Raw genomic sequence first — 144,179 nt, forward strand, 5'->3', positions numbered from 1 at the left:
TGCCAAGCAACACGGAACGAACCACCCCAAGCACCAATTCACAAATGGGAAACTGCAAAAAACCCATGGTCACGCATACACTTAGATTTCGCAGGACCTATCCAGGGACAAAGTTTCCTAATTGTAGTTGACAGCTATTCTAAATGGTTAGAAGTCACTCCCCTTAGAAAAACTACATCAGGAGCCACAATACAAGCCCTAAGAAAAATATTCGCCACACACGGCCTTCCAGACACCATAGTTTCAGACAATGGCCCTCAATTCACCTCTCGTGAATTTCAGATCTTCGCTATGAAGAATTGTATTAGGCTGGTCACGTCTGCACCATTCCACCCATCGACGAACGGGATGGCAGAAATTATGGTGCGTTCCACAAAAGAAGCTTTGAAAAAATTCGTCAAGGGGAACTGGCAGCGGCGACTCAGCCAGTTCCTAATGTCACAACACGCAACGCCATGCACAACAATGGGCAGATCACCGGCGGAACTAAGATGGGGGAGAAGGCTGATAACGCGGCTCGACAGATTACATCCTGACACGTTCCCGGAAGAAAACGAGCACCCCCAACCAACCCGTACACTCACACCAGGCCAATTGATATGGGCACGATCTTATACAGATAAAAACAAATGGGTCCAAGGGACAGTGCTTAAACAAACAGGACCCATCTCCTATCTCATAGCCACACAAACTCACGGCAATCTACGCCGCCATATAGACCAACTCAGACCCAGACAACCACCACACACCCCGGAACCCCAACCGGAGGAACATAACACACAACCCCCCCCAGAAATACTACTGATGCTTGACCAAGACGAAGAGGGACTAAGAGACGCGCTACCAGCAGAACCAGACATCGGCCCTCTTCCACGCCGCTCCGGCAGAAACCGAAGGGCCCCCGCCTACCTAAAGGACTACCAGTGGGCAGGTTCCAACGATCAAGGGGGAGGGAACGCTCCAGGGGAGGGGTAAGGGGTGTATTATATGTATAAACATCTTTAATATGTAAGTTAACAGGTCAGACGATGAGGTAAAACGATTGACAGAAGAACATGCGGGAACTTTGACAGCTGTCAAAGTTCCCCGCAAGGCGCAGGCGCGACCACTGACAGCTCGCGGCTGTCAAAACACCGAGCCATGCGGAAGCCGGAGCTGTCAAACACAGACGACGCGGATTGGTCGGGAGAGACGCGGCGCCAAAACGAACAAACCTGATTGGCCCTCACTGACAGCCGCCGGCTATAAAAAGCCGGCAAGTTATTCTGTTGTTGTCTTGCTCTTAATAAATCTTTAAGTTAACTAGCCTGTCGTCCCGAGTGGTCCTTCGGCTACTTCACCCGCAGGTCACACACACACACACACACACACACACACACACACACACGAGGAGGGAAACAACGCTTGACTGCCGCCTCCCTAGCAGACCTTCCCTGAGGGATGTGCTGCCAGGAAGCCTGGCAGCCTGATGAGCGGACCCTGCGAACCGCGGCGGAGCCAGCTCCGGGATGCTGCCAGAGTCAACGAGCGGCTCGTCGTGGCACAGAATATAGATACGGTATGTTGCTAAGAAGGGGCCAAGCTTATACTTATACTCGAGTCAATAACTTTTTTTAGTTTTTTGGGGTAAAATTAGGGGTCTCCGCTTATACTCGAGTATATACGAGTAATTGTTATTTATCGAAATAATAAGAATTGTAATAATTCAAGGTTGGCAAAAGAGAATATTATTGGAAGAAGAGAAAATCAAGCAAAGCTACAATGTAGACTATAGAATTATAGAAATTAATTGATATTGATTGTTTTTTAAATATAAACTCAGACAACACTGTTTACCAAATATTAAGGTGATTATGTTAAAAAAAACAATAAAATGTATTTTTTTTAAAAAGAAAGACAATAAAAAAACTAAAAGACCACAACACTCCTTGACAGCAATCAACATCCAGATAAGCATAGATTAACAGCAAGATTAATACTAGGCCAGGGTCGGCAACCTTAAACACTCAAATAGCCACTTGGACCAGTTTCCCACAGAAAAGAAAACACTGGGAGCTGCAAAACCCTTTTGACATCTAAAATGAAGATAACACTGCATATATCCTTTTTTACCTTTATAATATATAAAGTACCGTTATGCTGGCATTGAAAGCAAGCAGAGGCAGCAGATGGAGCAGGCAGGGCTCACTCCCAACATCTAGCCTGGGATCCGGGGCAGCTCCTTCATGTTAATCAGACTGCCTGCTAGCTAAGCACTCAGAGCTGGCAGCCTGGCGAGTGAGTCTGACTGCACGCCACAGCTGAGCTGCTGCCAAAAAGGCCATCCCCGTTTCTCCTCTGCCGCTTGCCCTCCCCAAGATGGCCTCGCATGCTCTCTCGCTCACCTCCTGCAGATGAGGCAGTGGCGTCCCGACTGCACAAGATGGAGGAGTCCCGCTGGGTGGAGGTGCTGCCAAAGAATCAGGACCCAGGTGAGAGGGAGTGAGGGAAAGCCAAGTGGGCCAGGGAGAGAGCAGAGCAGCTTGCTTCTCTCTCTCTCTCTCTCTCTCTCTCTCTCTCTCTCTCTCTCTCCCTCCCTCCCTCCCTCCCTCCCTCCCTCCCTCCCTTGCTGTGTCTCCACAACCAATGTAAGCCATGCATGCAGGGAAAACCCAGCACTGGGGACTAATTGTTTACCTCTTCCTGGTGATGGGAGAGAAGCAGGGTGATCTCCTTCACAGCAGCTGGGACTCCAGCACACCTTCCCGGCCAGTGGGGCCAATGGTAGCACCAGCTGGGGATTGCAGGGGCTGTGCTCCCTCAGGGCTACGGCTTGTGGGTGGGCTGGCTTGCTCAGCAGAGGCTCCGGCGGGTCACTCCCCATCCACATGCACCTCAGACAGGGCCAGTCCAGGAAAGGGAATTCCTGGCCATGCTTCTCCCAGGGGGTGGGGTGCCCAGGTGCAGGGCCAATCTGGAGCTCAGAGAGAGAGAGAGAGAGAGAGAGAGAGAGAGAGAGAGAGAGAGAGAGAGAGAGAGAGAGAGAGAGAGAGAGAGAGAGAGAGAGAGAGAGAGAGAGAGAGAACGGAAGTGCAAGTGCCTCTCTCTGTCTCTTTGTCTCTCTCTGCAAATGTCAGAGGAGGACTGGAGCTGCAGTAGAAGGCTGAAAGAGCCACATGTGGCTCCAGGGCCATGGGTTGCCGACCTGTATAGTAGACCAATAATTAAGCAGTAAACAATCAAGGAACTACCAACTCAGACAAACAATAAAGAACATCCTAATCAAGGAACTACCAAGAACACTTCCACCAACACTGGCAGGCAAGCTAAACAGAGAGCAAACCTTATTCCCTTCCAGCACTAATGATGGTATCTAGTTAGGTAATGAAATGTCTGCAAGAAAACAACCAAGGTCAGAGAGCATCAAGGACCCCACAGTAATACTTTTACTGTTAGCCACTCTATGATACTAATAGCAATTGGTACAAACTAAGATTATGGTGATATTATTCTATCCCACAATCTATCCATCTATCCATCCATCTACCCATTTCCTCTCTAGAACAGCCTTCCAGAGGCCTTATTTAGGGTAGCCAACTCTCTTTTGTAAGGGGGCATCACATACAGATCCTTTGTAGCTATTTGATCAGTTGATATTCTTTCCTGATAAAATCACTCATATCCATCAGGCTATTGACTTTTCATAGACAGCACACAAAATAGTTAAAGGAATATATTACCTGGTATGGTGTACTTCAATGAAGTGGTTAGAGCTCTCTGGTATGTCCTTGGTCAATGTTTGTTTGTTTATTTAATTATTTGTGCCCCACTTGTATTATTTTTACAACCAATTCAAGGCAGCAAACATATCCAACACACCTTCCTCCTCCTATTATCCCCACAACCCTGTGAGGCCAGTTAGGATGATTGCTGTCCCAAGGTCATCCAACTGTCTTTCTCTTGGCTCTTTCAAAATAGGAGTATTTGAGAGGTGGTTCCTGAAGATTATTAACACCTTGCTTTGGAAGGAATAGTTACTTGTAATCTTGAAAGAAGCTGTGGTACATTTCCTCCTTATGAGGCCCTTTCTGGGTCCTAGATTGCCATATCTTCAGAGCTCTATAGAGAATCCTTTTCAGTTGTGTGGGGTTCTGAAATGAGCCATGAAGATGGTCTTGAAGCAGATGTTCAAAAACAGTTATGTAAACAAAAAGATCCTTAAGAAGGGAGATACATAGGAGAAATTTGGGGTAACTCCTCTCTAATTCACTGGTTTATAAAGGAAGGAAGGATAAGTGCAATCAGATCTACAAGATTCTTTTATTACAGTCTCTTTCATAGCTGGTTTCCTGGTTTAACTTTAAGGACTAAGAAGTTCAGATCTGGGCATGGAACAAAGGCAGCATTGGTCCCTCTTGTGGCTGTCCTCTGTTGGGTCATTGATAGCAAGAGAGTGTGTCCCTCCTAATCCTTATCTCAGTAGCCTTTGATACCATTAATTGTGGTACCTTTCTGTGAGCATTGGGGATAGGGGATAGCAGTGATTCAGCTCCTTCCTTAACAAGTTATTCCAGCTATGGGAGTGATTTTGAAGAGATTGGCAAAAGGATTACTCTCTTTTGGCATGCTCCAGGACCTCCAGGGCATCACCCTCTTCCAGTATTTAATGTCTGCAGTAAATGAAGCTGCTGAAAGAAAGCATCCAATGGTTTGGAGTGTAATATCATTAACAGAGTACCCAATTGTATACTGATATCCTCTGTCAGACAATAGATGCTGTCAATGTCTTGTCCCAATGTCTGCAAATGCTAAAATCTGGTGAATTAAACATACTGAAGTTGAATTTCAATAAGACAAAGTTTCTTTTTGAGATGTTCAGTTCTTGATGAAGTGACATTGCCCTGAAGGACCAGGTTCATGACATGGGATTATAATGGGTTGGCAGGTCCCAATTATTGCTAGTATCAGCTTTTTAAAGAAGTTCACCACATGCCCTCAGGAACTCGACTATGTTGCTATAGGGTACAATAGCAATCTTGGAAGCCTGAGGGAGATTTTTTTCCCTCTCTTTGTCCTTCCAACAGAATGATGGCAGAGCAATTGTAAGGTTTTTGAATCATATCTGGAAACCCGGGAATTCTAAACAGCAAGTAAAGCACCGGCCCGGCAGGTTTTTGACAGTTGACAGCTGTCAAATGGCTGCCAGAAGCGACCGCGCGCCGCCTCGCCGGCCGCCATTCCCGATGACAGCTGTCAGATGGGCTGCCGGGACCAAATACGCACGCGCCGGATTTGACAGTTCCCGGAACTGTCAAATCGGCAGTCCACAATCTGGTCCTCCGAACCGAGCCAAGCGCTCAGCTGAGAGGAATTCCCCGACAGCCGCCGAGCTGTCAGAATGCCGCTCGTCGATTGGCTGTTGTCCGAGCGGCGGGAAAAATACTGTTACCTGATTGGTTGCAATGTTTGACAGTTCTGTATAAAAGCCGGGATTGTTTTGACAGTCAGCTGCCCAGAGCTGAATCGAATAAACTTATGAACCTTTGCCTATGGTCTCGCTCTTGTCTTTGTGAAGACATTTCACCTGGCGACGAAGGTGGGATCCCGGTACTATAGAGCTGCCTGCTGAGCTAAGTCACACCGCGAAGGAGTTCCGATCCCTCCCGCTGACAAGTCACTGCTGAAGCCACTTTGAGGGCAAAGGAACCCTTCTGCAGCTTGAACAGTACTGTGGACCCAGACCATGGCAAATTTAGGTCACGTCAGAGAATTCGACGTCCGCCATCCCGAGGGATGGGAGTCGCACTGGGGGCAAATTGAAGGCTACCTCGTTGTCAACAAGATAACGGAGGACCGCCACAAAGCTGTAGCCCTTCTGTGTCTCAGCGGGCCCGCCGTCTACGACATCGCCGTAGGGCTCTGCAGCCCAGACCCCGTCGTGACCGTCCCATACGCTGTGCTGACCGACTGCCTCAGCAAGCACTTCATGCCCCGTCGGTCTGAGCTGTATTAGCGCCTCCATTTCGCCCGCCGCCGCCAGCAACCAGGCGAAACGACCACAGCCTTCATCGCTGGGGTACGTCACGCTGCCCGCAGGTGCCAATTTCCCGACCTGGAAGACCACATCAGAGACCAGGTTATCGCCGGTCTCTCTAACGAGCGGCTCCAGCGGAAATTGGTAGCCAAACCCACGATGGACCTCGCTCAACTCACATTAGAGATCATGGCCTACAAAGACAGCCACCGTGAGGGCTCCCCTGTGTTCAGAAGCAACCCGGCCGGGTCAGTCCACCATGCCTGGGAACTGGACAACGAGCAACCGGAGACCTACACCGGCGTCGACGACCTCATGTCCCGCTTCAACAAAATGAGCGCCGACCATGGAAGGAACCGCAGGCCATTCAAACCAGCCAGTCCAGGCCAAAGACCCACCTCCACCGGCCCAAAACCGAAGTGTGCCAGCTGCGGCGGGGCTCACGCCAGAGCCACATGCCGTTTTAGAAATGCCAAGTGTCACGGATGTGGGAAGACCGGGCACATTCGCTCCGCGTGCCGCAGCCTGAACCGGGAAACCCTCCACGAGCTTGAGGAAATTCCGGCAGGTAGGACCAAGGTCCCTTCCCCCACCAAAGAAATTCCCCAGCCCTCAGTGTTGTCCATTCGGGCCGAACAAAAAACCTTGACCATCCACCATTTACAGCCCAAAATTAAGATCTGGGTTAAGATTCAAGGGGTGCCCTGTGAAATGGAGGTCGACTCCGGGTCCTCCGTTTCAATAATGTCCTGGGACACTCTCAAAAAAATTGGTTTTAAAAGCAGACGCCGTATTTCCCTACAGCCCTCCAAAATTCTCCTCGCAGACTTCCAGGGGGCCACTATCCAATTAAAGGGACAAGCAAAATTAAAAGTAGAATACAAAAAATTCCTTGGGCACTTAACAGTTCAGATCACAGAGGCACCCAGAACCAGCCTCATTGGATTAGACTGGTTCGAGGCTCTGGGCATCCGCCTGGAGGGCACCAACCACATACAATCCCAAACCCTAGAACAGGTCTGCCAAGCGTTCGCAGATGTCTTCGACGGAACGCTTGGCAAATATACAGGCACCCCTATTGACCTCAAACTAAAACCTGAGGTGGGTCCTATCCGCATTAAGGCAAGAAGGGTCCCCTTCGCGCTGAAACAAAAAATCGAGGCCGAATTAGACCGCTTAGTCAGCCTCGGGGTCCTAGAACCAACAGATGGGGGAACCTGGGAAACACCCATCGTGACACCAGTTAAACCAAATGGGGACGTGAGAATATGCACAGATTATAAGGCAACTCTAAACCGCGCACTAAACCCCCATGCATACCCAGTCCCCACAGTTAGGGACGTGCTCTCTGAAATAGGTTCTGGCTCAATATTCGCCAAACTCGACCTGGTGCATGCTTTCCTTCAGCTTCCTGTCACCCAAGAAACAGCTGAGGCTCAAACCATTGTCACACACCGCGGCGCCTTTAAGGTAAACCGCCTACAATTCGGTATTTCAGTGGCTCCTGGTATCTTCCAGGAAGTCATGGAAAAAACCTTAAAGGGAATCCCAGGGGTCTGCCCCTATTTCGATGACGTGCTCATCGCAGGGGAATCAGAAAACAACTTAGCAACCAGACTGCAAGAGGTACTATCCAGATTTCGGAAAGCGGGGTTAAAACTCAAAAGAGAAAAATGTTCCATAGGCGTCCCATCCGCAGATTTTTTGGGCTACAAAACTGATTCGCAAGGAATCCACCCCACTAACTCTAAAATTCTTGCAATCAAAGCCGCCCCCACACCCAAAAATAAAACAGAGCTCCAGGCCTTCCTCGGGCTTTTGATTTTTTATCACGCCTTCCTACCTGGAAAGGCAACCATCGCAGAGCCTCTCCACAGGTTGCTCGACAAAGGGGCAGCCTGGCAGTGGACAACAGTCCATGACAACAGTTTCAAAACACTCAAACAAATGCTATCCAGCAACGCCACCATCTCCCACTATAAAGAAGACAAACCTCTCTGCATAGCCTGCGACGCATCCCCATACAGGATCGGAGCAGTATTAAGCCACTTAGACAGCGACGGCACTCAAGCCCCGGTGGCCTATTATTCCAGGACTCTTTCCAAAACGGAAAGAAATTATGCCCAGATAGATAAGGAAGCCCTGGCAATAGTGGCGGGAATAAAAAAATTTCACGACTACCTTTACGGCCGCCCCTTTGTGATTTACACAGATCACAAGCCACTGTTAGGATTGTTCACCTGGGACCGCCAAACCCCCCAAATCTTGTCCCCCAGGATGCTGCGCTGGACAACATTCCTCGCAGCATATTCTTACCAACTAGTATACAAGCCAGGACACCAAATGTGTCACGCTGATGGCCTCAGCAGACTGCCCCTACCCCACATGGAACCAGACCCTGCCCCAGCGAGCAACATCTTAGCTATTCAGGAACTCCAGGAATGCCCACTGACAGCGAACGATATCGCTGCCGCAACATCCCAAGACAAAATGCTTAGCAGAGTGTTAGCGTGGGTACATACTGGCTGGCAATCTTCCTGTCCAGGCAAGGAATTCCAGGCATATTTTTCCAGGCAAAGTGAATTAACCTCTCACCTGGGATGCTTACTCTGGGGGTGCAGGGTAATTGTGCCACCCAAACACAGACCCAAAGTACTGCACACGTTACATGAGGGCCACCCTGGCATCGTAAAAACAAAAGCCTTGGCCCGCAGCTACGTTTGGTGGCCAGGAATAGACCAAGACATAGAAAAACACATCGCTGGCTGCTATTTGTGCCAGGAATCCCGCCCGCTCCAACCCAGAGCTCCGATTCACAAATGGGAACTCACAAAAAACCCCTGGTCCCGCATCCACATTGATTATGCTGGACCTTTCCAAGGGCAGGTCTTCCTCATAGTCGTGGACAGTTATTCCAAGTGGCTGGAGGTTCTCCCGGTTCACAGCACAACATCCACCGCAACCATCCAAGCCCTCAGGGGAATCTTCGCAACACACGGTCTCCCCGACGTTATAATATCAGACAATGGCCCTCAATTTACTTCTCATGACTTTCAGATCTTCACGAGGAGCAATTGTATTAGGCACTCAACGTCGGCTCCCTTCCACCCATTGTCCAACGGCCTTGCGGAAGTTATGGTGAGGGCCACTAAAGACGCCCTCAAAAGAATCATCACAGGGAACTGGCATCGTCGCCTGGCACAATTTCTTTTAGCCCACCACGCCACGCCCTGCTCCTCCACCGGCAAAAGTCCTGCCGAACTACGATGGGGCCGCCGCCTGGTGACAAGGCTCGACAGACTCCACCCTGACAGACCTGCAGCCGAAATGACTCCCAACGCCCAGCCAAAAACATTCTCCAGGGGTCAAAATGTCTGGTCTCGGGATTATGGGGGAAGGGATAAGTGGGTTCAGGGGGTTATCCTGGATCAAACAGGACCGTTGTCATACACAGTGGACACAGGGACGGGACATACACAACGCAGACATGCCGATCAGCTCCGACCCAGGTCACCCCCCAACCCCACTCTGCAACCGATTCTGGAGGAGCCTGCGCCATCCGACACCCCCGGACCCGGCGAACTTCCCCTTCCCCAAGACCCACAACCGCCTGCCGAAATCCCTCCAGAAACAACTCCACCGACAACACAATCCGAAGAAAGCACCCCCTGCCTCCGACGGTCCAGCCGAGCCAGAAGACCCCCCGCATACCTCGCGGACTTTGAATGGGAGGTAAACCCGCCGACAGACAAAAACCCTGTTAACAATACTTGTTTTAAAAGTTCAACTGTTGTTACAAATAACGTACCAGTTCAGGGGGGGGAAAAAGGGGGTGAATCATATCTGGAAACCCGGGGATTCTAAACAGCAAGTAAAGCACCGGCCCGGCAGGTTTTTGACAGTTGACAGCTGTCAAATGGCTGCCAGAAGCGACCGCGCACGCGCGCCGCCTCGCCAGCCGCCATTCCCGATGACAGCTGTCAGACGGGCTGCCGGGACCAAATACGCACGCGCCGGATTTGACAGTTCTTGGAACTGTCAAATCGGCAGTCCACAATCTGGTCCTCCGAACCGAGCCAAGCACTCAGCTGAGAGGAATTCCCCGACAGCCGCCGAGCTGTCAGAATGCCACTCGTCGATTGGCTGTTGTCCGAGCGGCGGGAAAAATACTGTTACCTGATTGGTTGCAATGTTTGACAGTTCTGTATAAAAGCCGGGATTGTTTTGACAGTCAGCTGCCCGGAGCTGAATCGAATAAACTTATGAACCTTTGCCTATGGTCTCGCTCTTGTCTTTGTGAAGACATTTCAGTTTTCCTTACCTCTTTCAATCCCAGCTAAGCTAATGTTTGCATAATGATTGTTAAATTCTTCTGCAAGGTGATCATATTAATTGACACTTGTTTTCTTGGGCATATTCACCTATACTCCAGGCTCTGCGCTGGCTTCCTATTAACTTCCAGGTGTAATTCAAAGTGCAGATTGTTATTTGTAAAGCTCTACATGGTTTGGTACCAAAATATTTATGGGACTGTCTTCTTCAATCTGGAATTGGTCCATCTGACTTGTTCATTCAGGAGAAACTTATTTATTTTAAGGAACAGTTTCTCCAAAGAAATTGGATTTTCCCCAATTTCCAAGCCTCTAGAAACTCCTGAAAATTGAGTTAATTATTCTGGAGGGCCTGTCATGAATGATAGGATAGCCAATTTTTAAAATGATTTTATACTTTTTAGAAAGTTATACATTTAGGTTCCCACTATGAACATTTTATTTAAATGCATGTGTTGCTTGTAATTACTGTAAACTGCAAAAAATCTTGCCATTGTGGTAAACGTATTATAAATCAAGTTTAAATTTAGTAAGTGTGCATATAATATATTTTGGTATTGTGTATTTTTCAGGTTGCTGCTACACTGGGAAATATGTACAGTATTCCTTTGTAAATATTGCAGCAACCTGGTATCAGACCTCAGTTATGTTAACGGAGAAAGAAAACATGTTACTGCTGTGCCTTTAGAGCAGCAGAACAGTAAAGGTTAAGAATGAGAACCTGAAGAACCAACTGAGTTGCTGCCCACTTGAGCACCGGATGTCTGGGTCAGTGAGACCCTCCAAGCTGTTGATTCCCAATCCTGCCGACAGGAAGCACTTTTGGGTCCCACATGGAGAGAGAGAAAAAGAGAGGTCCTTTCCTTCTTTAAAGATCCTCACTGGGGATGAAAACATTGGACTTTTTCTAAAAGTTCCACCTTCTTGTGAACCTTTTGAGGGGATGGCTTTACTTCTTGCTTACTTATGCCAGTTAAGAATACAAAAGTATCAGAATTATCAGTAAAATATTTAATTCCAAATGGTATAAAAATCAGTATATAATCATGTCTTTTAATGAAAGCACATTTACAGTGCATACTAACATGGACATGTTCTTATTTGTTATAGAGACAAAAAACCCTGTACTATGTATTCAAATAAAGCTCATTTAACTTTTTTTAATATGACTACAATGTCTCTGAAAAAATAATGATCGTGCATTACAAAACATTTTCAGGCATACATATAGCAATTTTCCACATACAAAAAATAAATGCATAGATATACATCCAATGTAAAACTGGACACATTTATAGAAATTGTGCTATAAATTGTAGTTTTGTTTTATATATCAATATCTGATGCATTGTTCAGAAGAATGAGTTTATGAAAAGAGATCATTTGTTTTTTAAATCATGCTTAGCTGACTGCTACAGTGCTGGGTCAAGGGAACATAGTGCCCCAGGTCATGGCAACTAATGGTGTCACCTCCTGCTGATGCAAAAATTTCTATTTTTAGAATGATTTGAAAGGACGGGTAATGTTGCTTTGGTCCACTTGGCCAGTGCCTACGTAGCCTTAGCCTCAGACAGACCCCATTATATACAGGCCACAGCAGCTCACTCTCCATGATGATCCTTCTGCTCTTCCACACTCTGGCATCTTAACAAGCATCAAAGATTCTTCTGCTTTCATTACTGCCATTTGTAACAACAGATAGGAACTGGAGATCAATAGCTAGTATTGATTTGTAAGAGCACAGATTACACTGCCATGTGAATAAAAATAAATAAAATAAAAAGATTAATTCCAAATCACTTGTTCTGCTTTGGAATAGTCAGACAAGATGACAAAATAACTGCTGTGAAAATAAAAAAAAGACTTACAGTATTAAGAATTATTAATAAGTTAATTATATATGTTATTAACTTATTAAGAGTATTTCTGTATTATTTGTATTTTTGTAAGATAGTTTGGAACATTTGATGAAGTTGAATGATTTTGGAGCTTCAGCTGGTTTAAAAATTAAACAGAAAACAAAGATGATAGTCAAGAATATAGCTGCATATGAGCATGAAAACTTAACAAAAGTAGGTTTTAAGGTGGAAAAGAAAGTTAAATATTTCGAAGTGATATTCCTCTACACATTTTTCCATTTTTCACTGAAATCCAGTTTGACCATGAAGAAGATGAACTTTTTGCTAGTCAGTTAACTAAGGTATGTAGGAAGCGCATCACAATAGTAATGGGGGACTTTAATTACCCTGATATCAACTGGGAGACAAATTCTGCACCAAGTGGAAGATCTAACAGATTCCTGACAAACCTAGCAGACAACTTTCTCTCCCAAAAAGTAGAGAAGGGAACTAGGGGATTAGCCATATTGGATTTAATTCTCACTAACAGAGATGAAATGATAGAAAGTGTCAAAGCCACAGGAACCTTGGGGGGAAGTGATCATGCAATATTGGAATTCAACATTATGGAAGCACAAGCAATAGAATACAGCCAAACTAGAGTCTTGGACTTTAAAAGAGCTAATTTCAATAAACTTAGAGAGACCTTGGGAAGAATTCCATGGATGAGAATCCTAAAGGGGAAAACAACTCAAGAAGCTTGGGAAATTTTGAAAAGTGAGATAATAAAGGCCCAGTCTAGCACAATACCAACAAAGAAGAAAAATAACAGCTTTCAAAGGAAACCAGCATAGTTGCATAAAGAAATCTCTGACAAACTGAAAGATAAAAGGGACAAGTATAGGAAGTGGAAAGAGGGGCACATAACTAAGGCAGAATATCAGCAAACAGCCCGTGCCTGCAAAGATGAGGTGAGGGAAGCTAAGGCTCAAAATGAACTAAGGCTTGCGACCAAAGTCAAAAATAACAAAAAAAGCTTCTTTCAACATATAAGAAACAAGAAAAAAGTTAAGGAAATGATTGGTCCATTAGTGGGGGAAAGTGAGAAAAAGGTGACAAGCAACAGGGAGAAAGCAGAACTATTTAATTCATTTTTTGCATCTGTCTTTACACAAAGGGAAAAAACAGTGCAACCTAACAAAACCAGTGCCATAAAAAAACAGAATAGAAACGCAAGTTAAGATAGGCAAGAAAATGGTAAGTGAGCCCCTGTCCAGCCTAGATGAGTTCAAATCACCAGGACCAGATGGATTACACCCCAAAGTTCTCAAGGAACTGGCAGACGTGATCTCAGAACCACTGAGCTATATTTTTCAAAGATCCTGGAGCACTGGGGAACTACCAGAGGACTGGAAGAGAGCTGATGTAGTTCCCATCTTCAAAAAAGGGGGAAAAACAGATCCAGGAAACTACAGACCTATCAGCCTGACCTCAATACCTGGGAAGATTCTGGAAAAGATAATCAAACAACAAATCAGCAAACACCTTGATGTGAACAAAGTTATCACTAAAAGCCAACATGGGTTTGTCAAAAACAGATCGTGCCAGACAAACCTTATTGCATTCTTTGACCAAGTGACAAAACTAGTGGACCAGAGGAATGCTGTAGATTTAATTTACTTGGATTTCAGTAAGGCATTTGATAAAGTAGATCACAACCTACTACTTGATAAGATAGAAAAATGTGGGTTAGATAGCATTACCACCAGATGGATTCGTAGCTGGCTGACAGGCCGTACTCAGCGTGTGGTCATCAATGGAACTGCATCTACATGGAAGGAAGTGTGTAGTGGGGTGCCCCAGGGCTCTGTTCTGGGCCCAGTGCTCTTCAACATCTTCATCAACAATTTGGATGAGGGGATAGATGGGGAACTCATCAAATTTGCAGATGACACCAAGCTGGCAGGAATAGCCAATACTCCAGAAGATAGGCTTAAGATACAGGAGGATCTGGACAGACTCGAACACTGGGCACTATCTAACAAAATGAAATTCAATTGTGAAAAAAGTAAGGTTCTGCATTTAGGCAGGAAAAATCAAATGCACAGGTATAGTATAGGTGGTACCTTGCTCGATAGTAGTAACTGTGAGAGGGATCTCGGAGTCCTAGTGGACAATCACTTAAATATGAGCCAGCAGTGTGCTGCAGCTGCCAAAAAAGCCAACACAGTGCTAGGCTACATTAACAGAGGGATAGAATCAAGATCACGTGAAGTATTAATACCACTTTACAATGCCTTGGTAAGGCCACACTTGGAATACTGCATCCAGTTTTGGTCACTGTGATGTAAAAAAGATATTGAGACTCTTGAAAGAGTACAGAGAAGAGCGACAAAGATGATTGGGGGACTGGAGGCTAAAACATATAGGGAACGGTTGCTGGAATTGGGTATGTGTAGTTTAATGAAGAGAAGGGTGAGGGGTGACATGATAGCAGTGTTCCAATATCTCAGGGGCCGCCACAAAGAAGAGGGAGCCAAGCTATTCTCCAAAGCACCTGAAAGCAGGACAAGAAGCAATGGATGAAAACTAGTCAAGGAAAGAAGCAACCTAGAACTAAGGAGAAACTTCCTGACAGTTAGAACAACTAACCAGTGGAACAACCTGCCTCCAGAAGTGGTGAATGGTCCAACACTGGAAGTTTTTAAGAAGAGACTGGACAGCCATTTGTCTGAAATGGCATAGGGTTTCCTGCCTTAGCAGGGGGTTGGACTAGATGACCTCCAAGGTTTATTATTATTATTATTATTATTATTATTATTATTATTATTATTATTATTATTATTATTATTATTATTATTATTATTATTCTAAGTTCTTTCCTTTGAAAAGGAGTACAGAGTTCTTGAGTTTTGGCCAGTATCCTGCATGCTCTGCATTTGAATCTCACCAACGATTTTGCTCATAAAAGTCTAGGCAACAGTGATGCTAAAAATGACATTACTGCAAATTGCTCTGCATGATGGTCCAGAAGGTAGGGAGGAGATTTCTAGGTTGATCTCCTCCCTAATAGGGAATTGGTTATCCTAAACCAGGGGTCGGCAACCTGAAAAAGGAAAAGAGCCACTGGGAACCGGTTCCATCACACATAAAAAAAAGTGGGAGCTGCATGCATGCATCCATGCACGTGCATGTGAAAAAAAACATTTTGCGCATGCGCAAAACGGTTTTTCTTGCACATGCACGGACACGCGCGGTTGCCATTTTTTTAATGTGTGATGGAACCGGTTCCCGGTTGCGCGACGGCGACGGCCCATCTGCAATGCTGCCGCGGCAGCTTTCTCAAAGAGCGGCGCCGCTGCCCGTTCGCGTGGAGGTACGGGTGCACCTCTCCAAACAACCGTAGGTGCGCGTGCACCTCCCCAAACCATTGGAGAGGTGCGCGCGTACCTCCGCACGAACGGGCAGTGGCGGCGCTCTTTGAGAAAGCTCCTGCGGCACGTTTGCAGGCTGCCAAAAGCGGCAGCTTTGCAGACAGGCCGCGGCAGCTTTTCCAACGAGCGGCGCCGCTGCCCATTGGATGAGTTGGGTTTTCTTCTCATTCTTCTCATTTTCTTCCAATGATACTCCCAAATAATTTTTCTAGTGCTTCATTTCTCAAAGCTCCCAGGAAACCATGATGCCAACTGGGATCAATCCCTAGAAAGAGGCACTTGGGAGCAATAATGTTCAATACTTGGTTTACCTTGCATTGTAAGGTTTTCCCCAGGCACTGAATTGATTTGCTTGCTGGAGAGCTTGAAAATTTCCCAACTATCCTTTAGAAACCATTTGGATCCACTAGGCATCTCACATTACTCAGTAATATATATTTCATATATATATATATGAATGTGGAACATGGTATTAATAATAACAAAGGTCTTAAAAGTGCCCTTTGATTAATGGACACATTTTGATGCATGGCTGTTGTTTTCAATGGGCCACTAGAGGGAAATATTGCACTGCAAAGAAAATAATCCTCCACAGCCATGTGTTTATCACATTCAAGTACATTGTTTTATTTTTTTTCTTTTTAAGCAAAAACAGTTCAAGCTTGTGATAAAAATGTAGTTAAGCTCATGAATAATTTCTTAATAGACATATTGTATATGTTGAAAATCTGATGGAATAGAACATCCAAAAATTTTGATCTGATGACATGGCAAATTATGAAAGAAGAAATATTCCCATGACAACAGAAAACAAACATTTATTTATTATATTTCTTTCCCATTTGTTCTCATTCAAATTAGTACATCATTTAGGGAAGAAAACAACCCAGAAATTGAAGATGACTTCCTTCCTAGTAATACACTACTTTCAGCAAATCTGACTGGACATTTGAAGAAAAGTAGTTTTTTTCTGATGAATGCAGAAATAATATTTCTTATGAAGCCATATCTTTGTTGGATAGGACCCTAAATCAAGTTCTTGGAATCTTCATGCAACTTAGATGTTTTGCTATTGACTATGTCTCCCACAGCCTGAATGCAACAAGATTTTTTGGGTTACTTTTTAGTCAGCCCTTTGAGGCAGACTAAACTGGAAAAACAAAGACACATAAGCAAACACTAATTCTATTAAAGGTTTACAGTAATAGAAATTTGCAAATCTGATTTCCTCCCTTTATCCTAAAGAGAACTAGGAGAATCAAGGCTGAGACACTGTCTACACCCTCTTTCCTACTTTGGACTCTTACCTGAATATTGTCTTGGCTGCTGACTTTTCCTCCTGTTTCTCAAGGTTATTCTCACAACCATTATATTTTCAGTAACAAAATAATCAGAATATCAAGTAGTAAGGTTTCTTGTGGTTATTGACCAATTCAAAACAAAAAGAAAACAAAGTTTGAGGCAACATGTAAAAATATAGCAAAAGTTATCAAGCTCGTGATGTATGGTATAAAGAAAACTTAGCTGCATTCAGACCAATAAAACCACATTGATCAGACAATAACAATAATAAATGAATTGGGCTTTTATGGTTTTATGGTTTTAATAATTTTCTCATTTTAGTTATTTTTCTGTTATTTTTGGATTGATTTCACACTGTTTTCTGGATTTTGAATTTTTTAAGCCATGCAAAGATGGGTGGCTAAAAATAATAATAATTAAAAATAACATAAAATAAATTAAAATAAATTAAAACATAGGTAAATGTTTTTGGAACTCATTCACTTCAGGAGTATTGAGATACCCTGTAATTCCCTAAAGAAGAAGGAAAGGTCTGTTGGAATTTGGGGACTATTATTTGACTTAGATATCTAAACAAATTGAAAAAGTGTGACTGATAATCCCCTAATAGTTCTTTGGGAATGGCAGCCAAATCTAAATGGGCTTCCAAATCCTTGGTGACAACAACTAACACAATAGACATAAACATAACCCTTTGGGATTGCATGACATTCAAATACAGTAATTCCAGAAATAATTTTTCTAAAGCCTCACAAACTTGCCCAATTAGTTAAATATTCTTTTAAATTAATAAAATTACATATTCTTAAGTTTGCTGAATGTACCTTCTGAAAATGAACTATTTTCCAAACTGTTATCTGTGTGAACATGGAACAAAACAAAGGAGGAGAAAGTCTAATCAAGAAAATAAATAGTATATAAACTCCCCACAGAAATGCAGCCAAGGGCTCCTGCAACTTGAATTTACATAAAAACAGATACTGCAGCAAACTTTCCATCTTTCCTTGCCTTGTGAATATTACTGTTATTTGTCTGACAAATATTCCATCTTCAAGGGCATTAACCAAACATCCTGAAGAGACAGATTGAAAAGTTAAATGGTTGCTTTGCTATTCTCGCCATCAATCAGAGCAATGTTCTGAGTCAGATTTCCCCTTTAACCCTCCAGGAGAGGCCTCGCCATCTTTTGCTGCTGCTTCTCTAAGACTGACAGCTGCAGTGGACAGTCAGAGCACACTAGTCCATTTAAAGAGACCCCATAAATCTCTTTGCTCCCTGTTTGGGAAGTGTCAGTACCTTGGGTTTTCTGAACCTTATTATTTGCCACATGGAGAACATAACTGGGGAGAATGTCAATTTGTCATCCAGAAGAGCATTGATGCCCTCTCTGCTTGAAGCATCCAAGAAGCGTATTCTCCACCACAGCTGTAGTTTTAAGACCACAGATGTTGGGTGTTGCCTTTCATCCTGAAAAGAACCCTTGGCAAGAAATTACTTGAATCTTTTATTAGTAAATTGGCATGTATCTTATAGGAATATACAACTGGTTCTTGTTGCTAATGAACATTTTATACTTGTATGGCCTAAGATGCATCAGATTTACACAACTGTAATGATTGAAAATTCATGAAGAACATAGCCTTATGGCAGGCATTAAGTTAGCATTGCATGTCATTAAGTGAGTCCCAGGTGATTTATAAGCAGGCTGACAGAGAGGTAAGAAGAGGAATGCAAGTCAAAATAGGGAAGAAAATGGTAAGAGAACAACTATCCATTCTAGACAAGTTCAAATCACCAAGACCAGATGGATTACATTCCAGTACTCTGAAAGAGCTGGCAGATGTAATCTTGGAACCACTGGGCTCCTGGAACATGGGGGAATCAGTCAGAAGAATGGAAAAGAACTGATGTGATTCCAGTCTTCAAAAAGAGGGGAAAAACCTGGATCCAAGAAGCTACAGACCAACTAGCTTAACATCAATAACTGGGAAAATCCTGGAAAAGGTCATCAAGCAGTGAGCACTTAGAAATGAGCAAGGCAATAACAAGAAGTTAGCATGGATTTGTCAAATCATGCCACAAATCTTTATAAGTCTTATTTGACAAAGTGACTAAATTAGTGGATCAGGAAATGCTTACATGGTATTTCTTAGTTTACTTGGACTTCAGTAAGACATGTGACAAAGTAGACCACATCCCACAATGTGGGATGGACAATACCACCACCATAATTGGATCGACAATTGCCTAACCAATTGCACTCATCATGTAGTCCTCAATGGAACTACATCTACATGGAGGGAAGCATGCAGTGGGGTATCACAAGATTCTATCTTAGGCCCAGTACTCTTCACCATCTTCATAATGATCTAAATGAGGATAAAAGGGGAATTCATCAAATCTGCAAATGACACCAAGCTGGGGAGATTTGCTAACATTTTGGAAGATAGACTCAAGACTTAAAAGGATCTTGACAGACTTGAGCACTTAGCCCTATCCAACAAAATGTAATTCAGTGGTCCTGTTAGTTCTAGTCTCTGTATTTGCTCTAAAAACTTTATCTTCAGTTCGGTCTGGATTCCTCTTCCGTCTAGGTTCATTTGCTTTAAGTAGTGAGTCTTATCCAATTTTGTAATTAATGCTTGGCTATCCAGGCTTTCAGGAAACTGTCTTTGTTGATCTTCCATGTCCTCTATGTTAGCATCACTATCTTGCACATAGTATACTTCTAAAGTTATAGGCTCTTTTGATGGTTTGGTTTTTGTGGATCACTGATGGCTAGATGACCTCCTTCAGTTCAAATTATATGTATTGGAGTGAAGCGAGACCTATCTGGCAATTCAAAGGCCTTGGTCTGGAAACCTGATTGGCAAAAAAAAGAAAGCCAGAGTTAGATTTAAAAAGTGAGTTTTTAGAGAACCATTAAAGGTTATCCTTTTAGTAATCAATAATCTATCAGGATCTAAAATAGAAAATGTTTATGAGATAGAACTAGAATGTGTTTATGTATCTATTAGGTTTATTTTAGACATTATAGTTTGTGCACTGACATAATGGAAATTTGGTTTATAGATCCCACTTTTGATGTTAAAAGACATTTGATTATTCTATTTAAGAATTAAGAATTAGCTAAATTTAAAAGAGATCTGGTTGTGTATAAATAGTTGTTGTAGTTTGATAAACATAGGCTGTGGTCCTGCCAGTAACATGTGATGTATTAGGATGTGAAACAGACAATGTTTATTAGGTAGAACATAGCTATTTAGCCACTGTGTACATATTAGATGCTATAGTTTTTGCCAGGGCATTTTTTGTCATAGAACGCTCAGAACGGAGTTCCGGCACCTTTTTTGGATGGAACCTTGTAGGATAGGCAAGGCGGGTTGTATGACATGTGTGAGTTCCGGCACCTTTTTGTTTTACAAAAAAAGCACTGGTTTTTGCTGTAATGAAATAAGGGAAATTTGGGTTGTGAATACTATTTGGGATGTTAAAGGCTAAATTTGAATAATATAATTAAAATTATAATTAGGTAAACTTTAATAAGAGGACATAGATATATCTCAATGAAATTGAATTGACAAATTTTTCAACTGACCATGTTATTTTTAGAAATTTATTAGTTTAAACTGGTTGTATGAAATGTTAAGTGAAAATGAGAAGGATGTTTTGATAATGTAACCTGAATTATGTACTAAAAAATCTGTTACTGAATCTCTGATTACCCAGTCATCATGATGCTTTCTAAATATGTAGATTTTAACTGAAAAACCAATAAAACTTGTTTTAATAAAAAAATGCAATTCAGTGGTGAGAAAAGTAAGTGTAAAAAAAGTCTTAGGTAAGAAAAAATCAAATGCAGCAGAAGAGAATACTGTAGGTGGTACATGTCTCAACAGCAATAACTGTGGGAGGGATTGAGGAATCCTAGTGGACAACCATTTAACTATGAGCCAGTAGTATGTTGCAGCTGTCAAAAATGCTAATGCATTCTAGGCTACATCAACAGAGGATTAGTTTCAATATCACGAGGAGTGATAGTACCTTTACTGTATACTGCACTACTGAGGTCACAATTGGAATACTAAGTTCACCTTGATAAAAGAAAGATGTGTGGCTGTAGAAAGAATACAGAGAAAAGCAACAAAATGACTAGAGGTCTGGAGGCTAAACTGTACAATGAACAGTTAAGGAAATAAGGTATGTCTAGTCTAACAAAGAGAAGGAGTAGGGGGTGATGTGATAACAGTATTTCAGTACTTGACAAGCTGTCACAGAGAGGAGAAAGTTGACTTATTCTCCAAAGCACTTGAGAACAGGACAAGAAATAATAAATCAAATCTGGAACTAAGGAGAAATTTCCTGACAATGAGAACAATTAATCAGTGGAATGGCTTGCCTCTTAAAATTCTGGGTGCTCTATCACTGGTGGTTTTCCAGAAAAAATTGGATATCTATTTGTCTGGAATGGTATAGGGTCTCCTACTTAAACAAGGTGTCAAGGTTCCGACAGACAGAGTTAAATAAAGCAGAACTCCAAGACTTGCAAAGTCCTCAAAGAACATGTTTATTAGTTACAAAGTATTGGCACGGTCAAGAGTGAAATCAAGTCTGGATACAAATGTAACAATTCCCCAAATGGTAGATTTCCTTCTCGGCTAGCAGGGCACAGGATTCATCCTCAGAACGAGCCCTCAGTTGCTCCATGAATACATTAATATCATGCAAGCCAGGAACCCCTTCATCATGGAGGTTGGTCACCCAGTCAGCCGCTTCCCCCTGCCACAGCATTGACTATCATAGCCCCATCCAGGTAGGCATAAGTGTAACAATCTAAATGAGCCCATACTGATTTAGGAAGAAGGTGGGCTTGATGGGAGGTGGCTCGAACCACAGCAGATCTGCCTGCACCTGCTGCTAGGCTTGGGTGGCTTGCTGGTCCTGGGGATGTGGACAAACCACTCTCCAGACTTCCCTTGGCTGGGCTCTTGGGCTGGCAGCCTGAGGCCATGGCTGTGGGCTTGGCTGTGATACTAGGCTCAACATCACAGCTGGCTGTTGGATGGATGAAATGGCATGAGCTCCCGCAGTCAGGTTGGAACTCCGGTGAGGGGGAGGGAAAGAGATGGGTAACTCTCAGTATCTTCCCCACAGCACCCACCTCCTGGGCTATGGGGATTGTATCCTTTACCTCCAGCCTGCCAAACTTCTCCTTCAGTTGTTTGAGTGTGGGGATGTGGACTGTGGACTGAAACCTCCAGTCTCTGGAGTCATCCCAACCCATTGACCCCTTTCCTTTCTTGCTATCTGCTGACAAAGAACCTGGGGATGGCAGCAATAAGACCTCCTCTCCAGTGGTTATAGGTGTGCTTCTGTGCTGAGGGGCAGCCTTGGCTTGATAGAGGTCTGCTAGGGCTGTAGCTCCTACCTGTGGTACCAGCTTTTCCAGTTGGATTAACCTGGTCTTCGCCCAAGTCCCTGCCAGTGACAACTCCTCAGTGGCTGGAGCACCAGCCTGCATTCTGACAGCCTGAGTTCTGTTGTGGCTAGCAGTGGTTTCACTCTTCTCCGTTTCGAATCTTTACCGAGTCTTTACTGCTCTCCCAAAAATGAGCAGTTAGGCAGTCGGGGCCCAATACCCCAAGAAAACAAAGTTTTATGAGACTTCGTTTAATGTCAAGTTTCCGACAGACAGAGTTGAATAAAGCAGAACTCCAAGGCTTGCAAATTCCTCGAAGATCATGTTTATTAGTTACAAAGTATTGGCACAGTCAAGAGTGAAACCAAGTCTGGATACAAACGTAACAATTCCCCAATACAAAGTTAAAAGTCCCACCCATAAAACTATTCAAGCAACTACATTTCCCAATATGATTATTTGGCAGGCTTTTTATGCAACGCCCAGCCTGCAGTCTCAGGAGCAGCTGATGACCTTGGTTCCCACAGGACAAAAGATTATTTTGACTAATGAAGCACCTGGGCAACCCCCATCTTTCGGTTCTATGTGGGTTCCTAGAATGAGAAGAAAAATGGCTGTAGCCATGCTCATTTGTAGACTTGACAGAGGGAGTTGGAATAGAAGATCTCCAAGGTCTCTTCCAAACCTATGATTCAAAATTCTAAGTTCTTACCCCATCTGCTTTCTGGACTAAGCTCTCCATTTGTAATGGACATTACATTCCTTCTTCAAGCCTGTTTCCATACTTTTCTATAAAAATAAGATATATTCAGTATTTGTCAAAACCCTCAATTATTAATCATGCATATTCTCTGGGCTTAGGTTATTCAGGTTCTGCCATTCTCCTTCCCATTTGGGTGGGAAGTCCTCAGATCCTGCATAGCTTTCCTGCTTTCTGTACCTGTGTTCTGTCCCAGCCTATGTACATCCTTGTTACTTCACAAGGCAAACCCTCTTTTAACAGTAGACTGGAAAAAGAAACCCTTTTTCATTTGAGTTACAGACCTTGTCCACAAACAAAATGGAGCATGAGCCAAAACAGGAAATAACTCACTGGTAAAATAAACAGACCATCATCTCTTGACACAGAAGTTCTTTGCAAATGGTTGCCTCCAGCAACCAGCCATGCCCACACATTTCCTTTTTGTTATGCAGCCCCCAAGACATGGCTTCTCACTGCTTTCTCCTTCTCCCCTGGAGTCACCCCATTGCCTCCCTCTGATTTACTTGTGTGACCTGTCTACATTTACGTGCATCTCTGAGGTCTTCCAGCTGTGCTTCCTCCAAGTCTGATTCAGCCTCCCAGCACAGCTGGCTTTCAGCTTGATCACAAGTGGAGGGGCCAGGTTCTTCCTCACTTTGTAAGTCTTGTAACTCATCAGAGCCTTCCTCTGACTTTGATGTCTCCCCAGGCCCCTCCTCCTCCTCCTCTGATTCCCTGGACTCAGTTGCTGGGATCACAGGCTGGCACAGAATCACAACAACCTGCCAATAAAAGTTCCTTTCAAAATGATGCCAGTTTCAAGAGTTCTGATTTCTTGGTAGAGAAATGGAGGCAGGTCCTTACATTAGGCAGGGTCTGCAAAGTAGTCAACCTGTAGGACTAATTCTATTGTGGGGGCCATGCAAAATAATGTCTAATCATGGAGGTGAGAAGAAAGAAACTGAGCACTTGGAGGTGGTCTCACTGAAGGCTTGCCCAAGCAGCAGTGGCTCAGACTCCGCCAGCTCACCTGACAATGTGGACACTCATGAGAAACCGAGGTGGTCAATCGGGGTGGGGAAGAAGGATGACTGGGTCATGAAAGCCAGGAAAGTCACCCTCAAGTGTGGCAGCCATCAACCCAGTTGGAAGCGCAAGATGGAGAGATCACTAAATGTCAGCAAAGATGAGTGTGAGAGGCCAGTGTGCTCTGACCACTGCCTCAAGTAAGCCATCCCTGCTAGGGTTTGATAGCCATGACTTGGGATGAGGAAGAAGAGGTCCAGGAGAGCGAATTCACAAAACTCAGCCTTTCCACAAGCGCCTTGGAAGCCACTGGAGCAACAGCTGAGATCACCACCCCATCCTGTTCCACCCCAACTGGAGGAGATGGACACCAAGTCTGAAGGAAGGGGACTCAACAGTATGACTGCAAGGTCCCTGCCCTGGGGGTAAAGTACGATGGATCATCCCAGCAGTTCGGCTTTTTCCTAGCTCATATCCTGAGCTACATGCACGAATACGGGCGGGAAATCCCCGGGGACCGGGGGCATGTCAGGATTGTAACACTGGCCCTAAAAGGTGTGGCTGCTTAGTGGATGGTATCCCTACATAACGTTGATGCTCCCAATCTTCAGAATTTTAACCTGTTCATGGCAGCCCTGAGATGGCGGTTCGAGGACCCGCTAGCTAATTGGAAAGCCAGGGAGCACATCAAAACCATAAAGCAGGGCAGAGTACATCGAGGAGTTTAGAGACTTGGTGGGCCACCTCAAATGGCCAGAGGCAATCTTGATTGGCCTGTACAAGGATGGGTTGAATGACGACCTCTACCAGGCTTTCATCGCCCGGGGAGGCTGGTACATAATGGCAGAAGAGGCTGAAATTGACCTAGCACACAGCCAATGGTGAATGGGCCAGACCTGGAGATGTTCCCCCTCAGAAGGGAAAAAAGAGATGGCAAAGACCCTGACCACAAACCTGCATTCGACTGCCTGCTTCAGCTATGGCAAAGAAGGCTATCGAGGAGCCGAGTGCCATTCAAAAGCACCAATCCTGAGGGCAGACTGAATTGAAGGGGGGAAACCTGGAAAGCCACCACTACGAACCCAGGAGACCACCATGAGAGGCACCAAAGTCGTAGAGGTCCAGCCCTCCAAACTACAGGGAGGGGGAACTCCGACTCTGCTGAAGAAACCACCGGAAACCTCTGGCAGCAATTTGGATGATGAACCCCTGGTAAGTGGACCAATCACATCCCTCACCAGGCCCATAGAACTGTTCAGCCCAGAAATGAAAGAGAAAGTGGCCCTAAAAGCATTAATAGACTCGGGTTGTACCCGCTGCCTAATCAGCCCAACCCTAGTGGGGAATTTGGGGATTTTGATGAGGAGGCTGAAAAAAACCATTTCTTTTGGGCAAGTAGATGGGTCCATCTTAGGAGTAGTTCCAGCCACCCTGGCCACCCAGCTGACTGAACTCATGATGGGGGATCATACAGAGACTAAGTTAAGTTTAAGTTTATTGAATTTATATACCGCCCTTTTCCCATAGGACTCAGGGCGGTTTACAAAGTATTTAAAAACATCAATACAATACAAGAGTTAAAAACAGTTAAAATAATTAAATTTGATCCCTGAGGGGAAAAAAAAACTCTCAGCCTGGGCCGGAAAGCTCAAAGAGACAGGTCTTCAGGTCCCAGTGGAATGACCGAAGGTCGGGGGCAGTCCTAAGCTCCACGGGCAGCTGGTTCCAAAGGGCAGGCGCACCCACTGAGAAGGCCCTCCCCCTGGGTGTTATCCGCCAGCAGTCTTTTACAGGCAGCACCCTGAGAAGGCCCTCCAAGTGGGAGCACACAGGACGAAGGGAACTTGATGTCGGCAGTAGGTGTTCCCTCAAATATCCCAGACCCAAGCCATTTAGGGCTTTATAGGTCATCACCAGCACCTTGAATCTCACCCGGAGGGCAACCGGAAGCCAATGTAGCTCATGGAGTAGAGGTGTTACATGGGAGTATCGGGAAACCCCCATCACAACTCGTGCAGCAGCATTCTGCACCAGCTGAAGCCTCCGAGTGGTCCTCTAGGGCAGCCCCATATAGAGACCGTTGCAGTAGTCCAACTGGGAGGTCACGAGTGCATGGGTGACTGTGCATAGGGAATCTCAGTCCAGATAGGGTTGCAACTGGTGCACCAGGTGAACCTGGGCAAAAGCCCCTCTGGTCACGGATCCTATGTGATCTTCAAAATTGAGCCATGAATCCAGGAGGACGCCCAAGTTGCGAGCCCTATCAACGGGGGGTAACACCTCACTCCCCATCGTTAAAGATGGAATAGTCTGGTTAATCCGACTATAACATTCATTGTAGCCCCTGGCATGGAATGGCCCCTGATTTTGGGGATGATGTGGTCGAAAATCTGGAATCCAAGAGTAAGCTGGAGAATGGGGGAATTGAGGTTCCTGAAAAGAAAGGCTGTGAGACAGGACAGGGTATTGAAAAGGAGAGGGGAGAGAACTGTTGAGGTGGTGCAAGCAACAGGCCATTGGAAAGCACTCATGCGCTCGTGACCTCTCGCCTTGACTACTGTAATGCTCTCTACATGGGGCTTCCCTTGAAGACCACTCGGAGGCTCCAACTGGTACAGAATGCGGCCGCGAGAGTTGTCTTGGGAGTTTCCCGGTACTCCCATGTTACACCTTTGCTCCGCGAGCTGCATTGGTTACCAGTTGTCTTCTGGGTGAGGTTCAAGGTTTTAGTTATGATCTTTAAGTCCCTACATGGCATGGGTCCGGGGTACCTCGGGGACCACCTGCTGCCGGCTTCAACTCCCCTCCGCCCTGTGCGTTCCCACAGAGAGGGCCTCCTCAGGGTGCCTCCAGTCAGGGAATGCCGACTGGCGGCCCCCAGGGGGAGAGCCTTCTCTGTGGGTGGCCCGGCTTTGTGGAATCAACTGCCGGTGGAGCTCCGGACGGCATCGGACCTCCGAACTTTCCGTCGTGGTCTGAAGACCCATTTGTTTGAATTGGCCGGTCTGGCCTGATGGGGAGCTGGGTTTTAAATTGTCATTTTAGATTGTATTATTGTTTTTTAATTGGGCACTGATTTAATCTTTGTTTTAACTTTTGTATAGTATTGTATTTTTATTTATATGCCCTGTGAACCGCCCTGAGTCCCCAGGGAGAAGGGCGGTATATAAATTAAATAAAACATAAACATAAACATAACTAAAAAATACCGAAATCTGGCTGACGTTTTCAGTGAGGAGAGGTCTGACAAACTACCCTCCCATTGGTTCACTGACTGTGCCATCGAAATCCTGCCGGGAGCTAAACTACCCAAACCCAAGCTCTATTCGATGATTCCTATAGAGCTCAAGGAGCTGCAGAAGTTCATCAAAAAGAATTTAGCTGGCATGGCCGAAGATGGTCACTCCTGTGTTATTCCAGGAGAAGAAAGATGGGTCTCTACACCTGTGTGTGGATTATAGGTGTCTAAATGCTATTTGTGAGAATAATGTCTACCCCTTGCCATTAATGACGGAAATACTGGCTCACCTTTCCAGGGGGGAAATATTCTCCAAACTAGATTTAAGGGAAGCATATTACCGAGTTAGGATAAAGGAAGGGGATGAGTGGAAAATGGCATTTAAATGCCCCTTGGGGTGCTTCCAGTTCTGAGTCCTGCCTTTTGGATTACAAGGAGCACCTGCAGTATTCATACAGCTGATAAATGAGGTTCTCCAGGAGCACTTGTACAAGGGGGTTCTGGTGTATTTGGTTGACATCCTAAAATTCACCAAAATGAAGGAGGAGCATATCAAATTGGTCAGAGCAGTTTTTAAAAGCTATGTGCAGCACACCTTTATGCCAAGCTATCAAAGTGTGAGTTCCACAAGGAAAAAAATTGATTACTTAGGTTACCAGCTGTCCCACCAGGGGATAGAAATGGACCCAGAGAAGGTATGGACAGTGTTGGAGTGGGCATCACCTCGCACACGGAAGCAATTGCAAAGCTTCCTTGGGTTTGCACATTTCTACAGACAGTTTATTCTCTCTTTTGCCCAAATTGCCCTCCCCATCACAAACCTAATAAAAACAAGGGGTGGGAAAACCGAAACCCAGTCAGTCATTGAAATGGACTATGGAGTGCCAAGCAGCTTTTGAGAAATTAAAAAGACTTTTCTCGGCTCAGCCCATGTTAAAACACTTAGACCCAGATAAGCCATTTGTCATTCAGGCAGATGCTAGCAATGTTGAAGTGGGGGCAGTGCTGCTCCAAGAGAATCAGGAGGGGAAATTGCAACCTTGCACATACACATCCAAAAATCTCACTGAAACAGAACAGAGGTGGGCAGTGTGCGAAAAGGAGGCATATGTGGTGTGGTGGGCTCTGCTCATGTGGAGACATCTTCTGGAGGGAAGTAAAATCCCCTTTCAGGTGTGGACCAATCACAAGAACCTTGAAGCACTAAAAACCCCAAGGAAATTGCGCCCAAAACAAGCTTGGTGGCCCCAACATTTCCACCAGTTTGATTTCTCAATTAAGTACATCCCAAGGAAAAGAACTTTTTAGCCAACACCTTGTTGCGGATGTTGCAGTACAATAGCATAAAGTCTGAAGTAATCAAACCTCTGATGACCTCAAAACAATTAGCGGCTCCTGTAACCATGAGAGCTCAGGCAAAGAAACATAGACATAGAAGCTCTGACCACCACAAAGGAAAACCTTAGGAAAATCTTTAAACAGCGAATCAGGGATCGAGTTTAGATGAACATTAGAAACTGATGAATGGTTCCTTAACCATAAGAACCTTTGCTCGATGAGGGATGAACTGCCCTGGGTAGGAGAAAAGTTATATGTGCCAAAAACCTAGAGAGCAAAAATCATGCAACTCTGCCACAACCTGGAAAAGCTGGGGCATTTCAGGTTCATGAAAACTCTCCATTTGACCAAAAGGCAATTCTGTTGTCCATCTATAAAAAGGACATTGAAACTATGTGGCAAGCTGCCCCATCTGTGGCATGGCAAAGCAGAAACAGGGGAAAACATCAGCCCTTCAGCACCCTGGAGAGAGATCTCTATGGATTTTATAGTAGAATTGCCAGAAAGTGCAGAGAACACTGTCATTTGGGTGGTGACAGACCTATTCTCCAAACAGATCTACTTCATACCTTGCCAGAAGATTCCCACTGCTAAAGTTTTAGCCAGATTATTTGTACTACATATATATTGGCTACATGAGTCCCCACAACATATTATATCAGACAGGCAGGGTCCAGTTCATCTCAGATTTCTGGAGAGCTTTTTTTGGACCTACTTGGTACCCGTCAAGGACTGTCATCTAGTCATCATCTGCAAATGAATGGTGGGACAGAAGTTCGAACTCAGTATTAGAACAATACCTGAGATGCTTCATAACTTATCAACAAGACAACTGGACTGAGCTGTTGCCTTTTGCAGAAGTCGCTTAGTACAATGCAGTGCATTCAAATACTGGCTACACACCGTTCCAAGTGTCAATGGTACAAAGTTCCAACTGGATGCCTGAGTTACCTGTTAATGAGCCACCATCCCCTCTTTGAAAGAGTAGATTAAACAGCTGCAAAGCACCTGGCCTGTGTTTAGAAAAGCTTTAGATTAAACAAGGGAAACTTATAAAATCCAGGCACATAAGAAATGAATAGAACCTAAACCATTCAAAATAGGGGGAAAAGTATATCTCTCAACCAAATTTCTAAAATCCTTGCAGCCATTGAAAAAGCTAGGACCAAAATTTGTAGGACCCTTCCCCATAAAATGCATAATTAACCCAGTAACAGTGGAATTGGAACTCCCAAAATCATTGAGACAGTACCTACCTGTATTTTACTGCAGCCTGTTTAAATGGGAACTAACCTCCCCTTTAAGGCTCCCTCCCCACAACCCATTATGGTGGAAGGGGAGCAACATTTTGAAATTAAAGAGATATTAGACTCCAGGAAACATCATGGGTCAATCCAATACTTGGTGGCATGGAAAGACCTCTCACCATCACAAAATGAGTGGGTGCATAAAAAACATGTCAGGGCTCCCCGACTGCTAAAAAAAGTTCCATGCCTGTTACCCGGATAAGCCTGACTAACATTGTTGTTTCAACTCTCTACCTCTTTTTTATTTTCTCTATCTCCAGGTAGACCTCTCATTTTTATAGGGGGGTGGCATATCAGAACCCTCAATTATTAATCATGCATATTCTCTTGGGTTAGGTTATTCAGGTTCTGCCATTCTCCTATGGGGGGATGAGAGTATCCGGGGGCTTGTAGTGCATGTAGACCATTTCCTCTATCTGCTTTGATGTATCCTTTATGAGGTGTGAAAGGATTGCCTTGGGACCATCTTCCTTATCTCAGCATGCAGGGAGCAACTGAAGAAGACCTAACAACCTTGAGAGAGGTGACTTATTGGTTGCTTTCCCATAGCTTGATGTCACCTGTGGATTGGCCTGTTTGAAATGACTGGATTGACAGTTGGGGTGGGGTTATTGTTTCATGGGTTTAACCTTTGATTTGGGTGGGAAGTCCTCAGATCCTGCCTGTTAGGCATATGGTGTTAGCCTACAATGTTGGGTTGAAAATATATTAACCATAATGTTATGACTTTAAGAAGTTAATTGGCCAATGGGTGTGTAAGTGTTCTCATGGCCATAAGAGGAAGCTAGGAACGTAGCTTCTCTCTCTCTCTGAATTCATTGCTCTCTACTATTACTGTTTTTGCTCTGTTACTGTTATAAACCTGAACTGTGTATTGACCTCTGGACCGGTAAGAAGACTTTGTATTTTGGATTACTCCTTGGACTGTTGCTATTGTGTATGACCTGGAGTGTTTATATTTGACCGTGTATTTTTTGTTTTTACGCCACCTCAAAGTAAACTACTTTTTGCTTTTACAACTCAGTGTACTCTTGTGGTTACTGTGTGACTCTTACTGCTCTCAGTACCCTTCCTTGTCTGTGCAACTCTTTGGTAGCACAAGGAGACCTCTGCACAACAAATTCCTTAACACTGGTTATGGGCCCAGGCCTGTACTGAGAGTTAGTACACACAGTATTCCTAGCTGAGTTTGTGTTAGCTATTTGGTGTAAGATGGCACAAGAACTGTTGTCAGGCATCTCCTGGATAACCCGGTTGGATGGGACAAACTATGTTTCCTGGTCCACGAAATGCTGCTTGCTTTTGCACAAGGAAGGACTATGGACTGTAGTTAATAACCCACCTGATACTACTGCTTGGGATGCAAATAACAAAGAGGATGCAAAGAAGATAGATGACTTTAAATGTAGCAATGAGAAAGCTCTTTGCGTTATTGGACTAACACTGAATGACCAGCAGCTTGTCCATATTTGAGGTGAGGAGTAGGCTCCTAGGTGTTGGGGCGTTTTGCGAAGGCTTTATGTTCGAGACAGTGTAGGTGCACATATACACCTTACACGTAAGCTGTTTAGGGCTCGTCTGCAGAAGAATGGAGATATGCTGACCCATTTAAACTACATGAAGGCAACTTTTCAAGAGCTTCATGAAAAGGAGCTGATTTTTTCAGAGTTGCATCAGGTCTACATTATTCTGTCATCTTTGGATGAGAGTTATGATGAGTATGTTTCTTCTTTGGAAGTCCTGACCAGAGAGGAACTGACATTGACTAACATTACTGGGAGACTGCTTGAAGAGTCCAGAATAAGGTGTGACAGAGACCAGCTGAGAGAGACACAGCCACGAGAGGAGCAGCCATTCACCACTGCTTACAATGTCAAGAAATGTTATTCTTGTGGGGCTAGAGGGCATATAGCCAAATTCTGTAGGAAGGGTAAAAACAGAATGTAAATAGCAGTGGGAAGGCTAAGAAGAGCATTAGTTTGGCTATTTCAGGTGAACCAACATCCAGAAATAATGAATTGTGGGTTGTTGATAGTGGGGCTTCACAATGCATTACTAAAGTGAAAAAGAGGTTTGTTACTATGAAAAACAGCAACCAATATGTTTCACTAGCCAACGGTTAGAGAATGAAGGCCTCAGGTGAAGGTAATTCCTATTGTCCATGCATTAATGAACTGTTACCTATGTTATATATACCTAAACTAAGATTCAACCTGTTATCTGTAAGGGAATTGGTTAAAGTTGGGTTTGTGGTAACATTCAGAGGGGAGCAATGCACTATTGAGAGGAATGGAACCTGTGTAACTGCTAATTTGAAAAATGGTTTATTCGTTCTCACAAGTAACCAGGTTAGTACAGTAAAAGCTAACTCAATATGTGAGAACAAGAAGCCACATGATGAATGTATACATTTATTGCATAGGTGGTTAGGGCATGTAAACTTTAACTCACTACGTAAAACAGTTGAGTTAGTAGAAGGAATTAAACAGAAGCCATGTAGTAAGTATTTGAATTGCAATGCCTGTAATCAGGAAAAGAGTAAGGCAACTCCTGCAAACAGGTTAAACAGCTTCAAAACAACTGTTCGTTTGGAAGTTGTGTTTGCAGATTTAATTGGACCCATGAAACCAAGTTTAGGAGGGTCATGTTATATTTTAAGTATACTTGGCCATTACTCCCGTTATGGTTTTTGTTATCTGCTTAAGTCAAAGGCAGACACTTTCCAACAATTTGCAAACTGGCTTAAATTCGTTGAGAGGAAAACAAAGAGAAAGGTTCAGTGCATAATTACTGATAATGGCACTGAATTTACAAACAAGCGCTTTGTTGATATGCTAGAATCAGCTGGTATTGAGCATAAATGTTCAGCCCCCTTTAGGCCTCAACATAATGCATTTGTTGAGAGACGTGGGCAAACGTTACAAGCCATGATGAGAACTATGTTAAAAGATTCTGGCTTAACAGATAGACTGTGGGGGGAGGCAGCAAAATGTGCAAACCATGTTCTGAATATAGTTGTTAATACTTCTACCGGTAAAATACCATATACAATATGGCATGGTAGAAAACCAAACCTTGATTATCTGCACACGTTTGGCACCCCAGCTTGGGTCCACATTCCTGCACAACTCAGGAGTAAAGGCCAACATAGGGCTAGGCAATTATACTTCGTAGGTTACGAAGCTAATCACAGATCCTATCGTTTTTGGGAACAAGGCACAATTAATGTATATAATAGTGTAACTGCAAAAATTCCTTGAGCACGTTGGTTGGGATAGGTTAGAACAAGAAACTGTTAATACTGATCCTCTAGTGTTTGAGGACTCCTCTGATAACGTAACTAGTAATGATAATACATCTCCTGTAAATATAAAAGATGAAGAGGAGATAGGGGAGATAATAGATGAAACAGAGGAAGGAAAGGAGTCAGAAATTCAAAGCCCTGTAATTCCTTGGCGTTCAACGCACATCAGACGTCCACCTGATCGCTATGAAGCCAGTGTAATATGTCAAGTTAGTTTAGAGCCATCTAACTATGATGAGATCAGGATGTATCCTGAAAAGGAACAGGCATCATGGAAAGCTGGAATGAACAGGGAGTTGAAGTCATTGCAGGATCTTAAGGTCTATGAGAAAGCAAAACTGCCACCTGGTGAGCAAGCTATAGGTTGCAAATGGATATATAAAATAAAGAAAGGTGTAGATGGGACCGTAACCCATAAGGCACATTTGGTTGCACAAGGTTTTGCCCAAACTACTGAGGATTATGACAACGTGTTTGCACCCAGTCTGAGGGCAACTACTTTAAGAGCAGCTTAAAGTATATGGTTAACCATGTAGATGTTGAAACTGCATATTTACATGCTCCATTGCAACATACTATTTATTTAAGAATACCACCAGGATTGACCATGATTGTTGGGAATTGAAGAAAAGCCTCTATGGATTGAAACAGGCTATGAGTGGAATACATGTATAGTTAATGAGTTGATTGCATTAGGTTTTGTAGTCAGTAATGCTGATCCTTGTTTATTTAGAAGAGAACACAACGGAGCATTATCTTTTCTTTTATTATTCACAGATGATATTGCAATAATAACAAAAACTGAGTTAGAAGCATGAACTATCATTTCAAGATTGCAAAATAAATTCACAATTAAGAATCTTGGAGAAATAAGCCACTATTTGGGGTTAGATATTGTGAAAACGAATAGGGGTTTTAAGGTGTTGCAAGCCAGTAAAATATCTCAGTTATTAAAGAGATACAATATGGAAATGTGTAAACCAGCAAAAACTCCGATGGCTATGGATTTTAAGGACACTAATGTTGAGAGTCCTGTATTTGATAAGACTATGTACCAATCTTTGATAGGAAGTCTTATGTATCTGAGTAATTGGACTAGACCTGATATTTCTTACTGTGTAAACCAATTAGCTAGGTACAATAATGAACCAACTGTTAGACACTGGCAATCAGCTAAACGAGTATTAAGGTATTTGAAGCAGACTATTCACTACTCATTATATTTAGAGCCAAATCGTGAGTTAATCCTCACTACATATGCAGATGCGAGTTTTGCCTCTGATACAAGCACTCGTAAATCTACTTCAGGGTTGGCTGTAATATTGGGTGATTCTTTGATTGGATGGAAGTCCATTAGACAAAAGCACATAAGCTTATCTACAATGGAGGCTGAATTTTCATGTCTATCAGTGTTATGTACAGAACTGCTAGTGTACAAACAATTATTGTTAGATATTTAAATGTAAATGATCCATTCATTGTATATGAGGACAGTCAAGCTGCGATGAAGGTGGCTAGTGATGCTGCAGTAAGAACAAGATCCAAACATACTGATCTTCATTATTTAAATGTCAGACAATGTGTCAAAGATAAATTAATACAGCTAGAGTATTGTTCATCTGATGTAAATATTGCAGATCATTTTACTAAGGTACAAAGTGCTGTAAAACACAATGCTAATTGTGAAAGAATGTGCATAAGATTGTAAGAGTTGTATATTATTCTACCCAAAGGGGAGAATGTTAGGCATATGGTGTTAGCCTACAATGTTGGGTTGAAAATATATTAACCATAATGTTATGACTTTAAGAAGTTAATTGGCCAATGGGTGTGTAAGTGTTCTCATGGCCATAAGAGGAAGCTAGGAACGTAGCTTCTCTCTCTCTCTGAATTCATTGCTCTCTATTATTACTGTTTTTGCTCTGTTACTGTTATAAACCTGAACTGTGTATTGACCTCTGGACCGGTAAGAAGACTTTGTATTTTGGATTACTCCTTGGACTGTTGCTATTGTGTATGACCTGGACTCTTTACTTTTGACCGTGCATTTTTTGTTTTTACACCACCTTAAAAGTAAATTACTTTTTGCTTTTTACAACTCAGTGTACTCTTGTGGTTACTGTGTGACTCTTACTGCTCTCAGTACCCTTCCTTGTCTGTGCAACTCTTTGGTAGCACAAGGAGACCTCTGCACAACAAATTCCTTAACACTGCCTAGCTTTCCTACTTTCTGTACTTACCAATAAAAATTCCTTTCAAAATGATGCCAGTTTGAAGAGTTCTGCTTTCTTGGTTTGGAAAAAATAGATCTCATAAGTATTTCCAAAACCACTATATAAGAAATGCCTTGTTAACAGTATGAGAAAAAGTTAAAGCTAAAATATATTAAAACTTCCATCGTGGCTATCAACGATGGAGGCATTTGTACATCCAAACTTGGTAGATTTTGAAAAAATATGGTCATATAGAGATATTCTAAATATTGATGGGAATTTAATTTAAAATCTAAACAAGAACTGGAAACTCAGGGAACCAACCTGTCATGGTGGGCACATTTTCAAATGCAAAATAGATATGAAAAAGACGTGAAAATGTATGGATTTTATAAAGATCAAACTGTATTTGGTAAGATTTTTTTAACTTCAGATGAGAAATTAATTAAGAAAATATACCCACCTTTTCACCCACCTTATCATTGTTTCTTTAACGTTCACTTTCCTCCAAGCTAGCTTAGAACTAGGCTGAGAAAATGAAAATGATTTTAGTCAGAAAGTAATTCTGCACCCAGTTTGGATACCACCAAAATGCTAGTTATATCGAATTATTCTTATCAATAATTTTCTTGCCTTAGTTCAGGATTTTTTAGGTAAGCTTTACAGGCTACTGGAATGTAAGCTACAGAGTTTAATAAGAAAATAAATCTGCTTATTTAGATACTTCATGTCAGGCTGCCTGACTGGTCCTTAGTAAAGAAAGACCTTTGATTTCATGATTGATGTGAAAGGTTTACTTTTACTTGGTTCAAATGGTTACAGGATAAGTAAAGCTGGATCTGAATATTCCCATGCAAAGTCTGCAGTTTTCCCACTTCCCCTTGCCCTCTCCCCTTGGCCAGTTCATCAGTGTCCAATAATATATGTTGAAGATGTTTAGGGAATGGCTTTGAGGTTTGGTGGCTCTTCAATGTGAGATGATCTCATGAGGTCGATGGATTGCTAAGGTGCTTCCAAGTAAAAGGCATCACGCAGACATGCAATCATATAAAGTTTATTCAATGATAGATTAAAGAGAAAGAATTACTTGGCATGAAGGCATTCATGCCTGCATGTGAGAGAGAACAAAAGAAAAAGAAAGCAAGCTAGCATAACATAACTGGAACAGAGGAAGAACAAAACTGAAGAGAATCTGAAGCTAGGACAAAGAGCAGCCCCTCGTGCAGAGGTATTTATGGGGGATCTGGGCCCCTCCCTAACCATAAACCTCTCTCGCCAATGGGGCTGTAGGGGTCTGAGACCCTTGGCTCATCAGTGGAAGCAAAGAAGCCTCTTTGCCTCCATCTGATGACCTTTTTGGGTAACTGCCAATGGCTGGCACTAAACATTTAACAATTCCCCGTCTTGCCAGCCAATGACAGGGACCAGTGAATGTGTGTGAGGGGCGAGCAGGTGTCATAGACATGCATAAAAACATTCAGAAGGCCAAACACAAACGCTTACACAGAAGGTTGTGCCGGTCAATGGGAACAGGTTTGGTGAACAGGTCAGCTATCTGGTCAGCTGTGTTACAGTGCTCAACATGTATAAAACCCTCTTTGGCAAGCTGCCTGACATTTTTATAGCGTATGTCTATGTGGCGAGATCTAGAGCCTACTGCATAAGCGCCCAAGATTGCAATTGCGGCTGTGTTATCCTCTAGAATTTGTATGGGCAGAGGAGGAGATGCCCAGATGCTTGTTATCAGATCATTGAACCAAATTAAATCATTGGCCGTGTCTGACAGGCTGGCAAATTCAGCCTCGCCGTGGAGCAAGAAATAAATTTTTGCTGCCTAACATGCCAATGTATTGGACAGCCATTTAGCAATATGAGGAAACCAGAGGTGCTCCGTCTGCTTTTGGTGTCACCAGGCCAGTCTGCGTCTGAGTAAGTGGAGAGCTGGGCCATCTTCCCCTTCTCTGGCTCTAGCATGAGGAGAGCATCAGCTGTGCCCTTAAGGTATCTAAGTACCCTTTTAACAGCAGTCCAGTGGAATTCCTTTGGGTGTTCCACGTGCCTGGACAATAGATTCACAGCTAAAGCTATGTCAGGTCTGCTCCAATTGCTGATGTATAGCAAGGAGCCAATCACAGATCTGTAAAGCGTGTTATCTGTGAACTCAGGACCGTCCTTATGAGTGTGGTTGTAAAAGTCGCTTTGCATTGGACTATGCGTAGGATTAGATTCTGTCATTTTGCATTTGGCCAATAATTCCTCTATCTTTTCTTTTTGAGATAGAGCGAACCCCCCCTTAGTGGCCAAAATATGCACACCCAAGTACTTGTCAACCCGCCCCAAAGACTTCAGAGTAAACTTTTCTTCCAGGGCCTTGGCAAATTCATCACACCCTTCCTTGTCAGGCCCTACATATAGTAAGTCGTCCACATAAACTAACACCCGTTCTGTGGTACCCTTGAAGTTGCTTGTGAAGACACATTCATCTGCATGGGATGCAGTGAAACCAACTCATTCTAAACTCTTTCTAAGACAGTCATACCATAATTTCCCTGACTGCTTGAGGCCATATAACCCTTTGTGGAGCAACCATGTATTTCACCCTTCTTGCTGGTAGCCAGGAGGAGCCCTCACGTAGATCTGCCGGTCCAAGTTGGCGTGGAGGTAAGCCGTCTGGATGTTGAATTGGAAGACTTCCTCTCCCAGAGTGGCTGCAGTCATGAGGGCGGCCTTGACGCTCTCTGCCCGGACGGTTGGAGAGTAGGTCTCGGCGTAGTCTTCCATGTAGTGCTGAGTGAAGCCCTGAGCTACCAAACGGGCCTTATACAGGTAGAGGCCATTGGCAAGTGGTTTGGCTTTGTAAACCCACCTTGTGCCAATGACTTTTCTCTCTTTTGGTGGTTGCTGGGGGGTGAAGACCTTGAGTTTCTTTAAGCTCTCCATCTCCTTCTCCATCGCGAGCTGCCATTTTTCCTGCTCTTCGATGGGCAGCCCCTGGATGTCAGAGAAGGATTTTGGGGTGACCACAATGCTGTTGACAGATGCGATGTGGCCAATGTCAATTCTCTTTGGCGGGATTCCTTTGTTGGACCGCTTTGACCTCCTTACCTTCTGCCACTCACTGCCCTTTTCTTCCGTGGGTCTCTGAGGCGTCGCTGGGGGTGAAGACGGCGTGTCTTCCTCCATGGGACTTGACGCATCTTCGTCTTGTTCCTCACTTTCGTCGGTGGCAGGGTATGTGGTTGTCTCAGGTGATGTCGTGGTCGGTGTGTCCTTGCTGGGTCGGTTGGCATATGGGCTCAGATCATTTGAGTGGATCTGGGTCCAATTGGAGTCCTCTTCGAAAGAGGCAGATTGGGAAGTCACAGGCCTGCCCCCTTCTCCCAGGAAACGATAGGCCTTGGAGCCAGGAGCATAGCCCAAGAACCTTAGTCTCTGGGAGACAGATCTCCCCTTCTTCCGCAGCTGCTTGGGGATGTGCACCCATGCATAGGAACCAAACACATGCAAATGTCCCAGATTTGGTTTCCTACCGTGAACCAGGAAATATGGGGTCTGGTTCACAACACTGCTCCAGGTGCGTTTAAGGTGTAATTGGCGTAGTGGATTGCCTCCCCCCAGTATGATTCTGTGACTCCAGCGTCTGCAATCAGACTACGCATCATGGTTTGCAGGATTCCATTTCTTTTCTCAGCTACGCCATTCTGAGCGGAGGTGAAAGGTGCAGTAAGAAAATGGCGGATGCCCTTACGCCTTACCCAGTCCTGGAACTTTCGGGACATGAACTCTGCCCCGCGATCACTCTGCAATTGTGCGATCTTGGTCTTATACTGGGTCTCTACAAAGTTGTACAGTTACTTTATGGCGTCAAAGGCTTTGGATTTTTCTGTGAGGGTATACACGTGGTCGTATCGTGAAAAATCATCAACGGCAGTGAGAAAATACTGTTTCTTTCCTAAGGATGGTGTGAAAGGCCCAACCAAATCAACATGTACTAGTTGGTACGGGTACTGAGCCTTACGCAATGACACCTTTGGGATAGGGGCAGCCTTCCTCTTTGTTTTCTTGCAAATGACACAGTCCATGTTAGTCACAATCCTTGAACTGGACTCCCTCAGCAAATTCTCCCATCTTTTTAACTACAGGGAAGCTTGCATGACCTAATCTTCTGTGTAATAGGTGGGCACACTTATCATGGAGCGGCTTCCCCACTGACACCCTCTTGGCTCTAGTTGCTTTGAGTGATGCTGTAGGTGCCTGCTGAGATTCGGGTTTCTTGTCCACACTGCCCTTGGAAAGTTGTGGGGCTGGCTGAGGTGGCTTGGGTGCAACCACTTCGGCCTTGCGCTTTCTCTTTTCCCGTGCGCAGGCCCCTTCTGAGGTGGCATCCGGTGGACTGTCCTCTGTGGGTGGTTTTTCAGGGGAGAAGTATGGCAAACCATTTATGATGGCAATATTTCCAATGACCCTCTGGTTCCGGGTGACATGACATGCTGAGATTCAGGTTCCTTGCCCACACTGCCTTTGGAAAGCCTTGGGGCCGGCTGTGAGGCCTCAGGGGAGAAATATGGTAAACCATTTATGATGGCTATATTTCCAATGACCCTCTGGTTCCGGGTGACATGACCTCCCCCCTTGCAAAATAAAACTTCCACCTTGTCATCGTCACATAATTTGATAATGCTTAATAGGTTGTTGGCAATGGAGGGAGCATGTAAAACACCTTCAACTTTTCCAAGTCCGGGTACAGAAACAATGCCCTCCCCAACAACTAAAGCTTTATCGCCATTTGCCACTTTGACAGATGAGTTAATTTTCTTTAGCCTTTTAAAACCTTGACTCATATTAGTAATGTGAGAAGAAGCTCCAGAGTCCAGTAACCATAAGTCAGTGGAGCTATCAGCCTTTGTTGTGGGGGTGAGGGAACAAGTATGCAGAAAATTTCCTTTGCCCCTGCCACGCCCCCTTCCTTGCCCTTTGCCCCTTACTTGATTGGGACCACGTTTGGGGGCTTGTTGTTGATGGGGGCAGTCTTTCGAGGTGCTCCTCAGAGCCACAGATGAAACACTTAAGTAGAGCATTAATTTGCTCTGAGTTGTGGCGCCCCCTTCTGGCTTGCTGAGTGGTGACTCTGGTGTATTCTCCTGCATCTCTTCTCCTTCTATCTTCCTCGATGAGTCTCCCTGTGAGGTAGGACAGATTTATGTCTTCCCTCCTGGCCGCTTCGAGTGAAACAATGAAATTGCTCCAACTCCTGTCCAGGGAAGCAATAACGACCGCGACCATGTTCGCATCAGTCACTGGGTGGTCTCTGGACATCAGTTCTGCCCTGAGTGCCTTTAATTTTGCAAGATGTTCAGGCATGCTGGCACCAAACTTCAGTCTGGTTGTATAAAACTCAGTTGTATGTCTGGTGATGGAACCAATGGTATCACTGTTGAATAAATTGTATAATAACTGCCAAACTTCACCAGCTCTGAGTCCTACTGGAATGCTGGAGAACAAGTTATTATCCAGCGAACTGAGCAGAGTGGAGTAAGCCTGACGGTGTCTCCACTCTTCTCGGGGTCCCCACGGGGGAGGAGGTGGTTTCTGAACCATTTCTAGAGTCCCATTCTTTAAGAGATATACCTGTATATCTCTACTCCAACTGTTGTAATTCTCCCCCCCAAGTTGCAGTTTTTTAAAGTCATTCGGAAGATCAGATGCTGGGGAAAAATCCCTCTCAGTTCCGTTAGCATACATTTCAGAGGTGTCCATCGACATAAAAGGTAAAGGGAAAGGAATCCCTCTAGTGGTCGAGGAGGGAATTTTTCCTTGATTATTCATTAAATCCATCTGGGCATGCTCGGGATTTTTCTCTTTTTCCCATGAGGCATGGGGGGGCGGAGCCCAGATTTGCCAGCCTGCATTTGAGTCTTTGTTTTATGCTGCATTGATTCCTCCTTTGGATTGCAAGTTGCCTCCCAGCAAGATGGAGGCTGGATGGCACATGGATTGCCTGATTTGCCTTGAGAAGCCCATCGCTGGTCCTGAAGACCTGAAGAGAAGGTGGGAGGCCGCAGGGGCTGATTGTTGGGAGGCTCCAGGCTGGGGGGGCTCCAGGCTGGGGGGGCGGCAGTTGGGCCCTGGGGAGAGGGTAGGAGGCCTTGGAGGGAGGCTGGTCACCCCCGATGCTAGGGCCGCTGTCCTTTTGGCCTCTAGGGCTGCAGTCAGGGCCTGTATGGCTGTCTCAAGTGCTGTTGTATCAGTTTCGGGTGGACAGACGTCATTGCCATCATTGGACTTTAGGCTTTGTGGTGGGGAGGACCCAGGAATTTGCATGCTACTTTGGCCGGATGCCAGGGATTGCATGCTATTTCGGCTGGATGCCAGGGATTGCTGGCCTTCCAGGCTTAGTTGAGGCCTGTCTTTGTTATACCATGTGGGGTTACTGGGGGCCGCCATATTGTTTCCTGTGCCAGACCATGAGGGCGCTCTGGGGGCAGCCATCTTGTTTCTGCTTGCCCTAGGAAGCTGTAGCTCACAGCTGGGCGGGGGGGTTCGCGCCAAAAGCCCTGGGGTCCCGGGGTCACTAAGAGTGGCGGGCGCCATATTTGAAGGCCTCATGGTCGCTAGGGAAAGACTCACCAGGTGTCCAGAGGCTTCCTGCGCGGCTACCTGGGCTGGTGTCACCCTCTTTTGCGTTGTAAGGAACTTTACAAGCAGCTCTTCATGTTCCTGTTCTGTCATCTTGCTCACACGGCGTTTGGCTTCAGCCAGGTCCGTCTCTGCAGCATCTGAGCAGTCTTGGGCAGTCTGCAAGCCTTCTATGCTTCTCTGTGGCATTCAGTTGTAGAGAGGCATGTGAAGGGGTCCTAGATGCTCTGCTGGGTCCTCTGAGGGAATGGAGGTCATCTGTGCTCTCACCTGGAATGGAGTTTGCTTCAGGGGCTGAAGGCTCGGCTGTAGGCAGGGATGCCGTCTTTGATCTGGTTACAATCGGAGATTTCCTGCCATCTGTTATAAATGGATTTGAGCTGGATCTGCCAGACATCTTGTAGTATATTCGATGGCTGGCTTGGAAGCGTTCCCTTAAACCATGCTCTTGCTACCAACTTGTGAGATGATCTCATGCGGTCGATGGATCGTTAAGGTGCTTCCAAGTAAAAGGCATCATGCAGAGATGCAATCATATAAAGTTTATTCAATGATAGATTAAAGAGAAAGAATTACTTGGCATGAAGGCATTCATGCCTGCATGTGAGAGAGAACAAAAGAAAAAGAAAGAAAGCTAGCATAACATAACTGGAACAGAGGAAGAACTAAACTGAAGAGAATCTGAAGCTAGGACAAAGAGCAGCCCCTCGTGCAGAGGTATTTATGGGGGGTCTGGGCCCCTCCCTAACCATAAACCTCTCTCGCCAATGGGGCTGTAGGGGTCTGAGACCCTTGGCTCATCAGTGGAAGCAAAGAAGCCTCTTTGCCTCCATCTGATGACCTTTTTGGGTAACTGCCAATGGCTGGCACTAAACATTTAACATTCAATGTAGTTTTGTATTCCACTCTCTCGGTCTATCCTTAATGGGCTGAACTATTCTGCCTTGACACCTATGGTTCCTGTCACCCTTATATTCCTTCCCTTCCTTCCCTTGCCCATTCCTTACTTCCCCATCCTCACCTCCCTTGCATTTTATGGAAGGATGCCAGCAAAGTGAGGTATGCTGAAGGTGGCAGGCCTGACATTCTGCCATTCATGGAAAAAGATATCAGGGAGAAAGGAGACAACACAGAGAGAGAATTATCATTCAATGGGGTGTGGGAGATGAAAATATAGCCCCCGCCTCATATAACAATATGAGGCCGGAGCAATCCTGAGATAGGTCCCACAGTAGTGATTTAAAACAAAGCTTTAACTCGAACTCTATATTGTTTCACAATATGGATGTATTATTTGTAATCTGCTGAGCTTTGTGCAATATGAAATTGCGAAGTAAGTAGTTCTGTGTATATTTAGACCATAAGGACTGGAACAGTAAGAAATGGGGAACTAAAAGTAGCTGATGGAGTTGGGTTCCAATGTACATGGGTATATGTGGAAATTTATGTGGTTAGGGTTAGGGTTAGGGGTTAGGGGTTAGGGGTTAGGGTTAGGGTTAGGGTTGGGGTTAGGGTTAGGGTTGGCCCACTTGCCAAGGCAGCATGCCTTTTTTCTTTATCTCCCCAGGAGGGCTGGGACCTTTTCTATACATAAGGACTGTCTGTGTTGGCAAGGTCCCATTTGCCTTCTTGTTGGCCATGACAATTGGTTCCCTGGACCGTCTAGTGGTGGAGAACAAAGAGAGATGCAAAAAAATATCAATACATAAAAATGGACAAATAAACCTGCCTTCTTTGATCGGCATGAGGATCTTACACAAAGTTATCATGCGATCCAGTTTGTATGGAATTTTGAGTAGCCAAAATTCCAATTGATGTGTGATTGGTGTATGTCTGAGAAGGACTCATGTTCCAAAGCGAGTGTTGCAGCCCGACTCTGCAGTCCCGTTCTTCCACGAGAAAAATGGCCAGAAATGGGCAAAATGCATGAAATAAAAAAATGGGGGAATGTATTGAATTGAATGCATGAACTGGATACAGATTACATATTATGTAGCAGCTTGCTTTTGCTTAATGTCTTTGTCATACTTCCCTTTCATATTTTTCTTGTCTAGGTAGATTTTGCCTTTTTGCTGCTGTAATGGGGGTTTCCTCTTCTAAACAAATGGATGCTCCTGACAAAGGCATGCCTGCTTGGTATATCCATGCCCATAAAGGGTTCAGGTTCAGTAAGTTTTTATCAGAATGGCATGCTCTCACTGCACAAGGTCCTAAGTGGCAGTTTCCTTTGTCCAGAACCTTTGACCAGGACAAACTTAATTTCCTACGGTTCCAATTGGATGTGGCAGATGCCTCTTTAAAGTTGGGCAACTGGTCCGCCTTCTTTGTTTGGTATGTGGAAATAGAAAAACAGCACCGAGAACATCATCTTCAATCCTTCAAGCATACCAAAGAAATGTTGGAAAAGTCAGTTTCTGACCTTAAAAATACTATTTCTGTAATTCACAAAGACTCTGCTCTGGATGCTGCCAAACACTCTCAGATGCCTGTCATTAAATTTTGTCTATTGGCATCTGCCATACCCGACCCCACTCAAGACCCTGAGCTGGATTTGTTACTTGACTTTCCATGCCCCTCTTCCTCCCACCCGCCTCCCTATGTTCCCCCTCCATTTCCTGTTGCATCTCCACCCCGAGTTCCTTCCCTTGGCTCCTCTCCACCCTTTTCCCCTCCTCTGCTCCCCGTCCTCCCTTAGCCATCCCTTTCCTCTGCCCATGATCTGCCTCCCCCTTCCACCCCACAACCTTCTCCTCATTGTGCTACTTCCCCTTCCCCCTTCTGCTTCTGCTGGTTCCCCACAAATGGAACAGTTGATTCAAGAAATTAGGCAATCCTTGCTTAATGCAGATCAATGTTTGATCAGCCCAACTACTCTTCTCCGCTCTGAATTATTACGCCTTAATGAGTTTTGAAGTTGGAATGTGGTTCTGCACTTTTGTCACAATTTTCTAATTCTCCTGATCAGACCCCCACTTCTCCTCTACACTCCATTATGCTCCTTTCTCCAGGTGTGGCTTCAATTCTTTTTGACCTAACTACCCATGATTGTATTGCTTCTCAAATCAGGAGTGCTGCCCCTCTTTCTTCCACTCCTTTAGGGGCTGCCTCTCTCTTTCCTCCTAAGGCTCTTTCTTCTTTCACCCCTTTGCATGCTTCAGACCAACCTGCCGGCCAGTTTCCACTGCAAACTATTCCTGGTTCTTCTGAAAAAGTTAATGGCGTACCTGTGCGTAAACTTGCTCAGGTTCATGTCCCCTGGTCGCAAGCTGAAATTCGTAACATGGCAGCCTCCTTTCCTAGTATTAGGGAGGAGCCTGCTAAATTTAGGGAGGAGCTAGAAACTATTATTGAGGCCTATAACCCCACTTGGGCTGATTTGAATCAATTAATGCAGGCAATTTGCCCCAAGGGAGTTTGGGAGCGCCTCAGAGAAAAAGCTGCATGGCCACCACAGGCTCCAGAAGCTTCTGAATTACCTAATGTCTGATTACAATTACTTGCCAATATTATAAATGTTTATTCTGTTAAAACTGATTGGAGTAAGATAAAGGCTTGTAAACAGCAGGAGAAGGAGGAATCTCCAGCCAAATATATGGAACATTTAACTTTTGTTTTTGAACAACATTCTGACGTACAAGACCCTTGCACCAATGCTAGGGAAAGCATGGTTTCCTTCTTTGTAGATGCTCTGCGCCCAAAAATTTTGGAGTCTATCTGAGCTAACGTTATTGGTTGGGAAGCAAAGACTTTGTTTGAAATTGTTTCTATCACTGACCATTACGCCAATTCCCTAAAACAAAAATGGGAAGAAAAAGAAACCAGGCTTATGGCTCTTCAGTTGCATGCTTTCGAAAATCAACCCACCCCACTACCTCGTTCCAACCGCACTAATTATTCTCCTTCTGTGGGCCCCACTATTTATCCTTTGACTGATCCCCCAACCTTCCCCCCCAATTCCTGTTTTCTTTATGGATCTATGGACAGTTATTTACTGCCCTTATTTACTTTCTCCCCCGCTTTCCTCTGTGGGCCTCTCTGGTCCAACTGTGTCTTCCCCGCCTTTTCTGTCCCTGGATGCCTACCCATGTCCCAGATGTCTTTCCCAATGCTTTCCTACTATTCCTTTTTGTCCTTCTCAATGACTATCTTCTTCCTTTTCTCTTGCTTTCCCCCTTATCCCTCTGGACTCTGGTAATCCCAAGGACCTTTTATCGGTGGGAGGTTGCCCTACTAAGCTTCTTGTGGATACAGGGCCCACCCACTCTACATTACATGCTATGGAGTTTCCTCATGTACAACCCTCTTTAGAAATTGTGAATGCCATTGGTGTTACAAATGTGACTGTCCTTCACCCCATTAGCAAGCCTACTAATGTTACACTGGGACCTATTTCTACAGAACACATGTTTCTGCTCAGCCCTTGCTCTCCTATAAATCTTTTGGGATGAGACCTCCTTTGCAACCAAGGGTGTACTATCTATTGCCAACCTGATGGGTTCTATTTCGATGTTCCCCCTGCCATGGAGCATCCTGTTGCTGCTTGCCTTTCCCTTTCTCCCAGGGATGTCTCCTTATGTCCTCTTCAGTCCCTTTCAGATTCCTCTCTTACTGCTTTGCAGACTGAACTCCTTTCCAATGTCCATGAAGCCCTTTGGTCCACCCATGCTGATGATGTGGGATGCATTTGGTCTGCAGACCCTGCTCAAATACAATTGGATCCCACTAAGCCCCTCCCAAGGGTTCCCCAATACCCATTGTCTAAAGAAGCCCAGGAGGGCATACAACCTGTTATAGAATCTCTCCTCCAGCAAGGCGTTTTGGTGCCTGTTAGGAGTCCATGTAATGCACCTATTTTACCTGTTCAGAAATGGTCTACAGGTAAATGGAGATTCATGCAGGATTTACTCAAAGTAAACCAAGTGGTTATCCCTTCCTATCCCACTGTTCCTAATCCAGCTAATATTTTATCCTATATTCCTCCCTCTGCTCAATATTTCACAGTGGTCGATCTCTCTTCTGCTTTCTTTTCTATCCCTATTCACCCTGACTTTCAGTTCCTGTTTGCCTTTCAATTTGACGGGTTACAATTTATGTGGCAATGTTTGCCACAGAACTATTGTGAGTCGCCCTCTATTTTTTCCCAAATTTTGAAGCAAAATCTGGCTGACATCATGTTCTCCATGAATTCTACTCTTGTTCAATATGTTGATGACCTTCTATTGGCCCCTTCCACTATGGAGGCTTGTCTAACTAAGTCTCTTGTCTTGCTTCAAAGCCTTGCTGCTAAGGAGCATAAAGCTTCATGGGTTAAACTACAGCTTTGTCTCCCCAAGGTCACATATTTGGGAGTCCTTTTGTCACATGGCTCTTGCTCTATTCTCCTCTCTCATGTTCAGATCATTCTATAACATCCCGAGCCTACTACCCAAAAGGCTATGCACTCTTTTCTGTTGTCGCCAGTGTATTCCTGCCTATGCTCCCTTAACTCAGCCTCTTTATGATCTCACCCTTCATGATACCCCTGAGCCCCTTCCGTGGTCCCTTATGTCTGAATCTTCTTTTTCTGCCTTAAAAGAAGCCTTGTCTGCTGCCCCAGCCCTTGGCTTACCTGATTATTCTAAACATTTTACCCTTTTTTGTTATGAACATGAGGGCTTTGCACTGGGCATTTTAACTCAGTCCTACTGCTTTGCCCAGCATCCCATTGCTTACTTTTCTACCTCTCTTGACTCTGTCACTTCTGGCTTACTGCCTTGTCTGTGAGCTGTGGCTGCTGCCGATGTATCTTCTGCTCAACTTGTTGAATTATTTGCTCTTACTCGAGCTCTTCAACTTGCTGCTGGATAGTCGGTGACCATCTACTTGGATAGCCATTATCCCTGTGGAGTTGTGCAGTTGGATTTTGGCCAACTCTGGAAGCTTTGAGGATTCCTTACTGTCCAGGGCTCTCCAATTAAAAATGCCACGTATGACAAGGATCTTTTGGATGCTCTTCACTTGCCCTCCTGGGTGGCGATTGTCAAGTGCCTTGCTCACCAGACTTCTTCTGATGAAATTGCTGTGGGGAACTCATTAGCCAATGCAACAGCCAAACAGGCAGCTCTTCTTCCAGTCACCTCTCCCCTTGTGCTGACAGGCACTCTGGACTTGATCTCTCCTTCTTCCTCTCTTGATCATTTGGTCGCCACTCAGCACTTTGCCCCTGCCTCGGAACTCTGTGTTTGGACTAGGTCTTCCTGTGTTCCTGATTCAGCTGGGGTATGGAGGCATCCGGATGGCCACCCTGTCTGCCCTCGGTCCCTTTTGCCTTATGTTGTTCATCTCAAACATGGGCCTGCCCATGTTGTCCAGGAGGGAGTGCCTTCTGCCATCAAAAAAGAATGGTTTGCTCCTGGAGTCTATGCCATGGCAAGACACGTTTGCTCTACTTGTACTATCTGTCAACAATTTAATATTGGCCATTCTGTTCCTACCCAACCTGGCTCCCATCCTCCACCTTGGTGCTCTTTTGTACATGTCTAGATGGACTTTATTCAAATGCCCAAATGCTGTTCTTATGAATATGTTTTGCTTCTTGTTTGCATGTATAGCAGTTGGGTAGAAGCTTATCCATGTGCAAAGGCCGATGCCATCACTGTCACTAAATGATTCCTAAAAGAATTTTTGCCTGCTTTGGTATACCCATCTATTTAGGGAACAATAAAGACACACATTTTGCCAATCAGGTTATTTAAGACATTTGCAAAGCTTTACAAATAGATCAGAAGCTCCGGTAGTGAGCCTTCAGCATCCTGGAGAGAAATCTCTGTGGACTTTATTGTGGAACTACCTGACAGTGCAGGAAACAATTATTTGGGTTGTGAGTGACTTATTCTCAAAATCAGTCCACTTCATCCCATGCCAGAAGATCCCAAGCTCCAGAATCTTAGCTAGAATGTTCCTTGAACATATCTACTGATTACATGGAGCCACCCAAAGCATAATTTCAGACAGGGGTGTCCAATTTACTCCAAAGTTCTGGAAGGTCTTTTTGGACCTTTCGGGCACAGAACAGGGCTTGAGTTCTAGTCATCATCCTCAAACAAATGGGGGCACAGAATGAAAGAACTGGTTTAGAGCAATATCTCAGATATTTCATCAACTATCAACAGGACAATTGGACTGACCTCCTGCCATTTGCTGAAGTGGCATACAACAATGCTATCCATTCTATACTGGATACACTCCCTTTCAAGTAGCTACAGAGCAGGTGTTTAAATCAATGCCAAACCAAAACAGCTGGCCGATACTAAGGAAAGCTTTGGATGAAGCCAGGGATGCCTACAAAGCTCACGCAGATAAAAAAAAGAACAGAATCCAAACCTTTCCACATTGGGGACAGAGTTTACCTATCCACTAGGTTCTTGCAGTCACTCCTCTGGCAGGAGGAGGTGGAGGGGCAGCCGGGGGTCTGGAGCCACCTCGGCTGCTTGCTGACAGCCCAACAAGGCAGCGGATCTCATGCACCAGCTGCCCCTCCTGCTTTCCTGCTTTCCTGCATGGTTGACCGGTCAGAGCAGTGGCAAAAACCTCCCCCGGCAGAGCCATCAAGTGGATGGGTCGGGCTTCCTTCTGGCTATCCCAGGGCTGTCTCTGCCCTTGCCGATGGGCTCCATGGCCAGTTTGCCATTATGCAGGACAGCCAGCATGCTGTGGCAGCTGACAGACACCGTCGGCCCCCATGCACTCACTGGCCTCTGTGTGTGGGGACCAATGGTGTCAGGCAGCAGATCAGGAAGCAAATCCATGCCACCCATCCTCACACTGCTGGGGCCGGTGGCAGCAGGGGAAGGCGGGATCTGGCATGCACCCACCCTTTGCCACTGCTGCCCCACATTGCCCCACGTGTGCCTCTGGGACATGTGTGTGTGGGATGATGTGGGGTGGCAGCAGGGAGGGGTGGGCATGCACCACAGCTCACCTTCCCCCACTGCTGCCTCCATCAGTGCAAGGATGGGTGGCACAGCTTCGCTTCCAGATCTGCTGCCAGCTGGCCTTGGCAATGCAGGAATCACCACTGCCACCTCCTGCTTCCCTGTGTGGTTGGCCAGTCAAGGGGCTCGGAACAGCAGGAGGAGCAGCAGCTGCCACCCCCGTCAGAGCCACTATGTACAGGGCCTGTACCAGGTGAGGGCTCCTTTCCGGCTGTCCTGGGACCATGTCCGCCCACGCTGATGGGGCTGCACTGTGGAAGGGAGATGGTGGCTCTGATTCCCCCCTGCTGGCTGCCCCCCAGCCCCCTGCCCGGTGCCCCTTCTATGCAATCTTATGTGACCACATTTTGGATGAGAGGCTTAGCTGGCAGGGGGTGGTGGCTTTCATCTGCAGAGGTGTTCCGGCCCTCCTTCCCCCCCTAGCCAGACCCCCTCAACTTCCCCCAGCTGGGACCCGATGACGCTCACCCTCCTGCACACACCCCAGTTGACCCAGCCCAACCAAGATGATGGGAAGGCGAGGAAGAGAATCAGTTGTTAAATGATTTGAAACCCACCACTGGTCGCTTCCAAAGGCCGCTTGCTCACTCTCCTGCCAAAACTGCTCCTTTTATAGGTTTCCCTCACCCCGCCCAGCTCTCACAGTTATTCCCGAACTCTACATGTGTGGAGAGGGGGAGGGGAGGAACCTGGCCCTGCGTCTCTCTGTCTGTGGCAATGGCACGCATGCCCACATGGCTCTACATGCTGCCTGTGGCATGGGTGCTATAGATTCACCATCACGGGTATAGGTTCTCCTGCTCGAGCAGGGGGCTGGACTAGAAGATCTCCAAGGTCCCTTGCAGCTGTATTCTATTCTATTCTATTCTATTCTATTCTATTCTATTCTATTCTATTCTATTCTATTCTATTCTATTCTATTCTATTCTATTCTTAAAAAATTACCATCAAGGCTGTAAAACTTTACAATAGTTTCAAACAACTTTTTAAAATGTTCACTCGGATTTTTCAGGATCGTTTAGAAAATTATATTCAATTCATTCATGATTATTTAGTTAGTAAAGACTGGAATCATAAATCCTTATAAATGTGCAGAGAGAAAAAAACACAATTGCAAACAGAACTGCACTTCATTCATTAGAGAAAGAGAGAGGGAAAAAGAACACTCAGGCAATCAGATCTGTATGTAATTCATTTTGCAATTATGTCAGCATAAGTATGCTCTGTTAATGGTAAAAAGAACTATGCAATCAATTTTGAAGAAAACAGTTCAGTCTATATAAAGAAAATTTTCTTAATGCTGAAAAGCTTTGTTAATGCTGGTATTTTCTTAATGTCATCAGGAGAACAAAGGAACAAACGAACTGCAGTCTGAATCAGAATAGAGCTGGAAGGAACCTTGGAGGTCTTCTAGTCCAGCCCCCTGCTCAAGCAGGAGATCCTATATCATTTCAGACAAGTGACTGTCCAGTCTCTTCTTAAAAACCTCCAATGATGAAGCACCCACAATGTCTGAAGGCAAGCTGTTTCACTGGTTAATTGTCCTCATTGTTAGGAAATTTCTCCTTAATTCCAGGTTGCTTCTCTCCTTGAATAATTTCCATCTGTTGTTTCTTATCTTGCCCTCTGGTGCTTTGGAAAATAAATTGACCTTCTCTTTGGGGCAACTTCTCAAATACTGGAATACTTCTATCATGTCTCCACTAGTCCTTCTTTTCCCTAGACTAGCCAAACCGCAATCCTGCAACCGTTCTTCATATGTTTTAGTCTTAAAGTGGTATGAATATTTCACATGATTTTGATTCCATGCCTCTGTTTATACAACCAAGCATTGTATTAGCTTTTTTGACTGCCAACACATACTGCTGATTCATGTTTAAGTGATTGTCCACTAGGGCTCCAAGGTCTCTCTCACAGTTACTGTTTTTTCACCTAATCTGTACTTGTACCTTTATATCCTGCCCAGATATAAAGCCTTGCTTTTCTCCACATTAAATACCATTTTGTTAGATAGGGCCCATTGTTCAACTCTGTCAAGATCTTTTTGGATCCTGAGCTTTTCTTCTGGGATGCTGGCTACTCCTGCCAACTTAGTGTCATCTATAAATTTGAAGAGTTCCCCTTCTATTTCCTCATCTAAGTCATTTGTGAAGATATTGAAGAGTACTGGGCCTAAAATGGAACCATGTGGCACCCCATTGCTTATTTCCCTCCATGTAGATGTAGTACCATTAAGGACGACTTGTTGAGTACAATTTGTCAGGCAGTTACAAATCCATCTGGTGATGATGCTGTCTATCCCAAAGGTGTGGTCTACTTTGTCAAATGCCTTGCTGAAGTCTAAGCATACTATGTCCACAGTATTTTGCTGGTCTAATTTAGTCACTTTGTCAAAGAATGAAATAAGATTGGTTTGGCATGATCTGTTTTTAACAAACCCATGCTGGCTTCTAGTTATAACTTTATTTGTTTCTAAATGTTCACAGATCTGTTTTTTGATTATCTTTTCCAGTATCTTCCCAGGTATTGATGTTAGACTGATTAGTCTGTAGTTTCCTCAGTCTGTTTTTTTTTTCTTTTTTGAAGATGGAAACTACATCAGCTCTTTTTCAATCCTCTGGTAGTTCCCCACTGCTCCAAATTTTTTAAAGATATGATACAATGGTTTTGAGATAACATCTGCCAGCTCCTTCAGAACTCTGGGATGTAATCCATCATGTCCCAGTGATTTATATTCATCAAGGTGAGAAAGGTATTCTCTTACCATTTTCTTGCTTATTTTAATTTTTATTTCTAGTCTGTGTTTTACAGTTATATTTTTGGTAGGTTGGGCTTTAGTTTCTTTTTGCATGAAGAATGAGTTAAGTAGCTCTGCTTTCTTTCTACTGCCTGATATTTCCTTGCCACTTCTCTCTTTAGTGGACTGACTCTTTCCTTGACTTTATTCTTGTTATTTATATGTTGAAATAATGTTTTTTTAATCTTTGACTTTTGTTGCAAGACTTTGTTCCTTCTGAGCCTTTGCTTTCCTGACTTCATCTTTGCAGATTCAGGCTATCTGCTAGTATTTTGCCTTAGTTATATATCCCTCTTTCCATTTTTTGTACTTATCCTTTTTGTCTTTCAGTTTATCGGAGAGATCTTTGTGCAAGCATGCTGGTTGCAGAACTCACCAGAATAAACTTTCCATTCAAATAAATGTTTGATTTCCAAGATTTCTCTTTTCTCCAAGTCCAGTCTTTTCCTCCATTCACTTTTTTCCCCTGTGGTTGCAATTCTGTGCATGTTTGGGGTTTTGGTTTTTAATTATTCAGGAGAGCCTCCCTTCTACATATCTGTTCTCCAAAATTTCTATCAGGACCCACTTCAACTTCACATCTTAAGAAAGCAGAATTCTTGGAAACAATTTCCTCCAAAAGAAACTTTTATTAAGAGTAGTTGATAGCAGGCATAATAGACAGGATCTGAAATTTCCTGTGCAGAGCAATAGATTATAGTATTCCCAAGCAAGACCCCACCCCATAGTCTGTCTTGCCGATGTGGGACAGGCAATCTCCAGGTGTTAAGTCCGTCATGGGAAAAGGGGAGATAACCAGGATGCCAAAGTTTCCCACTAGCATCCCACAAGTTTCCCACTAGCTAATGAGGCAGCGGGTGCAGCTGGAGTCTATGAAGGCTTTTACTTTGACAGCTTCAGCCATGGAGGGGGCTAATATAGTCACTGTCTTGAGGATGGGTGTGATATGTCCACTTACCAGGGATTCGTCCTCCAAGTTGTCATCTGAGATATCCGCCGCCCCTGCAGTGTAGGCCAGAGTTCCCTGCCCATGCGTGGCAGATGGTGGGAACTCTGCATCCTCTGTTGCCCTCATGGCGGGTTCTCGTCGCTTGGCTGGGGACTTCACTGATTTTCTGGCCAGTCTGCAGCCACCCGATCCAGAGCAGATTGCATGATACAGATACAGGCTTTGTTGCTGGGGATGTCTCGACCATACTCTTCCATGTAGCTAAGAACCTGGGTTAGGAAGAACCCCAAGCATTGTGACTCCCCCCTGAATTTTGCGTCCAGTGGTGGGAATCTTTGGATGGACTGGTACCTTTGCCACTGACGGTGCTGTCTCCCATCCTGATCAGCAGTTGCAGGTCAGCAGGGAGTGGGGGCTGCTGAAGCAGTAGCTGCTACCTCAACAGACATCCCTGGGACTTCAGCTTCTGATTCCCCCTCAGTGTCTCTCTGGCTGCAGTCCAAGGTAGTGGTGCGGCCATGGGCTTCAGGTTTCTCATCCCTGAGGGAGCTGAGGGATTTTTCATCAGGTAAATAGCTTTCTCTATGATCCAATTTGAGTGCTGCATGCAATCTCCTTCCTCCTCACTAAGGTGAAGGCATCTCTCCATTTCTTGTTTTCATCTGGGTGGGTGGCTGCCGCATCTCAGGGTCACCTTCCTTGATATCTTCTTCCACTCATCTTTCTTCCCAATGCCCATCGATCACCAAGGTTTGTGGCTGCACATCTCTCCCACTTCTTCCGAGCAGTAGGACATCTCAGATCCCGACAGCTGGCAGGGTCCTGGCTGGAGGGAGGGTTCCCTCTTCAAGGTGGGTTCCTTTTTCCCTGCCTCATTATCTGACATTGTACTTTTTTTGCAAAGTCCCCTGGTAAGGGTCTTCCTTCCAGGTTGACTATTACTGCAGATCCTGTCTAATGTCAGGACCCTGTTCAACTCCACATCTTAAGAAAGCAGAACTCTTAGAAACAATTTCTTCCAACAGGAGCTTTTATTAAGTGTAGTTGATAGCAGGCATAATAGACAGGATCTGAAATTTCCCGCACAGAGTGATAGATTATGTATCCCCAAGCAAAACCCCACCCCATAGTCTGCCCAGCCAATGTGGGATGGCCAATCCCCAGCTGTTAAGTCCATCATGGGAGAAGGGGAGATAACATCGGCCCACCTCCAGCTCATGCAGCGAGGGCCAGCGGCTTCTTCACACCTTTCTCTGAGAGTGTAGACATAAACCAGGCACTGAGGTTACATTCCTTATTTCCTCCCTTGCTCTGACAGTTGATAGAGTTCAGAGAGAGAGATAATGCAGGAAACAAGTTGTTACATTTCAGTGGGCGGGTAGAAGATACAGAGGCAATAAACAAAGCAAAGGAATACATTGTAGTGAATAGAGGAAACAAAGCAATAACCCTGCAGGGACATTCCCCCTCCCCCTTGGGTGTATGGCAGAACCCAGGAAAAGGTGAGATTTGTTTTTAGATCAGAGAGGATAGATAGAAATGAAATGAAATAGGAATGGGTTGTGACAATTCCTTTCTCCTCCATAAATTTTTGTGGTTCTGAGATCAAATCTGCCATCTCCTTCATAATCCTAGGATGTAATCCATCTAATTCTGATGATTTGAACTCATCTAAAGTGGATAGATATTGTCTTCCCCATTTTTTGACTATTTTGACTTGTATTATTAATCTGTCTTTTATGCTACTGGTTTTGATAGGTTGGACTTTTTTTTCCCTTTTCTGTAAAGACAGATGCAAAGAATGAATTAAGCAGTTCCACTTTCTCTCTGCTACCCATCACCTCATTGCCATCTTCTTCCATAGTGGACAGATCATTTCCTTGAGTTTTTTTCTTGTTTCTTACATGTTGAAAGAAATAATAATAATAATAATAATAATAATAATAATAATAATAATAATAATAATAATAATAATAATAATAATAATAATAATAATAATAGACATTTATTGCAAGTCTTAGTTCATTCTGAGCCTTAGTTTTCCCTACTTTATTTTTGAAGATTCATACTATTTGCTGGTATTCTTCTTTAGTTATGAGTCCCTTTCACCATTTTTTAAACTTATCCTTTCTGTTTCTCATTTTATCAGATAATTCTTCATGCAACCATGTTGGTTTTGTCTGGGCTCCTTTATTTTTCTCTCTCAGTGGTATTGTGTTAGACCAGGCTTTTCTAATTTCATTTTTCAAAGTTTCTCAAGTTTCTTCAGTTGTTTTCCTCTTTAAGATTGCCATCCATGAAATCCTTGTTAAGCTCCCTCTGTTGAAATCAGCTGTTTTAAAGTCTAAGACACTAGTTTGGCTTTGTTTCATTACTTGTACCTGCTTTATGTCAAATTCAAATATCACGTGGTCACTCTTACCCAAGGTTCCCACTTCCAGAAGTCCATTCTAGGTCTCGGAGGCCTGGACTGTCAGAAGAGTAAACAAACTCTATCAGAGGGTTCATTTTGATGCATGATAAATAAAGAATACCCGAAGCATATATTCTGCTATTAACCTTTTAATTACAAAGAAACTTGTAAAAACACAGAAAGACTCATGGCTACATGTCTATCTCCCAGAGAGCACAAAGGAAAAGAAAAAAAGTAAGTTTTGCTTTGGACATGCGCACACAATAATAAATATAAAACCAAACAAAATACATGGCTGAACATGTGACACTCACCATGGTTACAATGATAAGATAACAATTCCCTTGCAAAGAAACAAACTGTAAGGAGCTTACCGACAAACCTAAAAAAAAATGCAGTGACATCCCCTTCTTTTGTCAGTAAGGCAAAACTCACATAAGACACATTTTCTTACACAGATACTCGTGCTGGGCTGCAGGAAGTGGCTTGTTCAGCATATCAGCGATCTGATCATGTGTAGGCACATACTGCAATTTTACAAAACCTTGTTGAACTACTTGTCTTATATTTTGATAATGAATGTCAATGTGTCTAGACCTAGAACCTGTAAATCGATTCTCATATATATAAACCACAGATTTGTTGTCTTCCATCACAGTGATCAGTCGAATCGGCTGTGTCCAGATATCTGTGACTAAAGCACCAAACCACGTTAGAGAATTACATGCATCTGGAACACAAGCATATTCAGCTTCAGTAGATGAACAAGAAACAAAATTCTGTTTACGCACATGCCAGTAAACAGGACATCCATTTAAAAACAGCATATAACCTGAAGTACTTTTACATGATTTCTTATCGCTTGCCCAATCGGAATCTGCATAACAGATGTGTCGGTTCTAATAATAACTTCAAGTTTTTAGTGTGCTTTAAGTATATCAATAATTTTTTAACACATGTCCAATGAAACTTTTGCCTTGCCTACGTGTCGTAATAGGAGATTAACACTAAGTGCAATGTCAGGTCTAGTCCAACTACTAATATACAGCAGCGACCCAATGACTGATAAAGTGTTTGATCCTCGAACTCAGGACTTGGTTCATGTGCCAAGTTGTCAAAATTGGTTTGCATGGGTATACTCACTGTCTTAGCATCCTTCATGTTGCAGTGATGCAATAGTTGTTCAATTTTATCTTCTTGTGTGAGGCTAAACCCCTTCTGAGTTTTGACAACTTGAACACCCAAATAAGTGTTAATATATCCTAAAGACCTCAATGTGAAAAACTTTTGTAAAGCTTTAGCAAAAAACTCACTTATCTGCTTATTTGGAGCAATATAAACAATATCATCAACATAAACAAGAACTATCTCATACCTATTATCAGATCTTTTAGTAAACATGCATTTGTCTGTTTCGGACTTAATAAAGCCCATTGAATTTAGTTTGTCAGAAAGACATAAGTACCACATTAAACCAGACTGTTTCAGACCATAAAGACTTTTGTGTAGAAACCAAGTATCCCCTTCCTGTTGTCGGAAACTTGGAGGACCTTTCACATAGATTTCTTCATCTAGATCAGCGTGTAGTTGCAGTGGCTAAGGCGATTTTCACACTCTCAGTCCGCATGGTGGGTGAATAAGTATTTGTATAGTCCTCAGGATAACGTTGAGAAAAACCCTGGGCTACAAGTCTGGCCTTATACAACGACTCGCCATTTGGTTTCTTTTTAATTCTGTAGACCAATAACTTTCTTGTTTGCTGGAGGGCTTGCAGGCGTAAACACTTGAAGTTTCTTTAGACTGTCCATTTCAGCCTGCATTGCCTCATACCATTTATCTTGCTCTGATTCAGGAAGACGTTTGATTTGTGTGAACTTCTCAGGAGGAAGTGTAACATTACAAATCAAAGGTAAAGGTGTTTTCATTACTTGCCATGAATACCGTTTTGGAGAGATTCCCTTTGTGGTCCTCTTGGAATGTCTTGGAACAACCGTCCATTCTTCTTCTGCTTTGTCCTCGTCTTCATCATCGTCACCAGCAGCAGCATTGGCAGCTTGCGAAGACGGAACAGTAGGTTGAGAAGAACTTGTGGAAGGAACATTCACCTGTGAATCTTGATCATCAGGCTGCATGGCATTAGCAGCAGCATCTCTAGGAAAATAAACTCCAGGATCGTTAGAATGAATCCTGGACCAGTCAGCATCTTCCTCAAAAGTAGCGGATTGTGAAATCACTATTACATGAGAAGAGTCGATGTATTTGTTAGATGTTTTTGTGCCAGCCATGGCAGTTCCCCAAAAAGGTCATCAGATGGGAGCAAAGAGGCTTCTTTGCTCCCACTGGTGGGTCAGGGGTCCCCGGCCCCTGCAACCCCATTGGCGAGAGAGTTTTATGGTAAGGGAGGGGCTGAGATCCCCCATAAATACCTCTGCTCAAGGGGCTGCTCTCTGCTTGCTCTCTGTTCTCTTTGTTCTTTTCTTTTTGCTTGCTGATCTACTGAGCTCAACCCAGGCATGGATGCCTCCATGCCAGGGAACTCTTTCTATTTACTTTATCATTAAATAAAGCTTTGAATGATTGCATTCCTGCGTGATGCCTTTTACTTGGAAGCACCTTAACGAACATTGACCTTGTGAGACCATCTTACAAGTTGGAAGCAAGAGGATGGTTTAAGGCAACGCTTCCAAGCCACGCAAGATGCCTGGACGTTCCAGAAAGAACCCATTTGAAACGGATGGCAGGAGGTCCCTGATTGTGACAAGGAGTCTTCAATCAAAGACGGTAGCCCTGCATCCAGCCCCTGACGCAAGCTCCGCTCCAGGTGAGAGCACAGATGACCTCTATTCCCCCAGAGGACCCAGCTCAGCACCAGGGACCCCTTCGCATGCCTCCCTACATCTGCAAGCCACAGAGGGAAGCATGGAAGGTTTACAGTCTACCCAAGACTGCTCAGACGCAGCGGAAATAGCCTGGGCCCAAGACAGGCGCTGCGTGGACCACATGACTGACCAGGAATGCAAGGAGCTGCTTCTAAAGTTCCTTGCAGCACAAAGGATGTCACAAGCCTCTCCACGGGAGATGCCAGCGTAGGAGGCCTCTGGACACCGGGTAAGTCCCTCCCCAGCACCCACGAGGCCCCCTAACATGGCGCCGGCCACCCTGAGTGACCCCGGGACCCCGGAGCTTTTGGAGCAAAATTTCCTGCCAAACTGTGACCTACAGCTTCCGGGGGCAGCCGGAAGCAAGATGGCGGCCCCCAGGACACCTACATGGCCTGATATTGATAGGCCTAAGCCAAGCCTCGAGGCCTAGCAATCAATGGCATCCAGCCGAAGCAGCATGGAAACCCCCTGGTCCTCCCCACCAGAAAGCCTCAAAACCTATGATAGCCTCAAAGCCTGCCCAGCCGAGACTGCTACAGCAGGGCTTGAAGCAGCCATCCAGGTCCTGGTTGCAGCCCTGGAAGCCAAAAAGACCGCAGCCTCAACATCGGGGGTAGCCAGCCTCCCTCACCAACCCCAGGGGGCTCCCGGAAGAGTTCCAAGGCCTCCAATCCTCTCCCCGGGGCCTAACTGCTGAGAGGGGTCTGACCTGGAGTCTCCCAGCTGTGTCCTGCAACCCCAGAGGGCCCCCAGTGAACCCCCAGGCCCTCCAGCCTACTTTTTGGTGCTGCCCAGATGCCCTGCTTGCCAGATGGTCTTCGGGGGGGCTCCGGATGAGGCCCCCTCCTCCAGCACCATCTTCAGCCGCCTCCAGGGTCTTCAGGGCCAGTGATGGGCTTCAGGCAATTCGGGCAATCCATGTGCCATCCAGCCCCCATCCTGCGATCTTCGCCCCCCGGTGAGTGTTCCAGTGCCGGGGGGGCTTCAGGAGGAATCTTCGGGGCTGTTGCGGCCTTCAGCCCCTCTTCAAGCCCAAATTCCGGCCTGCAGAACTGGGCCAGGCCCTCCCTCTGCCTCATGGGCTCAAATGAATTCTGAGCATGCCCAGTCGGGGCCATCGAAAAATCAGAGAAAAATACCACCATCTACCAGCAGAGGGGTCCCTCTTCCATTCACATCAATGGAAAATTCACAGATCTTTATAAATGGATTTAGAGCCAAGGGAAATTCCTTTTTATCTGCTCCTGCATTCTTAAATAAATTTGAAAAACTGCAACTTGGGGGGGAAAATTTCAGCAGATGGAGTAAAGAAGTGCAGATGTATCTATTAGAGCAAGGGACTCTAGAGATGGTTCTGGACCGCCCCCCACCTCTTCCCTGGGGACCCCAAGAAGAGTGGTATCATAGGAAAGCATATACCACTCTACTGAGTTCACTGGATACTAACTTGTACTCCAGCATTCCAGATGGGCTCACAGCTGGTGAAGTTTGGCGGTTATTATACAATTTATTCAACAGCGACAGCATCGGTTCAATCACCAGACTCACAACTGAGTTTTACACCACTAGACTCAGATTTGGATCTAGCATGGCCGAACACCTGGGAAAATTGAAAGCACTCAGAGCAGAACTGATGTCCAGAGACTACCTTGTACCTGAGGCTAACATGGTCGCTGTCATTCTGGCTTCCCTGGACAAAAATTGGAGCAGCTTCATTGTTTCACTGGAGGGGACAACGAAGGAAGCCATGACTCTGTCCTACCTCACAGGGAGACTCATTGAGGAAGATAGGAGATGAAGAGATGCAGGAGAATATGCCAGAGTTACCACCGAGCGAACCAGCAGGAGGCACCACAGTTCAGAGCAGGTTAATGCTCTACTTAAGTGTTTCATCTGTGGCTCTGAGGGGCACCTGAAGAAGGACTTCCCCCATCACCAACAAGGCCCCAAGTGTGGTCCCAATCAAGGAAGGGGCAAGGGGCAAGGTAGGGGGCGTGGCGGGGGCAAAGGTAGTGCCAAGGGCAATTTTGTGCATACTTGTCCTCTCACCCCCACCACAAAGGCTGATAGCCCCACTGACCTATGGTTACTGGACTCTGGAGCTTCATCTCACATTACCAATATGAAACAAGGGTTTAAAAGGTTAAAGAAAATTAACTCATCTGTCAAGGTGGCCAATGGTGATAAGGCTTTGGTTGTTGGGGAGGGCACTGTTTCTGTACCCGGGCTGGGAAAGGTTGAAGGGGTATTGCATGCTCCCTCCATTGCCAACAACCTATTAAGCATTATCAAATTATGTGACGATGACAGGGTGGAAGTTTTATTTCGCAAAGGGGGAGGTCATGTCACCCGGAACCAGAGGGTCATTGGAAATATTGCCATCATAAATGGTTTGCCATACTTCTCCCCTGAAAAACCACCCACAGAGGACAGTCCACCGGATGCCACCTCAGAAGGGGCCTGCGCACGGGAAAAGAGAAAGCGCAAGGCCGAAGCGGTTGCACCCAAGCCACCTCAGCCAGCCCCACAACTTTCCAAGGGCAGTGTGGACAAGAAACCCGAATCTCAGCAGGCACCTACAGCACCGCTCAAGGCAACCAGAGCCAAGAGGGTGTCAGTGGGAAAGCCGCTCCACGATAAGTGTGCCCATCTCTTACACCGAAGATTAGGTCATGCAAGCTTCCCTGTTGTTAAAAAGATGGGAGAGTTTGCTGAGGGAGTCCAGCTCAAGGATTGTGAGGTGTTCCTGGACTGTGCCATCTGTAAGAGGACAAAGAGGAAGGCTGCCCCCATCCCTAAGGTGTCACTGCGTAAGGCCCAATACCCGTACCAACTAGTACATGTTGATTTGGTTGGGCCATTCACACCATCCCTAGGGAAAAGACAGTATTTTCTCACTGCCGTTGACGATTTTTCACGATACGGCCATGTGTATACCCTCACAGAAAAATCCAAAGCCTTTGACGCCATTAAATCACTGTATGACTTTGTAGAGACCCAGTATAAGACCAAGATCGCACAACTGCAGAGCGACCGCGGGGCAGAGTTCATGTCCCGAAAATTCCAGGACTGGGTAAGGCGTAAGGGCATCCGCCATTTTGTTACCGCGCCATTCACTCCCTCTCAAAATGGCATGGCAGAGAAAAGAAATGGAATCCTGCAAACTATGATGCGTAGTCTGATTGCAGATGCTGGGGTCGCAGAATCATACTGGGCAGGGGCGGTGCACTACACCAATTACACCTTAAACCGCACCTGGAGCAGTGTTGTGGACCAGACCCCATATTTCCTGGTCCACGGTAGGAAACCAAGTCTGGGACACTTGCGTGTGTTTGGCTCATATGCTTGGGTGCACATCCCCAAGCAGCTGTGGAAGAAGGGGAGATCTGTCTCCCAGAGACTGAGGTTCTTGGACTATGCTCCTGGCTCCAAGGCCTACCGTTTCCTGGGAGAAAGCGGCAGGCCTGTGACTTCCCAATCTGCCTCCTTCAAAGAGGACTCCAATTGGACCCAGATCCACTCAAATGATCTGAGCCCATATATCAACCGACCCAGCAAGGACAAACCGACCATGACATCACCTGAGATGACCACATACCCTGCCACTGACGAAAGTGAGGAACAAGACGAAGATGTCATCCTACCTGGATCAGATGGGGAGGATGAGCCGTCCAGTCCCAAGGGGGAAGACACGTCGTCTTCACCCCCAGCGATGCCTCAGAGACCCGCGGAAGAAAAGGGTGGTGAGTGGCAGAAGGTAAGGAGGTCAAAGCGGTCCAACAAAGGGATCCCACCAAAGAGAATCGACATTGGGCACATCGCGTCTGTCAACAGTGTTGTGTTCACCCCAAAATCCTTCTCTGACATCCAGGAGCTGCCCATCGAAGAGCAGGAAAAATGGCAACTCGCGATGGAGAAGGAGATGGAGAGCTTAAAGAAACTCAAGGTCTTCACCCCCCAGCAACCACCAAAGGAGAGGAAAGTCATTGGCACAAGGTGGGTTTATAAGGCCAAACCACTTGCCAATGGCCTCTAGCTCTATAAGGCCCGTTTGGTAGCTCAGGGGTTCACTCAGCGCTACATGGAGGACTACGGGGAGACCTACTCTCCAACCGTCCGGGCAGAGAGCGTCAAGGCCTCCCTCGTAACTGCAGCCACTCTGCGGGAGGAAGTCTTCCAATTCGACATCCAGACGGCTTACCTCCACGCCAACTTAGACCGGCAAATCTACATGAGGGCCCCTCCTGGCTACCAGCAGAAAGAGGGAAATACATGGTTGCTCCACAAAGGGTTATATGGCCTTAAGCATTCGGGGAAACTATGGTACGACTGCCTTAGAAAAAGTTTAGAATGAGTTGGTTTCACTGCATCCCATGCAGATGAATGTGTTTTCACACGCAGCTCCAAGGGTACCACAGAACGGGTGTTAGTTTATGTGGACAACCTACTATATGTAGGCCCTGACAAGGATGGGTGTGATGAATTTGCCAAGGCCCTGGAGGAAAAGTTTACCCTGAAGTCTTTGGGGCGGGTTGACAAGTACTTGGGTGTGCACATCTTGGCCACTAAGGGGGGGTTCGCCCTATCTCAGCAAGAAAAGATAGAGGAGTTATTGGCCAAATGCAAAATGGCAGAATCTAACCCAACACGTAGCCCGATACAAAGTGACTATTACAATCACACTCACAAGGACGGTCCTGAGTTCACAGATAATACGCTTTACAGATCTGTGATCGGCTCCTTGCTATATATCAGCAATTGGAGCAGGCCTGACATAGCTTTAGCCTTGAATCTACTGTCCAGGCATGTGGAACACCCAAAGGAATTCCACTGGACTGCTGTTAAGAGGGTACTTAGGTACCTCAGGGGCACGACCGATGCTCTCCTTGTGCTGGAACCAGAGAAGGGGAAGACCGCCCAGCTCTCCGCTTACTCAGATGCAGACTGGGCTGGTGACACCAAGAGTAGACGAAGCACCTCTGGTTTCCTCATATTGCTAAATGGCTGTCCTATCCATTGGCATGTTAGGCAGCAAAAATTTGTTTCTTTCTCCACAGCCGAGGCTGAATATGCCAGCCTGTCAGACACGGCCAATGATTTGATTTGGTTCGATGCTCTGATAACGAGCATCTGGGCATCTCTCCCTCTGCCCATCCAAATTCAAGAGGATAATACGGCTGCAATTGCAATCTCGGGGGCATATGCAGTCGGCTCTAGGTCCCGCCACATAGACATACGCTATAAAAATGTCAGGCAGCTTACCAAAGAGGGGTTTATACATGTTGAGCATTGTAACACAACTGACCAGATAGCTGATCTGTTCACCAAACCTGTTCCCATTGACCGGCACAACCTTCTGTGTGAGCGTTTGTGTTTGGTCTTCTGAACGTGTTTATGCATGTCTATGACACCTGCTCACCCCCCACACACATTCACTGGTCCCTGTCATTGGCTTGTAAGAAGGGGAATTGTTAGATGTTTTTGTGCCAGCCATGGCAGTTCCCCAAAAAGGTCATCAGATGGGAGCAAAGAGGCTTCTTTGCTCCCACTGGTGGGTCAGGGGTCCCCGGCCCCTGCATCCCCATTGGCAAGAGTGTTTTATGGTAAGGGAGGGGCCGAGACCCCCCATAAATACCTCTGCTCAAGGGGCTGCTCTCTGCTTGCTCTCTGTTCTCTTTGTTCTTTTCTTTTTGCTTGCTGATCTACTGAGCTCAACCCAGGCATGGATGCCTCCATGCCAGGGAACTCTTTCTATTTACTTTATCGTTAAATAAAGCTTTGAATGATTGCATTCCTGCGTGATGCCTTTTACTTGGAAGCACCTTAACGAACATCGACCTCGTGAGACCATCTCACAGTATTTGCTCCATTTTGAATTATCATCAATACCCATAAATCTCATTCTTTTTGCTGATGCAGGACCCCCTTTCTTTCTTTGAGCTAAAGGAATATTCACCATAGCATATGAACCAAAAATATGGAGATGCAAGAGATCAGGCTTGTGTCCATATAACATGAAATAAGGGGTCTGATTTATTACACTACTCCAAGTATGGTTGATGAAATGATTAGCATATTTAATAGCCTCACCCCAGTATGGGAGACTGAGGTTAGCATCTTCAAGTAGGCAATGCATCATTGTTTGCAGAACCCTGTTTCTGCGTTCTGCCACTCCATTCTCAGCCGGAGTGTAAGGAGCTGAGGTCTGGTGTAGTATGCCATGCCTACGCATCCAGTCCTGAAAACGCTGAGACATAAATTCAGTACCACAATCACTCTGAATTCTGGCGATGCTGACATCGTGTTGGGTATATACAAGAGTGGCAAAGTCTTTAAAGAGCTGAAAGGTCTCAGATTTTTCTCTCATTGGAAATACATATCCATATCTAGAGTAATTATCAACAATTGTCAAGAAATATCTTTTACCACCAATTGTTGGTGTAAAAGGACCCACTATGTCAGTGTGTACCAAATCGAAAATGCGTGTCAGATAACAGAACACAAACTAGAAGAAAGTGATTTAAACAGGGAAGCTACAAATGAAGAGAATCAAAACTTAACACAAACAGAAAAAAAATCTACAAGATTTTGCTACAACAATGAAAATGGAAAAGATATTTTATCTGACAGGACTGCAAAACAAATTTGAGGATAAGAAAGAAGATTTAACAAAATGTGTTACAGAGCTGCCAGGAAAATCATCAAAGTCTGGGAGACAAAAAGCATATATTCTACTCAACCTGTCCTTCACACTCCCAACAACACCTACAAAAATACAGGAACTTCCTGGTAAGCAGAACATACTAACTTGGAAAGCTATTTGGCAAAAGAAGAAGGCTAGAGTTAGACTTAAGAGATCTGATTTGACTTACCAGATGGAGTACTACATGATTAAACATTTGTTTGAATATGGTTAAAAGAATAGATAATTTTGGATATAAAGAGGCCCTATAGTAGATTGCCGGTGGATAACACCCAGGGGGAAGGCCTTCTCAGTGGGTGCGCCTGGCCATTGGAACCAGCTGCCAGTGGAGCTTAGGACTGCCCCTGACCTCCGTTCATTCTGCCGGGACCTGAAGACCTGGCTCTTCGAGCTCTCTGGCCCAGGCTGAGAATTTTAATTTTAATTTTAACTGGGGTTTTTATTTGTTCAGGGATTGATATAATTTTTTTAAATTGTTTTTAACTTTTGTATTTTTCGTTTTAATCACCCTGTAAACTGCCCTGAGTCCTTCGGGAAAGGGCGGTATATAAATATAATTAAATAAATAAATAAATAAATAAATAAATAAATAAATAAATAGTAAAAGGGATAAGAGATATAAGTAGTAAATTTTTTATAATATATAAAATGTCAAAATACTGGGATGATGTATATGAATGGAAAGTTTAGACATTAAAGGTAATTAAATTTGAGAGAATTATGACTGAGAAGAATGATTTGACCTTTACAAATACAACTGAAACAAGTTAATTAGAAAAGATGTTATATATGGATGTTATTGTTATCTGTTAACAGAGTGAGCGCCTGTTATTCGTCCCAGCTTCTGCCAACCTAGCAGTTCGAAAGCATGTAAAAATGCAAGTAGAAAAATAGGGACCACTACAGTGGGAATGTAACAGAGTTCTGTGCGCCTTTAGTGTCTAGTCATGCCAGCCACATGACCACGGAGACGACTTTGGACAAGCGCTGGCTCTTTGGCTTTGAAACGGAGATGAGCACCGGCCCCTAGAGTCGGAAACGACTAGCATGCATGTGCTACGGAAACTTTACCTTTACCTTTTATTGTTATCTGTACAAACACAAAAAATGTTTATATCCAACCTTGTATGTATTGAAAATATTATTATATTTATTTAATGTTGACAAAGGAGAATAACATTGGAAGAAGGGTCAAGGAAATATACTATTAATTAATATATTGATCATGGAATCATAGAAATTAATTATTATTGGGGTTTTTTTCAAATATATGAACCCAGAAAACACACTGTTTACTAAGCACTAAGGATTGCTATTGCAAAAAAATCAATAAAATATATTTTTAAAAAAGTTCTGCATTTCCTCATTGGATGCTTGCCTTTTGTTGGGAGTACAAATGCAAACACCACCTGTGCTTTCATCTCTTTGGCTTTGATGCCTAGCTGTTCATAATCTAATGATATTGTTTTTCAGGCTGTTTGTCATATCATTGGTCCCCACATGAAAGAGGGGAAAGATAATAATCTGTGGACTCAATTGTTTTAGTAAACCTCTCAGTCATATCTTTGATCTTTGTTCCTGGGAGCTTGGAAATCTCCCTAGATAGATTGTGTAGTCTACAAATTGCTGATTCAGTTCCCCTGAGTAATGAGTCTCTAACACATAGTCTTTTTTTAACAAAAATAGCAAAATTTGCCTTGTACAACAGGAATAATTTGAAGTAATTTTCTAGTTATGGGAAGCAATTAAAGGTGCTCCAGAATTTACGGAATGCAACTTGGTTAAGAATATGAAGCTGATATTAGAATTAAAATTGTATTATTTATAAATTTATCCTGTGGAAAAGCAGCAGATTCTAGCTAATCTCCTATGCCTAAAATTTAAGATCTTCTATGCTTTAAAGTTGATTTAGCATGATCTAGCCCTAATGAAGGGACGCGGTGGCTCAGTGGGTTAGGACGCTGAGCTTGTCGATCAGAAGTTGGGCAGTTTGGCGGGTCGAATCCCAAGTGCCGCGTAACAGAGTGAGTGCCTGTTACTCGTCCCAGCTTCTGCCAACCTAGCAGTTCAAAAGCATGTAAAAATGCAAGTAGAAAAATAGGGACCACTACGGTGGAAAGGTAACAGAGTTCTGTGCACCTTTGGCGTCTAGTCATGCCGGCCACATGACCACGGAGACATCCTCGGACAAGCGCTGGCTCTTCAGCTTTGAAACGGAGATGAGCACCGGCCCCTAGAGTCAGAAACGACTAGCACGCATGTGCGGGGGAACCTTTACCTTATGCTTTAAAGTTGATTTAGCATGATCTAGCCCTAATGAATCAGTAGAAAAGCCATAATACCTCAGTTTTATTTGAATGACTTTTTCCCAGGTAGTTTTAAAATAATCTGCCAATATTAGCAGAACCATCCAACAAGTTTGTGGAGCCAGTAAATAAAAATATTTATCCAAAGACTGAATATATTGACTCCTGCTTCAAGACTGAATGGATAATCTGGAAATGCTTCTCAGAAATTTAGTTTGGACTGTTTCTAGGGTACATTATCTAACAAAGATTACAATTTAAGAAGTGCTGTCCTTCTAAAAATCCAGTCCAGCTTTCTCTTCCAAAAATGCTAACTCAACCCAGACAATCACACCATGTACTTGGTAGGGTAGATGACTATCAAAAACTTCCTGACTCCAATAGAGTCTACATATAAACACCATAAATAATAGTTATTGATAGTTTTATCAGGAATAGTGTTGTTCTCTTTTAGATCCAACCATGTTACAGCATAGCCTTCACTTATCTTCAGGTATTTATGTGTTTGTAAATTATTTCTTTTTAATTGATCATGAATCTTTTACCATTCAATTTCACTGGTCAACTACAGTAAGAGAGACTTTTTCTCCCTTTCTACTTTCTCTAAATCATTATTATGTTTTCTTTATTTTCATTTTTAAAAAATACTAAAATGCTTCAAACTTTCCTCATATTGTTGTTTCTGTGCTTTTCAATCACTTTTGCTTTCCAATTTCTGCACTTCCTCCTGCTCTACAATATTGTTTTAGACCAGAGCTACATAACATGTCTTAAAAAGGTAAAGGTAAAGGTTCCCCCGCACATGCGTGCTAGTCGTTTCCAACTCTAGGGGCCGCTGCTCATCTCCGTTTCAAAGCCGAACAGCCAGCGTTTGTCCGAGGACGTCTCCATGGTCATGTGGCCGGCATGACTAGACGCCAAAGGTGCACGGAATGCTGTTACCTTCCCACCGTAGTGGTCCCTATTTTTCTACTTGCATTTTTATGTGCTTTCAAACTGCTAGGTTGGCAAAAGCTGGGACGAGTAACAGGTGTTCACTCTGTTACGCGGCACTCGGGATTCGACCTGCCAAACTGCAGACCATATGATCAACAAGCTCAGCAAACTAACCCACTGAGCCACCACGTCCCTTAACAGGTCTTAAGAATGGATTAAAAAAAACCCCTGTAAGGATGATGATTATCTCCCTTTTTGTGTCTAATAATCAATATAAATGTATCATGTAGTAAAGTCTTTGCATTGTATAAATAATTAAGCAAAATTATTATGGACATGACATCCAAGGAGGCACAAGCATAGCTTCTTGGAGATTTAGGCAGCACTGTAATCCAGAAGTAAATTCTATCAAATTTCTCTGCAGAAGAACTCATCAGAAATACCTTTCAATAAGAAGGATCATACCTACAAAAGTACACACACTGGAAACAAAATAAAGGGCCTTGGTGGAGCAGTGGGCTAATGCCTCCTTAAGTAACACCAGCTGCCTGCAATTAGTGCAGGTTCGAGTCCCACCAGGCTCAAGGTTGACTCAGCCTTCCATCCTTCCAAGGTAGGTAAAATGAGGACCCAGATTGTTGGGGGCAATAAGCTGACTTTGTAATAATGCCACATGGGGGGGGGGCGAAAGCCCTAATAAGCAGGCATATACATAGAATGAAGGCTATTGCTAAGCACATTGATTTGTGCTTTAGATTGTAAGCCGCCCTGAGTCTTCGGAGAAGGGCGGGATATAAAATGGGATTAAAAAAAAATTAAAAAAATACTGTAACAAATCAACAAGCACTCAAGCACACACTTCCATGGCTTTGTCTTTTTTCTATAAGCAATTTCCAGAGGCTAATACTAAGCCAAGATATCTCTCTCTCTCCCACACATACATAGACACACATTCTTTTTTCATCAACACTCCAACTTTTCTCTTTATTATTCAGAACCTAGAAAAAAGTTTCACATTTTCAGAACTTGTTTGTTAGCCTTGGTGGAGCAGTGGGCTAATGCCTCCTTAAGTAACACTAGCTGCCTGCAATGAGTGCAGGTTCGAGTCCCACCAGGCTCGAGGTTGACTCAGCCTTCCATCCTTCCGAGGTAGGTAAAATGAGGACCCAGATTGTTGGGGGCAATTAAGCTGACTTTGTAATAATGCCGCTTGGGGTGTGTTGTGAAAGCCCTAATAAGCAGGCATATACATAGAATGAAGGCTACTGCTAAGCTTGTAAGCCGCCCTGAGTCTTCGGAGAAGGGCGAGATATAAATGGAATTAAAATTAAAAAAATAAAAAAAAACTTGTTAATCCCTTGCCAGTTTAACTGGTAGTATATTGTATGTGTGTATTCTGAAAAGTCTGACAAATAAACTAGTAGAAAATTTTTTGGTAGAATAATTGCTTTTTATTACAGTACTGTGCTAACTAAGCTAGCAAATAACATCCTCGGAATACAGGTTTTTCCTGGGTTACAGACTTGTGGCCATTTGCCAAATGTCCCTTTCAGTATTCCCTTTACAGAGAAAAAAAGTTAGGTGGTGTTGGGGAGAGAAAGAAACAATAATTAAACAATTAAAACATTACACCTGGCCTCATGCTTTACAATGGGCTTGTAAGGAGATTTCATGTTTAAAAAGAATGTTCATTTATACCAGGGGTGTCAAACTGCAGGCCCATGGGCCAGACGCATCACCAGGAAACCACACCCACCCTATTGCCAGCAATAGGGGGAAAGCTCCAATACGTCATGTGACATCACAAGTTTGACATGTCTGATTTATACTGACCTACTGCTAATATATTGCTCAAACAATTTCTTCATTTAAGCATATTTTAGTTGTTGTAATTAATGCCATTCACATTCATAAACACATACTATACAAAAAAATATAACTGAAAGGTCCCCAAATGCCATTTGCTATATGTCATTGAACAAAGAAAGACTTTTACCAGTCCAGACATTTTTATAAAGAAAGTTATGTATAAAGATGCTGAAAATCTGGAGAGAAAACCCAGCTTCACTCAACCATTATTAAAATAGATGACTACATCATTTTTTCAAGTAATTGCTGTTATTTAAAAGAGCCTTGGAGTGGCCTCTCAGTGTCAAACCAGTTTTCCAAGATATTGACAAATGGGAGTAATGTTATTTAAGGTTACAACACCTGTCAAAATGAGCACCACATGTCCAAGGTTAAAACAGTAATTCAGAATTTTTCTGCCTATACCCACTTTACTTGTCATATTTTAATACCAGGATAAACGATGGACTAATCCTGCAATCATAATTAGCAAAGTGTGTAACTTTACTTCAAAGGAATTTGTGTTCCTTGTTTAACTGTTACAAGTCAGATTTGAAACCCTATCAGTCAAGAGCACCAAAGTTTAGCTAAACACTATTATCTCATGATGTATGCCCATATGTGTGTGGAATTATGTATAATGCCCTTTCTTCATCCACTCCAAATGCTGGTACTTGACCATTTTTACTTGACCAGTCATGTATATTGACCTTGATTGGCAAATAATATTTAACAGGACTGCATTTTGAACAGAAGAAGTACTTAACAGTAATCTAAAATGTCCAGAGACATCCAAATATGCTATGGAAGCAAGAAACAAAGAACCTTTTAATGCCTTTTTACAAGAATATAGGTCACTACACCTTTATACAGAATTATTTTTATGATTGATTGATAGATGATAGATGATAGATAGATAGATAGATAGATAGATAGATAGATAGATAGATAGATAGATAGATAGATAGATAGATAAAGAGATCCTTTTTAACAGAATGCAGATATGCATACCTCCTTGTGAAAAACAATCTAAATTATCCCCTCTGTTAATTTGAGTGGTATTAAATGAAAATTTGCCATTTTGTTGTTAGGAAAATTAGTTCTGTAGCTTTGCTCAGACAAGAGTTGTCAGCTGGATAGCATAAAGGTAGAGTGGAGGAGCTTTTTTGGAGACTCTGGCAAATCTGACAATTTTCATTTTCACTCAGGTTTTCATTTTCTTATAAAACCTGGAATGCAAATATTTGGATGAGCATGACCATAGGATGACAGCAATGAAATGAAGATAACTGTTTTGGAGCCATTTAGTAGCCATCCAGCTTTTGCAACCCAAATATGTATTTAGAACAGAACAGAACACCATTAGAGCTAGAAGGGAGCTTGGGGTCTTCTAGTCCAAACCCCTGCTCAAGCATGAGACACTATACCATTTTCGGCAAAAAGCTCCCCAGTATCTTCTTAAAAGCTTCCAGTGATTGTTTTCACTGTCAGGAAATTTCTTATTAGTTCTAGATTGCTTCTGTCCTTAGTTAGTTTCATCCATTGCTTCATCCATTTCTCCCTTGGAAAACTCCTCTGACTCTGCCTTGGAGGCCAGCTTGAGGAAGGTTGAGCTCATTCCTGGCATGTCAGGGACTGGGTTAATTAATGACTCTGAACAGCCAGCCGAAAGAGATTTACAGGAAGCTTCGGCTGAAGACAACTTGCAGGGGAGAATGGTCACTGAAGAGGAAGAGGAGCTGCCTTCCATGGTAGATCTGAGAGCACACAGGACAGAGAAAAGACTGGAGCAGCGGAGATATGCCAGATTACTTGGGAGAAGGCCCCGCCCATCTTGATGGGCTGTGCCAGAAAGCTATTTATCACAACAGGCAGAAAGAAGCATTGCTGGAAATATGTTTGGTTTATGGCTGTGCATTCCTTGTGCTTCCAGCTTGACTTTGTGCCTTGGAGACTCTGAACTTGTCTTGCCAAGTGAGCTCTTGTGGGTGTATTGCAGTTCAGCCTGGTGGAGTTAAGTTTGGTTGATGGACTTATTTGTTGGAGCAACTTTCCATATGTTTTATGGACTATTGGCCATTGCTTGGTGGATTAACCTTGGCCTGGATTTATTTGGAACACTTCTGAGGCTGGGTGAAGGGAATTGCTAGGGAATAATAAAGTCTCCAAAACCACACTTTATGCATGTGTGGGTGAGTGGGGCAGCACACTTGTCTTGCCTTCTGCTTTGGAAAATAAGTTGACCTTCTCTTTGTGGCAGCCCTTCAAATATTGGAACACTGCTATTATGTCACCCCAAGTCCTTCTTTACACTAGGCTAGACCTACCAATTCCTGCAACCATTGTTCAAATGTTTTAGCCTCCAGCCATCTTATCATCTTTGTTGTTCTTTTTTCAACACATTTTTATAATATGGGGACCAAAACTGGATGCAGTATTCTTTTTTTAAAAAAACACCAAGTTTTATTAATTTTCTAATTTTACATCCAAATATTTATGAAGCAATGTGGTGAATGGGTAGTCAAAAGTCCAATAGCAAAATCTTTTTCTACATAGCTCAGGGTACATAAAAAAAATTCCCTCTCCAATTCCCTTAGTTACAATATCAAAATTGAATTAATACATTTCTAGTTGTGACACAATCAATTAGAGCAATTATGAATACATTTTCACATATACCTATCCACGTCCTGTTTTTAAATTTTATCTAATTTCAATATAGTGCTTCAAATTAGCCTATAATATCTAAAAGACTTAGTTTTTGGGTAACCCACATTACCCTATTTCATTATATAGTAATTATCATGTCTAAAATATGTACATTGTACATTTACCGTATTTTTCTGACCATAAGACGCACTTTTTCCCCCCAAAAGTGTGTGTGTGGGAAACGAGGGTGCGTCTTATTGTCCGAAGGTGATCCGTATGGCCAGCCCCAACCTCTGCAAGTGGAAAGTAAGGGAGATTGCCAGGAGCACGAATCGGCACGTGCTGAGAAACTCCGATCTCACGCGCCTGCATTCTCCCTCGCTCGGTTTCAGCTTCCCTTGCTACAAGAGAAAGCAGGCTAAAACCGAAAGAGGCAGATTGCCAGGAATGTGAATCAGCTGATCTCGTGCTGCTGCAATCTGCCTCGTTTCAGCCTGCTTTCTCTTGTAGCAACGGAAGCTGAAACCGAGCGAGGGAGTTTGCAGGAGCGCGAGATCGGCTGATTCGCATTTCTGGCAATCTCCCTCACTCCATTTCACACATGGACCATTTCCTATTGCACAAAGACCAGCAAGGTGAGTGGCTCAGATTTTCAGTGGGAAAACGAGTGAAAGCAAACAGAGGGCCAGCTGCATTTCTGAGAAGAGATCCCGTTTAACATCTGGTAAACAATCTGGAACTGCAATTCAGAGAGAAGGAAGTCTGCACATCACAAGGAGCCACAAGTTTGTTTTAAGTGACAAGCAAAACAAATGAGCCTCAGTAAGTTGGGCCTGACGGGTAAAAAGTTCCCAAACTGTCCCTAATCTAGTTAGCTAAGTTTCATGTTCTTTTCTCTGCTGGGAAGAGTATGGAAGGAAGCCGTCAACCAAGTGAACTTTAAAAAGGGATCCATGGTTTTGTTTTGTTTCTTTAATTCCAGACAAAGTGAAAATTCTCAGGTTACATCTGCAATGGTGACAAACCACAAGCCATGCTTGCTTATAAATGTGTTAGCGGCCCAGCCATAGTTTTTGTCTCTACAAGACCCCCGCTGCAATCCTCTCTCGTAATTTCTCTGGGATGCAAAATAAAGAGTTGCTGGTACCCCATCTTGCGGGATTAGTGAAGGATAATTCAAACAATAACCCATGTAAAGTATTTCGAGTAACGCTCAGCATTGCCTGAAGTCCAATCCATTTAATGGTGACTGGAAGAAAGGAAGGAAGGGACAATGGGAGAGGGAGGGAGAGAAAGAGAGAGAGGGAGAAAGAGAGGGAGAGAGAGAGAAGGAGAAAGAATTTTTTTTCTTGTTTTCCTGCTCTAAAAACTGGGTGCATCTTATGGTCCGGTGCGTCTTATGGCCTGAAAAATACGGTAAGTGCATTCTTGTTTTATTTCAAAAACATACTCTATTTGTCATCTTAGTAATTCATCAATGATTAAAAAAGTATCTTTTGTTGTATCATTCCAAGTTCTGTAATATAATTCAAAGTTATGTTCTAGTAGCTAATTTTCATTCCCTTAGAAATCTAGATCCTAAATATAAAATCAGTTTGTATTTTTTAATGATTCCCCTTGACCCATTAAAAGAAATTTTAAGCTCTATTATTACAAGTCCCAACATTAAGAAAAAACCCATTTTTAAATCTAACTCTAGCTTTCTTTTTGTGCCAAGCAGGCTTCCATATCAGTGCCTTTACCTTCTCAAGTGTGTCTCCCTCTCTTCCTACACATGTTTGAATCCAGGGAGACAATCCAGTTGTCAATTTTTCAAAGAGAGCGACCCTTTTATAGTCATTGAATTGTTGCTCTCATAGATCAAATCTCCATGTTTGGTGTAGTATAGTTGTCATTAATTCAGTCTGGTCTCCTTCTTCTTCCAATCCCATCTGGCTTAGGTAAGAGGTCATGTCCGGTGTTATAGTTATTGATTGGCTGGCTAGATTCTCAAAGTACTGTGTTTGAAGGCCTTTGGCATCCTCCATCTTAGTATTGCTTTTTTCAGCTTCTGTTGTTTGTTGAATTGTAGTTTCTACAGTTGAAATCGAAGTTTGGGCATCAAGGTTCTCAGTAGATTGTACTTGTTGTTCTTTAGAGTCCCTATTTTGATGTTGATTTCCTCCTCTTCTGTTGGTTTTAGGATTGTCAATTCATCAGTTGAAATCAAAGTCTCATTTGGTGAGTTTATGCTGTCAGATTTGTCTTTCAGTCTGGCTTTCATTTGCTCAGTCATTGCCAGGATTGTTTCAAGTATAAGTTTATAATCAAGTGGTGGATAATATTCTTCCATTTCTTTATTTATTTATTATTATTTATTAATTTTATTTGTATACCGCCCTTCTCCCGAAGGACTCAGGGCAGTGAACAGGGCAATACATGCTAAAAGACAAAATACAAAAATTAAAAGAGATTAAACAAATGCCCACAACTCTTACAATAGATTAAAACACATTAAAAATAGTAAAAACCCAACCCCATCCCATCAGGCCAGGCAAGCTTGTTCGAAGAGATACGTCTTTAGATCGCGCTGGAAGGAGCGCAGGTCGGGCACCATCCAGAGCTCAACTGGAAGACGGTTACATAAATCCGGCACGCCCACAGAGAATGCCCTCCCCCTGGGGGCCACCAGTTGGCATTCTTTGACCGGTGGCACCCTGAGGAGGCCCTCTCTGTGGGAGTGTACTGGGCGGAGGGAAGTTGATGCCGGCCGCAGGTGCTCCCCAAGGTATTCCGGACCCATGCCATGTAGGGCTTTGTAGGTCAATACCAGCACCTTGAACCTCACCTGGAAGACAACTGGGAGCCAATGCAGCTCACGGAGCAGAGTCGTAACATGGGAGTATTCGGGAGACTCCCAACACAACTCTCGCATCTGTATTCTGTACCAGTTGGAACCTCCGAGTGGTCTTCAAGGGCAGCCCCATGTAGAGAGCGTTGCAGTAGTCTAAACGAGAGGTCACGAGCGCATGAGTGACCGTACGCATTACAGATAGGTCTTTAGTGGAGGCTATTTTGATAAGAGTCAGTAAATGTCCACCTCCACTATTCCTAAAAGTTGTTTTTTGGTGCCAGGTGTTTCCAATGCGTATCTTTAAAGATAATGCCAAGGACAAATCTGAGTTACAGCCAGTTCTCACAATAAAGAAAAAGTTTACTTGCTATACCAGGTTTTGCCACAAGACGTCCTAAATAGCATGTAAAATCTTTTTCCAGACTCATATGAGGCTTTTATCCAATTAATCCATTTTTTTTCTTTTCCTCTTATTTCACAGCTTAAGCAGTAAATAGGGTAGTAGGTCCCTGCAGAAATAAGAACTTTTTAGTAGCCCAAATATTTCAGAAGTACAAATAAGGTTGCTTAATTATTTAGCTTATTTATTATCATTTCTTTTGAGGCTTTAAAGTTTTAGTTCTCTAAGTAGGCAGTCACCGATCTTTCAAGAGAGGAGAAGATTTTCAAAAGAGTCCCACAGGAAAGTAATTAGGGAAACAAGAAAGGTAAGGTTTCACCCAAATCCTCCAGATTGCTTCATTGTACTTGATGGTGATTTTGGCTTTCGGCAGGGAATGGCTTAAAGATCGGCCATGTTAATGGCCAATCTTTTCTTCTTCAGGCCAGAGGAGCTGCTCAGAATCAAACGGAGGGCTGCTGCCCTTCCATGATCACTCAGAGGGCCTCCTCACAGTGGTCACCCCTCCAGGGCTACTATTGACCCTTTTCAGGGTCCTCCAAGGAAGAAAAACTGGACGGCAGGGAGAGCGTCCTTCATAAACATCTGCCGGCACTGCACGCACAAACTGGAAGCCCGGATACAGTATTCTAAGTGTAGGGAGACTAATGGAAGCCTGGAGCCAGGACAAATTGCCCATCCAGACAGGGATGAGGAAGAAGTATACACGTAAACTATGTGAGAAGTGGATTCTGCTCAGTGATAAGGCTGAGAATTAAATCTGCCCTGAAGGTGGTACTTTTGATTATGAAATATTAAAAGAGCTTAAACCTAGATTGAAGTCCTCTCACTTGCTGTATTGATATTGCTGGGCAGAGCTGTCAGATTCAGAAAGCTCCAAGGCAGGGAAATATAAGGAGTCCCAGCCAGAACAGTCAAACCAAAGTGAACCTCCTTTAAAGGAGAAGCCAGAGGCCAAACTGGTGACCCCTCTCCTGCAAAAACTATCATACTCATCCATACTCCTTTCTCTCCTTCTGACCTGGTGGTAGGGAAGAAAGATACCCCCTCCTTCTAATCTGACCCTCAAATAATCATAAAAACTGTCCAATCTATTATAGAGAGCCACCATCGGTCGTGTGGAGATATGACTCAGTTGCTCCATATCTTTCTTACAAAGGATGAAATTATAAAATGGAGAAGATTGCAAAAAGACTGGTTATCACAATGCCAGGACAAGTGGCCCCAATTAGAATTGCTTGGCCTGAATTGCCCTGATTGGGATTACAACATACCTACCCATTGGGACAAATATAACAGGGCAAAAGAGAACCTGCCAGAGGCACTGGGTAAGATAGGGAGAAAACCATGGAACTGGCCTGAATTCCAGCATACAGTACAGAGGGAAGGTGAGACAACAGATGTTTTCTGGTTTCACCTCTTGGAAGTGGGGATTGCCCTGGCTCACTTAGATGCCAGTAACCTGAAAGACCAGCAAATACTGGCCTTGCATTCATTGGCCAGCCAGCCAATGCATCCAAGACCACGTCCACAGAATTGTGTCAAACTGGTCCAGTCCAGAAATATCAGAGCTATGAAGGATAGCTAACTTAGTATTTGACCAGAGAAACAGAGTGTCAGAGCATGCACAGTCTTATTGTGCTGAAGTAACCCAGGAGTAAATGCAGTACACAGTGGTTTGTATTTAAATGTGGTTTGCACTATATCTACAAATATACACTAGAAATAAAATACATACATGTGATGAAAATGCAGCAAGCTCCAACACACAGTAATTATAGCAGGGAACAGATGAGAGAGAGAAAAAACTCCAGTAAAACCTCCCCTTTTATACTCAGCCTCTTAAAGGCACAGACATAGACCCTGCTGAGTCATTCCTGATATTGCATCATCTTATCATTGTATCATCCACACTTGGTCAAAGAATGCAATAAGATTTGTCTGGCATGATCTGTTTTTGACAAACCCATGTTGGCTTTTAGTAATAACTTTGTTTGCCTCTAGGTGCTCACTGATTCATTGTTTATCTTTTCCAGAATCTTCCCAGGTATTGAGGTCAGGGTGATAAGTCTGTAATTTCCTGGATCCATTTTGTTTCCTTTTTTGAAGATGGGAACTACATCAGCTCTTTTTCAGTCCTCTGGTAGTTTCCCAGTGCTATAGGATCTTTGAAAAATATAGTTCAGTGGTTCTGAGATCACATCTGCCATCTTCTCCTTGAGAACTTTGGGGTGTAATCCATCTGGTCCTGGTGATTTGAACTCATCTAGGCTGGACAGATGCTCACTTACCATTTTCTTGCCTATCTTAACTTGTGTTTCTATTCTGTTTTTTATGGCACTATTTTTGATATGTTGGTCTGTTTTTTCCCTTTGTGTAAAGACAGATGCAAAAAATGAGTTAAATAGTTCTGCTTTCTCCCTGTTGCTTGTCACCTTCTTGCCACTTTCACCCTCTAATGGACCAATCATTTCCTTAACATTTTTCTTGTTTTTTTCCACGTTGAAAGAAGCTTTTTTTGTTATTTTTGACTTTGGTCACAAGCCTTAGTTCATTTTGAGCCTTAGCTTTCCTCACTTCGTCTTTGCAGGTTTGGGCTAGTTGCTGATATTCTGACTTAGTAATGTGCCCCTCTTTCCACTTTCTATACTTGTCCTTTTTATCTTTCAATTTATCAGAGAGTTCTTTATGCAGCCAGGCTGGTTTCTTTTGAGAGCTGTTATTTTTCCTCTTTGTTGGTATTGTGCTAGACTGGGCTTTTATTATCTCACTTTTCAAAATTTCCCAAGCTTCTTGAGTTGTTTTCCCCTTGAGGATTCTCATCCATGGAATCCTTCCCAAGCTCTCTCTAAGTTTATTGAAATTAACTCTGTTAAAGTCCAAGACTCTAGTTTGACTGTATTCTATTGTTTGTGCTTCCATAATGTTGAATTCCAATATTGCATGATCAATTCCTCCCAAGGTTCCTGTGGCTTCAACACCTATCATTTCATCTCTGTTAATGAGAATTAGATCTAAAATGGCTAATCCCCTAGTTCCCTTCTCTAATTTTTGGGTGACAAAGTTGTCTGCTAGGTTTGTCAGGAATCTGTTTGATCTTTCACTTGGTGCAGAGTTTGTCTCCCAGTTGATGTCAGGGTAGTTGAAATCCCCCATTACTATTGTGATGTGCTTACTACATACCTTAGTTAGCTGAGTAGCAAAAAGTTCATCGAGAGCAACTCCACCTCCTCTTTTATTTGGTCTGTTTCTTTTGAATAATTTAAATCCCTCTAGCTGTGTGTTCCATTTGTGGGTTTCATCCCACCATGTTTCCATAATGGTGACAATATCATTAACCTCATTAATCTTTACATAAGCTGTTTAGCTGTTAAATTATTATCCTGACACAGACTGAGAGAAGAGGAAAAAGAGAGGAAAGACTAGCAGATCTGGCAGGCCATCTCCTTCTTTTCCCAACTCAATGTAGTTGTCTTGAACTATTTATCTTCTCTTCCATCTGTTTTTCTTTTTGATCCTCAGGCTCCTTCTGATTTATATAGGAAGTCTTTTTCTCTTTCCCTATTGTCAGTTTCTTTCCTCTATTTTCCATTATCTGTCTTTGTTGAGCAGTTGCAACTTCTGTCATAGTATTTAATTGTTCCATTTTTTCCTGTAGTATCCTGTGTAGATGATTCTTTAATTATAATCATAGTTTGAGTTTGCATGTCCAGGTAGTCTTCTTGTTTTTTTCTATAATTTCTTATTTCATCACCAGCCGTGAAAAGGGTTTGAAGAATCGCTTTCAGCATACAAAGGGTTTGTTCCTGCTCTTCTTCCATAGGGAAGGTCCATTCCTGATCTTCTTCCATAATAGTATATTTAAACTAAAAAACTTTACAATCAGGAAGTCCACTAAGAAAGGAACACAGCTGTATTTCTCGCAGTTAATGTCCAAGGTTGAATATATCTTATCTATTTTCTGGCCTGTCAGCCAAGTCTCTTTTAGAGAATAACAGATTGCAATATCAGGTTTAGCCACAAGATGTCTCCCCAAAGTTATTTTAATCTTTTCAGTTTTTTCTTCTATTTTAAAAGAAAAAAACCCAGATCTTCAGTAAAAGTAAAGAATAAAAATTGAAGAAAAATAGGGAATAGAAAATAGAGTCTTTTAATCCACAAATTTTAGAAAATAGAATTCTGATTAGGATCCCAGTTGTTTTTCAATGTTTTAAACTCCCCTGGGTAGTCGGTCACCACTGTTTCTCAAGGGAGGGCTAAGATCTCCTTTCCCTCACCACAGGGGAAAAAATATTTTAGCAGCTTATGCAGGTACAGAGAGTAATTAGGATTTAAGAAAGGTAGATCTCACCTAGTATCTTCCATGCTACTTTGAAGTTGCCAGATGGTAAGTGGGGCTTCGGCTGTCTGCTGGTCTTTTGTCCGCCAGTTTGGAGGGATTCACCGGTTCTAGCGGGAGAGCTACCACTCTCCTGCGATCCAGTGAGGGCCCCTCCTTGCTGGTTGTGTTTATGGGGCAACTTTCGACCCTTTTCAGGGTCCCCCAGTGATGCAAAACTGGATGGGGAAGATGGAACTTTTCTTCCAGGCATCCATGGAGGCCGCGCAGCAAATCAGAAGTCCAAAAGATCAAAGGACATTGTTCTCAGCCATCCCCTCACACTAAGGGTCTCTTGTGATTCTTTTAAAATCTCAAGCCCAAGCATCACTCAGCAGCACTGGCACAATATGAGGCTGAGCTTTTCATCACTGATCACATCACCTTTGAACGGTGTTCCACTCTGAACCCATCCACCCTAAAGGTAAAGGTAAAGGTTCCCCCGCACATGCATGCTAGTCATTTCCAACTCTAGGGGCCGGTGCTCATCTCTGTTTCAAAGCCGAAGACCAGCACTTGTCCGAGGACCTCTCCGTGGTCATCTGGCCGGCATGACTAGATGCCAAAGGCGCACAGAACGCTGTTACCTTACCACCATAGTGGTCCCTATTTTTCTACTTGCATTTTTATGTGCTTTTGAACTGCTAGGTTGGCAGAAGCTGGGACGAGTAACAGGCGCTCACTCTGTTATGCGGCACTTGGGATTCGACCTGCCAAACTGCCAACCTTCTGATTGACAAGCTCAGCATCCTAACCCACTGAGCCACCCTATTGCCAATGAAATATCAGACTTCATCCTGCATGACTGCCTCCACCTGGTCCATGATGCTGAACTGCCGTGATCCAACCTAACACATGTGCCCCTGCAGAATCCAGACCTGGAACTCTTCACAGATAGGTCATCCTACCTGCATGACAGGACTCAAGTTTCTGGCGTGGCAGTCATTTCCCTCCACAACATTGTTTAGGCTTCCCCGCTACCACCTTCTTACTCTGCTCAAGCCACTGAATTGGTAGTGCTGACTCAAGCATGTGAAGCCGCGATAGATCAATCTACCACCATATATTCAGATTCAAGATAACCTTTTGGGGTTTGCCACATAACTGGGGTTCTATGGAGACAACGGGAGTTCCTGATCACAACCGGACACCCCATTGCCCATGCTGCCTTGATCTCCAAATTATTAGAAGCCCTCAGCTATAGGATGAATGAGTTTGTTTGGAAAATAGATCAATCACAGCCCATATTACAGTATTTCCCTTACTCTCGGGCAGGTCCACTAAAATGGGGCTTTTCAACCTTTTCACCCATTGTACCACTTTTAGGATATGGCAACATCCGAGTACCACCAGTCGCCTAAGCAAGGTGTCAAAAACTTGACGACCAAAAAAAAGGAAAAAAGTGATGTACAAGTAGTCCTCGACTTACAACAGTTTGCTTAGTGACTGTTTGAAGTTACAATGGCACTGAAAAAAGTGACCCCCCCAAGCCACAGCCAAGCAAAACACCTGCCTGCCCGCCCAGTGGCGCTCTTCCTCCTGTCCAAGGTTTTCATTGTTATGAGCATTTCTGTTGCGGATTGTCAGTGGGGGTGGGACGGGGGTTGTCTGGTTTTTATTCCCCCCATCTGCTGTGTGGTTGCAGCAGGTTTTGGTCACTTCACATGACCCTGGGACACTGACCATCAAAAAATGCATCTGAATGTAAATCACAAGACCCTGGAGATGCTGCAACATTCCAGCTGATTGGTGGGTCTTCTGGGCTCAGCAGAAGCACCAGGATAAGCACCGAGCTCCAGCTGGAGCCTGGCCTTGATCCTGGTGCTTCCAGTGAGCCCTGACAGCTTCAAAGAAGCACTGATCCTGGCACTTTCACTGAGCCCTGACAGCCCTGCAGCTCCAGCCATCTCTCGCTCAGGCTTGTGCAGTGCTGCCACAGGTTCAGCTCATTCCCCTCTCATGCTACCACTTTTCTAGGATGGTCATGTACCACCTGCCAGGTGCCAATGTACCACAGGTGGTACCCATACCACTGGCTGAAAAGCCCTGCCTTAGATAGTCAAGGTATCATGGTTCCGATAGATGAGACCAGTAGAAATAAGAACTCTGAAGCAATTGCTTTCCTCAAAGAACAGTTTTAATGGCTACAAAGTATCAGCACAAACAAAGTTGAAACCAAGACTGAACGTTACCACCCCCCCAAGGTTGCATGGTTACAAGTTGAACTTCCCAACCCTGCAATATGTCATAAATCGCAATCCCCAATTAACTATTTTGGTGGGCTTTCTAACGGAAGCTCCAGCCTGCCAAAACTTAGGTAGCTTGCCCTTGGTTCCCACAGGAAAGTTATTGCTATGACTAAATTAAAAGAATGCATCTCACCCTTCCCATTGCTTTGGCAACTGAAAACAAAGTGAAGATAGCTGCAGCCAGAATCATTTGAAGGTTGACAGTCAGATCCTCTAAAGAACAGAGAAACAAGTAAAAAAGGATTTAGAGTCAGGAATCACCCCTGGGTTTATTTGGATGCTTATCATAAAATTTATGTATTAATCTATCAGCTTTTACATCAACACCTTTTACCCAGATGGCCTCTGATAGTGGGTAACCTTTCCAGTGCACTAGATACTGTGACCTTCCCTTGTACAACCTTGAATCAAGGATTCATTTTACTTTATAATGAGTCTCTCCCTCCATGACAAGGGGATCAGGTGCCTGCTTGGGAGGAGGTCTCAATGAGGACTCTCTGTATGGCTTCAATAGGCTGCACTGGAACATAAGATGAACTTTTCCTAAAAGGGGAGAGAATTTTAATTCCACGGTGACTGGGTTCATAATCCGCACTATAGGGAAAGGTCCAAGGAATTTTGGTCCCAATTTTTTACTAGGCAGCTTGAGTCTTAGATATTTTGTAGAGAGGTAAACTTTTTCACCCACATGAAATGGCCTCTGGGGTGGGGGGCTTCTCTTGTCTGCTTCCTCTTTGTAAATTTTTGAGGCTTTTGTTAGAACCACGTTCGCATTGTCCCACATAGTTTTTCAAGAAGTCACCCATTGATCTAAAGTTTGAGAAACAGGAGGGTCTTGAGAGAGTTCAGGCATGGGAATGTATTCTCTACCAGTAGCTATTTTAAAAGGAATGAGTCCAGTGCTTCTATGTATTGTGTTATTGTAAGCCACCTCAGCAAAGGGGAGGAGGTCATCCCATGTTGTTTGTTGGTAGTCAACATAACATGTAATATATTGTTCCACCATAGAGTTAGCTTTTTCAACAGCTCCATTAGTAGATGGATGAAAAGCCAATGACAAACACTGCATGGACCCTATCAGTTTCAGAAAGTCTCTCCAGAATTTGGCAGTGAATTGGACCCCACTATCTGAAATAATCTGCTTTGGAACTCAATGGAATCAGTAGATATGTTTGAGAAACATTCTTGCCAGCTTCGTTGTGGAGAGAAGACTGGTGCAGGCAATGAAGTGAGCTTGCTTAGAAAAAAGGCTAATCACAGTCCATATTACCATATTTCCCCTACTTTCCAGTAATTCCACAATAAAACCCATGGCAATTTCTTCCCAAGGTTGGGAAGGTTCTGCAACTTGTTGCAATAATCTAGGGGGCTTCCCTGGATGTTTTTTCATTGTTGCACAAGTTGCACTGCTTTTCACATAATTCTCAACATCTTTCTTTAGCCCTGGCCACCAAAACTGTCGTTGAATTAAATGTAAAGTTTTTAGGTAGCCAAAGTGGCCTGCTTGTTTGCTATCATTGCTGCATTGGAGGGCCTGAACTGTGAGTGTTTCTGGTAGATACAGTTTCGACCCCTTCCAAGCCAAACCATCCTGACAAGTCAGTATGGTTGTATTTGCCAGGAACCAGGAATCGGTTTTCAACTCCTCCTTTAGCCTCTTTATTAATGAGCTATCAGGTTCAATTGATTTTGCCTGTGATGGGCCACCTGTTGTTACTTGAGAGATTGACTCTGGTTGCGGAATAATGTAGTTCACGATCTCCTCTCAATGGCTTTTGTATTGGGGCAATCTGGATAGGGTGTCAGCTAGGAAATTTTTCCCTCCTGGGATGTATTTTAGTGTGAAGTTGAAATGGTTAAAGTACTGCACCCACTGAAATTGTTTAGGAGGTTTATGTGGGTTTTTCAGTGCCTCTAGATTTTTGTGATCAGTCCATACTACAAAAGGTAAGTCACTCCTTTCAAGGAAATAACGCCATGTAAGCAGAGCTCACCTCACCGCGAAAACCTCTTTCTCCCAGACTGTCCACCTTCGCTCAGTGTCTGTTAACTTTTTGGAGGTGTAGGCGCAGGGCTGAAAATCCCCATTCTAATTCTTTAGCAAAAGAATGGCTCCTACAGCTACATCACTGGCATCAGCTCAGATGATGAATTGTTTTTCAGGATTGGAATGTTTGAGAATGGGTTCTGCTGCAAACAGTCTCTTAAGTTTTCAAAAGCGGTCTGGCATTCTAAGGACCATGGCAGGGGCTGGCAGAGCTTCCTCCCATTTCCCCCCATTTTTAACAGTTTGGTAATCATTAAAGCAATCTTAGCAAAGGAGGGGATATTTTGCTGGTAGAAGTTTGCAAATCCCAAAAAACTCTGGTGTTGCTTATAGGTTCCTTGGGGGCTGCCATTCTAGCACAGCTTTTACCTTAGCCAGATCCATCTCAATGGCTTCACTGGAAATCCTATATCCTAGGTCACAGGTCTGCAACCCGCGGCTCCGGAGCTGCATGCGGCTCTTTCAGCCGTCTCCTGCGGCTCCCAGTCCTCTGCCATGTGTAGTCCAAAAAAAAAAAAAGTGGGACTAAAAAAGTTCAACCAATCAATTCAAATATGCAGGGTAAGTGCATATCTCGCCTTGGCTCCACTCTTCAGTCAAATCCTGTTCTGCGCATGCGCGCATGTACGCACATGTGCACACATTTTTTGTGGCTCCCAGTTTTTCCTTTTGTGAGGGAACCGGTTCCGAGTGGCTCTTTCACTGTTTCAGGTTGCTGACCCCTGTCCTAGGTAATCAAGGCATGTCTGATGGAACTCACATTTTGAGCGCTTAGCGTAAAGTTTAGCTTTCAGCAGTTTTCTGAGCACTTCACTTGACATGCTCCGCCATGGTCTCTGTGTAGATTACAATGTCATCAAGGTAAGCTAAAACCCCCTTATACAGGTGATTATGCAGTACTTGATTCATGAATTGCACGAACACAGCAGGGCCCCCTGCATGCCTAAAAGCATAACATTGAACTGGAAACTCCCCAAGGGGCTGTTAAAAGCCATTTTCCACTCAGCTCCTTCCTTGATTTTTACTCGGTAATACGCCTCTCTTAGGTCTAATTTGGTAAAAACTTTTCCTTTTGCCAAATGGGCTAACATGTCCTTCATCAAGGGTAGGGGCTACATAATCTCCACGCTGACATAGTTTAACCCTTTATAGTTGACACAGAGCCTCATCGACCCATCTCTCTTTTCCTTAAACAGCATTGGGGTGGCCACCTGGGATTTTGCTGGCTGGATGAATTCTCTGGCTAGGTTCTTATCAATGTATGCTCTCAGTTCTTTCAGTTTGCGGGAGGTCATTGAATACATTTTTGGCTTAGGTGATTTAGCTCCCAGTGAAATCTCAATAGCACAGTCACTGGTTCGGTGGGGAGGCAGGACATCACATTCTGCCTCGCTGAATGCTTCTGCTAAGTCTCTATATTCACTTGGGATGATTGGCTCTCCCAGTGGGGAACTCACAGCAGATTTCAAGGTTTCAGGGGTGGCCCTTGGCTCTCAACTAGGCTACTGATTGGGGTAGGAGGTGACAGTCCAATTGCTAATCTTAAAGTCCTCATTCCATTTTCCCACCAGATCATAGGGCGCCATTTGTCAAGCCAGGCCAACACCAGAATCACTGCATCTGTCATTTTTGGGACCACAAAATGGATTAGCTCCCAATGCTCCCCTATCTCTAGGTGCACTAGTTAGGTGAGTAGCCAGGGCTCTTCCTATGGGAGATCCATTGGCCTGCTTGAACCTCATGGGTAGAGGTAGCAATTTTGCCCTAATGCCCAGTTTTAATACAATGGGGAGGTTGATCAAGCATCAGGTGCATCCCGAATCAACTAAAAAGTTCAAGTCCATCTGAGCCCCTGATTTTGGCACTAATAGTTTGGCCAAAACAAGCCGGCCTGGCCTGATGGGTGATGGGTTTGGGTTTTATTGTTTTTTATGTATTTTAACTTAACTTATTGTTATAGTTTTTGGGCATCTTGTTTAATCTTTTTTAACTTTTGTATTTTTGTTTTTTAACATGTATTGCCCTGTTCACTGCCCTGAGTCCTTCGGGAGAAGGGCGGTATACAAATATAATAAAATAAATAAATAAATAAGTAAAAGGTGGGATAGACTGACTCACCTTCAGGTCATCTTCCCCTCTGTCATCGCTGTCATATGGATTGGGTATGGGCAGGCATTCAGCTGATTCCTCTTGCTTTACTGGGGAGAAGAGGTGACTTGTACAACTTGCCCCTGGCTGACCCTATTCAACTTCTCTCGCATTGGCCGAGGTTGTCTCTTTGGCTTTGTGGGAGCTGCAGTCACACTTTACAGAGGAGGGAAAGGAACTGGGCAATCTGCAGCTCGATGCCCAAGTTGCCCACACCTGAAGCACTTAATATGAGATCCAGTGGGAGCTCGAATGGACCCATGCACCGTGGCAGGTGGGGGACACTGCAACAGATCTTGCCTTGGTTGACATCCTGAAGCTGCAGGCTTATGATACCATGTCAGCTCAATATCCAAATTCGTAGCCAAATGGTACCAATCATGGAGTTGATTAGGATTACCCCTGCAGATGCATATCTGGAACAGATTGTGGTCCAACCCCACTTTGAAGTAGTGGATCAATGATTGTTCGGGCCACTACCTGATCCTGATCCACCCTGCCACCCTTTGAAATTCTCTTACATACTCTGGCTGACCCCTCTGCTTCACATCGTGGATGTCTTTTTCCACTTGTACTGCCTGGGATTCATCTTTGAACCTGGCCCTCAGTCCACATGTGAATAGATCGAAATTCCACAGCTTGGGTGCCTGCTCCTCTTGTAGGCCAGCCATCCACTCCACACCCTCCTCTTCCAAGTTTGGGGCTACAGAATCAATCATCTTGGCTTCATCTAAATAACCCTGGTCATAACAATTCACATGAGACCACACCTGGTTCAGGAAAATAGTCACCTTCATGGGGTCTCCATCGAAAGTGGGCTTGAGAGGAGGTGGATCTGCAGGACAGCAATCCCAGAGAGCCTGCAGTAAGCCAGGCAACTGTGGCTAGGGCTGCTGAAATCCCCCCCAATGGAAACCCCCCTTGTGGAGGTCTTGGGCTGGCAGGACACCAACAGTGGTCAGGGCTGGCCCAACACCAATAGGGATTGGGATCACCTGGGCATTGGTGGCAATCTGGGCTGGCCAGGTGTCAGTAACGATCACGACTAGGAGACTAGCAGCAAAGATCTGGGCTAGCAGAAAGCTAGCCCAGATCTTTGCTGGGGATGGCAGACTGCCAGTAATATTCAGGACTAACTAGATTGTTCGGAGAATGATGAGAGGGAGACGGCAGGCTGGGTTTCAGTCATTTATTTTGCTTCAGCTCCGGTCAGCTGTCGGGCGGAGAAACCCCCGCTTTTATAGAGAAACTGTCAACTGTTTTAACCAATCAGGGAACCGCAATCTCCCGCCGCGAGGGCAGTGACCAATGACGTACCGGCAGCTTTTGACAGCTCCCAGGCGATTGCGTTTGCGCAGCTAGGCCGGGGAATCCACCAGCTGGCTGGCACGCTGGCTGAGGGGGGGCGTGTGTTTAGCCGGCATTTGACAGCTCGGCGGCTGTCAGCTGGGGCCGGCTCTGGCGCATGTGTGAATACTCTCAGCAGCCTTTTGACAGCTGTCAACTGTCAACGGCTGCTGTGTGCTCTGGTGCGTGCACGATTCTCTCGGCAGCCTTTTGACAGCTGTCAACTGTCAACGACTGCCACGTTTGGGTTTCCCTGGTTTAGCCTCAGGTCTGGAGGCTTCCTGGTGTTGTGGTTAATATTGTGAATAACAGTATGTAACACCCCTTTCCCCCCCGATTCGAGACCCTTAACAATATTTTTAACTGAACTGTCAGAATAAACATCTTTAATGGAACCGTTGATTGTCGGCGTGCTTCCTGCCCATTCAATGTCCGTGAGGTAGGTGGGGGGCCATCTGGCTCTGCTGGAGCAGCAGAGGAGGAGCCCCTCCTCCTCCAGGTGTGGTACTGCCAGTGTTCCTTCTGCAGGTGCCATAGGTGGGGATTGTAAGTCCTGGGATGGTTGCGGTAAACCGAGGGTGTCGCCGCTAAACGGTTCGGGGCTTTCAGGGGGTGAGTGCAGGGGGAGGTTCGGAAGTGACCTGGACCGGAGTTGATCTGTGTGTCTGCAGAGTACAAGTCCTTTTCCAATGTCCACCGTATAGGATAGAGGGCCAGTTTGATCCAGAATGACTCCCTGGATCCATTTGTCCTTTCCCCCATAGTCCCTTGTCCAGACATTTTGTCCTTGAGCGAATGTCCTGGGCGGGGCGTTATGGCCCTCCTCGGCCACCGGCCTGTCAGGGTGAAGTCTGTCTAGCCTTGTCACTAGCCGGCGGCCCCAACGCAGTTCCGCGGGGGATTTCCCGGTGGTGGAGCAGGGCGCAGCGTGGTGAGCCAGGAGGAACTGTGCCAGGTGGCAGTGCCAATCTCCAGTGATGATCTTTCGGAGGGCATCTTTGGTGGCCCTCACCGTGACCTCTGCTAGACCATTAGAGGAAGGGTGGAAGGGGGCCAACGTGGCATGCCTAATACAGTTGTTCTTGGCAAAGATCTGAAATTCACAAGAGATAAATTGAGGGCCGTTGTCAGAGATTAAGACATCGGGGAGGCCGTGTGTTGCGAAAATTCCCCTGAGAGCCTGAATGGTGGCAGCAGTTGTTGTGCTGGAAGCCGGGAGAACCTCCAACCACTTGGAATAACTGTCCACTACAATGAGAAAAACCTGTCCCTGGAAGGGGCCAGTGAAGTCAATGTGGACCCGGGACCAAGGATTTCGGGTGGTTTCCCACTTGTGAACGGGGGCCTGGGGTTGTACTGGTCAGGTCTGCTGGCATAAATAGCAGCCAGCTACATGTGTTTCAATATCCTTATTGATGGCCGGCCACCAAACATAACTGCGGGCCAAGGCTTTCATTTTTAGGATGCCAGGGTGCCCATCATGCAATGTGTGCAGGACTTTGGGTCTGTGCAGGGGCGGTACTACCACCCTGCAGCCCCAAAGTATGCAGCCTAAGTGAGAGGTCAATTCGTTGTGCCTTGTGAAATATGGTTGGAAATCAGTGCCGGGGCTGATGCACTGCCACCCTGAAGACACCCACGCCAGTACCTGTTGTGATTCAGGGTCAGCCTGTGGGTTCGGCAGTTGGGTCAGATGACTCAGAGGAGGAGGAGGGGGTGTTGAAGACCTTGCTGAGGGGGTTGAAGAACTTGCTGAGGGGGTTGAAGATCTTGCTGATGAGAGCCCTCAGCCAGGCCCCTCCCACTTGGTCACCACGGAGACCCAGCTGTGTGAGCCTGACAGCGTGGATGAAGATGACCCACAGCTGGCCCTGTTCAAGGACGCCCGACGCAGGAGGCAGTCAATTAGGAGTAGACAGAGGAAGGCAATGGGGCTTCTTGGAAGGAGGCAGAGAGAAGCCACGCCCTGAACTCTATATAAGGGGAATGTGTGGGGAGGGCTGGTTTGCTGAAGGCAACCGCTCAGATAGTTCGTGTTTCTTAAAGCTCCGGTTTCTTGGTTCGTGTCTTGTTTGTTTTTGTAGTAATAAATTTGGCAGGCGTAATTCCAGCCTCTTGCCTTATTGTAAAAGGGGTTGTCCCTGCCTTATCTGCAGGGCCGGTAGCAGGCTGGTACAGAACAGTTTGCCTTCAGCCTCCCACCCCTTACTAATATTATGGAGCAGCTACGTGCTGAGAATGCCCAGCTCACCCAGCAACTCACTTTGCTGGCAGCTCAGGTGGCTCAACTGCAAGTTCAGGTTCATGCTGCACCCCCACCATCACCCCCACCCAGGAGAAAATGCCAAGTTGCAATGCCGGATAAATTTACTGGCAATCCAGAACTGTTTCCTGCTTTCCTGGGACAATGCCAGCTCTTTATCAGCGTGAGAGCAGCTGATTTCCCCACTGACCGGGATAAGGTGGGGTTTGTGTTAAGCCTTCTTTCGGGTGATGCAGCTCATTGGGGCACGCCTCTGCTGGCTCAACCTAGCCCATTGTTGGACAACTTTGTCGGGTTTTGTGATCATATGCGTCTGATGTATGAGGACCCTATTAAGACGCAGACTGCTACTCAATGCCTGAAAGCTCTGAGGCAGGGTCAACGCCCCCTACAGGGCTATATCAGCGATTTTCGGCTGTTTAGCCAGGATTCCGCCTGGAATGAGGCTGCGCTCCTGGATGCCTTCCAGGATGGATTGTCGGAGGAGATGTTGGATGAGCTGGCCCGTGTGGATATTCCCTCAGACCTGAATGGGCTGATCCATCTCTGCCTGCGAATCGATGCTCGGTTGCAGCAGCGAAGGAGTCGCCGTGCCACCCCACAGACCCCTGCAGCCCCTGTTGTGCGTGAGCCCCCAGTTCAAAGGGAGGAGCCAATGGAGCTGGGTGCCGCCAGGTCTCGTCTATCGGTGACTGAAATGAACAGACGACGATCGGGGGGTTGTGTTTTTACTGTGGGGACCCTGGGCATTTGGCTGCTTTTTGCCCAAAGAAGTGACAGCGGGCATCAGTGACCGAGTCTGCCCCGAGAAAGTCCCCTACTTTTCTGTCGGGAAACGCCCCGAGCCCGATCTAGATGGTGTGATAGATCGGGCGTCCCACAACAACACTGAGCGATGTCTTTCCGATGCTGCCTGTGGACCTCTGCCACGTTCCCTGTGCGTGCACCCAGTCTTTCATCACTCTCTGTTGGTCTCCGAGCAACCGGCTTGTCCACTCCGCCGAGTGGAACCTCCCCCATCAGGACCTCACGATGGAGGCAGCACCCCCGAGTACGAGGCCACCAGCATCAGGGATTCCCGTTGGCTGAAAGGTCGTTTCCAGTACCTGATTGAATGGAAAGGTTACGAACCAGAGGACTTCACCTGGGAAGACGCGACTGCCGTTCATGCGCCTGCCTTGGTGACCGCTTTTCATGAACAATTTCCATCCCGACCGCATCCGGATCAGCAGACCCGGGGGAAGGGCCCTGTGGTGCGGGATAGTGTTGTGATTCAGGGTCAGCCTGTGGGTTCAGCAGTTGGGTCGGATGACTCAGAGGAGGAGGAGGGGGGTGTTGAAAACCTTGCTGGGGGGGTTGAAGACCTTGCTGAGGGCGTTGAAGATCTTGCTGATGAGAGCCCTCAGCCAGGCCCCTCCCACTTGGTCACCACGGAGACCCAGCTGTGTGAGCCTGACAGCGTGGATGAAGTTGACGCACAGCTGGCCCTGTTCAAGGATGCCCGATGTAGGAGGCAGTCAATTAGGAGTAGACAGAGGAAGGCAATGGGGCTTCTCGGAAGGAGGCAGAGAGAAGCCACGCCCTGAACTCTATATAAGGGGAATGTGTGGGGAGGGCTGGTTTGCTGAAGGCAACCGCTCAGATAGTTCATGTTTTTTAAAGCTCCGGTTTCTTGGTTTGTGTCTTGTTTGTTTTTGTAGTAATAAATTTGGCAGGCGTAATTCCAGCCTCTTGCCTTATTGTAAAAGGGGTTGTCCCTGCCTTTTCTGCAGGGCCGGTAGCAGGTTGATACAGAACAGTACCCAGCTGAGGGTTTTATCTCTGCCGGTTGCGGCAGCGATGTCTTTTGCTGTTAACAGGCATTCCAGGAGCTCCTGGATGGCTAGGATGTGACCAGCCGGGGCTGGGGCTGGGTCTACGTGGGGTAGGGGCAGCCTGCTGAGGCTGTCTGCGTGGCACATTTGCCGCCCCAGTTTGCAAATCAATTGGTAGGAGTAAGCAGAGAGGAACGTTGTCCACCGCAGCATCCTGGGGGACAGAATTTGGGGGGGTTTGTCGGTCCCAGTTGAATAGCCCTAGCAATGGCTTGTGGTCCGTGAATATCCTGAATGGCCGGCCATAAAGGTAATTGTGGAATTTTTTAATGCCCGCCATGATTTCCAGTGCCTCTTTGTCGATCTGGGCATAGTTCTTTTCAGCTTTGGAGAGGGTCCTAGAATAATAAGCGACCAGCGTCTGTGTCCCGTCACTTAGTAGGTGGCTCAAAACCGCCCCGATCCCATATGGGGATGCGTCGCATGCTATGCAGAGGGGTTTATCCTCTTTGTAATGGGAAATGGTTGTATTGCTTGACAACATCTGTTTGAGTTTTTTGAAACTATCGTCGTGGACTGATGTCCACTGCCATGATGCCCCTTTGTCAAGTAACCTATGGAGAGGTTCTGCTATGGTTGCCTTCCTGGGGAGGAAGGCATGGTAGAAATTCAAGAGCCCAAGGAATTCTTGGAGCTCTCTTTTTTGTTTTTGGGGGCCGGGGCGGCCCTGATGGCTAAGATTTTAGAGTTTGTAGGGTGGATTCCCTGAGAGTCTATTCTGTAGCCCAGAAATTCCGTGGATGGAACTCCTATGGCGCATTTCTCACGTTTTAGCTTTAATCCTGCCCTAAGGAATCTGGTTAGCACTTCGTGCAGTCTGACTGTTAATGTGCTCTCGGTTTCCCCTGAGATGAGGACGTCATCGAACTAAGGGCAAACCCCTGGGATTCCTTTCAGAGTTCTCTCCATGACTTCCTGGAAAATGCCAGGAGCCACTGAAATTCTGAATTGGAGGCGGGTCACCCTGAAAGCTCCGTGGTGTGTAACAATAGTTTGGGCATCAGCTGTTTCTCTACTGACAGGGATCTGGAGGAACACGTGCGCCAGATCGAGTTTTGCGAAAATGGAGCCAGAGCCTATTTCAGACAGGATGTCCTTAACTGCGGGGACCGGGTAAGCGTGGGGGTTCAATGCGCAGTTGAGGGTCGCTTTATAATCCGCGCAGATCCTCACATCCCCATTAGGCTTGACAGGTGTTACTATTGGGGTTTCCCATGTTCCTCCATCTGTGGGTTCCAGGACCCCCAGGGCAACTAAGCGGTCTAGTTCGCTTTCAATTTTTTGTTTTAGGGCAAAGGGGACCCTTCTGGCTTTGATTCTGATAGGACCGACCTCAGGTTTGAGCTTGAGGTCTATCGGGGGGCCTGTGTATTTGCCTAACGTCCCATCGAAAACATCAGCGAACGTTTTGCAGACATTTTCCAGGGTTTGCGACTGGATGCGGTTAGTTCCTTCTAGACGGATGCCCAAAGCCTCGAACCAGTCCAGGCCAATGAGACTGGCCCTGGTTCCTTCAGTGACCTGAGCTAAGAGGTGCCCTTGAAACTTTTTGAATCCTACTCTCAACTTAGCCTGCACCTTTAAGCTTAAGGGAGCACCCTGAAAGTCAGCGAGTAAGATTCGGGAAGGCTGGAGGGGAATGCAGCGTTTGCACTTAGAGCTGATTTTCTGGAGAGTGTCCCAGGATATGATGGAGACGGAGGACCCTGAGTCCACTTCCATCTCGCATGGGACCCCCTGGATCTTAACCCAGATCTTAATTTTGGGTTGTAGGTGAGGGATGGCAAGGGGCTTCTGGCTGGAGAGGATGGATAATACAGAGGGCCGTGAGATTTTTTGGGGTGGGCGGGAAAACTTAGTCCTACCTGATGGAATTTCCTCAAGTTCGTGGAAGGTCTCCCGGTTTTGGCTGCGACACACGGAGCGGATATACCTGGTCTTCCCGCACCCGTGGCACTTGGCGTTCCTGAATCGGCAAGTGGCCCGCTGCAGCTGGCACACCTGGTCCTTGTGCCTGAATGGATGGGTTTTTGGCTAGCGCCCTCTGGCTTTGTTGGTCTGCAGTTTCCCTCGTGGCCAGCGGCCATTCTATTGAATCTTGGAATGATCGCGTCCACACCAGTATCGACCTTGGGGGTCTCGATGTCTGACTCCCCGTCTTGATGGACCGAACCACTGGGGCCGCCTCCTAACGCAGAGGAGTCTTCACAATGGCTATCTTCATATGCCATGATCTCCAGAGTTAGCTCTGTGAGATCCATCGTGGGCTTTGCCACCAGCTTCCGTTGAAGCCGCTCATTCTGCAGTCCAGCGATGATCTGGTCTCTGATGCGATCCTCCAGATCCGGAAATTGGCATCTGCGGGCGGTGTGACGAACCCCCGTGATGAATGCAGTAGCCGACTCGCCTGGTTGCTGACGGTGAGCAAAGTGGAGCCGCCAGTACAACTCCGACCGTCTGGGCATAAAATGCTTGCTGAGGCATTCGGTCAGCTCAGCATATGGAATTGTGGCGACCGGGTCCGGGCTGCAGAGTCCTACAGCAATGTCGTAGATGGCCGGTCCACTGAGGCAGAGTAGTGCCGCGGCCTTGTGGTGGTCTTCCGTAATTTTGTTCATGACGAGGTACCCTTCGACCTGCCCCCAGTGTGACTCCCATCCCTCAGGGTGTCGGACGTCGAACTCCCTGATGTGTCCGAGGTTGGCCATTGACTGGGTCCATGGTACTGTTTGAGCGAATTGAAGGGTTCCTTTGCCCTCAGCCAGCGACTTCAGCAGTGACCGCAGTGGCTGGAGGGATTGGCACTCCTGCCGTGACTTAGCTCAGTGACTAGCTCTGTTATACTGGGATCCCATCCTTGTCGCCGTCGCCAGGTAGATTGTTCGGAGAATGATAACAGGGAGATGGCAGGCTGGGTTTCAGTCATTTATTTTGCTTCAGCTCCAGACAGCTGTCGGGCGGAGAAACCCTCACTTTTATAGAGAAACTGTCAACTGTTTTAACCAATCAGGGAACCGCAATCTCCCGCCGCGAGGGGGGCGACCAATGACCTACCGGCAGCTTTTGACAGCTCCCGGGCGATTGCGCTTGCGCGGCTAGGCCGGGGAATCTGCCAGCTGGCTGGCCCGCCGGCTGAGGGCGGGCGTGTGTTTAGCCGGTGTCTGACAGCTCGGTGGCTGTCAGCTGGAGCCAGCTCTGGCACATGTGTGAATGCTCTCGGCAGCCTTTTGACAGCTGTCAACTGTCAACGGCTGCCACCTGCTCTGGCACATGCGCGATTCTCTTGGCAGCCTTTTGACAGCTGTCAACGGCTGCCGTGTTTGGGTTTCCCTGGTTTAGCCTCAGATCTGGAGGCTTCCTGGTGTCGTGGTTAATATTGTGAATAACAGTATGTAACACTAACCTGTCACTGGGGTCGATCTGGGCTGGCGTGGCATCAGTAGCGGTTAGGGCTCTGCCAGTGCACTGCGCTCAATGTTAGGTCAGGCTTTGGGAGTGGGGAGGTGGCTCACTCAATCACTATAAGACTGGGATTTCACTGGGGTGGCAGAGGCTCACAGGACCTCCTGTCTTCTCGCCCATCTGAGATCACCTGGCATGTGGCCTGCCCTCCTTCTCCCATCTCCTGCCTGTCAAACCTCTCCCTCAGATGTTTCACCGAGTGGCTGTGGATTGCAGTCAGATATTTCCATTCTCCAGATTTGTCCCAGGTGGCCCATTGTTTTGCTTTCATTTACAGGTGAATGGAAACCCTGCGATGAGATCAGTGGGAACTCAACCTCTGCAGCTTTCAGTGTGCTCTTGAGTGGTAGGGCAGTGTCTGACCACCAGGTCCTCCTGAGGACAATTGCTTCCTCCCTCTGAGTCAGCTTCTCCAACAGGACTTCACAGGCCTTTGGTCTCACTCTGGCTACCAGGACCACACTCTCCACCAAAGCAGTAGCCTGCATCCCATCCACCACCACCGCTCTGAGGCTTGAGATTGATTCCCCTTTCTTTCCCATCTCTGCATCTTCCCTGAATCTTTGTTGTCCTCCCAAGGTTTGGGTAGGTGACTGGGGCCCAGGACCCCATGGGTCAATGAATTTTGGAGTCTTGGTTTAATGTCATGCTTCCAATAGATGAGACCAGTAGAAATAAGAACTCTGAGGCAACTGTTTTCCTCAAAGAACACTTTTAATGGCTACATAGTATCGGCACAAACAAAGTTGAAACCAAGACTGAACGTTCCCCCCCCCCCAAGGTTACATGGTATCAAGTTGAACTTCCCACCCCTGCAATATGTCATAAATCACAATTCCCAATTAACTACTTTGGTGAGCTTTCTAACAGTAGCTCCAGCCTGCCAAAACCTAGGTAGCTTGACCTTGACCAGGAAAGTTATTGTTATGACTAAACTATAATAATGCATCTCCCCCCTCCCATTGGTGTGGCAACTGAAAATGAAGTAAAGATGGCTGCAGCCAGAATCATTTGAAGGTTAACACAAGGTGTGTCTAGTGAAACTCACATTTAGAAAGCTTTGTGTACAGTTTAGCTCTCAGTAGTTTCCTTAGCACTTTGTAGACCAATTTAATGTGCTCTTCCATAGTCTCAGTGTAAATAAGAATGTCATCAAGATAAACTAAAACCCCTTTGTATAAATGGCCATTGAGCTCCTGGTTGATTAACTGCATAAATACGGCAGACCAAAAGGCATTACTTTGAATTGGAAGCTGCCCAGGGGGCAATTGAAGGCAGTTTTCCATTCATCTCCCTCCTTGATCCGGACTCAGTAATAAGCCTCTCTTAAATGCAATTTTGTAAAAACTTTCCCTTTTGCCAGGTGGGTCAACATGTCCTTCATTAAGGGAAGGGGGTACATATTCTCTATCCCAGGGCTTTTCAACCTTTTCTCTGATTGTACCACTTTTAGGATAAGGCAGTATTTGAATACCACCAGTCACCTAGCAAGGTGTCAAAAACATGATGGTCAAAAAAAGGAACAAAGTGATAAAGTACAGGCAGTCCTTGACTTACAACAGTTTGCTTAGTGACTGTTCAAAGTTAAACGGCATTGAGAAAAGTGACTTATGACCATTTTTCACACTTATGACCATTGCAGCATCCCCAGGGTCACATGGTTTACATTTGGATGCTTGGCAAATTATTTATATTTCTGATGGTCACATTGTCCCAGAGTTATGTGATCCCCTCCTGCAACCTTTTGACAAGCAAAGTTAATAGCTGAGGGGGCTATTGGGTGGTGATGGGTGGGGCTGTGGGGAGGATCCTTGGCATTGAGAAATGTTTGCCCATTTGCATTTGAGCATCCAAGAAGGGACAAGAAAGGAGAAAGGGAAACAGGAAAGACAAGGAAAAAGAAGGAAAGAGAGAAAGGGAAAAAAAGAAAGGAGAATGAAGAGGGAAGGAAAAGAAGGAAAAGGGAAGAAGGAAGGAAGGAAGGAAGGAAGGAAGGAAGGAAGGAAGGAAGGAAGGAAGGAAGGAAGGAAGGAAGGAAGGAGGTTATAATGAGAGGAAGGGAGGCTCTGAGGGAAGTCTTGCCTTAGCACTTGGCCACCAGCAGCCCTGCTGTCATTTTGCCATCCCCTTGCACCTTCCTCCTGGCCTAACCTGGTGGTCTCCCATCCTATTCCAAGGTTACTTTTGTTACAAAGCCAGGTCTCCTTGCATGGAGAGGGAGTGGCTTCCCTCTGATCCATGCACTTTGCCCTCCTGCACCCACCATGAGCAACCTGGCCAAGGAGAGTGAGCACAGCAGCAGCAGCAGCAACCTCGAGGAGAAGGTAAGTGCAGCCAGCACCCCCTCAGGAAAGTGGGAGTGGACTGGGTTGAGCTGCAGGGTCCTGGTGCCCCAGGAGCTTGAGGGCTGGGCTGGGCACTTGCCCTTCTCTGCCCAGGGCTTTGGGCAGCCTGCACCACTGTCTAGGGGTCCTCAACTCAGCCCAATGGGGCTGATGAGACTCCTCTGATGGACCATGCCCTGGTGCCCAACCTAGTCCCACTCCCCTCAACTGGAGACCAAGGATCCTCCCCACAGCCCCGCCCACCCCCACACGACCCCCCTCAGCCATTGACTTTGCTTGTCAAAAGATTGCAGAAGGGGATCACATGACCCTGGAACACTGTGACCATCAGAAATATGAATCATTTGCCAAGCATCCAAAAAATGACTAGGGGAGACATGATACCAGTTATATTTCCAGTGTTTGGGAGGTTGCCACAAAAAGGAGGCAGGACAAGAAACAATGGATGGAAACTAATCAAGGAGAGAAGCGACCTGGAACTAAGGAGAAACTTTTTGCATTCTTTTGTATTCTTAATTTGTATTTTTTTTTCATTAGCCCCGTTGAGAGATTGACTGAGGAGAGGATTGAAAACTAAATTAAACAAAAATAAATAAATAAATAAATAAACCAAAAGATTGTAGGCAACAATTTGAAGGTAAAAGCATAAAACAAGAACTTTATCAAAGCTAGGTATTCTCAGAACCATACTTTCATCTAATGTTTTTCCACTAACCATCATTTCCAGGATATTCTATGACATCACAAAGCAGTAATTCTTTCTACTTCTGACTAAAACATTATACTGAGCTCTGACATTTTAATCTAATAAAAATACCTTTTTAAAAATGCTTATAGTAGTATAAATAAAGAGCAACTCCATTATATAATGAGCATCTGTGGAATACAGAATTAATGCTACCAATGTGGAAAACCTTCATAACTCTCTTGTGGCTTCATCATCGTTTGAATTATGAGGCCTTCTTTACAGCCATGGGATGAAGTCCAAAATCTACAGAAGCTTATTGAATTCCCTTATTGAGGGCTCACTGTTTAAAACAAAGTACTTAAGAAAGACATGGTAAAGGCTTAAGGAATTAAAAAAGATATTGGGCACAGGGATTTCTTGTAGTAGAAAGCGTTCAGAGGAAAAAGGGGTACGGTTGACTAACATAAGCTTTTAGGAATTTATCCACACTTCTCTCTCTCTCTCTCTTGGGTAAATAGGAAATGAAGTGGGGGGTTTGTAAATACCACATTCCAATCTGAATATTTAAAAGCCAAAGCAGTATTTAGAGCATGTTGCAATAAATACAAATTTCAATGGTAGGGAGAGCCACTAATCTTGCCTCTCTATGCCTTTTCCCAGTCAAAATTCACTTGAGCTTTCTTTGGGCTGAAAAACGACACTCTTGACTGCCATCTGGTGACTATCTGGAATATTAAACACACATAATTCATCTTTCACATTATAACAATTGACCCTGTCATTCTCAGTTACTCTTTTAAGGATCAAATAATTATGAGAGCACTTTAATCAGAAAATATAGCTAAATTGATAGAGTTCATGGACATGAAGTAATTGCAGGATCCCTGGAAAAACAACATTATTTTCAAGAATAATATTATTTTCATTTTGTAACTCAGAAAATAAAAGTACAACTGCAAAGAGATCAGGAAAGAGTGAATGGAAAAACCATTTGTCTAAGGATTGCTGGATTCAGTTTCTCTGATGTAAATAAAATAGAATACTAAGAGTGCTGTTCGAATTTGCATTCATAGTTTATGGCAAGACATTCCCAAACATCTTGAGGACAGGTAAGTCAAGCAGATTCTATAGGCTGCAGGAAGTGAGAAAACAGAGCATTTGAGCAAGAATGTAAATCAAGTAGATATTTATGGGTGGCCACCCAGATGACTGAACAAGAAGTGGTCTGGGGTGTTGTAAGGATAAACAATGAAAAATACAGATGTAATAATATCAACTGGGAAGACTATCCTAGAGCTGAACTTTGTATTACACCTGAAAGAGAGTCCAGTAAAGAGACCTGCTTTTGCCTTTGTAATTCTCCTTTCTCTTACTAGCATTGATGGTCCATTGCCCCCCTTTGAACAATAAACATGAATGGCCCATGGTGGTCCTGTCAAGTTGGGCTCTTTGTAAAATAATCAGTGATCCACAACACTTTCTGGAAGTGATTTCGCAAGCTAATATCTTCTGACATTGCTAGGGAAAGCAGCTGTTGGAAAAGGGTTAAAAAGAATCCTTGTGATTCTTTCAGCACTTTTTCTTCCTTTTTCTTTATTGTAAGACATCTTGGGAAGCTTTAGAAGCTTTGCTGCAAAAGGAAAACAACATCTTTCAAAACATCCCTTCAGATTTTCAGCCATTATTCAATTATATAAAAGGTCAGGGAAACAAGAAATGTGCAAACCAAGCTTTGTTTTATCAACCAGCAAGAATTTTCCTCCTTGAATTTTATCAAGATTTGAGAATTTGTAATTATCAGGAGATCCCATTGCCATGCAGTCTGCAGCTCTGAAGCAGTAATAGCCCAGCAATCAATGTTTACAAGATCTAAAACTCCATATTTCTTGTAACATATCAATTTAAGCCATTCCTGAGATTGTTTAATACTTTTCATGAAATTCTATTCCTATAGTTCTAGTCCTATTCTAGTTATTTCTGGAATAATTCTACACATAGTCATCTGTCTTTAGTACAGTAGTGTCCAAAATAGTTCTGACTCTGAATCATTTGCTCAAAAGACTTCAGCTCTCCTCTCTTGCCAGCCCTTGGTTTCACCCATCCAGTCTCAACAAACAGCAATCAAGATGAAATTGGTCCCTGTTATTGAAATGGGTAGGTTTAAAATATCACCTGAATTGATTGGGTGATATTTTAAATCACCCAATCATAGCATACAGAATGACATATCCATCAGAACAGTAGGGACCTTCAAAAAAGACAGAAGAGCCCTGTTTTTGTCTTAAAATATTTTCTTAACCTAGGGAACAGAGATGTTTTCTTCTTAGCTCACAATACTCAAAATCAATTTTGCACATTCATAACTGCAAGTTTCCTTTTAATGCATTTATTATGATGTTTGAACTGTACTTTTTCTAGTAAGTCATAAAAAGAGGTTTATGTTACCAAAATTATACACTTAATAGTGACATAAAAGACATAGCATAATACTAAGTTAAAACAAAAATTATAATTACACTGATGATGATGGTAATAGGTAAAACAATCTCATGGCAGATAAAAAACTTACTTAAATAGCATTGTTTTTACAGCAGGTTAAAATATAGAAAAAAAGCAGGCTAACTAATACTGTGAATGTTCACTAGCAAGGATCAACTCTGACATTTCTAGTAGGTCATTCTCAGCCAGTCTTCAGAAAGGAACACATTTTGGAACTCACAACCAGAACATTTCAACAGGTCAACAAACAAAAAGTGTTTTGTGTTTATGTGTGTAGGATTTAGCAAGGGAAGAAGCATGCTGGCCTCAGATCCCACTAAACAGGCAAACTGTGAGGAAGCAGCAGTATGGACTGAGCAGGTTTGGGTTACTTCATCTTCTTACAAGAAGGGCAGGCCAAGGAATACCTCTTACAAGTACCACTGATCAACTTCCTAGAAGAGAACATGAAATGACTGGAGCCCAGCCTGTCTTCTTCAGAAAATATTAGGTTATAAAATAAATTTTATTCTTGAAATATTGAAATGCAAAAGATTGTAAGAAAAGAAATGAGATTGGACAAAAAAATAACTACTGTATATAGTGTCAACTCTGCAACAAAGTTGAATGAAGCCATTTGGCTTGTTTTCAGTTGCCACCAGAATGGGAGGGTGGGGGTGGAATTTTTCTGCTAGCTTAAACAATTCTTTGTCCGGTGGGAACCAAGATCATTTCTGTTTGTTAGACTGGGTGGCTGAGCTTTCTGTTAGAAAGCCTGCCAAACTAATCTATTAGAAAATGTAGTTGATTGCATAGTAATGGTGTGGGAAGTTTAACTTTGTATACTGTAACTTTTTGGAGGGAACTTTAGTCTTGGTTTCATTTTTGACAGTGCCGATACTTTGTAGCCAATAAACAATTTCTTAAAGGAAACCTCAAGCCTCAGAGTTCTGTTTTAGTTGGTCTCATCTATCGGAACCATAACTTTAAACCAAGACTCCTTAAAATGTTATACTTGGGGTCCTGAGCCCCAGTCGCCTACCTAACTCTGTAGGAGGACAACAAAGACTCAGGGAAGAAATGGAGAGGAGAGGAGAGCTGTCCCCTGGCCTCAGCACAACAAGAGTGACCAGAACACTGGCTATCACCCAGGCAAAGAGTGGGGCACCTGCTGATGGAGCTGCTGAGGCAGAGCTCCCACTGATTTCATCCCACTGCCTTCATTCACCTGTACTGAGAAAGCTGAAATGGCCAGCTGGCTGGGATGAATCAGGGGAGTGGAAGTACCTGACCGCACTCCATGGCCACTCCATCAAGAGGTTGAGAGAGAAGTCTAACCAGTTCGAAGGGGAGTTGTGGAGCTTACTGCTCGCCACCTAATCTCCAGTGGGCGAGACCACAGGAGCTCCCCAATGCTTCTACCTCCCTGGTAAAGCCCGCGCTCAGTCGCAATGGCTCTGGCTGCTTCACCGCAACCCTGGCCAGTCTTGGCATTGAGTCCAGTGTGCTGGTGTAGCCCTGATAGAGTTCAATGTCCTACAAACCCTGGAGCCCATCTGAGAGCATTTCATGATGTAGCTCTCCCCTGACTCAGCACCAGTGACCGAGCATGTAACAAGCCTACTGGGGACAATGGCTTGGAGACACACCTATCAAACCCATGTTTGATGGAGATCCTAAGAAGCTGTCTTTCTTCCTGAACCAAGTATGGGTTCACCTGAGCTGCTAAGATCCTGCATACCCTGACAGGGCTGGAATGGTCAATGCCATGGCAGCGAACCTAGAGGGAGAAGCAGTCTAGTGGGTGACCACCCTGCATGATGTACAAGCACCAGAACTGTGAAACATCAGTCTGTGTATGGGTGAACTGAGAACCAGATTCAAAGATGAGACCCTAGCTCTGCAAGCTGAGAAGGACATCCATAACCTGAAGCAGAGAGGGAGACCAGCCAAGGATTACATTTGAGAGTTCCGGAAGTTGGATGGCAGGCTTAGACAGTGACTGAAGCCATTGCTGATCTGCCACTTAAAAGCAGGGCTAGACCATGATTTGTTTCAAGCGTGCACCTACCGAGGAGTTCTTGATCAGCTACACGAATGGTACCACATGGCTATAACCTTAGACATCAAATTGGACCCCCACCAGAGGCCCACCACCTCTGAGCCCAGACTGAGGCAGGTCCAGGAAATATAATGAGTGGTCTGACATCCCCAAGCTATGAAGACACCAATGGGGACCCCGATCAAGTACTTCAGGTGTGGCCAACTAGGACACCGAGCTGCTGATTGTCCAGTTCCATTTCCCCAAGCCAAGAGTACACCTGCCACCACCACAAAGACAAAGAGAAAGCCTCATTATATGTGGGAGAAACCAAATTGGGCCAGCCAAGAGGAAGCTGTCTGGGTCACTCTCCAGCACAGGGAGAAACAGAACCTCATCCAGAACAACTCCTGATGCCAGCACATTACGACAGTGATGATTAGGGGGAAAATAACACAATGGTGAGCCAATCCATCCCACCTTTTGGGTTTCCCGTGAAAGTCATAGTACCCAAGACAGGAGCCCAAGTGGACTTAAATGTTTTAATAGACTTGGGCTGTACCAGATGCATAATCAACCTCCCTATGGTGCTAAAGCTAGGAATTCTTGCCAAACTACTGCCCCTAGCCATGAGGTTTAAATAGGGTCACTTATGGGGGGAACTCCTGCAGGTTGGATGAACTAGGAAAAGGTCCATACTACAGAAAGAGACCAATTGATTTTGAATCTTTTAAAAGCAGTTCTGATAACAATGCAACACACTCTCAACTCCATAAGGATCAAACAGAATAAAAGCTGTCCACCGGGGGGGGGGGGAAGAGTGGTAGTCATACAAGACTTTTTATTGTGATAGACATAATTAGCCATGTGAGAACCAGATATACCGTGCAAGACAGGAGCTACCTTCTTGGTCCTATTATCTGGAATATTTAAAAAAATAATCAAAACATATTAAATTAATTCACTGTCTACCAGTGTTTATCCATGCTAGAAGACTACAGACACTTTGCAGAAATACAAATGGTAGTAAAACTCTGGACAGGAAAATGGAGAAATTGCAAGTGTGATTGGTTTTATCATCCATTCTTTCGCATTGATGATCAAAGGACAAGAAAGGAAAGCAGAATCCTGAAAGTAAAGTAAAGGCTGAAAAGATGGTATCATCAAAAAGATTTTCTAAATCATGCCTTGTATCACTGGTGCAAAGGGACTCTAACAGAAAAGGGCTGGATCTTACAAAGACAAGTAAAGGACTCCAACCCAAACAAACATACTTTTGTTAGAAAGTAAAACCTCCATGACACCTTCAAGCCAAACTACACACTTACCTTGATCATCTATGACAGGGGTGTCAAACTGCTGGCCCACAGGCCAGATGCGTCACACGGAAGCCATGCCCACCCCATTGCCAGCAATGGCAAAACAGTCCTGATACATTGTGCGATGTCACGTGACATTGCGAGTTTGACATGTCTGATCTATGACCTGTCAGTGTACCTCAAGTCATGAAACAAAAAAACCACTTAAGCTTTTAAGTCAAGTTTGATACCTTGAAATCAGCGAATATCAGCAACCCAAAATCCCTTCAAAATATGGAGATCTTTTGCATACACAACAGGATTCCCCAGACCCATCATTCAAGGTAAAAGAGGTTGAAATTAGCCAAAAGCAGCAGCCCATTCAGACAAACATTTTAGGATAGCAGAGATTCTACCCATTACTAAACAAAAGATCCCTTCTTCTATATGACTGGCACTTCTAGCTGCAATGTTACTTAAGTAGAAAGTCAGTTAATATGGTGAATAAATGGGAGCGGGAGCAAGCTCAGCAGGGTACCTAAACCCTGAGTGCCCCATTTTGACCATCCAGTTAATTGCAGTTTCCAACAGTTCCTAAAGGAAAGGCTTTATTCCTGGGAGAAGCAAAGGAAAAGTTTACCTATAAAAATGACCACTTCAAAAACTGTAATTTCATAGCCTACTTTTGATTGCTCTAAATGTCTGTTGCCTCTGCTCCAAGTAACTTGCCTTGTTTGTTTCTTAGATGACATGGCCTGGATTCAAACCCAGAACTTTCTTTTAACATTGTTAGGGAGGGAGGTACAGACTCAGGAACATATTAGGAACACAGCTATCTAATAAAGGAGAAGGTTCAAGGCTGAAAAGGGTATTCAGAAATCCCCAACATGTGGCAGCAAGAGGTTCCCAGGCTTCAGGGAATGTCTATATAGTATGGACAAAAAACAGGAGCAACTAGAAAACCTAATATGGAAAGGAAATACGACCTGATAGGTTCCTCAGAACTGTTGGAAAGCTCAGCTTAGTAGCAAGAAATCCAAAGTATCTCTAACTCTCTTATGGATAATTTCATTTATAGAAATTTGGTCAAAGAAACAATGGGATTAGCTAACAAGGCCCTTATCCTGATCATCTGAAAGGAATTTGTTAATGGACTAAAGATATCAGGCATCTTGGAGGCACCTTGTCAAGCTGGATATTGTCATGCATCTTGTCATGTTCAAGATAACTAAGGGAAGGAAAGCTGAGAAAATCTGATAATGTATCTTGCACTTAAAAAAGGCAGGTTTCAATGAACAGAGATGAAAGGTGAGAAGCAGACCATGCCATGAAATTCTAAGGATAAACAAATGAAAGGATTGGAGAACTGAGAAACAGGCATAAGTAATCTTTATGAGAAGAAAATATAGAGAAAACTTTGAGAGGTCAAGAGGATGAGGCTTACTGACAAGCTAATAAAGAAAATGTGTGGAGCCTCAGCTGAAACAAATGCAGACTATGTTTATAAATAAATGTAGTTATTGAATATTCAGACATTTTTCCAGGAACTTAGCTTACATGAGGAGCTCACTTCTTTTATCTTCACAACAGTTCTGACAGAGGTAGAGAGGTAGAGAAATCAGTGCGATAATATTATCTAGTTGGGAAATGAAACATCTGCAAACAAACAACCAAGCTCAGAAAGCACAAAGGACTCCACAGTTCAACCATGAACTATAGATATTCTCTTCTATTGGGGCTGATAGAGAGTGGCCTACTTGCCAAAATTATCTAGTGATATTCTTTGGCTAATGGGAAACTGACAAAAATCATACAAAAATATAGTAAGGTACCTTAAGGTTGAGTTTCCATGCTTTGGAGTCCATGAATGTATTTTTTTCCTATTTTGTTCATAAGCTCTGCTGGATAAATTACTGTTACATAATGCTACTTTAAAAATCCAGTCTGTGTCTTATTCCAAGCCGAGAAAGAGAGATGCTGGAAAAATAAATTGGAGTCAGGCTGCAGTTTTGGAAAGGAGGTCTCCGTTTATTTAGTAGCCAGAAACAACAGTGACAGCAGCATATTTCTGGGGTGGCTGATAAATTGGGGTTGCAAGTAGATGGGCTTTTATACAACTTTTGGGCTTTGTGATTGAGATGTCTGTTCCTGTGCAACAATACAGTATGTCCTTTAATTACTATTGCAAGATTCCTATGGGGTCACAGGCAAAAGGGGAAATATAAATCCTAGGTGTTTTGTTTGTCTGAGCTAATATTGTCAGTTTCAGCTCCTTGCCTATTGTGCTGCTTATTCAGAGCTGCTGGCTGCCCTTTGTTTATGAATAGACTAGCCCGCCTTTATGAATGGATACAGAATATCCATTCATAAAGTCTAGCATCTTCAGGCTTCTGCTTGAGACTGTTTTCCAATAGCAGAAAGACTTGGGTTGCTTTCTGCCTTTGTTAAGGAGATTCTTTTCCCCTCCTCTTCTCCTTTAGGGAAAATATTCTATTCTGCCTCTTTTAATATTTAGAATATTTTATTTTGGGGAGGGGGCCCTTCCCACAATGCCAACGTGAAATATTCAGAACTGCTTTTAAAGCAATTCTTTGCTTCATGTTCTTTGCTCAGGAAGTCAGTGAGGTTTTGCTACAATATTGTGATCCATATAAATTGTACCCTACAAGAACTAAGGGGAAGACATCTTAGCTGGGAAGGCTTTGGGAGTCTATCTGCTTTCTTTGATCTTTAGCTTGCAAGAAAAAAAATGTGCAGAGTTCTGTTTGTAATGGGTCTCTTTAAGCACCAGACATGCTTTATTTTGTAAATATTTCAGATGGCTGTTATAATTTTCTGTCCTACACTATGCAACTTCACATTTTGGCAACTTGTAAAATAAATGATGACTTTCTGTACTCCTTCCATTTTTTAAAAGAAAAATCTAATCAGAAACCACAATCACATACAGGAAAAGGAATGTTTACTTCAGTTTATTCTACAAGGAGTTTTGAACATGATCTATGGGATTTTTACATCTCATAGCAATACAGGTGAAACTCGAAAAATTAGAATATTGTGCAAAAGTTCATTTATTTCAGTAATGCAACTTAAAATGGGAAACTAATATATGAGATAGACTCATTACATGCAAAGCAAGATAGTTCAAGCCGTGATTTGTCATAATTGTGATGATTATGGCTTACAGCTCATGAAAACCCCAAATCCACAATCTCAGAAAATTAGAATATTGTGAAAAGGTGCAATATTCTAGGCTCAAAGTGTCCCACTCTAATCAGCTAATTAAGCCATAACACCTGCAAAGGGTTCCTGAGCCTTTAAATGGTCTCTCAGTCTGGTTCAGTAGGAATCACAATCATGAGGAAGACTGCTGACCTGACAGTTCTGCAGAAAACCATCACTGACACCCTCCATAAGGAGGGAAAGCCTCAAAAGAAGTTGAATGTTCCCAAAGTGCTGTATCAAAGCACATTAATAGAAAGTTATGTGGAAGGGAAAAGTGTGGAAGAAAAAGGTGCACAAGCAGCAGGGATGACTGCAGCCTGGAGAGGATTGTCAGGAAAAGGCCATTCAAAAGTGACGGAGACTTTCACAAGGAGTGGACAGGCTGGAGTCAGTGCATCAAGAGCCACCACACACAGACGGATCCTGGACATGGGCTTCAAATGTCATATTCCTCTTGTCAAGCCGCTCCTGAACAACAAACAACGTCAGAAGCATCTTACCTGGGCTAAAGAAAAACAGACCTGGTCTGTTGCTCAGTGGTCCAAAGTCTTTTCTGATGAGAGCAACTTTTGCATCTCATTTGGAAACCAAGGACCCAGAGTCTGGAGGAAGAATGGAGAGGCACAAACTGCAAGATGCTTGACGTCCAGTGTGAAGTTTCCGCAGTCTGTGTTGATTTGGGGAGCCATGTCATCTGCTGGTGTTGGTCCACTGTGCTTCATTATGTCCAGGGTCAACGCAGCCGTCTACCAGGAGATTTTGGAGCACTTCATGCTTCCTTCCGCATACAAACTTTATGGGGATGCTGAATTCATTTTCCAGCAGGACTTGGCACCTGCCCACACTGCCAAAAGCACCAAAACCTGGTTCAATGACCGTGGGATTACTGTGCTTGATTGGCCAGCAAACTCACCTGACCTGAACCCCATAGAGAATCTATGGGGCATTGCCAAGAGAAAGATGAGAGACATGTGACCGAACAATGCAGAAGAGCTGAAGGCCGCCGCTATTGAAGCATCCTGGTCTTCCATAACACTTCAGCAGTGCCACAGGCTGATAGCTTCCATGCCATGCCGCACTGAGGCAGTAATTGCTGCAAAAGGGGCCCAAACCAAGTACTGAGTACATATGCATGCTTATACTTTTCAGAGGTCCAATATTGTTCTATGTACACTCCTTGTTTTATTGATTGCATGTAATATTCTAATTTTCTGAGATTGTGGATTTGGGGTTTTCATGAGCTGTACGCTATAATCATCACAATTATGACAAATCACGGCTTGAACTATCTTGCTTTGCATGTAATGAGTCTATCTCATATATTAGTTTCCCCTTTTAAGTTGCATTACTGAAATAAATGAACTTTTGCACGATATTCTAATTTTTCGAGTTTCACCTGTAGTATTACAATTTATTTATATCTTCTTATTGGCAGCTGTTGAGCTTAAATGGACTCCAGAAGATGGTAGAAGACAGGAAGGCCTGGAGGAATGTTGTCCATAGGGTCGCGATGAGTCGGACACGACTTCGCAGCTAACAACAACAACATTGGCAGCTGTGCAAACTGTTATGAAATAGGGCAATCACACCTTAGGGAGAAGAAAATATGGACAAAATTATAAATAGCATGAGGAAAGCAAGCTATTTAGCCTTTAAGTGGGAGAGAACAGTCTGGTTGATCTTCATCTTCATCAGGCGAGCAGGCATTAGACTTAGGAGTGATAAGATTTGCTTGAATTGCTACATCCCCTCATGAAGTCATGAAGAGCAAAGCTGTTTTTCTTGTGTCATAATTTGGACAGTGTGACAATACTATTATACTTGATTGAATTAATCTCAAATTAATAACATATGTAAAATAGCTATAGAATTTGAATAGGCAATCATAAGTCTGTACTGGGTTTCAAGAATGAAAATCTGAATTTTATAGTTATTTGCTAAGCCATAACATTATGGACAAATTTCAGACAAAAGTGAATTTTTTTATTACCTGCATGCATTTCACATTTTATTTTTTAATACTAATAGTACAAAATCAAATGTTAAATCACAAAGTAATGTTAATGGTAACAGTAACAAAGTACTGTTAACAGTTAAAATTATACAACAGTATCTAGCACCAACCATTGAAAGGAAATTACCAGATGTCCAAGCTGGTTTCTGAAGGGGTTCTGGCACCCATGATCATATTGTAAATCTGTGGTAGATCATGGAAAAATCTTGTGAATATCAAAAGATAATTTACATGTGCTTCATCGACTACAAGAAAGCCTTCACTTATGTGGCTCATGAGAAGCTATGGAGACCCCTATAAGAACTGGGATACCAGCACTGGTGCAATCACTGTACACAAATCAGGAAGCCACAGTGAAAACACAATATGAAGCCACTGATTCATAAGATAAAGGTGTACAACAAGGTTGTGTTCTCTCCCCTTTCTTATTTAACCTGTATGCTGAAATTATTGTAAGTGTCAGAATCCATTTATATTTCATTTCTAACTATCTCTTCTGTGCAAAACCCAAATCTCTCTCACACACACCCCTGGATTCTGCCATTCCCAAGGAGGAGAGGGAACAACCATGGGGTTTTTTTGCTTTCACTTTCTTCCTTAAAAGTAACCTTTTGTGTATTCCGCCTGCCTGCTATCCATCACAATATAACCAATTCCTATCTGGAATTGCAGATAGTTCAGATGATGAATGCAGCACATAAATAAAACATCACACAGCAATGATGAACATGAGCCAAATATGGAAAAGCAAGGACATCAGCCTGGCAACCAAATGTAGGTTAGTCTGCTCTGTTGTGTTCCCTGTAGTTATCTATGGTTGTGAAATTTGTATCTTAAAAAACCAAGACAGGAAAAAAATCATCTCATTTGAGCTGAACAGTAATGCTAGACAGGGTTCCTGTGTATTCCTTGGACTGCAGAGGTGACTAACAAGCAAGTACTGGAGTGTGTAAAACCAGACATATCAGTACCATGTTTCCCCAAAAATAAAACCTGAGCTTATAATTTTTTGCCCCCCAAAGAGGCATTAGGTCTTATTTTGGGTGGGATGTCTTATTTTTTTTCATCACAAGGCCCAGCCCAGCCAGGCGCCCCCACCCCCCATGCAACTCAGGTTTCACTCAGTGGGGAGGAAGGCTTTGGAAACTGCCTTTTCATTTACATTCATCATCAATATTATAATCCATCCCTTTATTTTTCAAAAAACAATGATTTGTAGTTACCAGTACCGGAATTAGCTTCCTTAAATGCCTATGGGAAGGCATGGTATGAATTCTGTGCATGAGCCACAGAAAAACAGACACTCACACCCTCGAAGCTCATGCTTCCTTGCTCGGGGCACACCACTGCTTTATGGGTGCATTCAACTTCACAGCTCAGCTATACTCTTCAGCTATAGTGGGGTACAGTTCCCATCACCTTCAGGAAGCCTGGGAGATGGAAACCTTAGGTCAGTTTCCTTACAGCTGAAGCAATCCATCTCGCCCAGGGACAGGTTGGCCATCATAGGAGGCGTGGCCCATCCCCATCCTCCAGCTCCACCGCACATGCATGACAAGTCTCCAGCAATAGCCAACCTGACCCTGGGTGAGCCGGATTGCTTCAGCTGCAAGGAGACTGTGCCACTGTGAGAAAGTCTCATTGATCCCTTAAAGATAGCATTGCCTGCAATTCTCATTACAGGGAGAGGCTGCAATATTGCTACAAAGCATGCGCTTCCCACAATCTTCCAGGGCTTCATTATACAAAGTCAATTTGCTCTGGAAGGGAAGCAGAGAAGAAGTTTTGGTCAGAAGAGGTCCTGCCCAGCAGTCAAAACTTCAACTCCACACTTCAGATGTGCCTAAGCAACCACCCATGCACGCATGCATAAATGCATTGCAATGAGGACTTCCGGTTTTGCATGGTAGCAACCGGTCATGGTCTTGTGGATTCTACACACCCCTGTGGCTAATTTCACCCTGCTTAGAGGACCCTAAACAGGTCTAAGTCACCCTGGAGAGGCAACAAAGAAAGAAGGGTGCTCCAGTGATTCTGGAATGCTGGCAGCCATTCTGTTCGACTTGGGGAAAGCCTTCTAACTCGACAGGAGAAATGGCCATATTGTATTGACCAGCCAAAGCCACTTGCAACTGAAGTCCAAAGCACTAACCAGCACACTGTGAACAGTGTGCTTGAAACTGGGTGAGGAATTTGATGTTCTCATTTCTATTTTACATTTAATTTCCTGGAAAAGATCACCAAGAAGCAAAATACCTCTGAAAGTGAAGGAGGGGGATTTCTGTCCCACCCTTATACTAATGGAAGCAGCAAATTAATCTTTTTATGGAGGATCAAAATATATGGAAGTGAAATCAATATAAAACCTGATACCTAAAACTCAAATCTGGATAAATCTAAAATTGTTTTAATGGTTAAGACTCTCATTTCAGAGATAATTGTTCATTTTGGAAATTGAAAAACAAATAGTTGCTGACACCTAGTAGCAGATGAAGACTATGATAGCTATGACTTTAATATAAGACTTGGCAAAATCTGGGAAAAGCTAATCTATGTCTATGACCTTCAAAGCTTTAACAACAAAGAACAGCTGTGACAAAAAAAGAGATAATCTGGGCTGTAGACAAAGAGAATTATAAATTTCAGGAAAAAATCTTAATTGAACTATTTGGATTACAAATATTTATCTAATTGGGACTCTAAAGCTAGTTACAGAGAAAAGAAAGGAAGAGGAAAACTCAAATTCTTGGCTATCGTGGATCAGAGACACGTAGAAAGAACATATCAAGAAAACATAAATACGTCACAGGAGGAGATATACAGTATACTGCAACTAATTTAAACTACAATGACTTTAAACCACAAAGAAATCCAAAACAACTTCGAAAATATAAATCAATCTATTTCCAAGTTAACTGTACAACAAAAAAATTCCCAGAAAACAAAAACAGAGAAGGAGCAGATAAAACAGATAAATGGATATAGTATTAAGAATAAGAATAAGACAAGGAAACATGATTTAATCATAGTGGGGAAAAATTCACAAAAATTGGAAAAAAAAACCTTATCCCTTAAGACTACAAAATAAATCTGAGGACAAGAAAACAGATAGGATAAAATGGACTATAGAGATGCCAGGAACATTGGAGAGAAAGAAAATGATAAAAGAAGCAGAAAAAAAAGAAAAAGATTTTCAACAAACATGGAAAGGCAGAAGTCCCATATAAAGACACTTCTCCTGATTTACTTTTTATATCTACAGCAACATTTATGAACATACAGGGGAAAAAAATGTTTCAGCAAAATACATTGATTAAGAAAGACACTGGGCAAAAGAAAAAGACTAAAATGGAAACTAAGAAAATAGATGATGGGACTTACCAGAGAGAATACTTAAAAAAGAAACAATTGTTTGAATATGGTTAAAGAAATAGAAAAGTTTTGGAATACTGTATATATGTCACTCTAAGAGGGATGATTTCTCTAAATACAATATAGTATGCTTTTTCCCCTCTTTTTGTTCTCTTTCTTGATATGAGTAATATAAAAAAGTTGAAATAACTTAGATAAAGGTAATGTTTCAGATATTTAAATGTGATTGAATAAGAAAATTACAATGGATAAAAAATGTTTTGAATAAGAATGAAAGGACTAGATGACTAGATGTATTAAATGGAATGTTTAAAGATTAAACATATTTTTAATTATGGTTAAAAAGAATAAGGAATTTAGGAAATAAATACATATTACCTTAGGAGGGATATATATTTTAAATAGTATGTTATTTTTTATGCTTGTTTACTCTTGGTTTTTTTTCTTTCTTTTACTGTTTTATCTATTTCTTAAGAAATGTAAAAGTGTAAGATAGTTCATATGGAAAAATAGAGTTAAATTCTTAAATGTAATTAAATTTTGAGAAAATCTTAACCAGTAAGAATATCTAGAATTTGGTGGGAGAAACAAATTAAAATAAGGACTGTAACAGGATCTGTGATAAGACAACCAGAATGATAGAATAGAAAAGAAATATTATATTGTTGTGATTATTATTTTTAGAACTATTGGGAAAAGTATATATTTAATTGTTATCTATCAAAACAATACAATTGTATTAACTCAATATTTGCAAAAGAGGATATTTTGGGAAAAGAGGAAATCAACTAAAACCATTATATGGATTATGGATTATAAAAATCATTTATTAGTGATTGTTTTACAAATGTAACCCAGACAACACACTGTTCACCAATTATTAAATGATTTATGTTTTTTTTAAAAAAATCAATAAAATATATTACAAAAAAATTAATGCATTGCAATATTGGGCAGGAGGATGACTGCAAAGGTCGCGTGCAGATCCCTGCAGCTCCTGGAGGCTCCGAGCACTGTTTTCAGTGATGCTAAATTTCTCACCCCACTGCCACATGCTCACCCCACATCAGCCATGCTCTTCATGCCTCGGATCAGCTGCATCATGCCATGAAGAGCATGGCTGATGCAGGGCAAGCATGTGATAGGCATGCACACAGACTCTTCTGTTTTCGGCAGCACTTCAGTGCCTGGCTGGCTGGGACAGCCCAGCTTCTCACTCGGCTGCTTTTCCTCTTTCTTCTCCCCACTCTTCCTTCCTGCTCCACTTCCCATCTCTCCATTGCAGCGCAATGCCTGGGATCCACTTTGACAGCAGCAGAATTTGGGAGATGGTCAATCCCCATTTGTGGTGTGGCCACTGACCAATTTCTGCACCACCTCTTTCCCCTGGTGGTTTGGAGGGCTTCCTCAGATCAAATGGAAGGACCTCTGCCCTCCTGCAATGAACGAGGATCCCCTCCTTGCCTGTTGCCTCTACGGAGCAACTTTCAACCCTTTCCAGGGTCCCCAGCAGGGCAAAATCGAATGCAAAAGATGGAGTCCCATCTTCCTGCGCCACTTCTGCTGCAATGTCAATCCGGAAGCAAGCTCCACTGTTTTTTGAAGTATGTTGTTAAAGTTTTGACTGCTGAGTGGTACCTCTCCTGACAGAAACTTCTTCCCCGCTTTCCTCCCAGAGCAAATTGCCTGGAAGCTCATGGGAAGCACACGCAGCCTCTCCTTGAAACAAGAATTGCTGGCAATGCTGTTAGTAAGGGATCAATGAGACTTTCTCACAGTGAAAATATTGATGATGAATGAAAATGAAAAGGCAGTTTCCAAAACTTGCCTCCCCTACTGAGTGAAACCTTAGTCTCCTCCCAGCTTTCTTTCCTGCTCTTCTGCAGAGGAAGAGAAAGCTGGCAAAGCCCATGAGGAAGTGCAGGCTGCCTCCGGAGGCTGCGTCAGGGTGAGGCTGAAAGAGAGAAGCTGATGGTTGAGGCCCAGGTCAGCCCACAGCCCTGCCTGCCCGCCAGATTCCCCAATCCAGGGCAGGGATAGAAAAGAAGCAGACTCTGCTTGCCTCCACCCCCAGCTCTCTTAACATTCAGGTCTCCTCACAGCCGCAGCACCAGAAGCAGGCAGAGGCAGGGGGAAGAGGTACATGATCTGGCCTGCCAAAAAACAGATGGTGGGATGGAGTAGGCTTATTTTTGAGGTGGGGCTTATATTTGGCCTACCCAAAACTCAGGCTAGGGCTTATTTTGGGGGTGGGTCTTATTTTTGGGGAAACAAAGTAGAAGGCAAAATCATGAAATTGTGTCTCACTTATTTTGGCCATGGAGGGGAATTGGAGAAAGCAATCCAGAGTTAGTGGTAAAAAGAAACCAAGCCATCCAAGATGGTGGCTGGACATCATCAAAGATGACACCAGTCAAAGCATAAAAAAACTCAAAGAAGTAGTGTCAGATAGGAAGCTGTGTAGAGACCTGGCCCATACAATTACCAAGAGTCAGATATTACTGAACGGATAACATCATCATCATCATTAACAGTCTAAAAAAATAGTATGGAGATTTTTAAGAAGAGACCAGACAGTCACTTGTCTGAAATGGTATAGGTTCTCCAAGGTCCCTTCCAGCTCTATTCTATTTTAATACAAAATAAGATCCTACTAAATTTCAGAATGCCATACCAGCTCGGATGTCACCTGGGTTAACAAAGTCCGTGCTAGATGTTGGAGTTCCTGGATATCTGGTGAAAAATGGGTTACAGGACTCAGGACTGTTGGCTGAGCAACCAGGGCCAGCAGCTGCAGAACTACTGGAAGAAAAGGTGTTTACCCGTCGCAAATACACAGTGAAAGTGATTGAAAACAAAGAAATAATGATCTGTTATTACAGATCAAGTCAAGGATAGCTAAAACAAATGCACCAGTTCTGGAAAGAACAACATCCAGAATCAGAAATAACAGAACAGAGACTAGCAGATCAACGCCTATTTATAATATGAAATAAAGTATTCACAGTAACAGAATTGGATGAACTGCAAAGGTTTACCCAGGGCAAAGAAATCAAAGCCTGCCCAGAAGTAATTCAGAATGTAGAGGCAAGCCAGGAGGAGTTGGCAGTGAAGGAATCCAGCAGAGATATACAACTGTTCTCATTTGGAAACCAGGCACCTCTTCCTCAGGAAGAACAAAGCCCTTTAACTAAAGAAATAAAAGAATTGAAACAAAAAATAACTGAGCATCTAGAACAGCACAAAAACAACATAATGGGGCTCCCTGCATTGAAGCTTGTTCCAAAGAAACAGCTAGCACAAGCATTAAAAGATGCAAATACTGCAATATCAAGTATAAGCACCAATTCACTGCAAGAAATAAACCAACTAATGTACAGCACAGCTGCAGTTATAACTGAATACCTGGGATACAAATCAACAAAGAAGAAAAACAAACAAACAGTGCAACACAAAAATGGAAGGTTAGACTAGAAAATAAGATCAGCAACTTGATCACATGCAAGCAAGCTAGAATAGATGAAAGAAAAGAAGCTGAAGAACAAGAAGACCAAAGAATACCTAATCAAGAAATACCACTTCGAAACAAGGAAGATCAAGGAAGCACTGGAAGTAATAAAGCAGCAAATAACAGCTATAGCCAAGAAAATCAGTAGATACAAAGCTCAAATTGCAAATTATAGGCAGAACCTCCAATTCAATCCAATCAGAAATGTTTCTACCAATCCATCAATGGAGAAACTGCAATGAATCAGTCAGTACCTGACAAGGAAGAAACAGTGTAGTTATGGAAGCAGAAACACAACAAGGATGCGGCTTGGTTAAAAGAGGTGGATGCAAATAAAACAGAAGTTGAAATGAAAGAACTAGTAAAAACAACAAAAATGGTACAAAAAAAGAGCAAGAAAGATCAAAAATTGGTCAGCACCAGGTGAAGATGTACTGCATGGGTTTTGGTTGAAACATCTAACTGTTATATACCCACTCATAGCCAAGCAGTTCAACAATATACTGCAAGGAGAAGAAATTGAAAAGTGGCTAACAACTGGGAAAACCTAACTAATAATGAAAAATCCAGCAAAAGGGGCAACATCAGGCAACTACAGGCCAATTACCTGCTTACCAACAACTTTAAAATTGCTAACTGGTGTGGTAGCTGATGTAGTACAACAGCATCTAGTTGAAAACAATCTCTTTCCACCCAAGTAGAAATGAAACCGCCCCAATAGCAGAGGAACAAAAGATCAACTCCTAATAGACTGCCCCCGACCTTCACTCATTTCGCTGGGGCCTGAAGACCTGGCTCTTTGAGCTTTCTGGCCCAGGCTGAGAGTTTTTAATTGGGTTTTTTATATTTTTTCAGGAATCAAATTTAATTATTTTTAATTGTTTTTTAATTTTTGTATTGTATTGATGTTTTTAAACACCTTTTAAACTGCTCTGAGTCCTATTTATTTATTTATTTATTTTATTTTATTAGATTTATATACCGCCCCTCTCCAAGGACTCGAGGCGGTGTACAGGGCAATTAAAACGCTAACAACACACAAGGTATAAAAATTAAAATAAGATTAAATCAATAGCCCTAACCAATAAATACATTCTAAAATTTAAAATTTTTAAAATTTAGACTCTAAAATCCAATCCCTCAGTCCAGGCTGGCCTGTTCAAACAACCAAGTCTTCAGGTCGTGGCGAAATGAGCAAAGGTCGGAAGCCATCCAGAGCTCAACTGGAAGCTGATTCCAGAGGGCAGGCGTGCCCACAGAGAATGCTCTCCCCCTGGGAGCCACCAGTCGACATTCCCTGACCACGGCACCCTGAGGAGGCCCTCTCTGTGGGAGCGCACAGGGCGATGGGAAGTTAACGCCGGCAAGAGGTGCTCCCGTAAATAACCTGGACCCATGCCATTTAGGGCTTTATAGGTCATCACCAGCACCTTGAATCTCACTCGGAAGACAACTGGAAGCCAATGCAGCTCGCGGAGGAGAGGTGTTACATGAGAGTATTGGGAGACCCCCTGTTCTGTACCAGCCTGCTACCGGCCCTGCAGAAAAGGCAGGGACAACCCCTTTTACAAGAAGGCAAGAGGCTGGAACTAAGCCTACCAAATTTATGGATACAAAAGCAAACAAGACACGAACCATGAAACAGGAGCTATTCAAGCGGTTGCTTTCAGCAAACCAGCCCTCCCACGCATTCCCCTTTTATACAGTTCAGGGCGTGGCTTCTCTCTGCCTCCTTCCGAGGTGCCCCATTGCCTTCCTCTGTTTACTTCTGATTGACTGCCTCCTGCGTCGGGCGTCCTTGAACAGGGCCAGCTGTGGGTCATCTTCATCCACGCTGTCAGGCTCACACAGCTGGGTCTCCGTCGTGACCAGGTGGGAGGGGCCTGGCTGAGGGCTCTCATCAGCAAGCTCTCCAACCCCCTCAGCAAGCTCTTCAACACCCCCCTCCTCCTCTTAGTCATTCGACCCAGCTGCTGAACCCACAGGCTGACTCTGAATCACAACACTATCCTGCACCACAGAGCCCTTCCCCCGGGTCTGCCGATCTGGATGCGGTCGGGATGGAAATTGTTCATGAAAAGCGGTCACCAAAGCAGGGGCATGAACGGCAGTCGCGTTTTCACAGGTGAACTCCTCTGGTCCGTAGCCTTTCCATTCAATCAGGTACTGGAAACGACCTTTCAGCCAACGGGAATCCCTGATGCTGGCGACCTCGTACTCGGGGGTGCTGCCTCCGTCACGAGGTCCTGATGGGGGAGGTTCCGCTCGGCGGAGTGGACAGGCCGGTTGCTCGGGGACCAACAGAGACCGATGAAAAACTGGGTGCACATGCAGGGAACGTGGCAGAGTTAAGCGATAGGCGACCGGATTGATGACAGCCTCGATTGGGAATGGTCCTAAATATCGGTGATCTAACTTTCTCACCGGCCATGTTGACAGTAGGTTCCTGGTGGACAACCAGACCCGATCTCCCACCGATAGTGGAGGCGTATCCCGCCTTCACCGATCAGCAAACCTTTTGTAATCGGCCTTGGCCTTCTCTAACTGACGTCGCATCAATCGATGGATTGCCTGTAACTCTGCCATGAAGTCGTTCGCTGCTGGCTCCGGTGACTCCACTGGAGAAAGGGGGAAAAAACGGGGGTGATATCCCACATTGGCCAAGAACGGTGTCATCTGTGTGGAGGTGTGCTGTGAATTGTTAAATGCAAACTCAGCTATGGCCAGATAGTCCACCCAATTGTTTTGCTGCAGATTGATGTAGCAGCGCAGATATTGTTCCAGGATACCGATGACCTTCTCGGTTCCCCCGTCAGTTTGAGGATGATGCACGGACGACAGGCAAATCTTGATATCCAACGCATGCATCAACTCCTGCCAGAAGCGGGCTGTAAACTGGGCCCCCTATCAGAGACGACTCTATCAGGGAGGCCGTGCAGCCGAAACACCTGCTGAATGAACATACGACTAGTGGCACGGGCTGACGGTAAGCCGCGACAGGGGATGAAGTGCGCCATCTTGGTCAGCATGTCCACCACCACATACACTGTCGTAAAACCAGAGGATGGGGGTAAATCCATCAAGAAGTCCATGGACACAGCCCCCCAGGGTCTTTTGGATGTCAGGAACGGCTGCAGTAATCCAGGCGGGGCCCCTGTCGCTGACTTGGCCTGCCTGCATGGGATGCAGGAGGTGACATAAGACTGGACGTCGTGTCGGACTCGGGGCCACCAGTAGGTACGGGAGACCAGGTTCAGGGTCTTCAACAGGCCAAAATGCCCCGCTGCCGGGTTATCGTGACACTGGCTGAGGATGAGTCCCCTGAGTGGCCCTCCCGGAACGTAGAGCCAGTCACGATAATACAAGAGTCCATCCGTGACCATCCAAGGAGAAACTGGCTCCACCTCCTCCTTCTGCTGAGCCACCCACATCTCCTGCTGCTGTGCCTCCTGTATCCAAGCCCGTATATCAACCGGCTCCCGCACCGCAGCAAAAGACTCGACGTGGATCACTGTCCTGGGCAGAAGCTTGTCTTCCACTTGGGAATATTTGGGCTTCCTGGACAGAGCATCTGCTCTTTGATTGTGCCCGCTAGGTATGTACCGAACGTGGAAGTCGTACCTCGGAAAGAAAAGAGACCACCGGATCTGGCGTTGGTTCAAATTCCGAGTGGTCTGCAGGCTTTCCAAATTCTTATGGTCCGTCCGGACCTCGATTTGATGCCGCACTCCCTCCAGATGATGCCTCCAGGTCTCGAACACGGTAGAACTGGCACTTCTCCAACTTGGCAAACAGCCGATGTTCTCGGAGTCGCTGCAGGACCTGATAGAGATGCTGATGGTGCACCTCACGCAACGGGGAGTAGATCAGGATGTCATCCAAGTAGATCACAACAAACCGATAAAACAAATCCTGGAAAATGTCATTCATGAAATGCTGAAACATGGCAGGGGCATTGGTCAGGCCAAACGGCTTCACTGTGTACTCAAAATGTCCATAGCGAGTACCAAACGCCGTCTTCCACTCATCACCTGGCTGAACCCTGACGAGGTTGTAAGCTCCACGCAGGTCCAGTTTCGTGAAGATCTTAGCCTCCCAGAGTCAGTCCAAGGGTTCGGGGATGAGAGGCAGCGGGTAACGATTGTGCACCATGATGGCATTGAGTTTCCTATAATTGCAGCAAAGCCACAATTCACCGGATTTCTTTTTGACGAAGAGCACGGGTGCAGACACTGGTGAGGACGAGGGCTGGATGAAACCGTGAGCCAAATTCTTCTCCAGAAAGTCCCACAATGCAGCCAACTCGGGGTCCGACATGGAGTACAAACACCCCACTGGGAGAGGTGCATCAGGGACTAAATCAATGGGGCAGTCATAGGGCCTGTGCGGGGGTAATTGATCCGCCTCTGTCTCGCTGAACACATGAGCAAAGTCAGACAGTTCAGGAGACAAGGAAACCCCTGGGGAACCCTCCACCTGGCCAGCACAGATATGGTGGAAGTGGTCCACACACTGCAAGCTTGGGAAGGTGACCAAGTTCTGTGACCAATAGATCTGTGGGTCATGCGCCCGGAGCCATGCCAGTCCCAAGACCACGGGGAAATGCAGATCTGAGGTGATATAGAACTGGATGGCCTCCACATGGGAACTGATGGCCATACATAATGGTTGCGTGGTGGCCGTAATTGGCCTAGACAGGAGCACCCGACCATCGATAGTCTCCACTAACATGGGCGGATCCACCAGGCACTGGGGAACAGCCCATTTGGCCACAAATGCTGAGTCCATAAAATTTGTGGTGGCCCCAGAGTCAATTAAGGCATGGACTGGAATCCCCTCTGGCTTGCCAGGAAGGATCAGACATGCCTCCAATATCAGATGCTGTGGAGGTCCACAGGCAGCATCGGAAAGACGTCACTCAGTGTTGTTGTGGGACGCCTGATCTATCACACCATCTAGATCGGGCTCGGGGCGTTTCCCGACAGAAAAGTAAGGGACTTTCCCGGGGCAGACTCAGTCACTGATGCCCGCTGTCGCTTCTTTGGGCAAAAAGCAGCCAAATGCCCAGGGTCCCCGCAGTAAAAACACAACCCCCCTGATCATCGTCTGTTCATTTCAGTCACCGATAGACGAGACCTGGCGGCACCCAGCTCCATTGGCTCCTCCCTTTGAACTGGGGGCTCACACACAACAGGGGCTGCAGGGGTCTGTGGGGTGGCACGGCGACTCCTTCGCTGCTGCAACCGAGCATCGATCTGCAAGCAGAGATGGATCAGCCCATTCAGGTCTGAGGGAATATCCACATGGGCCAGCTCATCCAACATCTCCTCCGACAATCCATCCTGGAAGGCATCCACAAGCGCAGCCTCATTCCAGGCAGAATCCTGGTTAAGCAGCCGAAAATCACTGACCCTGTTGACCCTGCCTCAGAGCTTTCAGGCAACGAGTAGCAGTCTGCGTCTTAATAGGGTCCTCATACATCAGACACATATGATCACAAAACCCCACAAAGTTGTCCAACAATGGACTAGGTTGAGCCAGCAGAGGTGTGCCCCAACAAGCTGCATCACCCAAAAGAAGGCTTAACACAAACCCCACCTTATCCCGGTCAGTGGGGAAATCAGCTGCTCTCACGCTGATAAAGAGCTGGCATTGTCCCAGGAAAGCAGGAAACAGTTCTGGATTGCCAGTAAATTTATCCAGCATCGCAATTTGGCATTTTCTCCTGGGTGGGGGTGATGGTGGGGGTGCAGCATGGACCTGAGCTTGCAATTGAGCCACCTGAGCTGCCAACAAAGTGAGTTGCTGGGCGAGCTGGGCATTCTCAGCACGTAGCTGCTCCATAATAATAGTAAGGGGTGGGAGGCTGAAGGTAAACTGTTCTGTACCAGCCTGCTACTGGCCCTGCAGAAAAGGCAGGGACAACCCCTTCTACAAGAAGGCAAGAGGCTGGAACTAAGCCTACCAAATTTATGGATACAAAAGCAAACAAGACACGAACCATGAAACAGGAGCTATTCAAGTGGTTGCTTTCAGCAAACCAGCCCTCCCATGCATTCCCCTTTTATACAGTTCAGGGCGTGGCTTCTCTCTGCCTCCTTCCGAGGTGCCCCATTGCCTTCCTCTGTTTACTTCTGATTGACTGCCTCCTGCGTCGGGCGTCCTTGAACAGGGCCAGCTGTGGGTCATCTTCATCCACGCTGTCAGGCTCACACAGCTGGGTCTCCGTCGTGACCAGGTGGGAGGGGCCTGGCTGAGGGCTCTCATCAGCAAGCTCTCCAACCCCCTCAGCAAGCTCTTCAACACCCCCCTCCTCCTCTGAGTCATCTGACCCAACTGCCGAACCCACAGGCTGACCCTGAATCACAACACCCCCCATCACAACTCGCGCGGCCGCATTCTGCACCAGCTGGAGCTTCCGAGTGGTATTCAAGGGCAGCCCCATATAGAGAGCATTACAGTAGTCTATTCGAGAGGTCATGAGCACATGAGTGACTGTGCGTAGGGCGTCCCGGTCCAAATAGGGCCGCAACTGGCACACCAGGCAAACCTGGACAAAAGCCCCCCTAGTCACAGCTCCTATATGATCTTCAAAATTGAGCTGTGTATCAAGGAGGACACCCAAGTTGCGAGCCCTATCTACGGGGGGTAACACCTCACCCCCTATAGATAAAGATGGAATAGAATGGACAACCCGAGATGCCGATACGCACAGCCACTAGGTCTTGTCGGGATTTAGACGAAGCCTGTTCCTCCCCATCCAGACCCTCACCGCCTCCAGGCAATGGGACATCACGGAGAGGGCATCACTGAGTTGATCTGGAGTGGAAATAAAAGCTGGGTATCATCAGCGTACTGATGATACCCCATCCCAAAACCACGAATGATCTCGCCCAGCGGCTTCATATAGATGTTGAACAGGAGAGGCGAGAGGACCGACCCCTGAGGGACTCCACAAACGAGAGGCCTCAAGGCCGACCTCTGTCCCCCTGTCAACACCGACTGTGAACGACCCAGAAGGTAGGAGGAGAACCACTGTAAGACAGTGCCACCCACTCCCAACCCCCTGAGGCGCCGCAGTAAGATACCATGGTCGATGGTATTAAAAGCCGCTGAGAGGTCTAATAGGACTAGGACAGAGGAGCAACCCCTGTCCCGAGCCCGCCAGAGATCGTTCACCAGTGCGACCAATGCTGTCTCCATGCTGTACCTGGGCCTAAAGCCCGATTGGTAGGGGTCCAGATAATCCGCTTCCTCCAGGAACAGAGGAAGCTGATGAGCCACCACACTCAACAACCTTCGCTAAAAAGTGAAGGTTGGAGACCGGACGATAGTTATTTAAAATAGCCGGGTCCAGAGCAGGCTTCTTGAGGAGGGGCCTCACCACCGCCTCCTTCAAGGCAGCGGGGAAGCTGCCCTCTCTCAAAGAAGCAGTTATTACTGCCTGGAGCCAGCCTCGTGTCCCCTCCCACGCTGCATAAACCAGCCAGGAGGGGCACAGGTCCAGTAAACAAGTGGTGGAACTCAGCCTCTCCATGATCCTGTCCACTTCTTCTGGAGTCACAGGATCAAATTCTTCTCAAATAATATTCCCAAGACCGCTCGATTCCCCATCGTCAGACTCTGCCCAGTCGGAGTCCAATCCGGCCTGAATCTGAGCGATTTTATCCGCCAGATATTGACTAAATTCCTCGGCACGACCCTGCAGGGGCTCCTCCCTTACCTCCTGGTTCAGGAGGGAGCGAGTCACCCCAAACAGGGTGGCCGGGCAATTATCTGCGGACGCAATGAGGGCAGCAAAGTAATTGGACTTTGCTGCCTCCATCGCTGTGAGATAAGACCTCGTGAAGGTTCTTAGTTGCAATCGATCAGACTCAGACCGGCTGGACCTCCAACAGCTCTCTAGGCTCTGTCTCCGATGCTTCATCTCCCAAAGCTCAATGGAGAACCATGGTGCCCGCCGGGAACTGCGCCGGGTCAGGGGCCGCATGGGAAAAGGGCGGTACATAAATCTAATAAACTTAAACTTAAACTTAAAATGATCTTGGAAAACTGCAAGAAAAGGAAGACCAACCTGAATGTGGCATTGACTACAAAAAGGCATTTGACTCTCTGCCACATGACTGGATAATCAAGTGCCTAGAAATAACAGGAGTCAGTAGAAACATCAGAAAAATTGTGCAAAGATTGATGGCACTATGGAAGACACAGTTGCAGGTCAATGGTGAAAGACTGGGAGAGGTTAATATCAAGAGAGGAGATTCATTATCACCACTACTATTTGTTATTGCACTGTTTCCTCTATCAACAATACTGAATAACTCAGGACATGGCTATCAAACATCAAAAACATCTGCCAGACTATCCCACCTCCTTTACATGGATGATCTGAAGCTGTATAGAAAAACATCTTCTGAAATAGAATCACTGCTGAACACTGTCTGTATCTATAGCCAAGATATTGCAAAGGAGTTTGGACAAATGTGCCACACTTACTCTCAAACAAGGAAAAATAGTGAAAACTGAAGGAATAAAGATGCCCCACAAAAATAACATTAAGAGTTTGGATAAGATCACAACAAATACTTGGGTATCCTTCAAGCTGACAACATCAAGCACACTGAAGTCAAGAAAAAGATTACAGGTGAATACATCAAGAGAGTGAAGATCTTGAAGTCCAAACTCAATGGAGGAAATACCGTGAAGGCAATCAACACATGGGCAATTCCAGTCATTAGATACACAGTTGGAATAGTGGACTGGACTCAAGCAGAACTGAAAGCAATGGATTGAGAAAGCAGATAATAACAACACCTGGCAATAGCTAAGAGCAGGAAAGTTGAAGAAAGAGACCAAGGGACTAATTTTGGCTGCACAAAATTAAGGACAAATGCATACAAAGTCAAAACTGAGAAGACAGCAACAGACAGTAAGTGCCGCCTATGCAAAGAAGCTGAAGAAATAGTGGACCACCAGGTAAGCTGCTGCAAGAAGATCACACAGACTGACTACAAGCATCAGCATGACAAAGTAGCAACAATGGTGCATTGGAAGATCTGCAAGAAATATCATTTGCCTGTAAGAAAGAACTGGTGGGATCATAAAATAGAGAAAGTCATAGAAAATGATAAAGTTAAATTGCTCTGGGACTTCAGAATTCAAACAGACAAGCATCTGCAACATAACACCCTGGACTTAACAATTGTTGATAAGAAAGACAAAAAAGTCTGGATAGTGGGCGTGGCAGTGTCTGGAGACAGCAGAATAAATGAGAAAGAACTGGAGAAGATAACAAAATACAAAGACTTACAAATCGAAATAGAAAGACTGTGGCAAAGGCAAGCAAGGGTAGTACCAATAGTAATAGGCGCCTTGGGTGCAATCCAAAACAACTGGAGCACCACTTGAACACCATTGGCATTGACAAATTCGCCATTAGTCAATTGCAAAAGGCGGCCTTACTAGGAACTGCTTCCATCCTGTGATGATATCTGTAATACCATCAAACATCCACATCTGCCTATCCCAGGTCCTTGGTAAGGACTTGATAGGTAGACAAAAATGCCAAATCCAGTCTGAACATCTGGTTGACTGTGCGATGATCAATAATAAATATAATAAATAGAAGAAGAAGAAGAAGAAGAAGAAGAAGAAGAAGAAGAAGAAGAAGAAGAAGAAGAAGAAGAAGAAGAAGAAGCAACTTCCTGCAATAACTCCAGCAACGCTACAAAGAACTGCGCTACTCAGAACATCTTACATTTTAAGGAGGTACCTGGCAGCAACCCATGTCAACCATCAGCGCCAGTCAATTTGAATGTTCAGTTGACTGTGGTTCATGTCTAATGAATAAAAGATAATAATAATAATAATAATAATAATAATAATAATAATAATAATAATAATAATAATAATAATGATGATGATGATGATGATGATGATGATGATGATGATGATGATGGAAGGGACCTTGGAGGTCTTCTATTTCAATCCTATACCAATGATGGCAAACCTATGGCATGCGTGCCAGAGGGAGCACTCAGAGCCCTCTCTCTGGGCAAGCGAGCCATTGCCCCAGCAGAGAGTTTGCCAGAGTAGCAAGGAAGTGAGTGAGCAATGTAATGGGATCATAAGGCTCCTACCCATGGCCATATCTCCTTCTTGAGCCTCCCGCCTTTGCCTATTTGCCTCCAGCATTTCTCCTCGGCTGGCCCACCCCCGCCCATTCGCCCTGGCCAATGGGCTCCATGCCCTCCACTTTGTGCCCTTCGGCCTGGCCATTCACCAAAGCTACCTTTGTCCCAGGCTTTTGAACTCAGTTTGCCCCCAGCCAATCAAATGGCTGGCAGGCAGCAGCCATGGTGCTATGGGAGCAGTGTGCAATTGCCAATAAGTGATTGCAAGGGTTTTGGGGGAGGGTACGGCTTCTGCCATTGAAGTGGGGGCATGGGGGCATTTTGGGGTGCTACTTGGTTATGGCCCAAAGATTCCCTAACTTTAAAACAGCTCTTGGGAGAAATAGGTGCCGGCAATGCTAACTCCCAAGAATGAGGGGCTTGTGATTCAGTGTCAGCCTGTGCTCCCAGCAGCTGAGTCCGATGAATCTGAGGAGAAGGAGGAGGGGTTTGGAGAGCCTTTGGTGTCAGAGGGAGGTTCTGATGCACTGCAGGACTCTTGGCCCCTTCAGTCATGTTCCTCATGAGGCCCAGCTGTGTGAGCACGAGGTGTTGGACTTAGATGAGTCACAACTGAATCTGTTCAGAGACGCTAGAAGCAGAAGGCAATCCAGCAGAGCAGAGCAGAGAAAATCAATGAGGCAACTCAGTGAGAGGAGGAGAAGGCAGTGAGAAGCAATGCCTTGGGACTGATAATAAAAGGGGAAGATGTGGGCGGGGCTGGTTGCTGAAGGCAATCATTTGAAGACATTCTGAGAGAGTCCTGGTCTGTTCTTGTTACTTCTGTTTAACTCTTGTTTGATATTTTGATTCATTTTTTCTTTTGCTTTTTTGTTTGAACTGTAAATAAATTTGGGTTGGGTTTTTCCAGCCTATTGACTGTAAAAAGGAAAAATGTGTTGTCTCTGATATACAAACAGGGCCGGTCATAGGCTGGAACAGAACAGGGCTCAGAGGCAGCTACAAGCATCTTGCTCAGCTGGTGGCTTGTGGGGAGGAAGGGGGCAGCTACAGCCCCCCCCAAACACTGCCATCTCATGAAAGCAGGATGAAAAATCCAAAAAGCGACAAGGAAAAAAAGTTAAAACGGAAGAGTGTCTCACGATACTTTTCTTCCTCACTTCCTTCTAGCTGCAGTTTAAATATGTAAAGACCACAAAAGAAAAAACTTGGCTTCCTCTCATTTTAATTCAGAAGGCAGGAATGGGAAGATTGGGGGGTTGTTTGTTTCAAAGGAAGGGAAAGAGGGGCTTTGGGTTTGTGGGGGGCACAGCAGGCGAATGGTGAGGGCACGCGGCTTCTGGCATTGGGGGGGCGCGTTCTCTTTAAAAGAGCAAAACAAGGCAAAAAATAAAAATCCCCCACTCACTCCACCTCCTCAAAACCCGGATGCAGATTGCAGCATTCCCAGAGTCACGTGATTAAAATTCAAGATGCTTGGCAACCAACTCATAGTTATGATGGTCACAGTGTCCCGGGAACATCCAACAATAATTCTTTTCATTTTTTTAAGTGCAATTTTTCTCAACTTCTCTTTGCCAGAGAAGTATGATTAGCATCTGAGGAAGGAGGAGGGGGGAAACAGGGCATAGGAAGGGGTGGGGATCAAAACAAGGGGAAAAAATGATTACATCTGCATCCAGCTTTTGGGGAAGTGGAGTGAGTGGGGGATTTTTATTTTTTGCTTCATTTTGCTCTTTTAAAGAGAATGTGCCCCCAATGCCACCCCCCCACATAGCCAGGAGCCTTGCTCCATTGCCATTTGCCTGCTGCGCTCCCCCAGCCCCAATCTTTCCCTTTATTTGAAACAAACAACACCCCCCACCCACACAATCCTTCCATTCCTGCCTTCTGAATTAAAATGAGAGAAAGCCAAGTTTTTTCTTTTGTGGTCTTTACATATTTAAACTGCAGTTAGAAGGAAGTGGAGAAGAAAACCATTGCGAGACGCTCTTCCATTTTAACTTTTTTTCCTTGTCACTTTTCAGAGTTTTCATCCTGCTTTTGTGAGAGGGCAGCATTTGGGGGGTGTAGCTGCCCTCTCCCCCCCAAGCCACCAGCTGAGCAAGACACCCACCTGCCCACGCTCTTCCCCATATCCGACGCTTTCATTGTTGTGAGCATTTCTGTTGAAGATTGGCGAGGGGGGGCTGTTTGATTTTTATTGCCCCCTGTCTGCTGGGTGGTTGCAGCTGGTTTTGGGGAGGATCCCCACTCCAATTGCTAACCTTGTTTAAACCCTCTTCCTCCACCTCCTCCTCCTCACTGGAGCCCCCCTTTTTCTGCAATGGTGGGACAGGAAGACTCCTGCCGGGCCGGGATGATGGGGATCTGCCCTCTCCAGAGTAGGGGCAGGGCTACTATGCTCCATATCAATTAGGTTTGATTTCCTTTCCCAGCTGCCCTGGCCCCAGCCCCATCCAGCCCGATGGCTTCCAAGGTGCGTGCACAGGAGGCAGTGAGTGCATGGGGGCCAATAGCATCTGGCAGCAGGGACTGCATAGCCCACTGTGAATATTGGGCCGGCCCTCTAGCAGCAGCACTGTGGTGGTATCAGCAGCACACAAAGTCAGTGGAGCATGTGATGTAGACCACCAGACAAGCCTACTCCATCCCATCTCTCTTTGGTTGGGCAGCTGGTCACTGCTGGTCATCTCCTCAGCCCCCTAAATGGTCTTGCCCTTGGCCTGCAGGTGGAGCGCATTCCACTCATGCACTTGGTACCTACTGCGGCCACCAGCCACTCACGCAGGTCTATTAGGCTGCTGCCCAGAGCTGCAGGCCCACCCAGCATGAAGGAGGCCAAGTGGTCAGCTAGGAAGCCCTGTGTAGAGGTGGAAGAGCATGCCCAGGGCCAGCAGGCAAAAGGCCACCCCAAGCAGGGAAAGCTGGATCCCTATCAGCATCATGGCTGCCCAGGCCCAGCAGAGATGGAGGGGAGGCATGCAATCCTAGCTGGGACTGTGGGGCCATGGCGCCAATGGGAATCTGGCTGTCCGTGCTCAGAGTGGCCTTTGGCTTGCTGGGCATGGACGTGCTCTACCACCTCTACTCGAGCTTGCTAGCCAGCCATTTTTCTTCCTTTGCGCTGGGCGGGCCAGGCGCTCTGGGTGGTGGCAGCAGCTTAATGGACCTATGCAAGCTGCTGGCGATGGCAGCCCAAGGCAGGGCTAAAGTGCATTGCATACATGAAGGGAAAAGGCTCCATGCACAGGCCAAGAGCAAGATCTGCAAGGGGGCTGAGGAGATGACCAGTGGGGACCTGGTCTCCAACCACAAGCAAAAACAGATGGGATGGAGTAGGGGTGTCTGGCGGTCTGCATCACATGCCTCTCCCCTCCCCTACTCTGCCTGCTGCTGAAGGGCTGGCCCGGTATTGGTACTGGGCTGTGGAGTCCCAGAGTGCTGACAGACACCATTGGCCCTCATGCACTCACTGGCCTCTGTGTGCAGGGGGCGATGGTGTCAGCAGCAGCCACTCCAGCCCCTGCCTCCCCTTGCCTTGCCCTGTGGCAATAGCACCCCCACCCTGCCCCCTGCGTTGCCTCACCTCACTCCACAGGATGAGCCTCCTGCCCACCACCCCACCCACCAGAGACCCCCTGGATCTCCCCCAACCCTGCCCAGCTTCCACATGCATCCCTCCCATGAGCAACATCGAAGTGGTCAAGCCCACCCCAGCCACACCCACCCAGTCTGCTATGATCACCGCAGCCACACCCACCCAATGGGCTATACCCCCACTCCACCTGAGGGCACCACAATTCTGATGCGGCCCTGGCAGTTTGCAATAAATAAGTGGGGTTTGGGTTGCAGTTTGAGCACTCAGTCTCTAAAACTTTTGCCATCACTGCCCTCTATTATTTCAGACAAATGATTGTCCAGTCTCTTCTTAAAAATTTCCAGTGTTGGAGCATTCACAACTTCTAGAGGCAGGTTGTTCCAACATGTGCACACTTTCCAGGGTCCCAACATACTTTTTGTATTGTGGTGACCAGAAATGGACATAGTATTCCAAGTGTTGTTTTGCTAGCTCGTGTTGTGATTCTGTGCCAGCCTGTGATCCCGGCAGCTGAGTCCGGGGAATCAGAGGAGGAGGGGGGGCCTGGGGAGCCATCAGAGTTGGAGGAAGGCTCTGATGAGTTATCAGACTTACAAAGTGAGGAAGAACCTGGCCCCTCCACTTGTGGTCAAACTGAAGCCAGCTGGGCTGGAAGGTGGAGTCAGACTTGGAGGAAGTAGATCTGGAAGACCTCAGAGATGCTCGGAAACATAGACAGGTCACATGAGTAAATCAGAGGAAGGCAATAGGGCAACTCCAGGGGAGAAGGAGAAAGCAGTGAGAAGCCACGCCTTGGGGGCAGCATAACAAAAAGGGAATGTGTGGGCAGGGCTGGTTGCTGGAGGCAACTTTTTGCAAAGAACTTCTGTGTCAAAAGATGATGGTCTGTTTATTTTACCAGTGATTTATTTCCTGTTGGCTCGTGCTCTGTTTTGTTTGTGGACAAGGTCTGTAACTTCAATAAAAGGGGTTTATTTATCTAGTCTACTGCTAAATTAGAGGTTTCCTTGTGAAGTAACAAGGAGGTATGTAGGCTGGGACAGAACAGTTTGCCTCCAGCCCCCCACTGCCTACTAATATGGAGCAGCTACATGCGGAGAATGGCCAGCTCTCTCAGCAGCTGACTTTGTTATCAGCTCAAGTGGCCCAGCTGCAAGCACATGCTCCTGCTGCTCCACAACCCAGGAGAAAATGCCAAGTTGCGATGCCGGACAAATTTGACGACAATCCGGATATGCTTCCTGCTTTCCTGGGACAATGCCAGCTATTTATCAGCATGAGAGCAGCTGATTTCCCCACTGACCGGGATAAAGTGGGGTTTATGTTAAGCCTTCTATATGGTGCTGCAGCTCATTGGGGCAGACCTCTGCTAGCCCAACCTAGTCCATTGCTGGACAACTTTGTGGGATTTTGTGATTACATGAGTCGGATGTACGAGGACCCCATTAAGACGCAGACTGCTACCCAATGCCTGAAAGCTCTGAGGCAGGGACAATGCCCTCTACAGGCCTATATCAGCGATTTTCAGCTGCTTAGCCAGGATTCAGGCTGGAATGAGGCTGCACTCATGGACGCTTTCCAGGATGGCTTGTCGAAGATGTTCAATGACCTGGCCCATGTTGATGTTCCCCAGTTCCTTACCCGCAACAGCAGAGTAGACCAGATCCAATGAGGAAGAAACCCATACAGCAGCTACCAAGAGAAAAGTCCAACTGGGCCACCCAGGAGCCCATTACCCAGGTTATGTCCCCCACCCAGGAGGACACTGGCCCACCAACCGGACCCACCCCTACTTTACCCAGTTTTGACAGTGATGATGAAGGGGAGAATGACCCGATGGTGAGTCGACGCATCCTACCTTTTTTATTGCCTGCTAAACTCATAATCTCTAAGTCAGGGACACAAGTAGACCTGAAAGTGATACTCGATACCGGCTGCTCCCGATGCATCATTAGCCTGTCATGTGCCTTGAAACTGGGCATACGGGCCAAACCACTCTCGAAACCTGTGAGGTTTGAGCAAGCCGATGGCTCCCTAATGGGAGAGACTTTAGTCACGCAATTAACGGAGCCCTTATGCCTGCAAATAGGCGAGCACTGGAAGTTTATTCACTTCCTGGTAACTCCAAAGATGTCTGAAACTGTGATTCTAGGACTAGCCTGGCTAGACAAATGGAAGCCATTGATCTGGTGGGAAAAGGGAATGAGAACTGTGAGACTACCCATAGGGCCCAATCCCCCCATTGATTCAACAGAAGTTACAGGAGAATTTAGCCCACCCAATGAGCAAGCGCACATGGCTGCCTTACAGCCACCTGGTGAGCCACTCATCCCCAGCGAGTACCAGGACCTAGCAGAGGCATTTAGTGAAAAAAATGTGACACCTTGCCTCCTCACCATCCAAATGATTGTTCCATTGAACTGTTACCAGGGGCCAAACTCCCCCGACCAAGAATGTACACTATGTCCCCCCATGAAATGGAGGAGATGCAGCGATATGTGGATACAAACCTAGTGAGGGGATTCATCGAACGGGCCAAGTCTACTGTGGGAGCCCCTGTGTTGTTCAAAGAGAAAAAAGATGGGTCTCTTCATCTCTGCGTGGACTATAAAGGCCAAAACGCTGTGAGTGTGGAAAATAAATACACTCTCCCCCTCCTGAAAGACTTGCTAACCCACATGGCAAAGGGAAGCATCTTCACCAAGTTAGACCTGAGCGAAGCATATTACTGGGTAAGAATAAAGGAGGGGGATGAGTGGAAGGCAGCCTTCAACTGCCTCTTGGGGAGCTACCAATTCAAAGTCATGCCATTTAGACTGCAGGGGGTGCCAGCCGTATTTATGCAGTTATACAGCTTCGCTATAGGTACCTCCAAAGCGTACCTATAGCGAAGCTGTGGGAGGGGCACGGCCTAAGAATGTTAAGGGGATCCTGGAAGACGCGCTCCAAAAGATTCGGGTCGCTAAGGATGGTGACTAAGCTTCTAACTTGGAATGTCAATGGCTTAAATTCACCACAGAAGAGAAAGAAAATCTTTCAATATTTAAAACAATTTAAGACTGATGTTATTTGCTTACAAGAAACACATATTAGAGTTATGGACCAAAAGTACTTATTAAATTCAAGATTGGGCACACAATTTATTGCTTCTGCAATGAATAAGAAGAATGGAGTGGTTATTTATGTCAAGAATACTATTACAGCGGAGTTGATTGAAGCAGATAAACAAGGAAGATATGTTAAAATAGATTTGTTAATAGAAGGCAAAAAAACGCTTTTGGTTGGATTATATGCTCCTAATCAACAACAAGCAGACTTTTATAGTTTATTACATAGCAAGACCACTCAGTTGGATTACAAATCTTTTATTTTTATGGGAGACTGGAATGGTGTCTTCGATGTACAAATGGACAAGAGTGGTTCTTTTAGAAGTACTCCAAGTCATGCTAAATTGCCTAAATCCTTTTTTGAGATGAAGGATGATTTGGAGCTGCGAGATATCTGGAGAGAAAGAAATTTACAAGAAAAGGATTATACTTTTTTTTCTGATAGACATCAATCTTTTTCTAGGATTGACTTTATATTAATTACTAATGATTTCTTTTCTAGGATTAAGAAGATAAAGATTTGTCCAAGAACTATGTCTGACCATAGTCCAGTCTGGCTAGAGATTGATAAGGATAACAGAGATAGGCGCTCCTGGGGTCTAAATGAGAACCTGTTTAGAAATCAGGAAAATGTGGAAGAATGTAAAAAACAGATGAAGGTTTTTTTTGAAACTAATATGAATAAGGGGACTTCTATGGAAATGGTTTGGGATGCTAGTAAGGCTTATATGAGAGGTGTGTTAATATATATGAATAATAAGTACAGACGTAATTTGGAATTTAGGAGGAAAGAATTAGTGAATGAAATTAGGGAAAAAGAAAAGGCCCTAATTTTGAATCCATCGGATGCGAAGATTAAAGAGGTTATTAATTTATTAAGGGGACAGTTTGATAAGTTAATGGCTGATCAGGTAGCAACTAATTTATGGTTTGCTAGACATAATACTTTTTGTAATGCCTATAAACCAGGTAGATGGTTAGCTTATATGTTAAGGAAGAAGCAAAGGGCTTCTAAAATAGACAAAATAGAACATAAGGGTAAGGTTGTGTATCAACAGAACCTTATTAAGGAAACCTTTGTTGATTTTTATTCTAAATTATATGCTAGAGATAAGATTAATGAAGCAAATAAGAGATCAGGATTATTATTATTATTATTATTTTTGCCGGCTCCAAAGATGGCGGACGCGCTGGGGAGAGCTCCGTAGCCCCCAACGGTAAGGCGTCCCCCCAGGAGCCCCCCAGGGATGTCAGCGGACCCCTGGGGTGGGGCCAGAAATTCGGGCAGATGAGCTGGACAATTGTGCCGCCCGCTGCCTCCCGAATCAGCTGCAGGGGTGCCGGGACATCTCCGCCCCGCCGCCTGGGCCATTGGTGACCGTTATAAATGGGGCCAGCGCCTCCGCCCTGCCTCTGCCTCTTGTTCAACTGCCGGGCAAGGGCGGCGTCTCCGCGGATCAGGCGCCGACGGCAAGGACAGCAGCGGCGGCGACGACTCTCCAGCCCCAGTCTGGCCGTCTGTTCAAGGAGCCTGGCAGCGACGGTGGCAGTGGCGGCGAGGCGTCTCCAGACCCGCCCCTAGACCACTGCAGCCATTGTAACCATCCAGGAGGGGCCGGAGGCTCTGCTCTGCCCCGGCCCCCTGAGCGACTACCGGGCAGCGGCGGTGTCTCCTAGCGATCAACGGAGATGCCGCAGACCAGCTGGGTGGCGGAGGCAGCTGCATCTTCTTAGCAGCATCGGCGGTGAGAGCTCCGCGGGCCCTAGTCTGCGGTCTCCCACGATCCCGATCACCGGGCAAGGGCGGCATCTCCGCAGATCAGCTGTGCGGTGGAGGCGCTGTCAACGAAATCAACAGCAGCGGCGACAGCCCTCCAGCCCCCAGACTGACCGTCTGTCTCCGCAGATTAGCTGTGCGGCGGAGGCGCTGACAACGAGGTCATCAGCAGCAGCGGCGACAGCTCTCCAGCCCCCAGTCTGACCGTCTGTCCCAGGAGCCTAAAAGCGACGGTGGCAGTGGCGACGAGGCATCACTGGCCCGCCTCTAAGCCACCACAACCATTGCAGCCATCCAAGAGGGACCAACATCTCTGCCCTGCCCCGACCCCCCCTGTTCGACTCCCAGGCAGCGTCGTCGTCTCCAAGCGATCAACGGAGGCGCCGCGGACCAGCTAGGTGGCGGAGGCAGCGGCATCGTCAGCAATGGTGACGGCGAGAACCCCGCGGGGCCCCAGTCTGTCGTCTCCCCACGGGCCTGAGCACCGGCGGAGGCAGTGGCGGTGGGGCGCCTCTGACCCGCCCCTGAGCCGCTGCAGCTGCTGCAGCTATCCGGAGTGGGGCCGGCGCCTCCACCCTCGGCTCCCTGTTATGCCTCCCTGGGCAACGGCGGCATCTGGGAAGTTCAGAAAAGACCCCGCGGATCAAATGGATCAGCTAGGCAGCGGAAGAGGCAGCCGCAGCAACCGACCTGAGCAGGACCGGAGTCGTTACTCTGCCTCGACCTCCTGGCCTGCTCCTGAATAACGGCGGCATCCCTATGGGATCAAGGAGACGCCGCAGACCGGCTATGCGGGCCCGATTGACCACCACCAAGGGGCCTTTGACAGCGGCGCTAAGCTTCTCCAGGCACCGGTCGACCAACTTACCAAAACCCTCGACGGCAGCACTACCAGACGCGGCGTGGCGTCTCCGGCCCGCACCCTGGGTGCCGACGGTGTCGCCGTGCCGAGCTACAACCTAAAGACGCCACGATGCAGCTGACCAGCGGAGATAACGGCGACTAGACCACCGAGGCCATCATCATCTTGCCTCCACCAGCCCCGAACCCCCTGCCCTCTCTCGCCCCACAGGACATGATGGGCCTGGGTGCAAGCCACGGTGGCAGAGTGGCCTGTCCTACACCTGCAACCCCATAGAGGTGAGAGCTCTATGGGGTATGCTTCACCCAGAGTGGGTCCTGGACCACCCCCAGAAGCAGAGTCACAACCCGTCGTGAGAGGATGGGGAGTGGCCTGCTTCTGGGGTTCACCCAGCCAAGTGGCAGTGGATGGATGACGGTCCAGATACCCACCTACCCAACTCGACCCTCCTTCCAGTGCTCCACCCAGGGGACCGCCTTCCCAATGCTTCCCAATGCTCCCTATGCTTCTCCAATATTCAAGCATAGACCTACTCGCCCTCAGGAGTTCCCCCCACTCCTGGGTTCGTCCTGCCTTCAATACATCGAACCTCGATGACGGGCCTGACCATTGGGCCTCTGAGAGATGGCCAGGCAGGGTCAGGGGCCTTCATCACAAGACCAACAAGAGGCCCCTGGTTAAGTTTCTAGTTAAGTTTTTTGTCGGGTTAGGGAGGGGGCGGGAAAAGACTAGGGTTGCTCTGGAAAGGCAGGCCTTCCAGCTACCATAGCTCAGGCCAGGCCCTCGACCATTCGCGATGGTGAAAATCGAGGACCAGTCGCCGACAAAGCCCAGTGGCTAACTGACGAACAACCTATTCCTAGGATGGTGGGGAACGGCAGAAGGTGCACAAACAGAGGGCCGTATCGTCACCGGGAGAGTCATCTCCGCTCTGTACAAGTGGTGAGACGCTCCGACCCTCTGTACTTCCCCGGAGGACCCGGGAGCGAAGGTGTGCAGCCTCCTATGCTAAGGCTGGTCTACCTGAATGCCAGGTCCGTAGCTAACAAGGCTCACCTCATTCGTGACCTAGTGGAGAGCGAGCACGCGGACCTGGCTTGCATCACGGAAACCTGGCTGGGCCCAGAGGGTGGTGTCCCTCTGGTTGACCTCTGCCTGCCAGGTTTCCAGGTGCTACACCAGCCTTGGACCCATGGGAGGGGCGGGGGAGTGGCAGTTATCATCAGGGAATCCCTTAGCCCGCGAGAGACCACCGTCCCTCAGATAGTCGGATGTGAGTCTCTCCTCCTGAGATACGGCCAGGGGGCGCAGTTGGGCCTGCTGCTGGCATACCTACCACCTAATCGTGCAGCGGCAGCTCTGCCCAAGCTACTCGATGTCCTCTCAGGGTTGGTGGTTGAATTCCCAAAACTCATGGTCTTGGGCGACTTTAACCTACCGTCCCTGGGAGGATCGTCCGAACTGGCTCGGGAGTTCATGGCTTCCATGGCGGCCATGGACCTGTCGCAAATAATTTCTGGACCGACTCATGAGGGAGGCCACACCCCAGACTTGGTGTTCTTGTCTGGACGGTGGTGTGATGATATCGGTGGGGGTGCCACGACTGTTACGCCCCTGTCATGGACCGATCATCACATCCTATGGCTAGACTTCCCCTTTGCCACCCCCCGCCGTGGGTGCACGGTGCCAACCAGATGGTACCGCCCTAGGTGCCTAATGGACCCTGATAGGTTCCAGGAAGCGCTTGGGGATGCACATGCACTGCCTGCTCACAGCTGAGCGGATGCCTTAGTGGAAGCCTGGGAAAAGGCAGCCACGGAGGCTCTGGACCGAGTTGTACCCCTGTGGCCTCTGACCCGGCGCAGATCCCAGCGAGCCCCATGGTTCACCGCGGAGCTCCAGGAGATGAAGCGTCGGAGACGGGGCCTAGAGAGCCGTTGGAGATCCAGTCGATCCGAATCCGACCGATTGCAATTAAGAATCCTCACCAGGTCTTATCTCGCTGCGATAACGGTGGCAAAATCCAACTACTTTTCCTCCCTCATCGCGTCCGCAGATAATCGCCCGGCTGCCTTGTTCAGGGTGACTCGCTCCCTACTGAACCAAGAGGTGAGGGAGGAACCCTTGCAGGGTCGAGGAATTCGGTCAATATCTGTTGGATAAAATTGCTCGGATTCAAACCGGCCTGGACTCCAACTGGGCAGAGTTGGAAGAACAAGACATGGACAGTCTTGTCGACGTCATCTGGGAGGAATTTGATCCTGTGACTCCTAAGGAAGTGGACAGGATTATGAGGAGGTTGAGCTCCTCCACATGCTTACTGGACCCGTGCCCTTCCTGGCTGGCTTATGCGGCTCGAGAGGGGACACGAGGCTGGTCCCTGGCGGTCATCTCTGCTTCTCTGAGTGAGGGTCACTTCCCCACCGCCTTGAAGGAGGCGGTGGTGAGACCTCTCCTCAAGAAGCCCACCTTGGACCCATCCTCATTGAATAACTTTCATCCAGTCTCCAATCTTCGCTTCCTTGCGAAGGTTGTTGAGAGCGTGGTGGCGCACCAACTTCCTCAGATCCTGGATGAAGCGGTTTATCTAGACCCGTGCCAATCGGGCTTCAGGCCGGGCTGCAGCACGGAGACGGCATTGGTCGCTCTGATGAATGATCTCTGGAGAGCCCGGGACAGGGGCCATTCCTCTGTCCTAGTCTTATTAGACCTTTGGGCGGCTTTCGATACCATCGACCATGGTATCTTGCTGCGGCGCCTCAGGGGACTGGGAGTGGGAGGCACGGTTCTGCGTTGGTTCTCCTCCTTTCTCCAGGGTCGCTCGCAGTCGGTGCTGGCAGGGGGACAGAGGTCGACCCCGAGGCCTCTCATTTGCAGAGTCCCTCAGGGGTCGGTCCTCTCGCCTCTCCTGTTCAACATCTACATGAAGCCGCTGGGCGAGATCATTCGTAGCTTTGGAGTAGGGTACCATCAGTATGCTGATGACACCCAGCTTTTCATCTCAACTCCAAACAGCATCAGTGATGCCCTCAACGTGATGTCCCGCTGCCTGAAAGCGGTCCGGGAATGGATGGGGAGGAACAGGCTTCAACTGAACCTGGACAAGACTGAATGGCTGTACGTACTGGCAAGCCAGAATACTCAGAGCATCCCACCCCTTAACATCGGGGATGAGTTACTACCCCCTGTTGATAGGGCCCGCAACCTGGGTGTCCTCCTTGACTCACAGCTATCCCTGGAAGATCACATAGGAGCTGTGACCAAGGGGGCCTTCTCCCGGGTTCGACTGGTGTGCCAACTATGGCCTTATCTGGACCTGGATGCCCTACGTACAGTCACCCATGCCCTTGTGACCTCTCACCTAGACTACTGTAACACTCTCTACATGGGGCTGCCCTTGAGATCCACTCGGAAGCTTCAACTGGTGCAAAGTGCAGCGGCACAGACACTTTTGGGAGCCTCCCGATACTCCCATATCACACCTCTCCTCCGTGCACTGCACTGGCTTCCGGTTGCCTTCCGAGTGAAGTTCAAGGTGCTAACAATGACATACAAAGCCCTACATGGCATGGGTCCGGACTACCTACGGGAGCACCTTCTGCCAATGTCAACACCCCACCGCCCTGTGCGCTCCCACAGAGAGGGCCTCCTCAGGGTGCCACCGCCCAAGGAATGTCGGCTGGTGGCCCCCAGGGGGAGGGCATTCTCAGTGGGTGCGCCAGCCCTCTGGAACTGCTTACCAACTGAAATCCGGATGGCCCCCGACCTCCGCACCTTCCGGCGCGACTTAAAGACTTACCTGTTCCAGCAGTCCGGCCTGGCCTGATAGCTTTAATTGGGGTCCCAGTTTGTTTTGATTATTGTTTTTCAGTACTGTTTCATTATGTTTACCTACCTTACTCTGTACACCGCCCCGAGTCCCTCGGGAGAAGGGCGGTTTATAAAAACAAACAAACAAATAAATAAATAAATAATAGATTGAGGGCGTTTGCAGACGATCTGTTTGTTACGGTGACCCAGCCAGAAAATTCTGTTGTAGAATTGATGGAGATAATATTGCAATATGGGAAAGTTTCTGGATTCAAGGTTAATATACAAAAAACTAAAATGCTGTCTAAAAATATGACAGTGCCACAAAAGGCTGTTTTAGAAGGGTTAACTGGATTTGAAATTGTCAAAAGGGTTACATATTTGGGGGTATATTTGTCACCCTCAAATGCAAAGTTATATAAAAATAATTATGAAAAGCTATGGGGAAAAGTTCAAAAAGAATTGGATAGCTGGAAAAAATTACAATTGTCTTTATTGGGAAGAATTGCAGCAGTGAAGATGAATGTTTTGCCGAAATTTCTATTTTTATTTCAAATGATACCTATTCTTAAAAAGGATTCAAACTTGGAGGAATGGCAAAAGGGTATTAATAAATTTGTTTGGGCAGGGAAAAGGCCACGAGTTAAATTTAAGATTATGCAGGATACGCGTGAAAGAGGTGGTCTCAAAATGCCCAACCTTAAATTATACTATGAAGCTGCTGCTTTGTCAGCGATAAGTGATTGGATTAATTTAACACAAGGAAGATTATTAAATCTTGAGGGTTATGATTTGTTATTTGGCTGGCATGCATATTTATTGTATGATAAGAAGGTAGATAATGTGTTTAAGGTGCATATTTTAAGACATGCTTTGTTGCGAGTTTGGAAAAAGTATAGATATAAATTAAACTATAAGATACCTTTATGGGCAATACCGAAACACACAATAGAAAACATAAATGTTGGGTTTAAACATGATGTGACTACATATAAGGAAATTTTAAGTTTGGAGAGGAATGTATGGCGTTTGAAGCCATATAACTTTTTACGAGGAGAAAAGATTGTTCAAACCTGGTTTCAATATGGGCAACTGCAGGCCAGGTGGAAAGAAGATCAGAAAATTGGTTTTTCAATGACTGATGAAAATTTGGTAAAGCAAATTAGAAATCAGGGTCAAGCACATATCAAACGGATATATCTTGCATTGATAGAAATTGACTCAGAAACAGAACTTGTTAAAGATTGCATGATAAAGTGGGCTCAGAATATTCAAGAAGTTATTACAATGGATACTTGGGAAAAGATCTGCGTGAGAAATGTAAAATTTACGCAAGCCCAAAATTTAAGAGAGAATTTTTATAAAATGTTTTATAGGTGGCATTTAGATCCCAAAAAGTTAGCAAGTATGTATCCGAACTACCAGCCTAAATGCTGGAGGTGTGGTGGTGAAGATGCAACGTATTTTCATATATAGTGGACCTGTATAAAGGTTAAAGCATTTTGGATTAAAATATGGTGGAATATGCAGAAGATATTTAAGAAAAGGATAAAGTTTTGTCCGCAATTGTTTTTACTGGGCATTATTACTGATACTACTGTTGTGGACACTATGTTGATGTTGAACTTAATTACGGCAGCAAGACTTTTAGTAGGTCAATATTGGAAGAAGAAGGAACTGCCGACTATAGAAGAATGGACTTTAAAAGTTTCTGACCTGGCGGAAATGGCAAAGATCTCGGCGTATTTGAAAGACCATTCGCAACAACGATTTATTGTGGAGTGGAAAAAATGGATTGATTACATCCAGAATAAATATGGGACTAAAAAGTTTCATTTAGCATTTGAATAAGTATTGATGTGATATTTATATTGCTTGTAGTCATTTTATAAGAGCTAAAGTGCAATAGACCTAATAGTTTATTGTTGTTAGCATATGGTAGTTTATGATTGTTTTATACTTTTATAGCTTGTATTTAGCTCTGGGAAGTCAGGGAGGGGGGAAGGGGAGGGGGAGGGTTGGGTTGGGTTGGGAAGGGGGGTGGGGGTAGGGGGGTTGTTTTGTTAAAGATAAAATGTATTGAAAAACTTTTCAATAAAAAAAAAGAATCTGCCAACAAAATGGTGGAACAATACCTTAAATGCTATGCCTCTTACCAACAAACAAACTGGACCAACCTCCTCCCTTTTGCAGAGGTGGCTTACAAAAATTCAGTACATAGCAGCACCGGCTACACTCCTTTCCGTGTAGCCACAGGGAAAGAATTCAACCCCATAGTGAAATAACCTCAGTTACCCTTCGCTTCCCAGACTCTTGATCAATGGGTGAGGGGTTGGGAAGAAGTTTGGAAAAATACAAAGGTGGCCTTAAAAAAGACTTTTGAGACCTACAAAAAGCAAGCTGGCAAAAAGAGAGCTCCCCAAATAACATTCCAAGTTGGGGAAAAGGTTTATTTGTCGACCAAATACTTACATCTTAAACTACCCAATAGGAAATTGGGACCAAAATTCTTGGGGCCTTTCCCCATTGTGAAAATCATCAACCCGGTCACAGTAAAATTGAAACTACCCAGACTTTTGGGGAAAATTCACCCAGTGTTCCATTGTAGCTTGCTGAAACCTTTTTGAACCTCCACTTTAAGACCTCCCCCTAAGAAAGCACCTAGACCCCTCATGGTAGCAGGTCAGACCCATTATGAAGTGAAACATATTCTTGACTCTAGAATCTTTAAGGGAAAATTGCAATACCTAGTACAATGGAAGGGATACCCATTGTCTGAAGCCATTTGGGTGAAATATACTGATGTGAAAGCTGACAGACTTTTCAAAAGGTTTTATGGAAAACATCCCAACAAACCAAAAGCCAGTTCCTAACTTGTGTTTTGTTTACATTACAGGATCTGTCCTTTTTGTAGGGGGGGGCGGATGTCAACGCTGCTAACATCGAATGTTGTTGCTTGACAAGAGATGAAGAAGTAGCCATTTCATATGTTAAACTTGTGTATTGCTTTAAGAGATTCAGTTTAAAGTTGGGAGGGGGGAAGAGGAGGATTGTACCTTCAAGGCCATCTCTAACTGAAGAAGATAAGACCTTGGCGGGTTTTCTAACAGAAGGGACACTGATTCTTTAAATTAATTGGAGAATATGATTGACAAAATTAGAAAGGTGGAGAATTGTGTTTTAATATATTGTGCAAGGGGCAGAGATTTCAGATTCCAGCTCTCTTTGAGAAAGCATTTGCCGGTGTATTAGGCTAATAAAGGACTTTTAAGGTAAACAATGCCTCAGAGTCACTTGAAAAGCCCATATGTCAGAAATGTGA

The sequence above is a fragment of the Vipera ursinii genome (genome assembly GCF_947247035.1).
Source record: "Vipera ursinii genome assembly, chromosome: 7".
NCBI classification, from domain to species: domain Eukaryota; kingdom Metazoa; phylum Chordata; class Lepidosauria; order Squamata; family Viperidae; genus Vipera; species Vipera ursinii.